This window comes from Colletotrichum chrysophilum, assembly GCF_026319265.1.
Source record: "Colletotrichum chrysophilum strain AFK26 chromosome Unknown scaffold_43, whole genome shotgun sequence".
NCBI lineage: Eukaryota > Fungi > Ascomycota > Sordariomycetes > Glomerellales > Glomerellaceae > Colletotrichum > Colletotrichum chrysophilum.
The window spans coordinates 81,449-191,677 of NW_026517330.1; the positions used below are offsets into that span (position 1 = coordinate 81,449).

A 110,229-nucleotide genomic window follows, 5' to 3' on the forward strand; every position below is an offset into this window, starting at 1 on the left:
GCGGACGGCGCCGTCTCTTCGCGGCGGTCTGTTCCAGTCAAAGAAACAAGGACCAAAAGATGACAAAACAAGACGCAGCCAATGATGGGTCAATTTGAGAACTGTCCCAGATACGTGTTGAAAGGAAACGACGGGACGCGGTTATCGGAGGGCCGTGCTGAGCCTTTTCTTGTCTCTCTTCTTATCTTACGTCTTAATTACTCACTCACCGAAACTCACAGCTGACGGTCTGACAGACAGACAGCCTCACTGAAACTAGGAGCACACAAAATGTCGACTTTCCGGGGGCGACTTGCACTCCGTTCTCGAGTGGATCTCACATGCGCCCCTTCCAGTGTATCCGGGGTAAATCGAGATGACACCGATGAATACTATGGAGAAGCGGCCAGTGACATTTCCTCTGCAGTGAGTGACTGACACGCCGGGCCACTGGCGCGGGAGCACAAGCCACGTCGACACACAAAAAGTGCAGTCTGGGCCCCAGGATAGGGCAGCCAAAAATTTTCACGATACCCTCATTTGGGAAAGCGGGTCTCCGTCCCCGTCCCCCCGTCCCGCCATCCGTGTCTAGGCCTTATCTCTCGTGTCCTTGCCCAAAAGGGTGCGAATAATGCGTAGGTAATGAATAAGCTAAACCACCGTCCACCTAGCGCGTGATGGCTTTTTCTTCTCCCATCTCGTGAATCTCATCTTATCCACTCCCGACAACTCATCATCCATCCATCCACATCACCACCACCGCCAACACCAGCGCGACGGCACTGGAGACGGGCTACATAAATGAGGCCGGCCGCACACCCCGCGCCGCCATCGAGCAGCCTCCCACCCCTGCGGACACTCGACACCCTCACCGAGTCCGACATCACCGCCGCCCTCCACTCCCTCTCGACAATCTACTGCTCACTGCCCGTCTCCGTCGCCTTCCAGCTCAACCCGGATCACAAATTGCCTCACCATGCCTCGCCCGCAGTCGACTCCGGTTACGTATCCGAGACCGACGACGACCATGAGGAGGTCGACGGCGTAGACCACCACATCGCCGCCCTCCGCGTCGACGCCTTCGAACGCAGCTTCGTCGAGCGCTGGCTGACCGGCTTCATCGCCCGCGCCGAGACCCTCTCCTGCTTTGAGTCCGAGGAAGCCTGCCAGCTCGCCCTGGACCAGGCCTCCTGCGTCCTTGAGTCCTTTTTCGCGCCCGCGGAGGACGATGAAGCCGAGGATGAGAAGGACCAGGACTACACGCGCGACTTTTCCTTTGAGCTTTCGCTTCCCGAGAAAGAGAACCGCGTACCCGTCACCGTGCGCCTCAACGACCGGCTTGCAGGCACGAACTCCGCCGACCCTGATGACGTCGGCTTGCAAAGCTGGGGTGCATCCATCGTGCTCTCGGACTTGATGTGCGCGGATCCGGCTCGCTTCGGCCTCACTCAACCCAGCCTCCGCTCGTCGCCGCGCATCATCGAACTCGGCGCCGGCACGGGTCTCGTCAGCTTGGTGCTCGGGAACATACTCCCTCACCTCGGCGCGCCAGAGTCAACCATCGTCGCAACCGACTACCACCCAGCAGTGCTCGAGAATCTCAAGGCCAATGTCGCCATCAACTCTCCTTCGGCGGTGGAGGCAAGCCTCATCAAGACGACAACACTGGATTGGTCTGCGCCTGACCTGCGCGCACCCCTCGACACCCCGGCGGAGATCCTCATTGCGACGGATGTCATCTATGCTCCGGAGCACGCGACGTGGCTGAGGGATTGCGCGACGCAGCTGCTCGCGCCGGGCGGGGTTTTCTGGCTGCTGGTGACTGTTCGCCGGAACGGTAAGTTCAACGGGGTCAGCGACACGGTGGAGGGCGCGTTTACGGCGAGTGACCGCCCGCGCGGTGAAGATGGCAAGCAGCTGACCATCTTGTACAACGAAATCATTGAGAAGCGCAAGGAGGTCGGACGCGGCGACGAGAGCGGCTACAAGCTTCTGAGGATCGGATGGGCTTAGAATAGACACAATTATAGAGGCGGGCACAGCATAGACACGAGGCACGAGACACGACATTAGACAGACGTAGACCATAGAACCTGCAAAGACCATAGAAGGCAAATCGAGTCCCTTTCGGTAGGGGACAATTGGGAAATCATAATCCCACAACTTTCAAGTCACCTTACTCATGCAGATATCATGTGCCTATTCAATATCCATGTATTTCTGTTTTCATACGTATACGAGTGAGAAGGGATCCGAAACGCCAAATAAGGTATGCTCGCTAGGAAATCGCGAGGCTATGCCTGAAGAGCCTCTAAAGAAAGGAAACAAAGATAGAAACAACAGGTATGAAGCGGCCTGGCATCCATAACCACAGCCCGTGTGCGTTTGTCTCGCCAATCCTCATTTACTCCAATCCTCTGAACCTCCTGTTAAACTCCTCCACAGCGACAGCCACCATCTTGTACAGGAAGGCACGCCCGCTCTCGTCGCCGACGGGAATGAATGGACCATTTGTGCCGCCTCTGAGGGTCAGGCTCAGGCCCGTTCGCTCCTTTGCGATTGTCTGAACGTCCTTGAGAGGCACGTCCCACTCCGATGTCAGACGCCGGCTGCGAATAAGCAGAATCCGGGCGTAAGTGACCATGACCACCATGTCTTCGCGAGGCAGCTCAAGGTGTGCAATGTAGTTCTCGTTGAAGTACTTTCCGTTGTCGACTTGCTTTAGCCAGGACTGGCCGAGAGCTTCACGGGCATTGTACGGGCGCACGATACCGTCAGACGGCACGAAACGCGCAGGGCGAACACGGTCGAGTTCTGAGCCATCAAAGACGGTCGTTGTGTTTCGAATACCCTCAGAAACGTTCGAGGCCATGTCCAAGACGCCAATAGCGGGCTTGGTTGCAAATCCAACGACTCCCTTGCCGATACCCTTGAAGAATCCGAGCGCTCCTTCCTGCTCCGCGCCTTCGAGCGGCTTGCGCACCAGGCCACCAACTCCGGATGCAGCACTTGTGAAAAGGGAGTTTGCACCTGTGGTGACACCGTATAGGGCGTGCTTGGGGCGGTTTCGGGCGCGGGTGATGCGGCGTCGATCTTGGAATTGCTTGTCGAGGGTTGCAGCTGCGAGACCCTTGGACAGACTGCCAGTGAACTTGGAAAAGGAGTCAGAGAAGCCATAAACAGACTTCTTCACCAGGGATGCAGCACCCTTGGCAACGCCGATTCCGAAGTCTTCGGGCTTGTCCGACAGGATGAGTCCTTGGTAGGGCTCGTAAAAGACATCAGTCAATCCTGAGCTGATGTTGTTGAACAGGCCCACAGGGTTGCCCAGGAAGTCGGCAGAGCCTAGAATCTTGTGGATTTGGTAGAGCACCTCCTGACTGTAGTGATTCGAGATGTTCTGGGTTAGAGCAGGAACCGACACTCGAACATTGTCAAGCATAAGAGCATTGAGACGAATGGGTGCATCGTTGACGTTTCCGATAGCCATCGTCATGACGTTGAGGAAGAACATCAACGGGTTGCGCGATGATGTCTTGTCCTCGGCGTTGACGCGCTCCGTGCGCATGAAGGAGAGGTCGAGTTGCATGGGCTGGATGTTCAGTAACTCGAAGTAGATATCCTGGCCAGATTGTTGCTGATTCGGCTCCGGAATGTCGAGCTCTTCGTCGCAGAGCTTGCCCTCCTCATTACTGTCAGACCATGCAGCTCCAGGAATGTTTGAAAAGTCAAGAACAGCATAGACAAAATCCTCGTCCAGTTCAATCGTCATCTGCTGCATCAAAACGGTGGCGTATTTGATGTACAGCACACCATAGGAATCATCCTTCACGCGGGTGACCATGGCGTGAATCGAGGGGTGCGCGTCGACTTCTTGAGCTCTCTTCGGGACGACGCTAGGGTACAGGATCATTGGGAACAGGCCGCCGTAAAGCTGATTGTCGATCTGGATCCACTTCACTGAGAAGCTGACCGTCTGAGTGAGCGGCGCGTCATGGTAGCGAAGGGAGACATCTCTGAAGGTGACGTAGGCGAGCTCCTTCAGTTGCGAATTGATGAGTGAGATTCCGATACCCGAAAGCTTCAGCTGGGCTCGGAATGTCGCAGTTGTCTCCTGATCCTTGACCTCGAATCCATCGGTGCTGGTACGAGCGCCAGACTTGGACTTTTGCCTGTAAAGACTCTTGGATTGTCGGAAGTTGGACAGGATCAAAGTCTGAGTCGGACCGTCGGCGGCGACATTGATGTCGATAATCTTCTGCTGCCCAGACGCAGAGGTGAACTTCATTGGAATCTGATTACCGATCTCAGCCAGCTTGACGTGTCGCTCCTTGCCATTGACGTTGATGATGATCTCGCGGAACTTGGCGGCAGGGAAATCCCAAGCGTAAGGCATGATGCTGCGCGGAGGCAAACGGTACTTGATGGGTCTCCACCCGGATCTGTCCTCAACGCCATCATCCTCCAGGCTAGGGTTCGCTTGGTAAAAGGTGAACTCGGTGTCACTCTCATTCCTCATCTGGTAGGGCCAATTCTTGGTCTCCATACTGAGATGCAAGAAGACTGTGGCTCCCTCCATCAAGATTTCGGCGCGGATCAGTCGTTGCCTCTGCCCTGCCTTCGCGATCTTGATGTGGGTCGTGCCAATGTCAGAGATGTTGAAAGGAGAAGTCCACTGGTTATTCATCCCGGGATGGCAGAGGGAGAGTTGCTTGACGGCAGTCTTCTGCATGAAGTGCAGAGGCTGGTGTGCGCCAGGTTTGAGAGTCATGAATCCCGATGAGCTAGACTCTCTGACATTGATCTCCTCGCCAAGCTTGTTCTCCAGGACGAATCGCGGTGCCAGGGTGACAACCTTGGTCATCTTGTACTTGCCCTCACCCGCCTCAGTGGTGATTCCGATGTGTACTTCAGTGTTTCGAGAAGGAGAGGGTAGCACCACCTCGGTTGTACTGCCAATAGCGTCGAAGCTCTGCGGCTTGCTCCATTCCGAGTCGGCAATCTGCAACAGCGTGCGGTTCCTATGGTCGTCGTTGCCGAAGGAAAACATAAACGGCGTTGCCTTGGGGCGGTCTCTTTCAGACCTGTTGTAGGACAACGTGGATTGGCCTGCGGCTGGTCGAGCTCCTTGCAAGAACCCCTTCGCGCGAATCTGCATGTCCAGGCCAGTCTTGTTCAGGATGATGTAGGGGCTGTAGACCGTTACTCGGAATGCACCTCCACTGTTGGGAATCTTGTGGTAGTGCAGTTTCAGGTTGAGTTGAAGGCCATCGGAATCCTTGCAGAGAAGCTTGTCTTCCTTCTTGAAATCGTCCGACTGCCCAGAGTTGATAATGGCAAAGTCGCTGGGCTTGAATACAGTGTCTTGCATGTCGACGCTGAGAAGAAGAAGATGGGAAAGCTCAACGACGTGTACCGGACTAAGGCCACCCTTGCGAAGGAAGTTTGCCCAGTCTTTCTTGGTGTTCTTGTCGTAGATGCGGTACTTGAAGTCGTACGGCAACAAGTTCTCGAGGATCACTGGTGGCGACAACTTGATGCGCATGTAAGGATAGTTCCTGTAGGGTCATTAGAACAGTGATGTAAGGAGTGTCATGAGAACTTACTTGGTCAATGGGTTGGATCTGTCAAATGTAGCGTTCAGTTGGAAGTAGAACGGATCTCCGTTTTCGCCCTTGCAGACCATCGTTCTTGTAGGTCGCTTCAACAAGTCTCGCCACCAAAGGGTCTCCGACGACCAAGCATAGCCAAATCCGGAGTCGGGACGCACAAGGAGGGACTTGAGGAATGCGGCTCCGACGGGCGCCGGCCGGCTTTCGCCTGGGGCAATCTTTTCGATCTTGAGGAGATGCCCCTCTTGTGCGTCGTAGACACCCAATTCAACGGGAATTTGGGTCTCGTTCTCCACGACAAGAGGTGATCGAAGGGTGACATACTTGACGTTGTCCTTGCCAAGGGTAACTTCAACCAGGAGACGATGCAAGATGTTGTCAGTCTTGGGTTTGAGACCGTAGATTGCCTCTCCCTCACGGTTCAACCTGACGTTTTTGACTGGGTCGAAGCCACTGCCTTCTAGGTGGATGCCGACACTACCGGTGCTGCTCTCGGATGAGAGATTCTCACGCATTTTCTCCCAAGGCTCGAAGCTCCATGGTACCTCTTGACCGTCTTCTAGACGGGCCGTCATATTGTCGTCTGTAGTCGAGCTCTTTGACTGCACCACCACATCAAATCCAGTGTAGTTCCTAATTCGATACGGCGCATCGACGCCGCGCGGCTTGCCGAGGACGTCCTCGTCTTTGCTGAGGAAAGCAAAAGATTTGGACGCCAAAGCGATGGTGGCGGTTGTCAAAGTAACGTCAAAGACCTTCTTGGAGGCGACATCAATGGACATTAGACCAGACTGAGCATCCTTGGCCATTCCGATACCAACTTGCCAGGGTTCAAGAAGTGGCTCCCATGCGGACTTGGAGAAGTTGTAGACGTTCGTGTATAAGTCGATGGCAGTCTCAGCCTTGAGATTCGAAGACCAGTCTTCGGCCGTGGCGGTGAAGTTCTTGATTCCAAGATCGAGGATAGGAAGTTCGTGAACGTCGCCAATAAGGACAACACGAATTCCTTCAATTGTCGCAGACAGCTCTTCGTGCCGCTTGGGTGGCTGCTGGACCGCCGTTCCGCGAGGATCACTGTTCGCTAGTCTAGCCTGAGATGCTGCAATCTTTTGCGTCTGTGTCTTCGACATCATGGTCTTGTTCGCAATGGTTGACGGTCCCTTGCCGCTGGCTGTTCGCTGCTTAAGACCAGCTTGGCGTAACTGTCTCGCCTTCTCATCTGCGGCCGATGACGACAACTTCGGGTCTTTCGGTTGCTGGTCAGAGAGCTCTGTGGCTTTGCTGGCAATCTGGAGAGCGAGTAGGATATCTCGGAGAGACAGACGAAGAATCAACGGCTCAATGTCAGCATGGATGCTAGTGATGTTCGGCTTCGAGCTATCCATGGACATTTGGACGGAAAAGTCATCGATAATCCGAAGTCGGGAATCCTCAAAGCGGTCCATGCGGCAGAGGAACATGCCAATCTCGGATACTTGGAATGTCAAAGCATGCTGTTGGGACAACAAAACTTGCTTGGTGCCAAGAACGATGGCCTCGGAGCTCGAGCTGAGAGGGTTGGCGATCAGGATGACTTGAGCGTCGACGATGTTTACCCTGTAGGCGATGCTCATGGTGGTCTGGGGTTTCTCGTCTCCGCCATCTTGGGTCTCCTCCTGTTCGTTCTTGCTGCTCTTCTGCGATCGGGCCTTTGACCAAGTAACCTGCATCGAGTCTGCGTCCGCATCGGACTCGTCAGGGGTGTCGATCAATAACGACTCATCGTCGACAATCGAAGGTTCCTCGGGCTGTAGACCAACCATGACGAAGTTCTGGATAGCGAAGAGATAGTCGAGGGCGAAGATGATTCGGGGGCTGTCGATAGTAACGATGGCGATGAGGTTCCTGTCCTGTCCGCCAGACATCGTGATGCTCGCCATGAGCTGCTGCACCTCCTTGTTGGACGATGTCATGATTCGCCGGAACTTATTAGTGTCCCTCGGGCGGCTGTCATAGATGGTGAACGAGTGGATAAGGAACTCGCCCTCAAGAGACCCATCATTAAGCATCCGCGTCTTCATTTTGGTGACGTCCAGGGAAAAGCGCGAAAGGCTAGCATCTTCAAGCTTGCCGACTGGCTTTTCGTCAGGGGCCAAAATCAGCTCCATACCAATAGTGTTGACTTGGAAGACCAGGTCAAGCTTCGTCCATGTTTTGTCTTTGGGTGAAAGTTCAGGCCCGAGGTCAACTAGTTGCTGCTCATCGCCCTTGCTCTTATCGGTTGGCAGTGACTTCGCCCTTTGAAGAGTGTCTTTGTCTACCTCGCGCTCGGCTTCTTGGTTCTGCTCGTCGGCATCGCCGGCAAACGCCGCCGGAACGGACTTGGAGATCTCCATCAAGAAGCGGAGTTGATACTGTGTGAGTTTGAGATTGAAATCAGACATGCTGCCCTCAATTTCCAGTTCGGGGCGCTTCGTGCCGTCTTGATGCTCCGCGTACGTGACGTTGAAACCCAAATCAACCTTGTCAATCAGCTCCAGCTCTTCGGAGAGATCTCCCGGGTAGTTGAAGTCAGAAGTGAGGCGGATGTTTCGGATACCAGCGTTGATCTTGGTTGCTATTTGGGAGTTCTCGGAGTCATCCAAAGGAGCGAACTTGTTTTGTGCATAAATCTCTCCCAAGTATGCAGTGACAACGTCACGCTTGGGCTGGCCGTGGTTGACCACACGAGGGAAGACCACGATTGGAGTCTTGACAACCACATCGTACTTGAATCTGGACGTGCTCTGTTGGATTTGGTTGGCCTGGTTTGCGGCGGCTTGACGAGCAGCATTGTAGATGGCTTGCATCTTGCCAAACTTGACCAAAAACTGGATGATCTTCCTGAATGGCTCTTCAAGGAAGTTCAGCTTCACTGATCCAGCCCGAAGATAGACCGACGAGTCATATCCAGGGTACGCCTTCTTGTTGGTAGCGTCGAAGGTCTCGTATCTGACATCAGCCAGCTCGTCACCTTGGATGGAGATGAGTTGCCTCAAGTTAGACTCCTCGGAGACGCCTTGGTTAATGTCGTCGACCAAATTGAGGTTGCCCAGCTTGGCATTCACCCGCATTGTCTTGCCCAAAAGGAAAACCCCGACGTCCGCGTGGTTGAAAGACAACGTAGCCAAGCGAATTCCGTCGTTGTTGAGGATCAGCCGGATACTCTTAAGGTCCACCTTGACCCTGATCGAGCCTGAATTTGCAGGTGCATCCTCAGGGGGGCTGTCGATTGCGATCTCGACATCTTCCTCGCTGTCATCCTCCGAATCGGAGATTGCCTTCTGCTCTTGAGGCGTTGCCGCTTCGTTGTTGTTACCGGTGAATGTTGCCAAGATGAAGTCCAACAGAGTCAAGAGCGTTTTCCGAGTCACGACTAGATTGATGGTGGAGATCGCAGCTGTGACGTTCGTCTCCACGCCTTCGTACACTGGCATGAACTCTGGTGAAAGGCGATTAACCTTTGTGAATTTCACACTGACGAGACTGCGGTTCTGCTCGTGATCATCAGGATCCCCTGATGACACGATCGACTTGAACTCCGCCGAGGGATTGTCGACGAAATCATCGATAGTGACCGACCCAAGAGACACTTCAGCTGACATGTCGTATGGTCGCAGGTAGAACAGAAGATCAAAGTTTTCGGCGACAAGCTCGACAAGTAGCGCGTCGGGCTTCTTTTTGTCTGGGTCACTACGGTATAGAGAGCCCTTGAGGGTATCGACCTTGAACTTGAACTCGAAAGAGCGCTGCTGTAGCTTGAGCTGTTCCTTATTGTCTCGGCCGCCGTCGGCATCCTCGAACTCATCACTGTCTTCGTCATCGTCGTCAATCACAATCGCAGTCTGTTGCTGCATGAAGGGGAATTGTGCTGATTTGCGGCGGGAAGACTCTTTACGAGAGCGAGATCGAGTCGATGCGGTGCTCAAGCCACGAGGTCTAGTCGTCACAGCGGAGCTCTGTGAGTCTTTGATCTGCTCCGGTTGATCGTTATCCTGGTTGAACTTGGGGATGGCGACGTCAATGATCCGCATCAAGTTCTTGTATTTGGTATCCGACACGGTTGCGTGCAGTAGCGGCAAGTGGCCGGACACCTTGAGCTTGGTCAAGTTTGGAGCCTTGGGGAGGATAGAAGTTTCAACCACAAAGTCCACATTGATGCGCTCCACCACATGGAGATGTTGTGTGTCATCTTTCTCGGCTAGCTGAGCCTTTGTAACCTCGATGGATGGTCCTATCAGTACCTGAGTGGAGGAGAGCTTGACCAAGAATTTGTCGTACATGACGGACTCCAACCGCTTGAAGTCTTCGTCCGTGTATGATTGTCGCTGTTTGGATTGGATCTGCTTCATGGTGTTTTGATCAACCAGTTCGCTGTTGACGCTGATGTGACCGGCATCCAGAATCAGACAGGTGGACTCCTTGACGTTAATGCTGACTGGTACGATAATGAGAGGGGCCTGAAGGTCGAGCTGGGCGTTGATGGTCTTGTGTTCCTCGAGGGCGAACTCAAGACCAGCCCGTGTCTGCTCCCTGAAGGTTTCTACCGTGGCACCGGCGGTCTCCATGAGGGCGGTGATGGACTCCATGTGCCTCTCTGGAGGTCTGAAGAAGTCGGCAACGCCAACCACGAAGTTCGGGTTCCACACAATCTCCAAAGGTTTGAGAGAGCCGGACAGTGCTATGTCGCCCTCCTTATCGATAGGGTTCTGTTCAACCTCGAAGTGGAAGAAGGGTTCATCCTCGTTATCCTCCAACTCTTCAATGGTCAGCTGTTTGTGCTCGTGGACTTCAGGTGCATCCTTGACGCGAACAATCTCGGGGAAGAGGGAGTCGGGAGTGGTGCCATCGTTGACACGGAGGCCACCCAGGCTGACGTCGGCAAGGAAAGAGTCGGGGCGCTGTAAGACCTTGGCCTTGAACACGTCGAAGTGAAGACTAAGGAGGTCGCTTCTCTTGCCATTGTGGCTTTTCTTGAGAGTGAAGCTTCCTGTGCTCAGCCATGCCTCAACCTGCATCTTGACGGTGTCTCGAGGTACGTCAACGGATTCGGCGATAGCTGTCTTCTCGTCCCAATCGATAGCGTCGTAAAGCTCCTTGCGTTGCTCCTCTGTGATCTGCGTGTTCTCGTCGTCGTTCTGAGGTTCCGGTTGCTTCGCGCCGCCACCCCAGACCCAGGACACCCAGCCTTGTTGTTGTTGCTTAGGGGGCTGGTTTTTCAGGGCTTCAGCGTTCTCCTTTTTGAGTTGGTTTCGTGCCAGGGATCGCCAGAACCGCAAGTCTTCGTAGTCGAGCTTCCACTCCAATTTGTTAATGTCGTCGCCTTCTTGCGAGGACAGCTGTTGCTGCTGTTTCCTCTTCTTGAACAGCTCAATGTAGCGCTTGCGATCGTCACGCCGTTCGCGGAAGTAGTCCCATGACCACCTGCGGTTCTTCTCGTGAATCTTGCTGAGCACCGCATCTCCGGCGAACTTGAGCCATGCTCTGGGATCCTCCTTTGGTGTGACGCCCTTTGGCTGGAACTTCTTGTATTCCTGGTGTCGGATGAAGTAATGGAAGAGGTCCACCATCATCAGGCCATCGCGGTATTGGTCGTCATCGATGACCAGGCCGATCTCCTCGAACAGCAAGCTTGCCTTGGCTTTGGGTACGTGAATGTCACCCGTCTTGTCGAGAACTATCTTAGCCTTTCCGTTGACAGGACGTAGGATGAATTGGTGGTTGAGCTTCGTATCCTCTGTCGACCCAATCAAGCTCTTAAACTTGCTAACCATCTCGTCGTGGGGCATGGGCTCGTCGTCGTCGGTGGTGATCTCTCGTCCCGGGCCAAGCAGCTCTGTGTCTGTGTTCCAGTAGACAGCAAGGGCGCCGAGGGTGGCGAGCTTGTGGGTGCTCTTGGTGGAATCTTGGATGAAAGTTGGTTTCCACTCGCCGTTGGTACTGATCGCGCTGAACTCCTCCAGCGTGACACCAAGAGCAAAGGGGTGGCCAGGTGCGGAGATGGAGTCTTCGTATCTGATGTGGATGTTCTTGACCGTGACTTGCAGGTTGTCGACGATCTTGGTGACCAGGCTCTGCGTGAAGCTCTGGCTCTTTTGCTGCTCCTCTTGGCTCATGCCTTCTTGTGATCTCTCTTTGAGGAGTTCGGCCGAGTCGAGCTTCTCCATCTTGATTCTCTGTTTTCTGCGCTCCTCCTCGTCCTCGTCATAGGCAGCTTCCTCCCTTGGAGAGGCAAGCAGGAAGACATCTTCGATAAAGACCTTGACGGGGGCTCCACGGAGATTGGACCACGGGATGATGAGGGTCAACTCGCCGAGGTGGCCTTCCATGACATTGATGGGAAGCTTCAGCTGGTCGAGGGCCTCCCTCCGCAGCTCGAGGTTCCTGAGCTTGACATCGCCAGACCAGATACCGACCTTGAGCTGTGCTGGGTCGAAGTTCTTGACGTACATGCCCAGAAACCTGTTGAGCAGGCCGGCAACGAGTCCCTCCAACATGGTGTATATATGGCGCCGTTACCCTGGCGAGGGAAACTCAGTGTTGGGTATCTATCGTGGTGCGGCCGTTGGAGGCATGGACAGGGAGGGAGAGCGTCGGAGGGCCGTAGAGCTCGATCGGGGCAGGCGGGGTCAGGTCCGGAGGGGCTCTGCGGGCATGAAAGGATAGTCGGACTCGGGATATGGGGGACGGGGGTCGTGAATCAGGTCGTAGTCGTGATAATATTGGGTTGGGTATCTTTTTTTTTTCTCCCAGGAACAGGTAATATCGATGGTGGCTCGTCGATGGGGCGTGCTGCCGTGTGCCGCTCGCCGTGTCTCCGGAGGTGGGATGACAACTAAGCGAAAGTTGCCAAGTCGAGGAACTGTATAACGTCGACCTCGACAAGGACAGATCTGTCGGCAGGTGTGTTGCGTGCGATGTTGGGGCGGGAAGGCAACGAGCGACAGGGTTGGGGTTTGGTGTCGAGCTGGGTGTTTGTGCATGATGACGCTGCCTGATTCTCGATTCTCCCCCGCAGTGCAGTGCCAAAAACAGGCCGCCAGCTTGGCCCAGACTGTGGCGCTCGAAGCGTTGAGCCACGGCGGGGTAGGTCTACTGCAGCCTTACTAGATGCAGTTAGCGCCGAAGGGCACGTCCTCTCGTGGGCTGGGAAGTGGCACATGAGGCGGCTGCAAGTAGGCCTCACAACTTCCTCGAACAATTTTCCAAAATCGACCAAAGACGCCATCGTATAATCCAACACTCATATTTACTTGTGAGATTTTTCGATGATTTTACCCACAACTCTATGGCGAGCAGCGGCAGCGAAACATTCCCACCAGGTAGCAGACTGGAGAAGCTTGGGCCATCCTTTGATAACGTCACACCCACCCCAGCAGCTGTTCGTCCAATGCGGAGCCTCTGGCCCGGGCGTGGACATGGGCAAGGTCTCCACATTACGTCACCACGACCAGCGCGAAGCCAGAGCTCCCAGCCAGGTGCGCACCTCCCCTCCCTCGCAGCAGCAGGAGCAGTAGCAGCTGTGTTCCCGCTGCCCTGTGATACCGAATAGGCTGGCCCAGGCCTGGCTGGATGGCTGGATGGCTGGACTAATTAGATCGGCCTGGATCGAAAAGCAGAGGGGAAAGCTGCTGTTGCTGCCCTGCTTCTGCCGTGCTAGTTATCCGATGGGCGGGACTTGCCTTACATCAATGTGAAGCAATCGGCAGCTACCCTGCCGGGCCTTGGTCTAGAGACGAGACACTCAAATAAATTCCTTCTTCACTGCTTGGCTCGTCATTTCCCCAAAACCTGCACCAGCGACTGAACACACGTTTTTTATCTGCTGTGAGAAGCAATTGCCCAATTGACAGACATCCGGGTACACGATCAACGTGTTCGACCTTCCAAGACTCTCACTTTCCTCTCCTAGCGCTCCTGAAAGAACCGAACACCTTCACGATGCTTCGCTCCTCGCGACAGCTTTTGCGTCTGGCCCCGCGCTCAGCGGCGGCTCCTTCAGCAGCTTCTCCCGCCTCCTTCTCCACGAGAGCCTCGCCCTCTGCTCTTCAAAGCTCCAGGAGGCCTTCGGTGGCTCTCCAACCCCGGCTCTCCCCGCTGTCACTTGTTGCCCGCTACACAAACTCTCCGTATGACAAGATCGACAAGAAAGCCGAGGCAGAGATCGCAAAGAAGAAGCTCGAATCGGATCCGGAGCACGTCTCGACCGAGTCCTCAACGCGCCATGTCTTTGAGCCTGCGCCTGCCAATCCCGAGCGCGACCAGGATCTCCAAAAGGGATTGAAAGAGGAATTGGTACGTCTACATCCGCGATCCATTAGTTTCGACCACTGACAAAGGTCTTTCAGAACATCGTCAAAGACACTTTCAACTTGAGCGAAGTTCCCAGGGAACCGTACGCTCTTGGTCTGGCCGGCACCCTACCCTACCTGGCAACTTCGTTGAGCACCATGTATCTCAGCTGGGATATCAATCTTGAGTGGCCGTCGTCTTCGACCTTTGCAAACAACATCTACATGAACCAGGAGTCTGCGCAGTACTGGCTCAGCTTGCTTGAGCCCATTCAACTTGGCTACGGAGCCATCATCATCTCCTTTCTCGGCGCTGTTCACTGGGTAAGCCCAAGCGCACCACCCCAATATTGGAGCAGAAAGATTAACCAAGTTGCAGGGAATGGAATACTCCGAAAAGACCCCTTCGGCGACTCGTACAAAGTTCCGCTACGGCATGGGTGTTCTCGCTCCCATGCTCGCCTGGCCGACTCTCCTCATGCCGATCGAATATGCCCTAACTGCCCAATTCGGTGCATTCACCTTCCTCTATCTCGCAGACACTCGTGCGAAGAACAGGGGCTGGACCCCGCAGTGGTACGGAACATACCGCTTCATCTTGACTGCCATAGTTGGTGTCTCTATCTTCATCAGCTTGGTTGGCCGCACCAAGATTGGAAACGCTCAGCCTCACATTGGTCAAGAACTTGCCGAGAGCAAACACTGGGCCAAGACCGACAAGACCCGCGATTGGGACAAGTTGGAGGAGGAGGAGCGTGAGAGGATCAAGAAGGAGAAGGAGGAGGAGGAGAAGAAGAAGAAGGAAGAGGAGAAGAAGCAGAAGGCTGAAGAGAAGAAGGCTAAGAAGGGCGGCAAGAGCAAGAAGGAGGAAAAGGGCGCTGAGAAGAAGGATGACTCGGATGAAAACAAGGACGACTCTGAAGAGGATGAGTCAAACTCTGAGTCGGAGTCCAAGGATGAGTCCAAGGATGGCTCCGAGGACGAGAAGAGCGACGAAGGCAAGGATGAGAAGAAGGAGAAGTCCAAGGGCAAAGAAGAGAAGTCTAGTGGCGAAGAGGATGACAGCAAGGATGAGAAGAAGGATACTGAGAAGGAAGACAAGAAGGACGAGGCCAAGGGCGAGAAGAAGGACAAGGATGACAAGAAGGCCAAGGATGAGAAGAAGGACGACAAGGAGGGCAAGAAGGAGAAGAAGGAGTAAGGCTCCCGCGTAGTAGCAGGGAGGTTATTCCCTTTGTCAGCATGTACCGAGCGACATTTCAGCAAGTCATTTTCACCGATTGGGTCCGGCGTCAAGATCACGATCATATGAGCTAATAGCAAGCCATTTATCATGTTATCGTTGTTTTCCCAATTGCGTATGCTTCTGCTGTCTGATACACTCCAACCCAAATGGCCCATCACCATGGTTGAGTTGATGTCAGACCGTCTTAGAGGATGCCCTACCTACGTGGTTTGGGTAAAGTCAGGAAGGCGTCCCATCAAACCTATGCCCTCGCGATGCCCTTAAACCTGGCAGACGAGTACCTGCGACGTAGGGTATGGCCAACTGACCAGATGGCGTAGGCTTTCATCGCCAGGACCTTGAGGCTCAAGAAGTTGCATATATGAATCGTCTGTTAGTTGATGCTCCAAAACTGGCGAGTTGAAGCCAAACCCCTTCGTCAACAACCACGTAATCTGAGCAAGTTTCAACAAAAGCCCATCAACCGAAACCAGCACTCGGAGACCCCGACGCACTGGCTCTCCTCAACATCTCCCCAGCCTGCCATTTCAATCTTTACCCCGGACTCTGCAGCCGACGCGCGGCTGATGTTGGACACGTCGAAACAGTGACAGGCCTCCGGCTGGCAGGAGCGCGTCCGAGCACCGGACATCCGACTCTGCGAGGCGGCCAGCGCATTGGGAGGACAACTCAGCAAACGGTGCTATCCTGATCCTGAGAACCTAGAAACGGTGGAAGGAATGAGGAAGCTGAAGGCGACGATGGGAGACCTGGCAGGCTTCGTGAACTCTGCGTCTGCCGTCCCTTCCGACGGTGAAACGGAGCCCGCCGGTGCATCCACGTCCCCACTCCTCCGCTCGCCGACCCTCCACTCCTCCGAACCGCCCGATCCGTCCGTCGGGCCCACTTGGGAAGCCATCCAGCTCCGAGGCTCGCCGACCATTATTACTGCATGATATCCCCCGACCGAACTTTCCGGTTGCACTAAGAACATGGGGAAACCAAGGAATGAAGGCATGTCCAAAGGCTCCACCGCACCGTTTTTCTTTTGCAATCCTGCCTCAAAATCCCCTCCCCAGTCTCTCGTCGATTGCGCCGATTAGATTCGGCACGGATTCCACAGAAGGTTCTGGGATTTCAAAGCACTGCGCGATGCACGGCCTCGGCGGGTATTCCATTGCCTTGCGCTGCAGACGAACCTGAAGAATGCGTTAACGCTGCCTGCCTCCCAGCCACGGAGCACCTGGTCCGAGTTCGTCGCAGCTTTTTCCGTGCCTACTCTACCTGTTGCGTTCCCCACGATCCAGCTGCTATTTTCATGATGGCGAGGCAAAGTCTTAGTTAGAGTGCAGCGAAGCATCGTGTCGCCTCGTCCTGGCAATGCAATTTACCCCCCCAGCCCAGTGCCCCTCTCCGGAATGCGCTCCGATCGGCGTCAGCACCAGCGAAAGGCTTCCAGCGCCGCCTACCGCCGTCGAATTCCTCCAAATCATCACGAGACGGGGTTGCCTCCTCTAGTAAACCGTAGCACCGCGCGAGGCGACACCATCAATCTCATCATGCAAACTGCTGAGTCGTATCTCCCATTCTAGCGCATTCCTCTCAGGACTTTGCTGCCAAAGTAGCATGATCAGCACCAATGACGTGGGGGGGATTACTCGACGGAACTCTTCCGCAAACCCTCAAAGCCATGTGGCACACAATGTCCAGCCCAACACTGTAAATCACGTCAGGAACGCAACATAAGCGCCGGGTACACTTTTGCCCTGCGAATTACGATTAGTCTACTCAACCATCATGTCATTGCCAAATAAACTCGCCCCCCGTTCCCGTTAAACTCTACCAGAAATCCGGGTTCCTCGCAACCCGCTGCATTCAACTGACGCGCCCGCCCGCCAGTTCCCCACGAAACGGAAAACACGGTAAGAGGGGGAAAATGCTCCTCTCACAAAATCCCAGCTGCAGATTCATGATCCCGGTGCGCGACTTCTACTGCGTATAACACTGATGTCATCACACACTTCGTAGTTCTACAAGCCCTCACCAAGAAACCCTGAAAACGTCGCCTCCGAAGCGGGAACCACAAACCAAACCATGCCGTCACCTACCTTAGCCGTGTTCTTGAGCTGCCCGGCCCGCGGCGACGGGGGCGCACACAGGGGGATCCATCTGCGGTCTGCGGCGGGAGGGGCGCATCACCGCGTACCCGACACACTGACGTCATGGCCACCAAGCCGGGTCTTGCGCCGCGTCTCTGACAAGGCAAAAGAAGTTGATTTAATCCTTTCCGTGGCAGAATAGCTGTCCCGAACTGTCCCTGGAACCGTTTTGACAAGCTGTTGATCTAGCATCTTGCAAAAGGACTCCGTAATGGTACTTTAGTCTTTGGCGTGATCCCCTGAACAGATAATACGCCGCCCCGTAGGGCCATCTGCAAGCTCCGCAGGCTCCGTTCAACATTCGCCGCGTCGCATCGCCATCCGTGAGGCCGACTCGCGACGGAGCGAAAGACGGCGCCAGATGCCCCTCTCATTCGCTCGACGGAGCGGCTCCGCCTTGCATCTTGTGCCTTGCAATGTGGCACGCTACCGTTCATGTCCCTTCACGCCCCGATTACCTAGTTACGTAGTGATATACACGGCTTGACTGATGAGGAGAGACGAAAGTACTGCGCGGCGGCCAGCCAACCAGACCGGCAGGGTTTCTTCTCGGGGGTTTTCAGTTTCCAGCAGCTTTGGGGCCTTGGATGTTTCTTTCGACGCACCCCCTCAGACCCCCTCTCTGCCTCTGTAGATCTTGTACTCCGCGGAGAGTTTTCATCCCCTACAAGCGTGTAAGATCGCCAGTAGTCGCCGCAGCCGACGCGAGGAATGCCGCTGAACAGGAGAATATCTCGCCGCAACCTGTTCGAAGATTAGATTACGGACGGCGGTGCGGGAGCGCTTGCATAAAACAAATGTGCCCAACAAATGTTTCTGGTGCAGCTTGTCATCCGTAATGCTGTATCAGATAACCTTTAGGTGAGTCGGGCAGGGAGCAAGGTCACAATCACACACGCGCGTACCTTTGATACAGCCCTGCCGGCCGGCAAGGCGCTGTCATGCGGACATGCCACAACTGCGACCGATCAGCCTTGACCACTGAGCACTTGTCTTATTCCCGCCTTGCTCATATTATCGCCTACTATATTGTTGACAAGTTCCGTCTATTTACGTGCAAAGCCAGTGCCAGCCCAGCACCAGCAAGGCACCACGTCCTCGTGACCGTCCACGGGAAGAGGAGGAATCCTTGATTCCAGCTCCCTCACCGAGTATTGGTCACCTCTCGCAGACCAGGTGATTCGCAGCGATAAGCCGCAATCGAGATCCTTTGACATGCGCGACCCTGCTTTCCCCGCGATTGCAGTGTAACTTGGCCCCCTAGCCAGGCGTGGTCCCGACCTACACCGACTGAATTGCGTGCGTCGTCAGGCGCGGCCCGTCGCAAAAGGCGGTACGGCTCAGAAACAGCCTTGGTCATTACGGGAGAAGCGCCGCGCGAGTGACCCGGCAGACGGCAGCATGACCTGCGCATCACCCGGAACGGACTGTCACTTGTGGGGACTGGACGGTCAACAGGTTTAACATCAACAAGAGAGATTAAGCCAAGGGAGGGAAAAGACAACGGGCGCGAGAGTATCCGTCCCCCCAACGGCTCAATCACACCCATTCTAGAAACGCCGTCGATGAAATGCCAAGATAAACCCGGAGCTACTCCGAGGAAGTCTTTGGAATGATTCGATGACTCGAAATCTTGAACATTCCGACGAGTCCATGACTCCCTGATGAAGAACAATCAACCGCCGTACCTGTGCGAAGCTTTTCCCTTGTTACAGGCTCTGTACCGAGCCGCAGCGGAAAAGCACCAGAAAGAAAAATCTTGAGATGACGAACGCAACGGAGTCAAGCCGAAAGACAAGAGGACACACAGTCCAAGGAGGGCGCCGTGCCTTGGCCTTGCGGTCGTTGCGCTTGAATGCTTTGTTGAAGATCCGGCGGGGACTGATTCAGGCCGTTTCATACGGGATGGTGCAATGTGGTTGAATGAGTCGGCAGCTGCGTATTCTCGGTAATGCCCGAGTCGGCTCAGCGCATACACGTTCTTTTTTGTGTGTGCTCGAGCTGCTGCCACTCACCCACTAAACGTCGTCGCTCGCGTGGGAAAGATGGCGAACTTGAGACGATCATGTACGTGTCTTGCCCACCGTCAAGAGTCAGTTCAGTTGCTCGCTCTTTTTAGACTCTTCGTCGTGCTGTCAAAAGATTGGTCCGAAATACGGTTCGGCTGGTTTGGGGGGTGTCAGAAACGGAGACCAACTAAGAGCGATGAACGGTTTAGTCCCCCCCCCCATCTCCCTTCCCTCCGCCATTTCACCTGCGTACCTCGCAGATACTTGACGGACGCTGGCCGGAGTGGACGAGACCCCCAGGCGGTGAAATGGCGCCGAACCACACCGAGCACGCCCCCCTCCATTACAGTCTCTACGGGTTATCGTCCTCCTGGAGCCTTGCGCGAAATCCATCCCGCGGCGCGCTTGTCCCATGGTAAAGTTAGAGGAGCAGCGGTGTTACCCCCCTTCCGTCGGCACAAGGCACCCCTCCAGAACGCGGGGAATGCAGCGATCGCCCGGCCACAGACGACCCTGATGCACAGAGCCCACTGTAACCAGAGCACATACTCCCTCAAGCTATCCGTTCTGGGAATCTGGAAGTCGAGGATGATGTGCCGCGTGTAGGTCATGAACGTCCATCTCAGGTAAGCATCAGCCACAAGAAGAAGCATGTGAACTTTTCAAGAATCGCGAATGAGAGAGAGCCTTGTTCCATTGTGTGTAACAGTTTGTTGGTCTGGAGGGGGGGAAACGATCGACGCGTCCTGGCCCGGCGACTGGCTTGAACGACAACGGGCCGGTGTTTGGCGGCCGAGGCCCCCTCCTCAACGTGGTCGAACCAACAGGCCCGCCAGCATCCGTCGCACCGGCATCTTCATCTTGGCTCCGGCAGGGGATGCGGCTGCTGCGGGTATGTGGTTGGGCAACGGGGATGGGAGAACGCGGGTGACTTTTCGGGATCGAGGCACAATGTCACGAGGATGGAGGAGGGGGCCCGTCGGTCCGTTTCTCGCAACGACGAGGCCAGGTGAGCGGGCAGCGCGGCCGTGCCTTTTGTCGCGATGTCCGCCTGGTGACCTATTCGGGCAGGAGGGGCAGCATCGGAAAGGTTGTGTGGTGGTGGGCGAACATGGACATCTGATTGTGACATTTTCCGCGGGATGGGGGAACATATGGTGAGGGGTGGTGGTGGTGGTTACATTCAACATCTAACGGAGTCAACTTGGCATGGAATAATGGGTGACTTTGATCGGGAGATGCTGTGATGTATCCAACTTTAACCCCCAACATAACGTGGCCTTCCTCTGTCAACAACAGCAACGTCGACGTGGAAAACGTGGGCAAAGGTTACTAGGTAGGTTGCGAAAAGTTGCGCCAGGATGGCAGCCGTGATGCGATTTATTTCGGGGCACGGCTTACACTTACAGGCTCGTCTCGTACATTGTCGTACCACGGGCTTCATCCCCCCGTGGGCTTCAACCCGGCCCAACGCGAAGACGAGGGATGTGAAGTCTAAATCCTTCTGCGAACAACAGGAGTCATCGCTACCCGAGCGCCCAGGCGCCATCCGGCCCTGCCTCTGCATCGGACTCGCGATGGAGGGTGGGTTACACGCGAGTGACAGGAACCAGATGTACAAAATCAGATAGTCTGTAGATGGTTTCTGCAGAGAAGAAGTATGCGAGGCTCAGCTAAGCTAAAAACTGAGCCCCGGCCGACTCGTACGGCACGGCAGCCAGGCAGACCAGTAACGCCTCCAATGGAAGGCCTCCGTATTGCTTAAAGACTTCGATATGGCATAACATGGGCAAATAAAAGAGTCAGGGGCCTCACCAGCGCGGGATACGTTTCGCACCATCTGCAGTAGCGCCCGGTACGAGACGGGCAACAATGAAGATTTAGGTACGCGCCAACGGTTGAAAGAGCGCCGTCCGTCTCGGACTCGAAGCACCAAGAGCCTGATACCTGACACCACGAGATGGTCCGACTCGGTCTTCTTTGACCTAGGTGCAGAATGAGATGGCGGGATGGTGAGATGGTGAGATGGTGAGATGGCGAGATGCGGCCGCCAGACTATCAGGTATCATTAGGGTAGATTCGTGCGACTGGTGGATATTGCCAGTGTTGGCCCCGGCTGCCCGAACAGGAATGCCATGTTTCTGGTTATCGCAATCGCGGGAGGAAAATAAGCTAGGCACGTACGGCGTGCGCTTTGATGATTTGATATTGAGATGAGGGGTGATGGCGCCGAGGCCAAAACGGAGCCGGGGGGGCAGCGCAGACTAAAGAAAGATGGAGAGACACGACAAGCTGTTGGTGGCTTTTTCAGCCGGCAAGACGCGCGCTGCCGCTGCCAGAGAGAGACACCTGCGCGAGATGCGCGGGCGATCTATCGAGGACGCGCGCGCCGCGTCGGAAACATGGGGGAGGAGGAGGAGGGTGCAGGCGAGATATTATTGGCGATGGGCTGGCTTGAAATTACATTGTCCACTTTGATGTCGTACAGCGGTGCGCTTCTTGCCCCGGATGGCGCGCAAAGATGCGAGATGACAATCGACGGGTATCGGCAGATTTGTGTTCTGTTTTTGGCGTTTACGGATACTATCGGTCTCCGGGGGTGGAACTGGTTTGACATCGGGTCCGCATCTCCAGCCGTAGGTTATGGGTTATGGGCACACAGGAAAAGCGCAGTTGGTCGTCATCCGAGATGTTCTCCATATTCAATTTTGCAATATTCAGGCCCAGGGCCGCCGATACGGATCGTATCCGCTGCCGTGTTGCTCGGTGCAGGGAATGACCCTTTCTTGCACTGCCCGCCAAGGATCAGGAGCAAGAAACGACACGGACGACGGGTGCTGCCCACAGAGCCAGGGGCAAGTGCCTGCCTAGAAAACGGGAGCCAAGGCTGAGGGATGAGATGAGAAAGGACCTGTGGCCACTGTGTGTCGTGTGCTCCGTGTTGGAGACGACCGCGCAAGTGCTTCATGTCGGAGGGGACGGGACTACGTAAGATGAAGGGTCAAGGTTTTCAGCAGCAACGTTGTGTGAGGTATCGTGTCGTGCCGTGCTGGTGGTTACTGGTGAGGGATGGATGGGCTTGAATGTTTCTTCGCCGTGTCATGAGTGAGACGGCGATGTCGGTCATGTTCCGCCCAGAGAAGCAAGAGGCAACACACCGCTTTGCACATCAGTTTCCCGAGTCAGCGCGGTGTCAGGTACTGGAGGCTCAAGTGATGAGGGCGAGTGAGGGTGTGGTGAAGGACAAGAGAAGCCAAGACTGCGGGTTTGGAATCCCAGTGGTTCTTTTGGATGATCGGCGGGCAAGCTACGGAATATACATGGACACCATTTGATATCAAGACTCAGAGACTCAACAGGTGAGGACGCGGTATCCGTCCGTATGGGCGATACCGAGCTGCAGGTGTGAGATTTGCGAGCAGGAAAAAGAAATACGGCCTACGATTGACTCTGATGGATGCCACTCGACTGGAGAACTGGCGCAAAAAAAAATTCAAAAAAATTCAGCGGGATCCATAATGGCGGGCGATAGACGGAGATAAAACACGTTCCATGATTGAATGACACCCGCCTCAGTGACAAGCCGCGACAGTGACAGTGAAGTGACAGTGAGCGGCTTTCTCAGTGGAAGAGGTGAGACGGAGCGTGAGCCGTGCGCGGAGAGCCCCACCAGCGTCTCCATCTTTAACTGGGGACGCGTGGTGCAGCCCTGCAATTAGGGGACTCCTTGTCCGTTCATTGGACGGTGGTGTTTGGTAGACGTCCCGTATCCGTATCGCATGCACCGTACCAAGTACCGCTCCGTCCCGTTTCGCCCGTTCCGTATTCCGTCCAGTCGGCGAGCAGTTCACCTCAGTGTGCCTTTTCCACTTCCATTTGTTGGCCACTGGCTCTTGGCCATCCAACCATCATAGAAACACTTCAACGGAAGGCCTCCAGCCCGACAACCCGTCCGAGGCGCCGCCGCCGCCGCCGCCGCCCTCCTGAAGCCTCACAGCCTCTCGATCGCTCATTACCTAGGACCGTCAGGGCCGACGCGGATTGCAACGGGGACAATGGAAACGGCTGAGCAACAAGCTCGGCACGACAGCTCCCTCGCGAGGTTGATCGGCCAGGTCCCAGTGGTCCCTTCGGCCACTGCCTCTGCGCCGCCTCCTTAGCCCAGGGCCCTTGGCTGATGCTGGCTGATCTGACTTCTGGTTGGCGGCCCTGGAATCTGGAGGCTTGCTCTCTGCCCGTGTACGGATGCCCAGGTAAGGTTAAGGATAACGGGGCGGCCCCCTCCAAGCTCGAACAAGCCTGGCACAGGCCGCGGGCAGTGACAAGACAAGCCTGAATCCCGCCTGAGCCCTGGAGGGAGCCCCTCCGAGCTACGCTGGAAACAGTGTCCAGGGCGAGGAAAACCTGGGGCAGTTCAGTCCAGTGCCGTCGGCCGAGGTGCGTGGTGCCCGTAGAGCGTGGAGGAGACAGCTGCCGCCCGCAAATCGTCCGTCGCAGGAGACCGGAGTACATCCACATCCGACTTTACCCCCTGGTGCCCTGGTGCCCTGGCGGCGTTGCAGTGCGGCAGTGACACTGACAGCGGCGACAGTGACAGACGGTGACAGTGACTGAGGTGCTGGACCCCCTCAGTCACTCGTCGATGCACCAGAGTGCCCGCGTCATTACTCGCCGCCCGCCCTGCCTTGGCCTCTCGTTTCTGGTCAGTATCATCGCTGTAATCCTCGGCGTCCCTCCGTGGATACCTTATCTTACCTTATCTTGTACCTTTATCGTGGATCCGTAGTGTACGCTGTTGCGCCGTTTACGCAACATCGTCGTCAAGGGCCGTCTTGAGCATTTCGCCTCCCCGTCATCTTGGTGTATTCCTTATCCGCAGCGTCCTCAGTCTTGTACAATCTGTATAGCTGTTGATCCGTCATAGAACCGTTAGGGTTGAAGAAGAGCTCTCACTACACCTTTAAGCTGATATTCGTGATTTGAGGCATCCCGACTGTGTGGTGCCTAGTGCAGGTTTGCCCCTCTGAAACGCAGCACGCAGCCAGCCGTCGCAAAAGCAAGAAAACACCAGAAACATACAGAGCCGGACATCGCGAGAAAAACAAACATCAGCAAACACGAATAGACAATATGTAGATTCGTATTCGCCCGTTTCATCTAATGGCTTTTTATTGTTGTTATTATTATTGAGACCGCCTTCCATGTGCTGGGTATCCTCTGCTGTGTACGCCGATATATCGCTCTCGTCTTACACAACCAGTGTCACTTATTGCTCCCCTGCATCTACCAATCCCTATCCCGATACCACTCTGACAGATGGCATCTGAAATATCGCTCATTCAGCTGCCGGACAGCCAGCCGCCGAAAAGAATTGCGGCAGTAAAAACCCCCCAACCGCTTCGGTGCCGGCCACGATCCAGGCCTCAGCCACGGAGTCCAGACTGGCGGGCGAGCCTTACGGCAGTATCAATCCGCGTGGTCTGCAATCTGTAATCCAGTTAGGCTCGGCCGGTTCGCTTCGTCTTCCCGCTTCCTGTCGTCCACGTCGGCAGTCTGTTTTTCGATGGCTCTCCCATCCGGCAAGGCGGTTGGGCGAGCCACAGCCACATCATCTCGTCAGGCCTTGACCGAAGCCTTACGCCGGCGGAGGCCATCATCACCACGACCGAAGACGGGTGTACCGCTCAAGTACCTATCCCGTTCCGGAAACCCCCGCATCTGGAGGCCAGCCAGCCAGCCAGCCTGACAGATTGTCGATGACTCTTCCCATGGCTGAGGTGCGACAGGTCGACAGGCAGCATCAGCAGCAGCGGTATCGAGGCAATATCCGCCAATACGGGCAATTCTGCAGTGCCAGGTGTGCATCTCACGCACCGCAGTCAGCCTCTTGGACCCCTGTCTCCGCCATTCTGACAGGACCTCTCACGGCGTGTTCTGACGGTGCTCTGAGACAGCTGAGAGCACAGCAGACCGTGGCCGGCAAGTGGTTGTAGTCATCCAGTCACCGAGATTGAGATATTGTCTGATAGTCAGCCTGCACAGTCCCTTTGCGTCGGGCTGGTATGTGTATATGTGCAGGATGTGATTCTGTGTGGTGTTTGCCTTGCGTTGAAGATGTTCGATCTATTAGTGCAAAGTGATTGATAGCTGTCACCATTACATTACGGCAGTCAGTAGAGAGAGGTGCCGCTGTGGAAGCACCAAACGTAGTGCACGCCTCGCTGGACTGGAGTGGACTGGACTGGCTCCGTCTCCGTTTCCGTCGCTCCGTTTTGTGGCTCATGACGGTTTGAGGTATCCATCCGTAAGGTGGCCGAAAACTGGCGGGCTCCACCTTCACCATTTTGAATTTGCACAGACCGACACCCCCTTGCTCCTTCCCACCCTTAATCGTACCCCCTGTACCTCCTTCCCCCCTGCTCCCCTGCCCCTTCCCCCCCTGCTGCTCCCCCCCTTCGTCCGTCCCTCGCTCCTTCCCTCCTGGCGCACTTTCCACTTTCCCACCCGACACTCGCACACTCACACCTTCCCGCCACGCGAGTGAGGGAGGTACGGAGGTACTTGGGTACTTCCTCGGTCCTGAGGTGCGCTTTCTGTGTGTGCGACCTGAAAATAATACGGGGAAGGTGCAGGCCCTGAGGAGTGAGGCCTGAGGGAGGTCCTTTTCTGCCTTGTGCCTGCCGCCTGAGGGTGTCGCCTGCCTTGTCAAGTACCCTGCATCCACCATCCACCGTCCACACCTTCCACAACCTGGGAAGGGAAATCCCATAATCCCTCTCTCCTGCCCGTCCATATTAACCCAGCCGCCTTCCGCTTCCGTTCCGTCACGACGGCCTCTTCCCGTTCTCTCTTCCACTTCTCTCCCCCAAGATCAAAGTGTCGACACTTTTCTACCACCCATCACCAACTTCGATAATAGTGCCGGCACTGCCCATTCTCGGCTCTCATCGTCGTCGCTCATACACACACACACACACACACACACACACACAGACACATCTCCCGCTGCCTCTTCCGTGATCCACGATCCAGCCTTCTCTCCGCCTAGCGCTGTCTCGCCTCGCCCTGTCTATCGGCAACCGATCTTGAAGAAACGAGAACAAAGAAATCGCGTCTTCTCCTGTGCTTCTCCTGGACCCTTCGATATCCGACGCCCTCTTTCTCTTTGTCGCTTTCGTCCAGACCCCTCTCCCTCCCGCCGTCATCCCGAATTCCAGCGGTCCAGACTTCCCTGCCAGTCCAGACAGCCAGCCCACACACCCTGATTCTATTCTCAAGGGTCCCTGCTATAGACGCTTAAATAACTCGCGCCACCATCATCCCGGTTGTTCCCAAACACTGCAATCAACCAACTCATATACGCGAAATCAACGCATTACGCGCTGCTCTCTGCACCAACCTGTACACAAACAAGCATAAAGGGGCCGCCATTCCATCCCATCTTGCATACCTACCCGCCCGCTTCGATTCCACCCAGAGCCGCACAACATACACACACAACTCCACTCTCAAAATGTCACCGGCACAAGATCAGTACTACTACGTTATTCCCAACGTCAGCACCATGGACCCCAACGCTAGGGAAGTCGACCTCGCCTCCCAGAGCTGGATCCAAGCCACCATCATCGAGGACGATGACCTCATGTTCGGCGGCAAGTCGCTGAGCACTTGGTACGAGGAGGAGAGGAGACGTTTGAGCAACACCTCGTCAGACGAGGAGGAGCATCGCGGTCGCCAGAGGGTACGTCATGAGCAGCCTCAGTCTCAGTCTCAACCGAAGCAGCACGTGGCTAACATTCCCAAGGTCCGCAAGCACCACTCCTCCCACAAGCACCACCACCATCACCACCACCAGTCGGCCCAGCACACCGGCTCCTCCGACAAGAAGCACTGAGCGCACCTTTCCCGATTACCATCTCCTTCGGTATAGACAGCCTCAACCACGATACCCCTCGCGAGCGCTCGAATTCACTCAACATACCCTTTTCACGTCGACATTTCACCACACCTGCACCATTCCGCAAACCGTGGATCGACTTCTCTTCCCTTGACCAATACCCGTCTTCACCTGTGTGGCATTGGGTACACCGGCGTTTGTTTTTTGTCAGCGTTGCATCTCTCGGTCGGATTCACTAGAACGGCTATGTCATAAAGAGGGACATGGACCAGCATGGGGACCACCGGCGCCAATCCGAGGAATATGCATGATCCCTCCGGCAGCACCTTTCGTTTAATTGTTATTGCATCCATCGCAACGGCCTGCGATAGCGTTCATGATTCGCGCATCTAGAAGGTTTATGGGTTCAGCACATCACATCAGCAGCACCAGGCATCTTCTCCCGGCTGTAACGCCGCGCGAGTTTGGCTTGTTTTGCATCGAATGGCATTCGCCATATCGAACAACCCGGGGTTGAAATTCTGCAGCGGAGGTTCTTCGCACGACTCGTTCCGATTCTGGAACAGCGTGGCTACAGGTTAGCAGGATGAGATTGTTGCGAGGCAACGCATGTATCAGTGGAGCTCAGCGTCTGTTTCGAGTAGCGGTGAGAATCACCCTCCCCACAGCGACATGGGCCTCCGAGATTGAATACAAAGAAGTTAAAGTAACTCTTGAGCACCTTATCGTTGACGTGATTATGCAATCCTGGACAAAATTTGGGTCTCTGTTTTTTGATATTGGACCGCGATGCAGCGCCAACACAACTCGCAGCAGGACAGCACAGCACAACACAGCACACACCGCCGCCCAAAGACATGTCTTGGAGCGCATCGCAAATCTTCAAGTAGAATCAAGACACATCAAGACAATCTACCAGACCGACATTCCCTCTCACGCATCTACCCGTCTACTAATTCGCTAGTCTGGCCCTGCCCAACAGTTGAGTCACCCACGCCCCTTCTGCCGCGCAGAAATCCAACAGATCGGGCTCCGTTGAAGGTTACCATCGACCCTGACATTCCACGCTGTCTGATTGGAAACCGAACTCTCGTTAGGGCTGCAGCTGTCTGGCCGGCTGGCTCGCTTTCTGTGATTGCACCACACCTCTCCCGCTTTCTCCCTGATTCCTGCTGCAACTACTACCTACCACGGTTGTCGACGGGTCTGGAGAAGAGGGAAGGGAAGGGAAGGGAAGCGTTGCATGCGCTTGCCGCTGCTGCAGCTGCTGCTGCCAACTGCATGCATGCGTTAGCGCGTTCGCCCGACCGGCGGGTTCTGCCGGGACGTGGAGGTGGAGCTGGGTTGGAGTCGTTGCCGGGTCCTCCCTACCGCTGGAGCCCTTTGTCCGGCATCGGATGCTGCACACTGGACGGCGGCCTGGACGGTGGTGGGTAGGTGATGCCGATGCAGTGCCGAGATTGACGGTTTTGAATGCGGATGAAGGTGACCGGGTCTTACCGAGGGGGTTTGACTGCGATCGTGATCGTGGTCATGGAAAAGAGTGATTGTCGAGATGGCGAGGGTAGGAAAGAGTGGTTTACTGGCCTGACTAACTGTTGTGCGCTGCCCTTTCGGCCGTAGATGTTTGGTATTCAGACTTGGGCACGAGAATGAATGCGTACTGGGAACACTTGAGAGACTCGGATTGCATCCAATCGTGCTATATAAAGATGGAATTGATGAATAAATGAATGAATAATATCGCAATTTACCACTCGCGGGGTTTCAAGAAAGGGTTGATGAGGTGTGATGGTGTTCTGCGTGGACGTGAATCCTTCGTATACTCACTCGGGCAACAATTATTGACGAAAAGCAAGCATATAAGCAATATGCTCGTCTATTCCGGAGCTAGAGGCAGTCAGCTCTGCGCTGGACAACCAACAGCCCGGCTGACGCCTCACGTCTTTCCCCAAAGAGGCAATTCGGTGTATCGTACATTTGGCAGAGCTGCACAGCCCGCTCGACTTTTTCCATCAAGGGAAATTGAGAGGGTGGTACTGCTGCGCACGTCGTCATTTCTTCAGGCGAAGCTGGTGGGATTCTCATTATGTCAGGCAGTGTTGCTGGGAAGAGAGTCTCTACAAACAAGGCAGATCATTGATACAGATGACGGCTGGCTGGTTATGTATTCCCGATGGGTATAAAGACCTTGGTCTTCAGCAACTTCGACAGCAAGTCTGAATATCGTTTAATAGCAACACAATACGATTGAACCCCATACTTCAAGTACCAATCGATACACCACGTGCCTTTGTCCCGCGATGAAGATTCAGAGCTTCTCAACAGCGCTTCTGCTGCTCCAAGGAGCTCGCGCAGATGCAGCGTCCAGCGGCCAAAAGGGAATTGAATGGGGTGACTGTACCGAGTTCAACAGCACCGAGCCCATTCAGTGCGCGAACTTGACGGTGCTTCTCGACTACACCTCGCCCAACTCAAGCAAGACACTGGACTTACAACTTCTCCGCATCCCTGCCACTCGGCAGCCCTCAAAGGGCAGCATCTTGTTCAACTTTGGCGGTCCTAGTGTAGCTGGACGACCTACCATGGCTAGAGCTGGAGGGGTTTTCAGGAAGTAAGTGACGTTTGGGACAGGCCTGCGAAGACATTGTTGCTAATACCATGTTACTAGTGCTACCAGCGAGTATCATGACCTCGTCACGTTTGACCCACGGTAAGCTTTGCTTGACAGAACAGCCGACATTGGCATGCATACCTTACTGACTTACCACTAGTGGAACTGGAAACACGATCCCATTCAGCTGTTTCGAGGACCAAGATGAGTTAACCGCCCACCTCCTCCGCAGCCCTAAAGCCTGGGCCATCATGACTTGGCCGAACTTCTGGTCCAACTCCTCAGACGTGACTCCAGGTAGGCTCTGGGCCTCCACGAAGCTCCTTGCCGACAAGTGCTACGAGAAGAACAAGGAGATCGGCGGCGTGTATGGCACCGCGTTTGTGGCCAGGGACATGATGCAGATTGTGGATGCCCTAGGCGAAGATGGCCTGTTGAGATATTGGGGTATGGTTTCGTCCCTGCTGAGCATCGCATCAATTGCTAAAACACGCTTCATAGGTGGCTCGTATGGGACTCTCTTGGGCCAGACGGCGGCTGCCATGTTCCCCGACAGGATCGACAGGATGGTCCTAGACGGAAATCTCAACGGCCATGAATACTACAACGCCTGGTATGTATCTCTCCTCCCTCTCAGAAAGTACCTCGTTTACTCATGCAAGCAGGGATGACGAGCAATGGGCGAGCTCCGACAAAGCCTTCAGCGCCGTCTTCCAATCATGCGTCGCAAGTCCGTCCACCTGCCCCTTGGCCCACCGGAACCAGACCGCCCAGGAGCTCGAAGACGCAACTTATGCCCTCATCAACGACCTCAACTCCCGCCCCGTTCCTTTCAACGGCACTCTGATCGACTACAACGTCGTCAAGGCCGGCATCATGTCCGCTTTGTATAGCCCGTCCTATTGGCCCATTCTCACAAATGGTCTGGACGCGCTGATGTCCGGAAACTACACTCTCTTCGCAGAGACGTGGGCTAAGTTAACGTCGTCATATGAAGGCATCGGCGCAAGCTCCGATGCGCAGCTAGAAATCAGGTGTGGCGATAAGATTGCGCGGGTAGACACGCTTGACGAGTTTCTCCCCATAATGGACAGACTGGGACGCAGCAGCAAGATCTTTGGCGACGTCCAGGTTATCTTGGAGATGACATGCGCTCAGTGGAGGCTGAATGCAAAGGAGCGATATGCCGGGGACTTTGCCGTGAAGACAAGGCACCCGGTGATGTTCATTGGGAACACGGCTGATGCGTTTACGCCGCTTGTTTCGGCGAAGAACATGAGCGATGCCTTCGAGGGAAGCAGGGTGCTGCATGTTGACGGATATGGGGTAAGTTCTTCGTGAGCGAATTGTGAGGCATAAACTGACAATTTCGGTAGCATGGTTCTGTCGGAATATCGAGGTGTGCGGCGCTGGCTACGGCCGACTACTACGTGAATGGGACATTGCCCAAGGAGGATGCATTTTGTGAACTGGATGTTCCCATCCTGTAGAAGGCGGATTCCCATGGGAATCAAGTCGAACGATCATTTCTGTTGTGACTTTATCTTGTCGGATTTCCTCTGAGCTCTATATCATTGCTTCTCACCACTGCATGCAGTACATTGCATGGTCTATATAAACAATCTTTGGTTTATTTGTCCATATTCTGCCACTCTCTGGATCTCCTCTAAATCTTGCTTCACGACTTACTGAGTTGCACTCAGCATGCGGTGACAGAGGCATTGATGAACAGCTTCTCCCACTTCATGAATAGGCTGAGCAGCGCAACAAGTGCTCCGGCAGTCATGACCAAGATATAGGTCTTGCTAATGGAATCCACGATGGCATCCACAACCCTCGCCTTAATGCCATCGTCGAGCTTTTGGACAAAGCCCCCTGCGACCCCAGAAATTTCTGTTTTTGAACTTGGCCGAGACGAAAGTTCAGAAGATCCTAACAGAGAGTTGGCAATGGCAAGCGCAGTGGTATTGCCGAGATATTTTGCCAGTGTCATGAACCCAATAACAGCCGCGACGTTCTTCGGGTCAACGACAGCCTGCGCCACGGAGAATGACGCTTGAATGAAGATGCCTATAACGAACCCAATGAGGACGGTATACCCGTATATGGCGCTTTAGCTGCTGCTACAGTCGACCAGATACATCAAAGCTCCCCCGCCGACGCTAATCAGACTGCCGACAAGATACCACAGCATATAGTAGCCAAATCTGGCCATCAAAAGCCCGTTAACAAAGATCGCGACGACTAAGACGATAATTAGGGGCAGCAGTCTGATTCCTGCATCGAGCGCACCGTCGTTTCGAGTGAATTAGAAGAATAGCGGAACGAAAAAGATCGGGATGAAGGCCCCAGCCGCGGAGGCACTAGTTGACGCGAAGAGTATGAGAACAGTTCGGAATCCAAGAAGTTGGATCAGTATCAGGCGACGGGGCAAGGTGGTGAAAACGGCCCATCTCTGCTGGACACCCAACAGAGCAACCAACACAGCAGAAACAACGAATAGGGCTATAATCTAGCCTGAATTCCACAGGTAGGTGAGGCCGCCAAAGTTGATAGCCATGATGAAGCTCACCAGACTCCCTATCAGCAAGAACATACCTGCGTAGTCTAACTGTGACGCACGTTCTCTAGGTGACACACCAGGACGAGGGTCCACGCTAGGAAGGAGGAAGATGTACGCTGGTGCGCAAACAGCCCCGATGAACAGGTTGATATAGAACGCCCATCTCCAGCCAACCGCCAACTGCTCAAAGGCACCCCCAAGCACAGGACCTAAGGCGGTACCTAGGCCCCACGTTATACCAGTGCCAGAAATATAAAGTGGCCTTTCTGCTATGGTAGTCGTGGCGGCTATGAGAGTCAGAATGCCAACATACAGCCTGCTCCGCCGATACCACAGATGAGTCTTCCGATGATCACGGCGTTCATGTTTGGTGCCGAACCGCAGATAGCTGACCCAACTTCGAATAAGACACCGTTCAGGAGATACATCCATTTCGACTTGAACTGGCTCTAGACCTGTTCCCATACCATGTTGGTCGCAGTCCCAGCTATGAGGAAGTGCTCTTGCTTTTCGGCGGTTGAGGTCTGGGTTTATATCAGGAGGCGCTGTAGTTTCGCAGCTCGTGTAGTCTGCCATGGTGAACTAAAGAACGGACGATATGGAGGAGATGAGATTTCGGGAGAGAATTTCAGCACCAGTTTCGAATGTTGAAGATACTCTTGAGGATCTCTGTCGTACTGAGTAGTGGCAGTAAGGTTCAGAGGGATAGTAATAGTGGTCTTGAGACCCCGACTGACAGCCACCAAGTACGGTCAGCTCTAACATGGGATTGGTAAGCGATAAAATTCGACTCCGAAAATCCAGCTCGAATTTTCCGAACCTCGAAACATTTTGTTGAATTTCCCGGGGTAAATATACCATGGTCTGCGCTGCTCAGCGTCGCGAGCATACACGCAAGGCAGACAAAATTCCGAAAGATCACGAATTCCCCTTTCGGCAAGCAATATTCCGTCCAAAGAAATCGTCGCTTCATAACTCTGAACTCCCTCTCTGAACGTAGGCTTTTACTCGCCCAAGTATGGTTTCAAAGTGACTGATAGTCTCATCAAGGTAGACTATGTTCGCTCTTGCCTGCTTGCAAGGCTCAGGCAGGGTGTCCATCATGCAGTGGCTTTTGGCACCGATTGCAGTCAATACCGTGCTAGCCCTCTGTACCAGATCCATAACGACCATTCGTCTCGCTGGCGTTGTTGAAAGAGACTCGGTATTCCCCAAAGCTGAGCTCAATGTCACCATCCAGATCCTTGGTGGCAACGCAATCAAAACAGGGGTGCGTCTCCTGTAGTACAGTCATCATGAAGAGAAGATCAGTACATGTGACTTGGCACTTTTTGCAGTCGAAAGTCTCTTGACAAGAACTAATGACCTCTCTTGTCACTTTCAGAACCAGGTCTAGTCGCTCCTGCTGTATTGCGGCTGCGATCTTTGCTGGAAACGGAGGTAAATCCAGCCGATGCGAACACGCCGTTCGAGGGCTGTGGTCGCCCGATGTCGCGGAAGAAAATTCGCTCTGAAGTCCAGGAGGAAGATCATAATTATCGAGTAGAGGTAGTTCGGCCACATTCTGCGGAAGGTTTTGCAGGCCACCGCCTGGCAAAAGTTGCGTAGAAGGAATTTCAGGAAGGCTGGCGTCAAAAGTCTGGGTTTGAAGAAGTTCAAATTCAGTTCACGAATCATTCGGTATCGAGTGGACTACTCACATGGATGCCGAAATCCATGCCGTCCCAGTTGAAGTTCTGTACGAGATTGCCCGTCCCGTTGGCGCAGTCTGCCAGTGTAGTTACCGGCTGGCAAATCATACTACTCGTTGATGTTTGCAAATCTAGAGCCCCATTGGATTCTTGCGGTGTGCTTGGAATTGGAGTCTGCGATGTCGGTGTGTGTCGAAGGCCCCTTCTGTCTGTCGACGGCTGATTGCCGTCCTTCCCTTGAGGGGACTTCATGAGCGCTGGTTGCAGCTGGCTATCCCGAGAAGTGTACTTGCACACCAAGCCACGGGTAACACATCTTTCACAGTCTTGCTTTCCACTGCATTTGACTTTGGCTGAACGACAAGCCTCACATGCTGTTGGTGGCCGACGGACAAGGCGTCGAGCAGGTACTCCGCCTTGGGGCCCTGTTGTCGAGCTCCGCCAGTCCAATACGAATGTGTCGGGAATTTCCCGATGTCGAGGGGTGCGCTCTGTTCGGTTTGGTGCCGTGATACATGTTGCTGAAAGGTTTAACACTGCCTGTCGTTTTGGTGCCGTGGCATGACTACGTTAACGGCAACTGGTGTTTCCAGCTCGGATAACGCCATATCAGCCAGCGCCCCTTAAATACGCAAGGATTGAAATCCATCACGTGCTAAAACCTCTGAATTACTCAGCATTTGAGAGTCAACCTTTTGTGAACATTGCGATGAGAATCCGTTAGAGGTTATTATGTTCCTGGGTGTTACCAGTGAAGTTTAGGAGCATACGAGACGTTGAAAGAAAATATTTCCGTCTTAATAGCAAAATTCATGTCGATATTTACGATTATTTGATCTTAAGATCATGTCGGAGTTGCTCTATCACAACGTAGGATCACGATTAGCCCCAGGGTTCCTCGTGTTGCTCTTTATTTCGCGCGGCTATTCTGTCAAAGTCTAGTATTCTTGAATCGGCAAAGCCAGACCGCAAGGCAGAGTAAAGCACTCGAAGATTTCTAAGTGAATCAACGGAAACAATCTAAGACTTATTATACACATCTGTCTTCTGCGCCTTTGTTCTTGGCGTTTATTCGAGTCTAAGGATAGTGATATTGAGTATCCAAACGCGCCGATGTTTTTCTGACCCCTGATAGAACATGGTCTTGGAACTCGACAGAGCCAAGCCTAGCGAAGTCGTTTAGAAGCTTCTTGTGGCTGTTTATGGTGGAACATCACTTGGGCTTTTTACTTTCGTCGCACGTAAAAGAGGGAGAAATGGCGCTCGAAAATAACATCTAGATGGCTTGTGAGGCAACAGTTGTGAGTGCTTTGTGTATCAGCCTTAAGCGAGTCACAAAGTTGGTCTTCCAGTGGCAAATCGTCCTTCTTGTCTTTATGTTGTCTGTCTCTAGCCTTAGGGACCAGTTACAACCCAGACTTTCGGAAATAATGGAGCCGATGTTTATGTTCCTCAAGAACCGCGGTCGCGGAGATGCGACGCGGTCCACCGATGGGAACGCGATGGTATCAGATCCGTCTCACTTTTCGTCTATTCTGAGGGAAAGGTGCATGCAGCTGACTGGCGGCAGGGAGTCGTCTGAGAGGTGACCTTTCGTGGATGATTTGGAGCACATTTGTCACAAGCTTTGGTCTCGTGTTAATCCAGTATCAACTGGTCGTAGGCAAAGCAGGAAGCTGAAGAAGTCGTACAAAGAATCGCTTTTGCAAATATTAATGCTTCTAGCCGCTAAGCGTCGCACTTTTAAAAATAGAGATATGTGGAGAGTCAAGAGACGATGGTGAAGTTGACAGAAAGTGTGCACTTTCGGTTTGTCACATACGGGCCTTACTTTGCTTTCGAGAGTACAGAGTTAGTGCATCATTAGAACGTGCAGCATCACTTTTGGACTCTCACACTCAACCACGAAATATGACAGCGACAGCCAAAATTTTGGGCAGGTTGTCTCTCATTTCCTCAATCCTACATTGTAGAGTAAATGCCAGAAAGCCACCCGATTTGACCCATATCCTCCACCCGGGAGACAGAGTCGTCTTCATAACAGCATGATTATTCATAAGTCATGGCGCCAGGCTCAGTCCTCCACTTTTCCCGAAATACTCTTCGGCGGGACTTCTTGCTTCAACTAGCGATCAAGCCTAGTTGAATCCCAAAGCCTGGTTGAAAAGGGTTGCCGTTGAGGCATCCTTGGTGCCCGCGGAAGCAACCTGGGCCTTGGCAGCCTGGCACGCGTCCTTAGCGGCCTGGTTCGCTTCGCAAACGTTGGTGAGCTGGTCGCAAATTCGGTTGGTAATGATGCCAGGGTTCAGCGCATCCTGCTGGCCCTTCGCAACAAGAGGATCGGTGGGCAAGAAAGTGCCTTCGGTGGCCTTGCGTCCGGGACGGCCCGTTTGGAAGTCCATGGTAGGAGTGCATTTGCCAAAGTCAGCTCCGCCGGTAGCCTGGCGCTTAATGGTCGCGGCAGAGGCGCTGAGAGCGCTGAAGAAGACAACGAGTGCGATCTTGGTTTGCATCTTGACGTGAAAGAACGGATGACAGAATGTAAATAGGTCGGACGACGAAAGAATGCGTTGTTTGAGACAGCGACAGGATAAAAAGACAGTGGGTATTAGAGTCAGAAACAGAGTTCACAGAACTTGGACGGAAATTGAGTTCAACTCAATAATGAAAGACTTTGGGATGAATTGAATCGTACATCATGCCGAGTTGCGGCGACTCGACCGCCTTTTGTACGCGAGCTGCGCGAGTCCGAAAAGATCGGTGAGCTCAGACTGCTCTGAGGCGCAAGGACGATCATCGCAACCCTTCGGCACTTCGGGCGAAAGCGAGTTCAGACGGCAGTGTTTGAGGTTGGACCTTGAAGATTCAGGCGTGCGATGCAAAAGGCGGCCGCTTAACGCAATGATTGGACCATAAGATCTGCGTTGCGTGGTGGAGATCGGGGCTTCCTTGCGGTAATCAGACGGCATGACATGAGATGAAGCATTTTGGGGGAAGCTGAGGCGCGGAATGACAGCAACTTCGAAACCGAGAAGGCGACTCCATTACCAAACCGAGCGGCTGAAAAGAATCGCAGACTTACTCGAGCGGCCTTCGAAGTTCCTTACAGTTGCCCAAATTAACTGATAAAGGCTCTTTCGGCCACTGTACACGGCTGCTTTCTGCGATCACCGTTGTCGTCGCAAAATAATGCCACGGACTTTTACACCGTCGACCGAAAAGTCACCTTGCAGATCAGACCGACCAGTTTCGGAGTAACCAAGCTTCTGTCAAACTATGGCCTCTCAACTGACGGCTACTGCTCCCGTGAAGCTGTGCTTGAGCGGGTTTCTTCGCATCGTACCCAGTGCCGAATGCCGGACCACAGCCCCGGATGATCGTCCGCCATGGGGCCGAAACCACCCAAGTTTGGGGTCGGCAAGCGAGGCCCAACACGCGGTTCTCCTAGACAGCACAATCAGCCGTAGAACAAAGTATGCATCGCCAATTATGAATCTGGCAAATAAAATGAAAATGACTGGACGAACACTGCGACCACAATACTGCATGCACGCATGTTGCATACTGCTTGCGCTGAGTCGAAGGATAGTTTCGATACGGCCCTCTTTGCAACTTGAGTGCTTGGATTCAGGACCCGTACCGAAAGCCCCATCGCCATGCCGTTGCAACGGATGGCGGAGTAAGAAGTATTTTCAGCTTCCGCCAGACACATGTAACGTCTCAAGCCCTTCCCAATCGTTCCATCAACACCTTGTGAGTGAGTTTGTGAACCGCTCGAGTCAATTCAAACCGCTCAATTGAGAAATAATCGGCCCAGAGTATGCTGGCTGCTCATTGAGGGATTTTTCTCCTTCGCAATTCGCTGTCTTGTGACCCAGCCCCTTTTCATGAGGATTGTTTTCGGTTATGACCTGACTTGGCCTGACTCTCAACATCACCATCACCGGCGACTGTCTCTCGGGGATCCGCAGTTGCTGGAATGCCAGAGAGACTGCCCAAAACCATGAGAGACCCAACTGAATCATCATACAAACTTCTCACCTAATATCATTTACTAAACTCGAATTTCGCCTCTGAGTCTCTTGAACTTACGGATGTACCCTTCCGACGCTGGATTGCGGACGGATAATCAAATACGGGTGCTCCTTGGTGGACCGTGGTGATTTGTTCCGCCACTAATCATCTCACTTCTCTCCAGTTGATTGAGACATGTTGAAGTAAAGTCTCGTATACCTTAGCCGATAGTTTCCGCTTTGCAACTCTTCTGCTTGCAAAAAGTCTTGCCAAGTCTATCTCGACTGTTTGCGTGCCTCAAGTTAACGAACTAAATCAATTGACGGACGGGTGACTAATGATGACCAGCCCGTATCCCTTTGGGGCGGGCTGTTAAGGGGTAGGGCGCGTGCGAGGCGCTGCGGTTGTGAATCTCTGTCGCGTTTGCCCCATGCACTTTGAATCGCGGCTGCAGCTCATCTCCTGTGCCTTTACACGACGCAATTGGCTCATTCCACTGCGATGAGGGTCTTGAAAAGGAGCATGCTCCAGACCATTTGAGGTTTTGATTAAGGTGCAGCAAGTGTAACCGAGGTGGAGTGCACTGAAAAAGTCCGACGGGCAGACTAACGCGAAGCGGGAGCCATAGGCAATATATTGCTACGATTTCGGAAAGTGGTGGTCAGGGTTATGCTTAATTGAAAGCACAGATTAAGAAGATTAACATATCCGCGGTTTCCGTGGGCAGCAGTTTGGACTTAGAAGTCAATCGTTATTATTCCGAGGCTCAGACCACCGTCTCCCACCGTCTCCCACCGGTGGCCATAAGACAAGTTGATAATGGTCGCAGGACTCTCAGCAGTACATGACTCTTACGCTGCTCGTTTGACGACGTCAGTGATGTCCAGACCGCTAGGACCGCTTCAGCGGGAGATGAAATTCCACACCGGCAGCCGCAGCCGGCGCGGCGTCAAAACATGGGAAATCTGACAGGTGTCACTCTTCCAGAAGCTTGATATCCGCGTCTCATCCGAGTCCTCCGGCGGGCGGCTGTCCTGCCAGCCCTACAGACGCAAATCGAAAGACTTTGACCAACCAGCGTGAATTCAAAGGCAACGCTCCGACGACCAATCGAGACGCAGTGCACCAAATAGGCAGACGCTGGCAATGATTCTGTGGTAGCGAGCCGGCGCCGCCATGACCACGGACTACTCCCGGCCTGCCGTGGCAAATCGCCCACCCGGTGATATGGACGGACCCGATGCCAAGAGTCTGGAAGCCCTCGATTTCGTCCAAATTGAGGCGTGGAGCTGCCAAGTCGACCTCCCATGACCGGATTATGTAACGTCATGAGATACCATTCAGTAGCTATCCCCGTTGGTCCTGCAGTGCGCTGACCAGTCAGGGATTCCAGAAATTACCAGGTTTCTGGATGGCAGTCCCGCAATTTTATCGCCGTGTTTCACCATTGCTCGCTTTCACCTGCTTTGAAACAACTTCTCTCCTTGTCTTTTCGTCCCTTCTCTCTGCCCATCTCACGTCTGGCCTGAAGACCGAGTGCTCCGTGAGTTGGTGTCGGATGATCGACCCGAAAGCATACAACCTTCTTTGCTTCCGTGTTTCTTAAGATCGCACCCCTAAGAGTTCATGTTTGGATGGATTCGAATGATGAAATATCAATGCAACGTGAACTTCACCCTCCCCATAAACAATGCCGCACCAATGGACGGCAGATGGATGAGCCTCTTCTGGCCCCCTTCACGCTGCATAGGCGCCCTTCCCCGGATTTTCCAAGCCTTCTTGTTCGACGCCAGAACCTGCTTGTCACGCAGAAATTGTCCGCTCAGCCTTGGCGTCATTTATGTCCGGCCACAACGTTCAGGATAGGAAGGCATCCCATCACGCCCCTCTCTGCGCCGTAGGATCTCTTCCCCAACTCGGGCAGCCAACGCCACCCTTACAGCGGTCCTTAATCTACCATCGTCCCATCAGTCTCCGCAGGCCTATTCTCCCGCCAATGAGTTGTGCCGCGACACGAACAATTCTTGCTGCATATGGAGGTTTGGGGAAACAGCAGGCGGCAGAAGCAACGAAGCAGCAACGTTGAAGTCTTGGCCAATACTGCCAATACGGCAGATACCCAGGCTAGTGTGATGTGCTCGGTTAGCTCGTGGAGCGGATGGCTCCTTTTGGGCCCAGATGAATACGATGAACGAAAATGACGAGAAAAGGGTTGGCGTTTGTATATATCTCTCCCAAGTCGCACCCCGTCTAGACCTTCCATTCCATATTCTCTCAATTCAACTTCGTTCGGTCCCTAGCACCAACCCCGTTGTACTGTCATTCGTTCCTGAACATCTTCACTTCTTTTCTGTAAATCTTTTTGTTGTTCACCACTTTCACCATGCGTTTCACTACCACCTCCGCCGCCGCGGCTGTCCTGCTTGCGGCTTCCGCCCAGGCTAAGGGCGTCACCAGCGAGACCTCCGACCTTGACGGTTCCGTGTGGCAGGCCATCACTCCCGTTAACGCTCGCAACCCCCTTGAGATGGCCCGCAACCGCCCTACCAAGAGACAGTCCGGCTGGAGCCCCCCCTCTGATATCGCCTCGCCCCTGAAGGAGGTTTGGGACCACTGCAAGAGCACCTACTCCAACTTCTTCGGCTTCAAGAACTACGGATGGGACCAGGTCATGGCCACCAAGGGCACCATCAACGTCTGTGTCCGTTGGGAGTCCACTGCCTCCGTCACCGAGGCCCAGCGCAAGTCCGTTGCCTCCGCTCTGAACACCGCTCACCAGGGCTGGTACAAGTGGCTCTACGGCTACGACAACTTCCCTTACTCCGACATCAAGGTCAACGTTGTCGGCTGGGCTGTCAAGGACAAGAGCCTGCTCCAGGGTTCCACTGATGGCATCGAGGTCTACACCGACACTGATGCCGATGGCATTCCCCAGTGCGCCGAGTCTTGCGGCCGCTTCTTCAACCAGGACGGCGACTACAGCAAGTGCGCTGCCGGTGCTGACCGTCACTACGACCAGTCTCTTTGGCTCACCGACGGCATGTCTGGTGGTGCTGGTGGTGACTGGGGTCAGCGTATTGGCCGTGAGTACTTCATGGGTGCTCTTACTGGCAACGCCCACATTCTTATGCACGAGGTTGGCCACACCTACGGCCTGGATGACTTCTACGACTGGACCCCCACTGGTGTCACCAGCTTCATCATGAACGCCGGCTCCGCTGCCGAGATCACCGACTTCGACGGCTGGATGCTCCGCAACTGGTGGTACGAGCTCTCCCGTGAGCGTGGCTGGCAATCCGGCACCACCTCCGGCTCCGGCAACGGCTCCGCCACCACTGCCGCCCCCGTCGCTTCCGCCACCCCTACCAAGAAGGCCATTGTCGTCGAGTCTGCTGCCGCCCAGTCTACTGAGGCTGCCAGCTCCGACTCCTCCGCTGCTGCTGCCGGTCCCTGGGGCCAGTGCGGTGGCTCTGGCTGGACTGGTCCTACCGCTTGCGGCACTGGATTCAAGTGCACCAAGAACAGCGAGTGGTACTCCCAGTGCACTATTGCTTAAACGCCTGAACAACAACAATACCCACCTTCGGGCACGAGGATCGACTCGAAAGAGGCAGTCTGCTGTACATATCGACGCCTCTCTCTGGTCATTACTTTGTTGCCTAGACATCTCGCCTTTAACGAGGACAACTTCCTGTTTATAACCATTTGACCCAAGTGGTCCTTCTTTCTTCCGTATATAATACCATCACTCTTTGAAGAGTTCAAAAATCGTGTTCCGAGTAAGCGTGACTTCGTCTGCATGTGCCATGGGCGACTGAGTTGTCCACGGGCAAGGAAAGACCATTTCTATGATGCCATCCATGAATAGCCGTGTCCCGGACAAGTCTTCGACGGATGGAGAGTGACCGGAGATTAAGAAAGGCACTCGTAATGATGCTTGGTTTCATGTGCCACGTCTGAGTTCAAAGATGTCCGGTGTCAACTGCCGAGTCGTTGACGAGGAGAGGATGTATGAAAAAGAGGTTCGCGGAATGGCAACCATTTATATGCCATTTTTGAGGCACCTTGATGGACATGGCTCCTCACGTGAGATTTGATTCCCTGCCAGACGATCAGACGGCGATTACGGTTTGCAAGACAACCCAGGAGGCCTGCAGCAGACAAAGAAGTACTCGCCCAGAGGCGATATGCATAATTTCATGCGTCAGCATGTCAGATGTAATCGCTTGAATAGGGGAGAGAGATCAGAAATGATTTCAGATTCCAGTTAGCTGGTCAGTAGTGGTGCACTACTTCTGCAAATACTGAGATTTTAAGCGTGATGTCATGCCCGTTTTGTGATATTTTGACTTCGGAAGTCAATGATAGAGGGGGAAGAGGCCAGGTGCTTTCGGAAAGAGCAGTGCTGTCGGCTTGTTGTCGTTGAGCAGTCTTAAGTCGAAAAGTCCCGTCTTTCAATGCACCAAAAGCAAATATATATTTTACGAAGAGGAGCAGGTAGATCGCTGGTATTGGCATACACTGTTTATTGTATCTACGACGTCAAGAAACGAGAGCCTCACTTCAGAGCCTCATGCTATACGGAACACTTGCAGCAAGCAAGGTGCACTAAACTTCCGCTGAAGGTGCATAAGCTAAGCTGGGTTGAGGTAAGGACATGCAGCAAGATTTTCATCGATGATCTCGAACCCAATTATGTTGCAAGCTGTCTGCCTCAGGGGACAGCCGTCGAAAGGTCTAGGGATCCGGCGACCGTCGAAATCCGACATTGGGAATTTAGGAATGCTGCGATTTCCAGGTTCGTTCCTGGACCGTACGGCCGACCCTAATTTCGCCTCAGCCAGCGCCGTGGGGGAACTAACCAACCGCTGCAAATCGCTGGCTCGAAAACCCTGACAGAATCAACAAAGGAACTAAAAAACGGCGCATTCCAGGCTCTTTTACCATTCTCATTACGCACTTGAAACTACCAAACCGAGGTTTGGCCTTCGAGCTTGAACTTTCAGCTATGCCTCTGCGGCCGGCGCCGACGTCCGCAGGACACCGGCGGTAGTGTTCCTGTTGGTTAAAATTTTCACCACTGTTTTCTTCCCGCTGAAGAGGGTGCCACCGGCGGTCAGGGCGCCAATGAGCGCTGCTGAGGCCACCACGCCATGCTAAGGATCCCGGCGTGACTCACGGACGACCGCCGGAGATGTTGGCCGGCGGGGCAAGCAAGGGCGTGGAAGGCGAGCTTATGTCCAGGGGCACAATAGGCCGTTGGACTTCTTAAAGAAGCCCGCCTACCGATCGCGCAAGACAGCCTTTGATCACGTCTTGGGTCGCCACACCACGATTTCCCTCTCGGTATAAGACCCTCGGAGGGCCCTTTCGAGGGTCCTTTACCAGCATGTTTTCAGAGACTCGGAAGTGAGAAGTAGGTATATTGGTCAGCTCGCTGACAAAAGCCGGGTATTATTATCTACCACTGTGTGGTTCTTTCTCTTATTTCTGACGCAGCAGCGCCTCATCAACATCGTACACATCTTTCATCTTTTTTCTTTAACTCATTTTTTCACTCATTGACGACGGCCAGCAACAATGCCGCGCCTCACACCACCGGCCCATTCCGGCTCGCACCTTAGACCAAGTTGGTCGTCTGGTGGGTGATGACAAGGCCGGCGACGGCGGCGGAAGTCAAGGTCGACATGACACCGGAGATCAGGGCAGAGATGGCCATGGCACTGACATCACCTCCACGGCTGGGAGCAAGCTGGCCCAGGATACCGATCTGGATACCCAGGGAGCCAATGTTACCGAAACCGCAGAGGGCGTAGGTGGCAATAAGCTGAGAGCGGGGAGAGAGGTCGTTGTAAGGGGCCTCCTTCATCGCAGAGAAAGCAACGTACTCGTTCTGTGAAAAGGGAGATCAGTACCTGAAAAAGTGAAGACGTCAGTCTGGGGGATTTCACTTACAGCGACGACCTTCATGGCGATCAGGCGGGCGACCTTGAGAAGGTCACCGTTGCGAGGAACACCCAAGAGGAAGGCAATGGGGTAGAAGATGTAGCCGGTGATGAGGTTGAGGGTAAGAGGAGGCTCGTTGATGTTGATGTAACGTCCCCACCAGCTCAGCAGACCGTCGACGAGGCCAATGAAGGCCAGAATGCACAGAATCGAGGCAACAATGGTACCGGCGATCTTGATACCGAGCCAGGCACCGTTGGCAAAGGCGTGGATGGCGTTCTTGGCCTCGTGCTCGTCATCATCGGGGATCACGACCTTTCCGGCGGTCAAGGTCTCCTCGTTCTCGGGGTAGCGAAGCTTGGAGATGGCGATGGAGGCGGGGATGGACATGACACAGGACGACACCATGGCCTGGGCGTTGAGACCCAGGTTGATGTAAGCGACGAGGGTGGAACCAGAGATGGTAGCGAAACCGCAAGTCATGATCTGGTGAATCTCGGCCTTGGTCATGTGGGGAACGAAAGGACGAACCAACATGGCAGACTCGCCCTGACCGATGAAGGGAGTGGCAGCAGCGACGACGGCTTCGGCACCGGACACGTGCAGAGCCCAGAAGACGAAGGTAGCGAACTTGCCGATGAACCACTGCAGGAAGCCGATGTAGTAAAGAACCTGGACAATGGCGACGAAGAAGATAATAGGGGGAATGACACCGCTAATGAACCAGTGGAGGTCAATAACGCTATCGGCAGTCAGGAAAGCAGTTCCCTGGTTGGCGAAGCCGAGCAAGTCGCCGGCACGGTCCGCGATGAACTTGAAGATGTCGTAGCCGACGCCGGTGCGGAGCACGAAGAGCGCAATGATGTACTGTGACAGCATGCCGCCAATAACCGGGCGCCAGTTGACGCGCTTACGGTTGGCGGAGGTGGCCCAGAAGCAGAACAGAATGACGATCAGACCGAAGATGGAAACGGCACGGTTCTCGCGCGTGTTATCGGCAGACTCCTCGGAGACGAAAGAGCCGACAAGAATGACGGCAATGGTCGTAGCAGCGCCGGCAAGAGTGCGGAACTTCTCGGGGATGACGCTGTGGACGAGGCCGGCCGAATGTTGCCAGACGAACTTGATGGGGCGCGAGACATAGGAGCTGGGGACGTAGAAGAAGACCAGACGAAGCATGATACCGAGCCAAACGAGGAAAGGCACAACCCAGTTCTTGTCGTTGCGGTGCAGGACGAGCGAGGCGATCCACCAGCCGGTGAACAGGCAGAAGATGAACAAGTGGACAGTCCACTTGTGCTTCTTGTAGAAAGTGCGAACTCTGGAGGGCTTCTGAGCACCCTCCTGCTCGGAGGGCGTCATGACACCACCCTTCTCGCCATCATAGTCGGGTGGGCCACTCAGCTTGTCCGGGTTGCCCTTCTCGATGTCGTGCGGCTCACTGTGGTCGTGAAGATGGCTCTGGTGGGGAACGGTCGAATCGCCGGTGCGGGAGTAGACTACGTTGTCGGCGTGGCCCTTGGCATCAACACGGTCGGAGTGGTGCAGGTGGTGATGCTGGTGCTGGTTGGAGATTTCCAGCGCCGGGTCCGAGTTGCGACGGGTCGGGGTGACGGCCGGGCTATTGCTGTCGGAGGCGGTCTTGTTGACCTCGGTGACCTGGGAAGCCATGGCTGCGGAATAGGGTTTCGGGTCGCACCGGTGGCTTTGACAAGAGACAGGACGGAGGGAGAGGGACTTGACGGCAAGCGTTTGCGCTTGGCTTGGCCTACTCGGAAAAAAATCAAGAGAAATTTTTCAACGAGTATCGGTAGTGGCAGAGGGTGGTGGACCACGGGCTAGCACAGTTGAGGGCTTGCCTGGGTATTGTTGAAAAGAAACGACCACCGATCAGACGGCTCTGCTGCTCATGAAGAGGCGGAGGGGGGCACTGGAGAGCTTGCTGCACGAAACAGACGAGAACCACGAGACAGGACCCTGGATTGACGCGTCCTGAGGGGAAGCCCTTTTTAAAAATTCCCAGTGCGATGATCAAGAAATCCGAGAGTAGTGCCGAGGCTAGGCTAGGACGCAACGATCCTCAACTTACTACGGAGTGCTACGGTAGCTTATCAGCAACCCGGGAGCCAGGCCCAGGCCGGGCAGGCATTTGGGAGTGTGGGATGGGGATGGACGAGCAAGGATCCATGGGAGTTCGCCGCCATTTGATCGAGCTGCGCGCGCAGCGGCAGGTGTTCAGGACGATGCAGGCTGCTCACTCGTCGCCCTCTTTCTCCCGCGTCGGTTGCTTGCCCGCCTGGGTGTGGAGGAAGGGAAGAGCCCTCATGTGGCTCGGTGCCTATTTCGGTGGATTGACCCAGATTCTGAACAGCGCGCAGCCAACGAGGGATGCGGGTTGGATGGGTGACAGGGTTGACGGGGGTGGGATTGACAAACAATGGTGGTACAAGAGATACAAGACGGCCAGGGTAGCTAGGGAGAAATGGAGGTCGAGGAGGGGACTTTCAGTCATGGTAAGACGATATCTCGGAGGGGGGGTTGCCACCATCGGTCATGTTTTTCAATTCTTGTCAAACGATTCCCCTCTTCAATCCCAAGTTGCCAAGTCTCTTTGGTGCTGTTGAGAGTATTCCTCTTCTTCGCCTGTTGCGAAGAGCTGAATCTATTCAGAGGAATGGTTCATACACAGCGGTGTTCCTCCCGCTGAATCAGTCGCGATTAGAGATGCCAGGTCCAACAAAAGTTTTGCGCTGGACCCCAGGACTCAGGTCCCGCGACCGCGATAAGGATCGAATTTTTTATTGCGGCGTGCGGGTGGCATGACAAGGATTGTGGGAGGACCGAACACTAGCACAGACTTCGCGCAGACCCGGACCAAGCCAACTAGCTCTGCAATGTGAGTGGCAAAGCCAACGGCGCGCTTCCGCTTCTGGAAGGTTGATGGAACGATGGAGACGCGCAGTGGGGTCGACTGAGATTGGAGAGACGAGACTGGCCGTTGGAAGGCTGGGCGAGCAGGCCGGCTAGCAAAAGGGCAGGGCTAGCTTGTGGTGCCGGGTTCGTTTGCATTTGTCTTTGCCCGGCGTTGGATTGGACTGCCTTGGGGACGACAAGAGATGCTGTATCCAGTCGGACGACACGCATGAATCATGGTTCCGAGTCTGCTTCTGTCTTCGGTGACCGGGTGAGCCAACTCATTATCGTCGTCTCACAGACAGGCACACAGAAAGAGAGAGAGAGAGAGAGCCCAGGAGAGAGACACAAGCGCACACCAGCACCAGCTTGGCTTCCGGGGCAGCCAATGACCGTGTGGCAATGGCAGCCGGGGACGGCGTCGGGCAACGATGATTGAAAGCCTCCTGATAGGCTCAACACCGGCCTTGTCCTGTACGATGAAGGTGTGGCAGATCCTTCCGTTCTCCTGGGCGCGACTAAACATTTTGATGGCTGCTAGGGGCCGAGACCCCAAGACACGCCAGTGCACTGCGACCCCCAAACCGCTGCTAGAGCACGGAGGCATGCGGAGAATTGGGACTGGTTGGAGATAGCTGCTTCAGCCGCCCCGGCGCCACAAACGCCATGGATCGAGGGGAAGGGAGGGGAGAACAAGACGTCGTGGATGCTGATATGGGTTGTCTCGTTCGGTGTCAGTTGCTCGTCTGCTGTTCTGGCCACTGTCTGCTCACATACTCTCCCGATTGTCTGTTCTGTTTTCGACCTTCTTCAGACCAGATACCGGCTGAGCATAGCAACGCAGGACTTGGTCCGCGAAGCTTACGGTAGTCTCACGCCCAGCATGTGGCGGCTGATAGCCAGCGGGAAGGGTGGTGAGATCGGCGATAAGACGTCCTTGGGCCCTGTAATAGTAGGTGCGGACTGAAGCCGCCTGAACCTGCGAGTGACTCGTAACTCGGGGGACCCCGTCCGGTGTCAAGCTGGCATTGAGACGAGATGAACGCTTTAGATTAGCGAACAGTCGCCGTCATCAATCACTCAGCGCAAGCGACGCCAATTCCAAGGGATGTCCGGGCAACGCGTAACAACTGAACCTCCGCGAGTCCTTGTCTCATTTGCAGTCCACGATGATAACAACCACTATCCCTCCCCTTAGCACCATCCTTCTCCCCTCATTTTGGCCTTAGCTGCTCTGTCGGCTGGGGCCGAGAACATAAGCATGAACGGGGGTTCACCAGAGACTATCAGTTGTCACGCATCTTCTAGCAGGCTATCCAAGAGAGGAACGGACATTGAAGCAGAAGCACCAACAGAGGCACCTTGTTGCATCTGCCATCCGCAATCCCAGCATCTCCAGCTGCCACCTCCCCAACCCGGCCCTAGGAACTCGCGCTAGGATGCCATACGCGCAGGATATAGGACAGACTGACGCGCAAACGGTGTGGCAGGCCCCACGCCACCCCGGGGAAGCGATCAGTGCTAAGGTTCCCGGGCTTTTGACAAGTTGCGACTTGCGTCGTATCTCTGCCCAATTCAGTCAATGACCGCGTGCGCTTACAGCCTACAGATTGGCTAGAGACAAAAGTGCCATGCCTTTCCCACACTCCCCCAGGTATCTCTGCATTTCAGCTTCGGCCGGCTCCGCTTCTTGGACGGGTCCGTTGGTGAGCCCCCAGCGTAAAACCGCTGCGTAATTGAAGGCACGTGAAGGGATCAGGGTGATAAGCTCTAGGTGAGCTCCGATCCTCTATTCTGGGTCCTCGATGGTCTCCGTCGGTCTCCGGTGACCTTCGTCAAGCATTTGTCGAATGTGCGCGCGTAGCAGCCACACATCTGGTTCTCAGTGTGGAAACCTTCGTATCTAATGCTTCAAATGGATCGCAATTGGATTGACGTCCAGACAGTAGTCCCAGCCGAGACGTTCGGACAAGGCCCTCAACAGGATAGCATTTCTTGAAAGCTCTGATAAGCCGGTTCATTCGGATGCCAGCGTCGCGGATCCAGAGACGCTACCACGTGTGTGGTATCCGCCCCCAGATCCAGCAGGACGGCTGGGTGCCAGCGGCTTTGCCCTTCTTCTCGGCCGGCTGGGCGACTCCGCTTGCCGGCGTCGCGGCGGCAGCTCGCGGGCGCACATTTTTGAGCGTGGTCCTGGTTCCTGGATGCACGTCTCTCACCCTCGTTCTTTGCAAACATGACCCTACCGCAGAACATTCGTTAGCAGTTTTTCTCCAAGCAGGCGACATTGATCTACGTATGCCACGTGCTTTTTTGTCTTACTCCTGCAAGATGCCAACCTGGAGAACCCGCTTCTCGCAACTATTGATGATTGATAAGATCCGGCCGGCGTCTTTATTGAATCACTGTTCGGCACGGTTCATCTTGCCAGCAAACTCGACAGAATTATAACATACGGACGGCATTCCATCTGCACACTAATCGCTCAATCCACCCATTTTCTCATGAGACTGGCGGAGGATAGACCAATTGAACGGCGCCGATTAGCTGCATCCTCTGCGGCACGTCGCTCCCTTGAGCTGTGCATCCCTGACTATCACCGAAGTCCCATTACGGGCGGTAAGACACCGTCGTGATGCGATCGCACGTCGAAATTACATGAGATAGAATAAACCCAACTCGAAATGGTCGGTCATTGTGTCGTTGTCAGACGAAGAGCGCCAGGTGTAAGAGACGTCGATATTGGCGCACGACAGAGCACTACACCATAGTCTTCACACTATGCGAAACTAAAGGGTGTACGGGTGTACACAAGGCGTTCAAATGACATGTGACTGGATGTCTCGCGCGTGAATATGAGGCCAAGATTCAGTCCGACGACCTCTTTAGGCAAGTTGGGCACATGCTTCACATCTTTCGGGTCGTGCAACTCCTCTCGATCACATCATGAAATTGGGAACCATGCCTTAGGGAGTGCTTTCACACAGGCTCAGTTATTCTGCTGCATCAAGAAGAACTAAGTGGCCTTGTATCATTGTTTCAATCGTTGAGCATGCTTCATTCCAGTAAAAAGATCATATCAGCTCTTCCTTGGGACCAACGTCCCGCAATGTGGGTATCAAATGTTCTCAGCAACAGCGCGCTCGCTCTTCTCCTCAACCTCCGTCTTGTAGCTCTTGAAGTCGCGTGCAGGGACCTTCTTCATAAACATCTCATCAAGCTCCTCGTAAGACCTGCCGGCAACCTCGGGCTGGTATAAGAAGAGGTAAACTGTGGACAAAATGGAGAAGGCACCAAAAATGAAGGCAACCTTCGCCTGCAAGTTCGCTTGGTCGGGGTTGAAACTAGTATTCATGTTAGTGCTCGTCCTCAGCAAAGGTATCTCACAGGTCCACTCACAGGAAGGGAATGACGAAAGCCCACATGGTCTGGAATCATAGCTGTTAGTCAAGGCTAATTGAAGAAGTTCCAGAGGAAAATCACTCACGAAGAGGGCATTCTGAAGAGCCAAGGCCATAGAGGCAGTCTTCGCACGAAGTCGAGATGTGGCAACCTCGGTCAACAAAGAGTAGGCAGTTGCGCCAATGGTGACGTTGTAGAAGAAGCAGTAGATCAGGAGCAGCGCAACTGTTCCCTTCACGGCACCAGGAGTTCCAGCGACGGCAAGACCACCAGTAATCATGAGCAGGGTGGTGAGAATGCACATGCCGTAGAGCGTCAGCCCCCGACGGCCGACTCGGTCGATGAGGAACCAGGAGACAACATTGCCAAGCATCGAAATGACTTGTTGGACGATCGCCAGAATGAAGCTCTCTTGGGTGCTGTATCCAGCCAGCTGTTGGTAATATGTGCTGTAGGCGGACACGAAGTAGACTCCACACAGGGCCTGGATGCTCAGGGGCATGACGGAGATGACAGTGCGACGCAAGTTTGACTTGCGGAAACACTCGGCATAACTTGCGCCTTCAGTCTCCTTGCGCACCTCGGCCAAAGTGGTCGTGATAATGGAGAGACGTTTCTCGGCTTGTACTGCGTCGTAGCCAAGACGGCTCAGGGACTTCATAGCCTTCTGCATTTTGCCCTTGTTCACCAGCCACCACGGGGACTCTGGCATGAAGGCCAATACCAGAATTCCCAACCCACTCACACCATATTGAGAAACGAAGATAGCTCGGTAGGCCCAGCGGTCCTGGCGAGCACCTGTCGCGTTGACAATGAGGGAGACGATGAAAGGTCCGATTGTGAAAGCGATGGCAGCGGCGGCGGTCAGGATACCACGAAGAGCCAGAGGCGCGATCTCGCCGATGTACGTCATGCTGACGGTAATGAAGGCGCCAATGGGAAAACCTGCGATAAACTTTCCGGCAAAGAACATTTCATTGGTCGTGCTGGTAGTCTCGAGTGTGATTCCGACGAAGATGAAGATGTAGCTGATGAAATATGTCCACTTTCGGCCGATGATATCTGTAATATAGCCAGCACCAATGGATCCAATGACGGCACTGTAGATGAAGTTGTCAGCAATTGATCTATCATAATCGTGTATTGGTGTCACTCACGATGCCACCGGCGCTCCACTGTAGGCAGATTGCCATTTCGCGGGAAGTACATAGTCGCCATTGAATTCGTTGCCAAAGTCTTTGCGGAACTCGGGGATACTCAGAATGCTGCCGCCCGCCTGGTTGTCGAAACTGGTGAGGATAAGGACGTAGATGGCGTAGACACACCACAGAAACGCCCAAGGCTGATTCTTGATGGCCTGCAAAGGAGTCTCCACGTGATCCTCGGCGGTGGCAGCGTGGCCAATCTCCTCGACGTGTTCGCCCTTGGCCGCGGCGATATCGTCCTTTTCGGCGACAATGGGCGTCTTCGACGCTTCAAGGTTGTGTTCGGCCATGGCTGGCTAAGTAATTGGTGCGGTGATTCCCCGGGCAAAGAAGTTTAAACTGCTGAAGGATTCTGGGGGTGGCCCCGACGATCTGGGGAAGCTGAGGAGACGAGTCTGGGGAACTGGGTCCGAAGTTACGGTTTTCCGGGAATGGCCCCGGTTCTTATTCTCAGGAACGATTTGCAACTGGATCTGTTTGAGGGAATTGTAGGCACTTCCTCGGATCAAAGTCGTTCGAATGATGGGCCGAACAGAGCCCATTATTTGGGGCTCTTCCTCGAAAGAAGACTTCAGCCCCGAGTCCTGGGCCGAGCGTGAACGCCTCCAGCCCAAGAGTGGCCTGAAAACCCAACCAGATGGCTGACTTCCTGCGGGGGAGGGGCCGGTTTCTGCCCATGTCGGACTGTGTTCGCATGATGCCAGTGCGTTTCAGTGATGGCGCGGAATTATGGCCGGCAATATGTTTACCAAGGAAGAGAGTCAACAACATGCCTGGTAGTTGGGTCTGCCTGAGTCAGTATCTCTTCCGAAGAAAAGCCTTGGGACTCGTGGTTGGCTATCTTTTGATGTTGTCTAACCTATTTAGGGGTGTTGTGAGGATCCTTGAGATGAACTTGGCCGTGGCCCTGGTCGTCAACAGCGGCAGGGCCTGGACCAGACGTGTCAATGACCCGTCTTCTCGGTCCTAATCTGGGGACCCCACAGTAGCGTGCAATTGCCGACGGTTCTTTGTGGAGAATACCACGAGGACGCGGGGTTCGACCCGGAAAGTTGGCTGTCGTTCATGTTACCTTGGCAAGCTGTTGCTCAAAAACGAAAAGCGCGCTTCTTTACCAGGTTTCTGAACGCGATGGTAGTGCGTAAAAGAGTTCTAATCGCGCGTTGTAGACATTTGGTGTCAAATTGAAGACAAGTCAAGCGCAATAAAACCAGGTGCAGATCATTTACAGCAACTGATGATGGCTGGGAAGCCAATGGTGTGACGGCAGCTCGGCATCATGCTAATGTCTAAAGACCCTCTTTCATCTGAAGACCGGCTTCGATCTAATGACCACGCCAAGGAGAAAAATTGGCAAGAAAACCTGAACTAATTCTGTAAACACCTCAAAATAACCTAGTCTTACCGCGACTTCACCGCAGTTTTACCGCAGTTGAACCCTTGGTGTCCGCGTGATCGATGTTCCAGACTCGGCTTGATTCACAATGTCCGAGGTCACCGCATTCTTCCCCGCAAAACATGACTAGGATCTCCCCACGCCGACTTCGCGATGACGAGGCGGGCCCAATTGAGCAATCGGAAGCGGCAGCCACACTTTTTGCTTTGCCGGACAAGTGGGTTTGACTGCCTTTCTCGGGAGGATGTCACACCGAAGCGTTTACGAATGCTGTTTGTGATCGTGGCGTGTCAAAAACAACATTAACCAGCTTCAACCCATGCTTTCAGCTGTAATTCCAGACCACATAGACGGGCGCGTCAACCAAAGCAGGACGTCCAGCACGCCATTCCTTGTCAAGCTAAAATAGTACAACATCCAACCTCAGACCATCATGTCTGATGCACCCGAGGGCATGGTCGCGAGCGTTCTCCCGACAAGATGGAACCGAGAATTCGAAAAGGTCGCCAACGACCTCTGCCCCGAATTGCACAGATGGGCTCGCACACCTCAGCGAGTTATCAAGTTTGACCAAGACGACACCCAGTACTTTGGTGTTCGTGCTGCGCCGGCGGAATGCACTATCGACCAGCTTCCGTCCAAGACTTGGGGAAAGGGAGATGAATTCATTCTCGACTTCGGCGTCCACATGGTGGGATACATATCGTTTCGTCTCGAGTCCCGAGGATCGCACATGGACGCACCTTGCAGGTTGCGCCTTACCTTTGGCGAGTCTCCGTTTGACGTGACCTTGGGCATGGACAACGTCAAGACTTGGATCAGTACCAGCTGGCTCCCGGACGAGGTCATCAACATCGACATGTGCCCTGAGCTAGTGACATTGCGCCGCCGGTACTCCTTCCGATTTCTCCGAGTTGAAGTCGTCGACACATCACCACTGTTCAAGGTTGTCTTTTCGGATATCAAGTGCGAGTGTGTGAGCGCCGTCAGCCAGACGCATTCACTGGAGGCGCTGGACTTTGGTGATGAGCTTCTCCGGAAGATTGACCATGTCAGCATCTCAACCTTGAGAGACTGCATGCAGACAGTCTTCGAAGATGGCCCTCGTCGCGATCGCCGACTATGGAGCGGAGACCTTCGGTTACAAGCTCTCGCAAACTACAGCACTTTCAAAGACTTCAACCTCGTCAAGCGCTGCATCTTCCAGTTTGCGGCCGTGGTTCGCGAAGATGACTCGGTGCCTGCATGCATCTTTGAGCAGCCGCAACTGACGCCTTCATCTGACTACATCGTCGACTACGACGCTCTCTTTGCGGCTATTGTCAACGACTATGTGGTGGCATCGGGTGACACCGCTGCCGGCCACTACCTGTGGCCGACCGTGCTTGGATGCGTCAAACGAGCGATATCACACCTGGACCCTGAAACTCATGCCTTTGATGAAACGAAGGGTGAGGGATGGAAGTTCCTCGATTGGCAACCCGGCTTGGAACATAGCGCGGGCGAGCATGGTGTCCTCCTGTACTGCCTCAAGGCGGCGAATGCTCTGGCCAAGGTCCTCGGCAAGGAAGCCCCTTTTGTGGATCTCGTGGCCCAAATGACCGAAGCAGCGAAGGTTTTTCTTTCACCAGAAAACGTCTTCGTATCTGGCCCCAAGGGTCAAGTGAGCTATGCCTCAGCATCATGGCTGGTCCTGGCCGAGGCCTTCCCAAAGGATGTGGCGCAGACTGCGCTGCTCAATACCCTTTCTCATCCTGAAGCTCTCAAGCCCCTCACACCCTATCTATGGCATCACGTATGCGATGCTCTTGCAACCGTGAGATGTTATGATAAGTGTATTGAGATCATGACAGATTATTGGGGAGGAATGGTCAAGGCTGGCGCTGATACGTTTTGGGAGTGTTACAACCCGGCAGACCCAAAGGCGAGTCCTTATGGCGATGCCAGAAATAACAGCTTCTGTCATGCCTGGAGTTGTACCCCTACCTACCTGCTAAGAGGGAAGCTGAAAGAGTTCGTGGGTGTGAAGGGTACGAAGACGGTGACCATGGGTGGCTTGGATGATAGCTGGATCCAGTCTCAAGTGAGCTGATCGACACCTTGCGAAGCTACCTGAGGCTGTTGATGAATCATCGCGGGACAGGGAACGACACATCAATCATAGACTATAGATCTGCGGAGAACATTATGATCATTTCCCGAATGATATGTGCAGCTTGGCTTTTCCAATAAAATATGTACAGGAAAATATGATCAGCTCAACAGGTGAGCAGTATGACTAGTGTATGTTCTAGTGACAGATCCGCTTAGGCAGAGCCCAGCAGAGCGGTCTTGGGCTTCTGGCCAGGGAAGAAGGTGGTGGGCAGAGCAGGGATGTCGATGGAGGTCGAGAGACCAAGACCGGCGGTGATCTGGCCAGGCATGGTGGTGGCCTCGTAGTTGGCAACAGTCTTGGTGGTAGCGGTGCTGGTGTAGGTACCGGAGCCAGTACGCAGGCAATGTCCAGAGCCGAAGGCGTTCTCGCACTTGTCGACAATGGACGAACCAGCATCGGTCCAGATGTTGATGCTGGAGACGTCGATGTTCTCGCAGGGGACGGCAGCAGCGCAAAGGACGACAACGGGGCCGCGAGAAGCACCGTTGGCAGCAGTACCCTTCCAGTTGGAGAAGGTCAGGTTCTTGTACTCGACACCGCTACCCGAGACCTTGCTCTGTCCGGCCCAGGCAGAGTCGATCTTGAGGGAGTAGGCGTTGCCGTGACCGATGAAGTTCTCGAAGCGAGAGTTCTGGAAGACGCCATCACCACCGTTGTTCTTGATCATCATCATCTGGTTGGAGTTGACGGTGTAGATGTTGCGGTAGGTGATGTCGGAGATGGCGGTGTCAGCGCCGAGGGAGCCGATAGCACAGCCGCCAGACCAGTTGCAGAAGATGTCCTCGATAAGAATGTGGCTGGACTTGTTCTTGACGGTGACGCTGAAGACTTATTAGCCAAAATTCTGCCCATGTGGAACGGTCACGGAGCCTGGAGCCCGGCTATCGGTCCCGTCTGGCAAATGCGGCAGGCACCGCAAGACAGTGGCCGGGTTCAACCAAACCGATCTCACGGAGAAGAGATGTGAACTTACCACTCGTCCTTGTTGGTAACCTCGACATCGTGAACGTGGACGTTGGTGCAGGCCATCAAGTCGAGACCGTCAAGGCCACCCTCGTTTCCTCCGCGGATGATCATGTTGTAGACCTCGCCGTTCGTGCAGGTGTCCAAGATGATGTGGAAAGCGGGCGAGTCAACGAGAGCAATGTCATGCACGCTGAAGTTGGTGACGGAAACGAAGCGCAGGAGACGGGGTCTGCAAAGTCATGGTTAGAATTGCACGAACGCATTTTGTAGAATCGTCGGTCTCACCCATAGACACCCTTGCCCTCTGCATCTTTGTTAGCATCGCGACTACGTGAATGTAGTATGTTGACGACTTACGCTTGTGGAATTCGTATCCATAGCCCTGCATGGCACCCTTGGAGTTACCGCTGTAGAACTCAACATCGGTGGACTTCTGAACAATGATCATGTGGCCACCGGCAGTGCCGGTGCGGTAGATGGTACCCTCGAGGTTGATCGAGACACCCGAACCGCCGGAGAGCGTCTGCCAAGTGCTCATGCCCCATTCTCCGGACGGAATCAGGATCTCTCCGCCAGTCTTGCAGGCATCCCAGGCAGCCTTAAGGGCGGCGCCGATGTCACCAGTGGCACCGGTCTTGGCACCGTAGCTGGTGATGTTGCATGTCTTCTTGGCCGCCTTGGCTTCACGCGTGGTGGACGGTCCGACGGTGCCGGAGAGCTCGGCGGCGGCCCAGCCCGGGAGAATAGCGCCCAGCGCAAGGAGTGAAAGGGAAGCGAACTTCATGTTGGATTTTGTGAACGAATGAACGACTAACAGTCAAAAAAAAATGAGAGACACGGAATGGGAAAGGGAGTGACAAGAACAGCAAAACAGGCGACAGTTACCTACAGAGTACGAGAGGGACTCTTCGGGATGATAAATATGGGATTGCATCTCCTTCCGCTTCCTCCTTTTCCCCTCCTCCAACCCAAGCCGTCCAACAGACCACCGATCTTAGCTCGGGCATTCTTTTCCAGAACCAGCGCCGCGTCCCATTCCCGCCCACAGTCCCCACGATCCGACCATCGCTTGTGGGAAATTGTACGGAGAGCGGTGTTGAAACTCGCAGGCTGACCACAAATGGCACAAACTGGTCTACAGCCGGGATTCTAGCGCCGTGTTAATTAAACCAACAACACAGACAGTGGGCATGCTGCGCGCTCGCCTGCCCAAATGCCGTCCCAAACGGGGGCTACAGGTATGGAATAAAGTACTGAGTGGCGCTATCGGAGCCTGGCCACCAGGCGATTCTCCTCATCCCGGCTCCCCTGTCAGGGGTGTTGCCTGCCAGGTGACTGAACATCAGCATCCCTACTCAGCAACACGCCTTGTAATTCGCGAGTTCAATCTTTCCACGAACGACTTGTTGGAGAGTTTGCAGGGGCCTGCTGGGGAAGAGTGGTGAAACGAAAAGAAACGATGCCGATGAGCCGCGTCATTGTTGCAGTTCGTCCCGTCTTGGTCAAACAAAATCCCATTTGTTTGGCACACGCTGTCGAAGTCATCGGCCACGGAAAGATTAAAGAGGAGATCACGTCGCCATTTTCAATTTCTTGTCTGTTCATCTGCCCAGCGACACCCCGACTATTTGGAGATCACGGCATTGAAGACGATGCCGACCGGTTCAAGCAGATTATCTGACCGGCGTCATGTCCCAACAAAAGAACGGCATCCCACTGCCGGCAGCCTACCCCTGACGGCAGTCTAGCTCCTCGATTAAATTGCGATATGGTAGCATCAAACACACGCACTTTACGGCGGCCTTCTGCTTCCGGACGAGACAAGCTTCTAGCTGCCGTCCTCCCGGGGCCGTCGCCAAGTACCGTGCCGTCACGGTGAGGGCCCGTTGGTTCAGGCGAAAGAGGGGATGATGCATTTCGGACAGATCAAGATCCAGGATCGGTGGTTGATGGACCCTCAGGAATCGGGGAAAATTCTCCGTTCATCGCGCAACCATTTTTCTGATGCGTGCGACTCCATCGTGGAACCCTTTTACGGAGTGTTGGAGCAAACCCCCGCACGAGGCCTCGTAGTTGAAGATTATCAGTGAAATTAAAGTCTAGTCTCCATCGGCGCTGACTCGTAGTGGCCGATGACCACAGAACGACACGCAAACATGTTGTACTCGTACGACGCTGCAACGTGTCGGAGCTGATAACCAACTTATTAATATTGTGCACGCTCCAGTACCTTTTGATTTATGCCTGGCACGAGCGCGTCGCACAGCCCACTCTGCGGTTGAAGCATCAGAGACGGGAGAAATGAGGGCCTCACGGCTCGTTGTCATATTGCTCGTCGGCTGCATTCAGCTTGCATCCTGCGATAGCAGTCTCGTTTTGAGAATCAATGAAGGCTATTTCGAGAATACACAGGGTTCGCTATATAGCTAAGGGACCATAAACAACGCACGATAGCACCAATTGGCTTTTGCAGAAATCACGGACATTGAATAAGCCTCCACCACGCTTCTTCGGCATCTGACCACACATAGCCTTTAAGTGGCCTACCACTAAGATCTCGATAACCTGCAACTCTCCTCAGAATTCTTGTTGCCAAGAATAAGCTTACCATCCTTTCACTGCAGCTTCCGGCAGGCGACGAGCCACGAGGCTCGGAATCGGAGCCCGGGTACTCCTCCAGTCTGTGGCGTCTGACAGCGAGACTGCGCCGCCGCCTCCGAGGCGCTCGAGTTCTTCCTGTAGACCTAATGCAGTCTGGTTACCAAGGCTCTATGCCAGTCCTTCCCGCGTCTCAGCCCCAGAAACTCAGCCAGAACCTGCAGCTCAGCCCAGCTACGCTTATCGCGCTTGTTTGATTAGAGCTGCAACGCCTTGCATCCAGCTTTGGGCGAGTTTCCAAGCTTCCCATTGGATCCTTCTCGTCTAGTCCGGAGGGAACGACTGAGAGAGACAACAGAGTATGCAGGTCATGCAGCAACCCCATTATTAGCCTACTGCCGACACACAATGTGTACGGTTGTTCATCAGCCTCCACGGAGGATGCCGGCATTATGAGTCCCGGCCGGGGGAAGTGTAGTTTTCCGTGGTCAAACACAGGTACTTGAAGTGTGTTGGCTTACACTAGATCACAGCCCCAGAATAGAAGGCCTCACAGCCATAGCCCATCACAGACAAGTGTGCTGTCGCCTCAACATGGCTGGCGATCCGCAGTGTGACCTACCTCCATGTAGTCGGGTCTAGGAATACATGGAGAATAGTTCCCGAATATGGAATCCTACGTCCCTATTCTAAAATGAAGTTTATAAAATGATCGCGTCTTCTCCATTATGATGCCTATCTTCTCCTCTCATCATCAACACAGCTACTCAAGACAACTCAACAACCTCACCAATTTTCCTTCTCTCTTCTCCTTTGTGATTTCCTTATTTCCTTTGTGGATCTATCTCTTTAAGAAACTCGTACAAATATCCGATTATTCTCTTCACAAACTGAACTAGTCGAACCCTGCTTGATCTACTATCCATCCTATCATCCTCACCATGCATTCTTCCATCTTCTTTACCGTCTTCGCCGGCATCGTCGGTATCACTACGGCATCTCCTACCGAGTCAAACACTGATCCTACCGTCTGCGCTCCGGGTACCGGTTTCTTCCAATCCTGCAGCAATGGCTTCAGGGGCTGCTGCACAGCCGACGCTTGCACCATTGGGTACTGCCCCGATGTGACCGTCACCTCATCCAAGACTGCTATTGTTACGGCGACCCCCGTTCCCGAACACAAGGCTCACTGGCAGCCCGAGACCGTCTCCGATCCGACTGTTTGCAAGCCTGGCACTGGCTTCTTTCAGTCTTGCTCAAACGGCTTCAGAGGCTGTTGTAAGGAGGACGCCTGCACTTTGGGCTACTGCCCCCCTGCCTCTGAAAAGCGCGATGAGACTGTCTGCTTTCCCAACACCGGCTTCTTCCAATCCTGTGCCAACGGCTTCCGGGGCTGCTGCAAGGGCGACGCTTGCACTCTTGGTTACTGCCCCGATGTCCCTGCCACCGTTGTCAAGCGTGACGATCCGACTGTATGCGCTCCCGGCACTGGTTTCTTCCAGTCTTGCTCGAATGGCTTCCGTGGATGCTGCAAGTCTGATGCCTGCACTCTTGGATACTGCCCTTCCACCACTGAGAAACGCCAGGACCCAACCGTCTGCGCTCCAGGCACTGGTTTCTTCCAATCCTGCTCCAACGGTTTCCGCGGTTGCTGCAAGGCCGACGCTTGCACTCTGGGATACTGCCCATCTACCACCGAGAAGCGTCAGGACCCAACTGTTTGTGCTCCCGGCACTGGCTTCTTCCAGTCCTGCTCCAACGGTTTCCGTGGGTGTTGCAAGGCTGATGCTTGCACCATTGGCTACTGCCCTGACCTGAAGTTCCGCGAGCCTACCGTAAAGCGCGACGAGACCGTCTGCGCCCCTGGCACTGGCTTCTTTCAGTCTTGCAGCAACGGCTTCCGCGGATGCTGCAAGCAGGATGCGTGCACCATTGGCTACTGCCCGGATGTCAAGAGCTTCGAGACCGTTACGATTGCTCCCAAGACTTCGCCTACTCCTACGCCTGAAGCTAACCACGAGTGGCACGCTGAGCCCAAGAACACCGACCCGACTGTGTGTGCCCCTGGAACTGGCTTCTTCCAATCTTGCAGCAATGGCTTCCGTGGTTGCTGCAAGGCCGACGCCTGCACCATTGGTTACTGCCCCTCCAACTAAACATATACATGATTGAGGAGTTGTGGTATAGGCAGACTTTGTTAGATGATGGTATAAATTGCATTGCACCGGAGGGTTAGATCAGCATTTTGGCGTCTTTTAGGGATTCGTTTTCACGGCGTTTTGGCTACACATAATAGAACCACATTCCTTTGCATTTCGACGGCCCTGTTTTGCATGTGAGTCGTTTTTTACGACTGGATTGAGCTATTAGACCCCTCCATTACGCCAGATCGCACTTTGCCGACTTCATTCGTCTGACTTGTGCCTTGAGCGAGTTTCCACTTCTGAATAGGAGTTTCTGTTTTATGACCAGGCGCAAGCTCATTGGACAGACTAGTTACTACATCTTTGGTATGAAGAGCACATGGATACCATGATAGACTTTCGCCTTGGCCTACGTGTAGACCTTGTGAGGTTTCCGAATAACGGTGGTCCAATAAGGGTAGCCTCCTATGTCGTGATTGAAGAAGGAGTACAACTTCTCTCACGTGGTACTCCAACCCAGTGTACATATTAAATGACAGAATGATGACTGCAAGTCCCTCTGTAGTTGTTGCGACCTGCCGGACCGTTTAATACATGGGACGTTGTAATTTGTAAACTCTCGACCAGTCGCGGACGTCGGACACGAAGTGCGCGAGCTGTCCCCGCAAAACAAGATTAACGAGTTTCAAGTTGACATCAGCTGAAAAACCTTATCTATGCTTCCTCTAGGACCGTCTGTCAGATGACAAGGCTTGGTTAACATTTCGGACGATTGATCTGATGGACGAGGTCCCTTATTGGAACAGCAAAACGTCTGCATCGGGATATCACAAAGCCAGGTCGATATCTTAGAACTTCTTGTGCATTCTGTCATTACATTATACTAATATGTACTTTGCATCATCTCATGACTTTCAATCTCTTGTCGAGATGATATTTTTCCTCCTCTGATCCTTCTCCACCGTAGCAATTTCACCCATTTAAGGGAGGTTCTGGGGAGCGTAGCTCTGGTCGGGGTTGACAGCCTGGCCGTTGACAAGCTGCTTGTCGGTGTAGGCGGGCCAGACGATGAGCTTCTGGTCGGTGACCGAGAAGGTGGTGAAACCGGCATCGGGGCCGAATTGGCCGCTCCAGCCAGAGGTAACGGTGTAGGCGCCGCACTTGGCGTTGGAGGCAGCTCTGCTGGCGGGAGAACCGGTGGTGGTGAAGGCGCAGGCAGTGGCGTCCGCCGTGTGGGTGTTGATGGAGAAGCTGTAGTTGCAAGAGGTGTCCTCGGCGTTGCAAGAGCGAGTGAACTTCTCAATGGTCCACTCGGGAACGGCGGCCATCATGGACTTGGAGTCACGCTTCTCGACGGGGGAAGCGGAGGCGGCGGCAGCAGCCAGGGCAGAGAGGAAGATGTTGGTGATCTGCATTTTGGAGGTTGGGGGTTGTAGAGAGTTGAGTAAAAGTAGTATTAAGGTTGTGGATTGGTAATTAAGGTGGTAGTGATTGTCCTGTTGGAGTGATGATCCAAATAGCTGCTTCTGGGGAGGAATCTCTGGTCTTTAAGTATTGCTCTGGATGTCAAGGGGTGTGCCCTTTGGAGGACTGCACGTGAAGGTGCCTGACAACGTGAACGCTCTGCCGAGAGACTCGAACGATTCGTAAAGTGACGTTGCCATCGTGTTCCGGGTCGCATTCTGGGAACCGAGAAACCGTGGAGCATTCGGCCGCTTAGCCACCCAGTCACCGCTTCCTTCGTGCCGTCATTCCATTATGACAACAATGCCAAAGTGACATGACCTTGAAGGTAGGCGACTATGCGATCAGGAACTTGGAAGTTACTCCGGGTGTCCAGGAACCTCGCTTAATTACGTATTGAGTTCATTCTGACAGCGAAAGTGGCTCAACCGGGTCCAGCGCATCGCCTAGAAGCCAGGTTATCCAGCCACCAAAGCCCGTTTTGTTGAATGGTGGCTAGTGAGGCTAGGACAACACAACTGACAACCCAGGACTGATTCTCGTATTCAAGGTCGCATGCATTCAATTTCTGGGGCAGGTGGACATCAACTCCAGGCGCATGACGTACCGTGATGAGACCCCGAGATTAATACGAGCGCTAACTGCCGGGGCCAATTAACCGTAACAACACGACTCCACGTACTAATCTTCTTCCGGGGCCCCGATCCCTCCGACAATCGTCGCCTTACTGTGCCGCCTCCGCTGATCTGCCTGTATTTCGATTGATTCTTCCTAGCGTTTCTTCTAGAATGCTATGTTTAGCGACCGGCTGAGCCGAGCCGATGCTTTCCTCTGGTTGCTGCCGGTGCCCGAAGAGCGCCCAGCCGGAATCGCGGGGTAGCGGTGACCCGTGGGATTCACCGATGGGCGGCTGAACGCGACGGACTGGACCTGCATTTTCTCCCTTGAGTTGCTCGGCACCTGGGCTCGCTATGTATCGCCACGCGCTATGAAGCAAGCTGCCCTGATCAGCGAGGAAATTGACGGGACCTGCAAGCTGCATGCATGAACTAGACAACACTAAGATGCAATCAGACAGGAGGATCCGTTAAGGCCAGGTATTGCCCCTCCCTTCTGAGACTGGTAAGGGCCTTGTCGACGAACACGAGAAGGAAGCGACCGTAGATGGGTCAAGTTCATCCCACATGCATACTCAAAAGTTGATAATCAGGCTGTTTTTGCGATTCAACGAGAGCAACATGAATGGATCGTCAAGTGCTGACATTTGGGCAGTGCTGCTGCCTGGGCACTTGCGATAGTAAACGCAAATCCTGGATTTAAAGTAGGGCTTGAATGCTAGCGGTGTCTCGCAGACAAGTGATACCGCTTGCTTCCGCCAGGGCGTAGTTAAACGTTACAACGACTTTCCGTAATTGTCAAGTGGCCGCTACTCATTGCCACCATCTTCAATTAGGAAACGGATTTACATTTCCGACACTTCAACCCGTCGCAGAGTCGAACACCCGAATTCGTATTCCAGTAGCAAGTTGCATTGGCTTTACCCCCTGCGCTCCGTGAATTGAATGTTGCAATTACTCAGTCACCGCTTTCTTACAAATGATTTAAGATGGGAAAACAAATCAGCCCATTATTGATGTCATGTTGACCCTGCAGGGAAGTTTCGTCAGATAATAAGGCGATGAAATGATCTTGTCTAACCTCCCATCGCTTGGAAGATAAACTGGTGGTTGACTCTCATCTCAAAGTATAACCTTAACTTCGTAAGCGTGAGATATGTGATGCGGGGCGCGAAAAAAGAAAAAAAAAGAAAAAGAAATGCCAGGTCATAAGCTTACTTGAGCTGCCCAGAGGCGGATTCGAACCGCCGTCAACACGGTATCGCTGAGTGACGGAGACCACAACGTATCATCCTAACCAACTAGACGATCTGGGCGACTGGAATCGTGGCTGATTGGAAACTGCCCGAGGTTGCGGGACTCTAGTTGGTGGCGCCAATCGCAAGACGCATCGTGAAGACCAATTCCCTGAGAAGTGGAGCACATTGTGATTTTTTTTTTAGGGTGGGGTTGATTTCGACTCAGAACGCTACGGAGGAATACTACAGCACGAGAAGTCTTTCGTTCTCTCTGAGTGCAGACTGCAAATCTCGTCCGTGCAACTCTTGAAGAGGCAGTCCGAGACGCCTCGCTTCGACAGTGTTAAGGAGTTCTAGCAGTGCATTCCAATCCTGTTCAGTTGTTCCCATGTCCCAAAGCCCTCCATCCTCCTGCTGCTCTCCCTCCTCGTCTTCTTCCGACCACTGAGTCGGGCCCATTCCCATGTCATACTTGTAGTATCGAAGGAACTTCTGTCCTACTTGATCAAGTCCAACACCGTTTTTGTACCTCACTTGTGGCTCACGAGTCCCAACAACCTTCTGGTGCGGTCCTGGAGAGGCGAAGTTCAGAAAGACCTGGTCTTGAAGTTCTTGTCTGAACTTGGAACGCTCCCTCCTGTATTTCGGCAAGGCAGTATCCACTTCGTCCGCGTTATTGTTCGTGTTTTGGTGCCAAAATTCCGCGTTGTAAATGGCGTCGTTATGCTCTCCGTTCCATGAACCTGAACCCACTTTGAGAATCTTCAGGCCTTGCATGGTGTCCTTCCAACGTGAGAACACAGCATGCCATCGAATGTCGAATTGAACAGTAATATCGTTCCAGTCTCCCGCACCCTTGTTTACAAACCATTGCTTGCTTGGATAGTTGTCGTTGGAAATCTCCATCGAGTTGCCATCGCTGTCTGTGCCAATGACTGTCGTACCTGTCTCGAGTGGTGCAGCAATATCAGCTTGAAACAATATGATGCAGTCATCGAGATATAGCTCCTCAAGTCCTCCGCTTTCGTTCTGTCGCCCAAGAGAAGCGATCCAATCGATCTGCCATTCGTGGCTGAGAACGTAGTTTCCGAGTGCGAGGACCCTCAGAGCAGGAAATCCAGAATCAGGCCCAGATCCGGGGTTCACGGCTCGAAGGTCTAGCCGAGGGCACCAGCCCCAATAATCCTTGCAGTAAAGAGAAAGAGTCTTGAGATGTTTTGATAATTCCGGGGAAAGCCACGTGCGTGGAAGGCAGTCAATGTCGTATCTCTCAGGAAAGTAAATGTTATTCTCTGGGGAGGCTTCTTCATCCTCGTGGGCGATGAACAGTTTCAGGTCCCGTAGGTCTAGGGACGAAATGACTGACTTGAATGCAGCAGACTCCGTCAGTCGTTTGTCATTAAAGTCTTGGAGGTTAGACACGGTGATCGTGTTAACGTGAATCGGCTGAAGGAGCTGCTCATCTTCGTCGCTTAACTTAAGACCCAGAGATGTCTCCCATTCAGATGATTGGTCTTCGTGCATCCTTGAGTGTGCCCTGTTCATCCTGCGTTCTTGACGGTTCGCATCCCACGTGCCTGCGAGGCACCGCATGACAGTGTCAAGAACCCAAAAACGAAAGTCGCAAGTCTCTTCAATTCCGTGGAAAGATGAGTCACCATTGCCGACATTTTCGTTAAAACGGATATTGACCGTCTTGACATTTGCAAGCATTCCGACAAATGATAGGGCGGCAAGAAACTCTTGTGGCAACGGGTATTCTTTGTTGGTGTTGTATTTGAACGACGGCCCAACCCAGGAGTCAAGAGTGAGCTCTCGGACCATTGTACGCAGATGTGTCGATCTAGCGATCTTCGCAAACACTGTGCAATCGCGGCTCGCCTTGAGTGCAACATGGCGAAATGCGAAGGCTGTCGCGATGTCTCCGATTTTCTTGTTGAGCTGACGGCACGTCAAGAGATCTCGCTGAGGTAGCCATGAGAAGATGAGGCGGTGGATCTCATTTGGGAATGGGTGCAAGTTTGACATAGTGGAAAATAGACTGACGGCGACCGGCTGAATACCAAGGATCTGAGGAAGAGAGAGAGAGAGACAGAGAAAGAAAGAGAAAAGGAGACCTCACCGTCAGGAAAACCAAAACAGCGCGTGGTATGTTTTTGTTGGTTCAATGGGGTCCACATGCTGCGCCGCAGACATCACCGGTGGCAGCAGGCAGCGACGCAACGGTTCACGATCCATGTAGCTGCCACCTTGTGGTCTGCCAATGTACTCTAATTGTTGTTTTCTCACTGAGTACAGCGGTACATCGGGCGATTTCCATTTTACCGCCTTGATTTCCAATCCGTTCCGGATAAGAAGATAACAACAGCATTGTAAAGCCCATCATCACCAACACCAAATCTCGTCGCCGAAAGGGTGTGCTACCGATGATCATGAGTTTCGATCTACAAAAATAGAAAAGTTTCAGAGGGGGAAACAAGCTCGCGAATGATGACAAACTTGCAACAACTGCCTTCTCGTTGTTGAGGCTTCAACTGAAAGATCCTTGCGAGTGTGTCTGTCCGAGCACCAAGGCAAATGCACACTGTCACCTGACATCCTCACGACACCGCATTTTCATGTCGCTACGTTTATGGACAGTGCGATTCCGCAGAACTCTCATTCTCACTGCCACACGTCATGAACTCTAATGCCCGACTTTCTCACGCGCTCCTCGCTCTTTTCGATCCCTTTCCTTCACACGTCTCCCAAGCGGCTGGAACCACAAACGGCGGCATCATGTGTTCAATGTCTCCGTCTTGAAAGGCGCCTTGATGTTCATATCTATATCACTCGACAGCCTCAGCGCGCAACGGCAATATGAACGCGATGATCGACGACGACACTGTGCAGCTCGTCCAGAGTGCCGAGCTAGCCGTGAGGATCGGGCCTGACGAGACCGTTATCCATGCTGGCGCCGACAATGGACCGGGGAAGGAAGAGCACTGGAAGAGTGAATCGTATCTGGGAAGCGGCGGTGTTGGCTTGGTTTTCCGAGAGAAGTGCATTGTGGGACCGTCCTTCGGCCAACTGAGAGCAGTCAAGGAAATCCCGCGACCTAGGACCAAGAAGGACATTGATGTGGACATCATGAATGAGCTGAAGGGACTCACCATCCTTTCTCAGCCCCAGGTAATCACTATTCCATGTCTATTGCAGCAAGGCTGACCGCTTACAATTCAGTACGAGGCATACTTTGTAAAGACACTGGGTTGGTACCAGACGCCGTCCAAGGTGTTTGTGGCCATGGAGTTCCTTCCGCATGGAAATCTGCATTCGCATCTAATGGATCAAGGGCCCATACCGGAAGCCCAGGCGAGGCTCGTCATTCGACAGGTGTTCCGCGGGCTAGCATATATACATCAACATAATCTGGCGCATCGCGGGCTGAAACCATCGGTAAGCCTGACACAGTCTTCTCCCCGTAATCAGTAAGTTGACTAGTTCTAGAATCTTCTCATCCGAACTCAACCTCCCGGGAACGAGTGGTGGATAAAGATTGGCGACTTTGGAATTAGCAAGCGACCCAAACGTACAATCAGCATGTCGTTGGCGGTCGGCGACACAATAGGCTTTATGGCGCCCGAGATCCTCGGTCTTTCTGGTATAACTGATGATCTTGCGCCCGACATCGCAGCTCAAAAGGGTGACATGTGGGCGGCCGGGGAAACACTCCACTTCATGCTAACATGCGCACACTCTTTCGGCGAGGACCTCGAAGCACTTCGCGAATACTCCAATGATGGTCGATCATTCCCCAACGAGAGGCTCCAAGGCCAAGGGGTATCGTCCCCATGTGTCTCCCTAGTTCAAGACCTCATGTGTTCTCATCCGAAGCTCCGTCCCGATGCCGAACAGTCCCTCGACCACATTTGGTCTCGCATGATAAATCACTACTCAACGTCCTACTCACGAATATCCAGTCAAATCCGCTGCCGTGGACTGGAAGCGCCGTCGGTTACTTTCTCCCGTGACGGAGAGCGTCTTCTCGTAGTTTCTCCCGAGAAACTGTACTTGATCGAGTCCAACAGCGGAAGCGTAATCAAAAGCTACGAAGCTTCGGATCGAACATTTGCGAGCGCAGCAATATCTCCCGACGATAAATTCATCATGGTGCTGGAGGATAGTGGTCGACTCAGTCGATTCGATGCGAAGAAGTTGAAGCTGCTTGAAGAGAGGGGGCCATTTGGCAAGATGCCAGCCGGTGATTGCTTTGTCTTGTACTCACATGACGGGCATTGTGTGGCAACTGCACATACCGGCAACTTCGTTATATGGAGACTGAAGGGATCTGCTTTGCCAACAGCTGGTACTTGGCGGACAGGCAACTTCACCGTTCGATCTATGGCTTTCACCACGGACGATAAGAACATTGTGCTGGCACTCGACAGAGCTGTGCATATCATACCGCTGGAACCCGCCATCACCGGGACGGGCTATACTCGGGGAGAAGAGATGATCAAGTACCCGGTCTTTGGGCCTGTCACTGCTGTCTCTCCGGACGGGGCCGATTATGCCCATTGTGACTCGGATTACATCTATCTTTGGCGGGACAACGCCCAATGCTGGCGTCGTCAATACTATCACTCCGTGCCCACCTCTGCGGCTTCATACTCTGCATCTGGAGCAACCATCGCGACAATCGACAGCCGAGGAGGAGTCACGCTATGGCGAGCCCGGAGCATGAGCGAGGTAGGATGCATGAAATTTCCGGAGGAGATGGTGGCTAGAGTTGCAGTCTCACCACCGCTAGGGAAGTATATCGCGTTAGGGTTAATGGATCAAAAAGGCCCCAGAGTTGTTGTTCGGGAGATTCTCAGCTTCGTGCCGTCGGATTAGAGGATATTGATCAGGAGAATGGTTCCCAGCTCATACGTTTATAATGAATATAAAAAAAGGAACAAGCTTGCCTCATGCCTGAATCGAACAGGCGATCTTCTCATTACTAGTGAGACGCTATACCACTTAGCCAATGAGGCTTTTGATTGCTAGTAATGATGATCAGCTTCTAGAAGCTCATTTCGCCTCACGATGGGGATGTGTGGATGTCCCACTTTGGGGTTGGGGCTCGCGATGGGTCGGTCCAGCAGGTTGCAGTGTGGACCGCGTGGCACTGACGTCGACCTCAGATTCCGTGAAAAATGTCTGACCGTTGTTTCCTCACAGCAATGAGTAGAGTAAAAGAAACTTCATGTTTGGACTGGACTAGCTAGGTCAATGAACCACACTACTCGCGCTCCCAGGTGCCTATACGGCTCATGCTCTCAGATGCAGACACCCGACTACTGACTTCTTCCCAGCTGTCCGTACGGCAGATGCAAATTTGCCAAGAATCTGTGCTCGTAAACTCATCAAGTACATCTTGGCGCATCCAGAACGTGGCAGTGCATGTAGCTGTCGAGAATCTGAATGCCGTCACAATGTGAACAGAACTCTCCCTGAACTTGCGTGCCGAGTCCGATGAGTTGCCGTCTTCGTCGTCCGAGAGGAGCTCCCGGAGATCAAAGTTGCGCGGATCGACTTCAGTTGTGTTGAAGATCGCGAGGACGAAGTGCATTATCCGACCCTGAGCCTCGAAGAATCCAGGAAACGCTACAGTGCATTCAACGACCTTTTCAGCAGGAACCAAGGCACTTTCCGGAGTGATGATACCGAAAGGGAATAAGCCAACCCAGAGACTGAGTAAAGTCGTGAACTCGGCTCTCCAGGGATTCAGACAGATCTTGCGCTGCGGGTAGGATGTGCTCAAATTTTCAGGGCTGACAACAAGTTCCCAAGGGGCCCGCGCGGTTGTACTAATGCTTCCTTCGCATACAGAGGATAGCACGCCCGATAGCCAGTGCGCCGGGTAACCGACGTCGTGCATATGACCGACTATCCTCAGGAACGTCGTCAAGTTCAAAGGGGCGTGGACTGGACGATCCGACAACTTCGGCCGAGGGTAGGGAAGGCAAATCTTGAGCAAGTGAAGATATAACCAGCGCTCCAGGGCAGATCGTGACATCAATCGCTTGCTGAGAGTGGTCTTAGTGCTGGACTTGGCCCAGATGAAGTAATCCTCAATTGCAAATTTGTTGCCCCCAAACATCTGCAGTAAGGCGGCTTCATCCACCTCAGGAGGGTTAGGATTCTTTTCCCGGGTGACACCAAAATTGCTCTCAACTTCCTTAGCATCGTGCATGAGAACATACTCCGCGAGGAACTGATCGTGACTTTTGAACATGGGAGGGTTGAGGAGGTTGTTGAACCTTAGGTTGGAAGGTCGATCCTGGCGGAGAAGAGGCCCGCCGGTGAGAAAAGCAGCCAAAGGCCCGCCAATATAGTCGCTAGATAGTTCAAGTTCAGCAACCTCTGTAAGATGTGATAATTGGCTGTATGGAATACATTATTTGACTTACGGTATATTGTTCATGTGAATGCGGTCGTACTCCCGGGGAAACTGGGTAGGGTCAATCGCTTCAACATCGTTGGGTCGCTGCAAGCGATCCTTCAAGTTGCCGTGCCTAATGCGGTCCAATACGTCCGCCATCTCTCCGGCAATCACCTCAATTTTGATGCGGCTATGAAGGTTCATCATGACAAGTGAGAAATGCTCAAAAACTTCGCTCACAATTTTGAGAACGTCTTCTTCCTTTTCAGTGCTCAAGATACTGCGCAAGCTTTTGATCATCTCCGCAGGATTCCAGTCAAAGCCCGGAGGCACTTCCGATAGACCTTGCGACGCTCTGATTTCTTGCTCTCGCCGGGGCTGGTAATCCATGTCAAGGACTGTAGGGTTCGTAACCCAGTGAGTGTCGATGTGCTCCAGGAGCTCCGCCTTGGAACCTTGCTGTCCAGATCGGAAAGCGTCCAGCAGTGGCAGCAGTTCCGGCTCTCATCTTTTGATGAACACTTGGTTGCCAAAGACGACACCTAACTCGTTGAACTCTTGGTCACTTCTGTTCTCGTACGGAACTTTTGCAGCATCGAAGTTCAACATCATGCTCCTCCGAAACTTCTCTATCTCAAGATTTTCCATCATGAGAGGACGAAGCCTTTTCGTAGCGTACTTTTCTCCTAGAGGCTCAGCCCATTGTTTGAGCTTGCGGACAACTTGTATCCGTGTCTCCCTTGGAAGGTAAAACATGCCCATGAAGTCAGACCCGACTCCGTCGCCTTGCTCCTCCAGCTCATCAATGACTGTTCGAATGTGCTCAAGCATCTTCTCGGCAGCGAATGATGGCATGAATGCCGAAGAGAACATGTAAGACATGACTGTGAGGGCATCCTCAATACGCGGCATCTTCTGGGTTTTCATGGCAGCGTATCGGAAACCCATATCGAACATGATTAGAGTCCTTGCCAAAGCAGCGGCGTTGATGTCGATGATGGTGAAGTATGCTTGCGTAAAGGCTTTATTCTTCCCTTTCCGCTGATTCATCATGTCCTGGAAAAAGAGAGTGGCTATCGATATGAATAGATGACGAGCATCACCGCTGCCACAAAGGAAGAATTACAGCGTGTCTTTTGGTCCAAGAAGTTCCCAGAGTGGCTCATCAAGCTGGAGCAAAGGCTCTGCGAAATCATGGCCGACGGCGTAGTACTCAGGAATGTCTTGTCTGGACAATGAGCGTAAATAAGCGGAACTTTGAAAACATTGATAGAACGTACAGAGAGGCTTTGTGTCTTGCCACGCGGTCACAAGTCTGCGTGCGCAGCTTGTCGCCATTTGGTACAGAAGCCCTCAGACCTTTGAGATCCTCGAGGGAAGCTTTCAAACTCTGACTTGAGGTATCAACCCCAAGATTCTTAATGGCGCTTTCCGCAGCCTCAAAGGACATTAGGTAATTTGGCCATTCGAGTGTACAGCTTCTGCTTCTTTGGCTCGTCCTTCGCTTCGGATGATGAGAGAGACAAAGCTTTCTCGAGATTCTGCAAGCAGCTGGTGTAGTCACCCTGCTCGAACTTGATGGCAGAGATGTTGGACCATGGTGCGGGGTCCTCAGGGGCAAGCGCCGCCGCCTCCCTGTACGCTTTCTCTGCTAAGAAAGATCTTCAGTACTGGCGTCGACACAGTGGACTCTGAATCACAAACCTTCAGTGAATTGACCTTTGCGATAAAAGCCGTTCCCGCGCTCTCGGGCCGCCGAGGATTCTAGTGGTGGACTGGCAGACGCCATTTCGGATAATGGTCACGCGTCGCGTCCTGTGTGTGTTCCGGTACTGTCGTTGCTCAACGTGGCAGGTTTCGTCCAAATTCTCGACCCAGCTGGGTGCCGCACACTAGCAGGGTTAATGCTTCGAAGTATTAGAGGACGAGACCCACTGTCTCGCACTTAGTCATCATGTCGTCAAGCATTTCAATTCTATTATCCGTAAGGGATTCGGTCTTCACCTTTTACCTCAAGCTGCATGTATCTGACGGCGGAGATCTAGTATCGATAAACCCACTTGGAAGGATTCTTCCCTGTGCCCGCGGGCCCCGACCGAGCTTGTGCTTTGATAGTCCAAAATACCGGTGTGAACGCCACCCTACAATCATGCAGCCCCGATCTTGATTGCCGGCTTCCCCCCTGTCCTGGCAGTCCATGGTGCAAATGCCCCGATATGATTGGCGGGTCGACCTGCCCTATTCAGGCAAAGGCTAGCAGTCTGTACTTGACGCTCGCTAGGATGGCATCTATCTGAACATCATGTGAAGTGAAGATGAAGTTAGGTATTCGGGAAAGTATAAATGAAAACTTCTTCAACGACTTTTATGGTCTTATTATTCCAATGTTCAGTCAAAAGCTTTCGAATCTTCCTCTTGAAAAATGACATCGAAACTATCTTACGCGCATCCACTCTCCCCCCTCAGCATTGAGGAGACCGCCTCTGCAGCAAATGTTATTCGCGCCTTGCACCCTGACACAATTCTTCACTTCCGGGTTATATATCTTCGAGAGCCTGATAAGGCAGATCTTGTCAAGTTTCTTGACATTGAACATGCTGGAAGGCTGACACCCGAGACACCAAGGCCTCCTCGTCTGGCCTCAGTGCACTATGTTGTGGTGGCCAACCAAGAGGAGCCCCAATCAATAGAAGCCATCGTCGACCTGGAAAAGCTTGAGCGCGTGTGGGAGAAAACTGTCAAAACCGACGTTCACCCGAGCTTCACATTGTATGTCTCATCATGTGAATACCTATTGATGCATTTAATCCCTTAGGCAACTTACTAACCTGCTTACAAAATAGGCATGAACTTCAAGAGACTGTCAGAATCTGCAATGCGTCTGAAATTCTGCAGTCCAAGATTGCGGCCCTTTCACTTCCCGATGGGTTCGAAGCGGTCATCGAACCTTGGCCCTATGGCGGTCTCGACAGTCATGACGAGAATCGCCGATATTTCCAGGCGCTTGTCTTTGCCATTGACAAACGGAAGAACAACCCAGACGCCAACTTCTACAGCTATCCACTTCCTTTAATTCCTGTGGTAGATTGGATCAAGCAAGAGGTCGTCCGGGTTGACGAATTGGCCACTGGAGGCGTGGATGACCCTTACGTTGCGCAGCCCAGGGGAAAGGGCATTATTGACCATTGCCAGCCTTCCGAGTACGTGCCGGAACTTCTCGTAACAAAGATGCGAGATGATCTGAAAGAGCTCAATGTTCTTCAGCCCAACGGACCTAGCTTCAGTGTCAAAGACGAGAGTCTGGTGGAGTGGCAGAAATGGAGGATGCGCGTCAGCTTCAATCCTAGAGAGGGCGCCGTAATTCATGATGTTCTTTATGATGGACGCAGTGTGCTGTACCGACTATCCATCAGCGATATGACGGTTCCCTACGCCGATCCTCGCAATCCATTCCACCGCAAGCAAGCCTTCGACTTTGGCGACGGGGGTATCGGCCACTGTGCGAATAATCTCGAGCTTGGATGCGACTGTCTCGGGGTCATCAAGGTACGCTCTTGCGTGAAAAATGCGTGGTTCTCTGCTGACATTTGACAGTATTTAGATGGTGTTCTGAACCGCCCCGACGGTACAGCTCACTGCTCGCCTAATGTCATCTGCCTCCATGAGCAGGATAACGGCATAGGCTGGAAGCACACAAACTGGCGGACAAACAGAGCCGTCGTGACCCGGCGGCGAGAGTTGGTCATTCAGTTCATTTTGACCGTAGCCAACTACGAATACGTTTTCAACGTGAGTGCAAGTTTTCTTAGTTTTGAGTAGCAGCTGACCTTTCTTTCTAGTACAAATTCGACCAAGCTGGAGGTATCACAGTTGAAACAAGAGCGACCGGCATCTTGTCTGCAGTCAACATCGATGCTGGCAAAACGGCACCGTGGGGAAATATCGTATCCCCTGGCGTGCTTGCTCAGAATCACCAGCACATCTTCTGCGTACGGATCGACCCGGCTATTGATGGCTATGAAAATACGCTGGTACAGCAAGAATCGCTCCCACTTCAGATTGACACCAGAACAAATCCCAACGGAAATGCGTACAAGGTTGAGGAAACGCCAATCACAACATCGGTCGGTCTTGATGCCGCTCCCCACAATGCACGATTGTTCAAGATTCAGAATTTGAGTAAGCGTAATCCAGTCAGCGGAAAACCAGTTGGCTATAAGATCGTGCCTCCGCCCACTCAGCTTCTTTTGGCAGATCCTCGGAGCCGCCAGGCTCAAAGAGCACTTTTCGCTCATCATCATCTTTGGGTGACGAAGTACAAGGATGACGAACTTTACGCTGGAGGTCGCTACACCTTGCAAAGCACGATTGAGGAAGAGGGAGTGTCAGATGCAGCTGCGCGATGCGATGATGTCTTGCAGAATGATATCGTTATTTGGAGCGTATTTGGGCTCACTCACAACCCGCGTGTTGAGGATTGGCCCGTGATGTAAGCCCCAAACAACTTGGTGTCGGAAATTACCACTAACCATATGTGGGCAGGCCCGTCGAAACCATTCAGCTGCACATCAACCCGGTGGACTTCTTTACGTCGAATCCAGCCCTCGATGTACCCTCGAACCGTAATTTGACGTCTAAGTACGCAGGCGAGACAACTTCAGTAACTGTTAACGGGAAGGACTCGGGGGCGTCGTGCTGTAGATAAGAGCAGCGACTGGAATGAATGTTGGACATGGTAGTTGGTTCTTGCGCTTCCCGCACAAAGTTAGACTCAAGGTGGCTGAAAGAGGCCTGCCGTGTATTATCGTTGCTTTTATTCATTATCATTATACGGTCCTAGAAGACCGCAATCTCTACTCCCCTAGTCTGGGCTGCAGTCTCAGTGTCGAAGCTATCTGAGCCCTCCTTCCAGGCCGCTTCAAGGATTTCGTCAATCATCTTCTGGACATGGAAAGAATCCTTCTTGTTGAATGATGCCCTTATATCGTCCAAGACCTCCTTCCACTCCGGGTGCGCTGCTAACAAGGGAACCTCTACACTGGCCGTAACAAGTGGATAGATGAGGCCATTGTGAACCAGTAAGTGGTGATTGGCGGGTATCTCGACTGCTCGGAATAAAGAGTAAATGGACGCAACAAGGCGGCACATGACAACTTCCGTCGAAGGAGACAGCGCTGAATCGGTTGATTTGTCATGTGTCGGCGGTACCTTCGGCGCTGCATCCGCAGCGACGCGTTTTGTCCGCCTCCTCACATCCAGGACAGCTGAATATCTCCAGCAGTCCCACAGAATGCATTGCGCATGCATGCCTATCTCGCCAGGCCAGGCCCAGAGCCGCGCCTCTAGGTCTTGTCTCTCACTATCTTCGATGTCAGCCAAAATGTCCAGAAATGACCTCGGTAACCCCGAGACCACTTCTACGCCCCCGAGTCTCCCCCCTTCCCACTTGTCTTGATGCTTCCGCAGGTTGCGCCAAACACCCATGCTCGGACTTATCCTTCCTATCACTGATGTTGGTAGGTCCATGATAGATAACACCTCGATGGAATGGCGTGTGGGGAAGTCGTGGTCGGCAGACGGCACTAGGACGTCAAGCTTCGTGTCAAGATGATAAAGGTCCGCCATGAGCTGCAGATACATGGTGAAGGGACGAGCTTGAAGTAACTATGCAGCCAAAATTAGTTCGCGACCATAAATCGCGGCAAATCACGCAGCTTAGCAAGGACTTACGCATAGAGTGCAAACGAGGATGCCCGCCGACATGGTCGAGACATCCAAAGAGCCATGCCGGCCTTCCAGTTCCGCTCGGAATGTTTGCAGGGCATGGTCGACATGTTCCATCGCCAGTACCGAAAAGCCATCATCCATATACGCTTGGATGGCGGTGCAGACGACATAAAAGGCCTGGCTCTTTTCTGCCATTGCCTGGAAGTGTGACTGGAGCCAGATGTAACTTTCTGTCGTATACAAGCGATGCAAACCGGCATTTAGGACTTGGTACACAAGTCAGCCGTGGATCGTATCTTGGATCTAGACAACTGGGGAAGGACGACGACTTACACTTATTGAACAATTGCCGTTTTGGGTCAATGTTTGCGCCCGGCGACGGCGCCAAGGGAGAAACAACCCCAGACTCGGAGGCGGAGCCGGTCTGCGTGATCCCTTCGGCTCCGGGAGGGGAGGTAGAAGAGGAGGTGGATGGGGCGCTGGCCACCTGCAAATGTGGATCCTCGGTGCTCGGCAGATGATCTGAGTGTGAGAGTTTGCTGGGCTCCGAGCTGGAACTGTAGAAAGAGACATCAGGGATTGCGGCTCCAGCAAAGCGACCACGCGAGGCTATTCCGTTGGTCCACTTGAGCGTTGTGTTGTAGCCTTCGCACTGGATTCCGCGCCGTTGGCAGGCCCGACAGTCTGGACGCGTCTCGTCACATTTCCTCTTCCGCCGCTTGCAGTTGGAGCAGCCTCCCCTGGAACGAACCATGTTTGCCCGAACGATGATCTGTGAGTGGACAGTGGAAACAGGCCCTGCGGATAGTGGGCGTCGTGTATCTTGTTCGGCGAGCTGGCTGGTCCCGATGTCCGTCGGGAGGGGGAATGTCTGGTCGACGTGTTGGGCAAGTTTCTTTTTAGGAGATAAGCTACTCCGAAGAGGCAGAAGGAACCGAGGCGCATATATATGCCCTAAGGGGCATGGCTCAGACGCCTCAACCAGGGGTCTGAGCACGCTGTTGCAGCTTTACAAAATGCGGGGACTGACAGGCTAAAGCGAATAAAGTTCCCGGTCGTCATGCTGAAGCTGCTTTGGAAACGGGGTCATGACAAGCTCCTGCAGGGAATTGCTAGTGAAGGGTGTAGCATCAAAATTGATTTTCACGCGGCGGCTATCCAAACGCGACTGCAGACACACGCGGGAATGCAGCCAAGTCCTGGCATCAGATGCAGTAGGGTCGCTACACCTCTGGCCCTGCAGGCCTGTACGCCCTTATCATTTGACAGATGACTGGGGCTAGGCTACGGATGATCGCCAATAAAGTCTAACACGTCTGAAGAGGGTTAACCTGTGGCGCATGTCTTATCGCTGGACATCCTCCTGGGTTGAGAGGAGGACAGAACGTCGGTAGTTGCAACGACACCATTTCAGGGTCCTATCAATCCAAGATATATCGAATGGCTGTCTGCCTCATTTTCTAGAACTTCTGGATCGTCTCCAGCGAACATCAACAGTTAGGCTGGATCCTAGCACTCAATTTACCTACGCTACCGTGTTTCTCTGACCTCTTGACTCCCAACCAAACCCTCCTATGGATAACACCTCTTCTCCGGGTGTCCAATCCACCCCTTTACCCCCTGGAACTGTTCACTTAATAAGCCGTAAGACATACCCACCGCCCGGAACGGCTTCATGTTGACCTGAACTCAGATGAACAAGCCACAGATGCATCCACGTTCAATCTTTCGCCCGTCCCATCTTCGGACCCAAACGACCCCTTGGTACAGACCTACGTGAACTCTCGAGAAGAACGCGGTTTGCTGACGAGTGTGTCTGGCATCAGAACTGGAGTAGATGGCGCAAGTATCTCAATTATGGCTTGGCCATGGGGGTGACAGTCGCTGCTTTCACCAAGTAAGTTCTACTTCGACAGTGAAGTTGCTGGGGAAAAGGCTAACGCATGGATCACGCGAATAGCCTATCAATCCAGACCGTCTTCTGGCAACAAATAACCGTCGATCTTGACGTGAGCATCGCCCAGCTTAGCAACGCACAGTCAGCTCAGCTTGCAGGCCTCGCAACCGGCTGCATCTTCTTCATTCCTTTCACTATCAAGTACGGCCGACGACTCACATATTTGGTCTCAACGGCCATTCTGGCCGCTGCCGCTTGGTGGACATCGTCGATGCACTCATACGCAGAGTTGATAGTCACAGCAGTTATAACTGGCTTGGCTGGAGCGATCAACGAGACCGCAGTCCAGATGACAGTACGCTTGGATACCGCAGCCAAGAGAGAAAAGGGAGCATACGTTTGCTAACTAGTTCTAAAGATTGCCGACCTCTTTTTCGTACACCAGCGAGGCTCTGCCAATGGCCTTTACTTCATCGCCGTCATGGCGGGTAGTTTCCTCACGCCGCTGGCTGCTGGCGTGCAAGCCGTTTCTCAAGGATGGCGGTGGTCATACTACGCTCTTTCTATCGCGCTCACGATTCTCTTCATCATGTTCATCTTTCTCTACGAAGAAACGAAATACGTGCCGATTACCGTCGGCCAGAGCGAAGAGATCGAAACAGAGCCCACGGATATTGACAACGGTCTAACCAAGATCAAGAGCACGGAGAAGAGCGGACTCGAACTCAACTACACACAGTCGAACGTTGACCGGACTATCCGCATGAACACCTATCGCGAACGCATGCGCCTAGTGACCCCGACTTCGGAATCCCTTCTGCGCGTCTTCATTCTACCCCTACATGTGATCACGCTCCCTCATGTCCTCTTCACCGCCCTTCAGTTCGCGTCAGGGGTTTGCTGGCTGGTGTTGTTCATGTCTGTTGTATCAGTGGTCTTCTCTGCCCCTCCCTACAACTTCGACACTGCTGCTGTGGGGTATATGACACTTGGGCCGTTCGTGGGGAACATCTTTGGCAGTCTCTACGGCGGACCATTTGCTGACTGGGCCGTCCTTCGCCTGGCGAAGAGAAACGGTGGTCTTTTTGAGCCTGAGATGCGACTTTATCCTCTTTTCCTACCGGTAATCACCATGGCCGGAGGAATCGTTATGTTCGGAGTTACAGCAGACAGGGTAAGCTCAGTCTCAGCTGGGTCATTACAATGGCAGAAAACTGACAAGAATAGGGGATGCATTGGATCTACCCCAGCATCGGCGGGGCCTTTTTCGCCTTTGGGCTGGGCGCCAACGGAGACATCACCTTCACGTTGCTTATCGACACCTACCGAGAGGTAAAGTCACTGTTACCGTCAAACCGTACTAGATACTGACTCCTGTTTCCCAGCTTACCGCTGAGGCTTTTGTGGGCGTGGCCTTCATCCGCAACGCCGTCAGCGTTGGTGTTCCCTCTGCTCTCGTTCCTTGGATGTCGAGCATGGGTCTCAGTAACATGTACATCCTCAGCGGGGCGATTGCTTTGGTTATTGGACTCCTGTACGTGCCGATGATTATCTGGGGCAAACGGATTCGAACGGCCCTCGCGCCCCGGTACTGGCGACTTGTGGAGAAACGCATGAAGATTTAGTGTGCAATTTTATTTCCTGGTTGGGTTAGGAAGATGTTTGGGGGCTTGGGCGGTTCGCACCCGCACACACCCGCATATCCACCCGCAGCCTGCAGGACCCTTGTCTTCCATCCTCCTTGTTGCAAGCCATATGTCTCGTTGTATCTACTGTCGATAGCATTGGTGCCCTTAAACTTGGTAGCCTGTATTATATTCTTTGGGTTATGAACAAAACATGAAGGTTTAGTTCCATTGATTTCTCCTCAGAGCTTTTCAGCTGGCTTGCCAGGAAAATTTGTCAACCGGTAGCAATCAATGATTGGCTTCCCCTCAAACATCGTCATAACACCGATAGCAAAGACTCCATTCATCCAGTCATAAGGGCTGCCTCCAGGAGCCTCAAAGTTGATATGCGTGAAGTACTCTACGTCGTCCTGAGACGCCGTGGGGGTCAACTTCTCTGTCTGTCCCGGGCCGCTTCGATAGATACCATGTGCGTTGACCAAGATAAACACTCCGTCGTTGGTTTGGAGTGTGTATCGGGCATTTAATCTCGAAAACACCTAATGAAATCATGAGACCCGCGATCGATAACGCGTATCTGATATCAGTCACTGACCTTCCCAGGGCTGACCTGCTCCGCCCAGTCTGCGCCGCTGCGCTCCACTATCTTGCCATCAATTCTGGGTCCTTTCACCGAACCGCTCAAAATGGGCAATACAAGCCGCGTGGTACCAGTGTTGTCCACGTTGCGTATCTCGGACACAGACGGATCCATATCGCAGACGATCCGATAGATGAAGTCCAGATGCGGCATGCGCATGGGTGGCACATCAACCCCGCTCGGGGTGAACGCGTTCCCCGGGGATGGAGTGTGAGCGGAGTCTCTTCCTGACGACATGTTTGGGGTAGTGTGCTTGCCGGATAATTCCTGTGTTGCAAAGAAATGAGTGATCGAGTCGGGTATTGACGCAATTCTGGCGCTAATTGGGGGGACAGATGATGGCTGAAAACGCCGCCCGTTAAATAATTGTTTGTAACACGACCAATGCTGACACAGATCACAGAGGAGAACCTTTTCTCCCGACTCCATTTGCCGGGGTTTGAGATGCGGGACACACACCTCACCGTGGCCTCGGCACTCGGCCGGCATAGCTCCCCCAAGCTCCGGCGCCATCTCTTTCCCAATCGAGACAATAGACGCGCCGCCACTTCTCCGAGCTTTCTATTGATAACATGAAAATGATCCCAAGTTCGTTGATCTCTTACTTCCTGATAAGCGAGCGCGGCTGATGTACAGTTCCGAGAATCGTTCCGCTGCCTGCATAGTTGTCATCTGAAGTCTTGCATCAGCCATCAAGCCATCCCTTCCCTCGCCCTCCTCCTTCTTCGACCAGTAACCACCAGCATTTTACGATGCCTGCAGCCATGGAGTGGGAAGTCATAGCTTCTCGTCACAGAGAGAAGCAACAAGCTTCGATACCCCAAGAATGGGTGTTGTCAGACCAGAAGCTTCAAGAGCTTCGAGGTGCTGGAACACCCAAGGAGGGTCAGTTGAACGCTCTCGATGTTGCACGAAAGTCAGGACTATTCACGAATAGCGAACTTGAAATCACCGAGTCTTACAGTGCAAAGGAACTCCTGGGCAAGATCCATGCCGGAAAGCTCACCTCTGAGGAAGTCACAGTAGCATTCTGCAAGCGGGCGGCTCTGGCGCAACAGCTTGTAAGCGATCCCGACAGACTTCATACTTTGCAAACTAACGAGGATTAGATAAATTGTTTGACCGAGATATTCTTTGCTGAGGGTATCGCGAGAGCTAAAGAACTCGACAAACGTTTCAAGGAAACAGGAAAGCCCGCCGGTCCTCTGCACGGTCTCCCGATCAGTATGAAGGTCAGCTGCCTACCAATAAAAGACGTCGAGCCAACCAGCTAACAGAGACAGGACTCCTTCAAAGTAAAAGGTCATCATGCCACGGTCGGCTATGTTGAGTTCCTCAAGCGGCCTCCACCAACGACAAATTCGGCGATGGTTGCCCTTTTGCTGGACGCGGGAGCTGTATTTTTCTGCAAAACGAACGTTCCACAGACGATGATGGTCTGCAATCCCTAACCCCCCTGAAACCTCTTTACTGATCATCCAACTGACGGGGCAATGGCACAGACCGCAGACTCTGAGAACAACATCTTTGGCAGAACCCTGAATCCGCACAAGACCTCCCTCACAGCTGGCGGCTCAACAGGTGGGGAGGGTGCTCTCGTATCGTTCCGCGGCTCTGTTCTCGGCGTCGGTACCGATATCGCAGGCTCCATTAGAATCCCGTCCCTGTGCTGCGGCATCTACGGCTTCAAACCGACAGCCGATCGGACGCCTTTTGGGGGCCAGTCAAACTACCCATTCCCAAAGGTCCACCTGCCTGGTGTGGTGCCCGTGGCGGGCCCCATGGCGAATTCAGTCGACGATCTGTTCTTGTTCATGGAAACTGTGCTCTCGCAGAACCCATGGAGATATGACGCCTCCGCAATCGCCGCACCGTGGAGTGCTCCCAAATCTGGCAACGCCAAACATTTGACAGTTGGAGTACTTCCGGAAGACCCGGAGTATCCCATGCACCCCCCCGTTCGTCGAGCCCTCGAGGACGCAGTCTCCGCTTTGCTGAAGGCGGGACACAAGGTCATCAGGCTGCCGCAAGATCCTGACTGTAGCGCCGGACTTGGCGGAAGATTGGGATTCCAGTACTTCTTCATGACTTCAGATGGCTTGGACGTCCTCGCAAACGAGATCGGGGAACCTCTCGTCCCTTCCGTGAAGCGAGGGGTGCATCCCTTCACGAAGACGAAGCCTCCGGTTTCTGCAGATAAGCCTGTTGCACACCAGCTCAGCGATTTTCTCGGTCTCCGTGATGCCTATGCCGATAGCTGGCGAAAGACGTGGCGAGAACATGGACTCGATGTCGTTATCGGGCCAGGAGCCATCAGTACCTCTGTGCCCCACGACACGTATGGTAACCCAGTTTACACATTGATGTGGAATGTGTTGGATGTAGGTTTATGGACTACTGATGAAGGAATTTGGTCGCTGACTTGGGACAGTATCCTGCTGGTATCATCCCGTACGGCTTTGCATCTAAGGAGAAGGACCCCTCGCCCGAGAAGGCTGTGGCGGAATTTGAGGCAGACTGTGAGTTTGAGAGGCCCTAAAACACTGCCTAGCGCCAAACAGAGATGCTGACCGTTGTAAGACGACCCGGAAGCGAGCGATGGAGCTCCATGCTCAATCCAAGTGGTTGCCCCTCGATTCCATGATGAGCAGTGCTTAGAAGCGATTCGGATCATCGACAGAGACATCAGAAGGTAGAGCGTTACCAAAGGCACCAAGAGCAAGCACAGAAAGATGACCTCAGGGTTGGGATCATGTTTTCTCTATAGTCTTATCTTGGTCACCCTTGATTTCTAGACCGTGGCGGGTTCGAAACTGCGCCAGCCATTCAGAGTTATCTGCAACTGTCTGGTTCCACTCGTCGTCACTGTCATAAATGACCCGTCTTGATTCCTGCCTGAGCATATCGTCTGTAGGGTTAATCCCCTGCGCCACATATTCGTCCGCGAAGTGCTTCAGGTGTCGCTCCAATATCTCGGTAAACGCTTTGGAAGTCGCGGCTCTCGAGGTCAAAACCGATGGCGAGGGGAGTGGGTCGGGTTCCCTGAGCTCTGTAGACAATTCCTCCGCAGTGTCCTTAAATCCATGTGTCCGAGAGGATATTTGAGCAAAGTGATCTTTTGTGCCCTGTTTGGTTGCTGAGAACGGTACCACGCTCATGGACTCTGATCCGATGAGGTAAGGTGGCAGAGCATGAACTACCTGCTCTGCAACCGCGGGTGTGAAACCATGCTCTCCTTTCCAGTCCTTCATTGTCAAGCCTTTTCGGAAATGTGCCGCAAGATGGTCGGTTCTCTTGTTCCACGTCAACAGCGCCATACCACAAAATCCACACCGAGAGGTGATCTCCATGGACTGAACCTTCCAATCGTCGAATCGGGGTAGCTTCTCCAGCTTGTGCATAACGCGTAAGTGTTGAACAAGGTGATCCTTTCGTCCAAAGGAGCGTGCTTCGACTGGTCGGTCGTGGCAGGCGCTATGGTTGTGCATATCGAGATGTTCTTCTGTCGGGTCTATGGCGCTGCAGTATGCGCAATGGGGCCGACCCGTCACTGTCGACATAACAGAGCCTCCACGGGGAGCACACATCCAGGACTCCAGATTCAGATGTCGAGATTTCTCATGCCGAGCCCAGTCATACTTCGTCTTGAAGTTATCGCAACAAAACGTACACTTGAACGGGCGGCTGTCCTTCGTCGTGATGCTTCCACGCTTCTTCCCAACGCGGCCTTGGCGGGTTCGATTCAAGGGGCCGAATCCAGCTCGTCTTCCTCTTGACGCCTCTGATATACCAGACCATGCAGAATTGGCCGATTGCATCGAAGAGCTACTCCCACCACTGTCAGCGCTTGTACCAGAGTTAGCCCGGGAGTACGCTGGCTGAGATCGACTGTGTCCATCTTGCGAATCAACCTGATTTGTCCTCAGCGCATCAAAGATAGCTGCCATCGAAGCAGGCTCATCTTGAGGTGGTGAATCTTTCCATCGTTGCAACGGATCTGAGTCTTGCTGGGTTGCAGGGGAGGCAGGTATCGGGATTGGTACAGCTCTTTGTTCAGATTGCATGTATCGGTACCGACTTCGCCTACGTGGGAGGCCGCGGCGTCCCCTGAGCTCTTGCTCTTCAACTGCTGCGGACCAGTTGATGTTGTCCGAAGGCCTTGTAACTGGTCCAGGGAGTGGCCATTGAAGGTTGCTTAACTCTTGTGCCGGGTCGTCGTAAGACAGGTCGTGTCCAAACCATGACGAATCTTCGCCGTGGGAGATGGGCTCCGCTTGTGACATGTCCCCGGACCAGAGGTGGTCGGAACTCTCGGACATCAGGCCGGGGTAAGTTGTGCCGGATACGGCGGCATCTGGTGCCGACCATGGCGGGTGGGAGCCGATGAAGCCTCCATCTGAGTTGCCAGAGGCTAGTCCAAGCAGCGAATCAAGAACTTGCTGGTCAAGATAGGCCTGATCTTGTGTATGATTTGAGACGTCATTTGTTGTAGAGCGTGTCGTGCGACGGTATGCACCGCCGCTCCCATCTGCAGGATCGCCAGCGGTCATCGGTCTCTCGGAGGTAAGTGGTTGTTGAGATTGGATATTCCTTTTTCGCGCGCCCTAGACACTGGGACTGGTCACATAGGGAGTTAAAGGCAACGGTCACACTACGCCCATCTCCTCTCGTAGCGAACAGATTGCTGCCGGTATGTGGAGAATGATTAGGAGAATTCCATGAACGTCCTACGCCTTAGGGCGTGAAGTTACTACTATGAGCCAAGCGTCTCCGGATCCACGTGACGCGGAGTAAGCGGAGACTCTATGTCTTTGCAGTTGTGGTGTGCTGTCAAAGCGTGAAGAATTATTTTGCCGTCGAATCCAAACCCCGGGAAAAGGGTGCAGACACCGAAGTTTTTGCAGAAAGACCGTCGCCATTCTATGCCGTCTTTGCTTGTAGGTACTCGGCCCGATGTTTGTTACGAGACAATACATGATGAAAGAGGTCCTTGCCACTCCGGGTTTCATGATATCCGTAAGGCGCCACTCTACTGGTTCGTAACGAATTAGGGACGAACCTTCATTTAGTGCCCAGGTAGATTGAGTCAAGCCCGTCGCCTCTTTGGACATACTAGACTTAAAATAACCTCAGGTATGTGCCCGAGACGAACCGCGACATGAGGCCAGAACCCGCCTGCCGGCATTTGAATTCAGTTTGAAACTGTCATTTCTCAACTACTTATGCTATTTACGTCTCAAGTCTCAAGTTGGCGCTGCACGTCGAGTCACCTTGACGTTGAACTCCTTCTGGATATGAACCGCAAAGTTCTCGGTTGTCCAAGGTTTTGCGGGATCTACGATCGTGAAGTCAAACCGCCGAAGAAGCTACGTAAGAACCATCGTCAGCGATCACCTTTGATGTTGCAAAGCGACAGGTAGGCGGGAACTTACCTCAACATAAACCTTATTCAGCTCGAGCATGGCGATATTCTTGCCAAGACACTCCCACCGACTTCCCACTCCAAAGTCCAGCATAACTTGGGTGTCCATCACACGGTACTGCTCTTTGGAAATACCGAGCCACCGCTCTGGTTGAAACATGTCGGCGTCTGCCCCGAAGACCTCTGTCTGACGCATCACTGTAAAAGGAGACCAGGCCACGTTGGTTCCCGCAGGAATGTGCATTCCATAGATCACCTCGTCTTTGTCGGAAACCTTGGGCAATAGACCCGTCGCCGGGGGGTAGATTCGGATCCCTTCCCTTATCACTGCCTGGAGATACTCGAACTTTCTAGCTTCCGCGTCTGTGATCGGCGATGAGATGCGGCCCTCAGCAACACCCGTATCTATCTCAGTCCGCAAACGGGCGTAGACGTGTGGGTTTGTCATGATGAATAGCATTGTGGTTCGGATTGCTGCGGCAGTAGAATCAGAACCGGCAATGATTTGAACAGTCGTTTCACCTTCTGCTTCTTCTTTGGTAAGGCCATGGGAGACGAAAGAGCCAAGGATGTCGCGTTTGACAACGGGCTTCTCGCCGTAGCGCTCCTCAACGGCCTCTGCGGCCCTCCGCATGACATCGCCAATGCCGATGATATCCTTTGAGCTGGGCATGAAGAACTTTAGGGTCGAGGACTGTAGGATTCTGAGCATCCAGGGCTGCAATGCAATGACTAGTAGCGAAGGCAGGGTTTTCTCCGTGATCTCAATGTACCGCATGGTATCGGCATCGGCTTCCAAATACCCAAATTTCTTGTCAAATCCCAAGGCGGAGATGACGTCCAGGGTGAAGTACTGGACCTTGCGAGCCAAGTCAACGGTCTTATACTCAGACCCAGTCGACAAGTACCGCGTTTCTAGTAGGTGAACCAGTGCTTCAACTCGTTCGTCGATGACATCTTCCACGCCATCGACATCCTTACCTGCGTAACCGGCCGCGAGCTTGGCCCGAAGAGTGTCATGATATTTGTCGTCCAACGCTGTGAACACACTGTCGGAGTATGGATCGAAACGTAGGCCCAAATACCAGAGGCCTCGCTTCCAGTGGGAGCGAGCCGCCCATAGAACTCGCAGCGTAGCGCCATCACCGCAGAGGACCCAATTGGGCGCAATCCGAACAATGGGGCCTGCAGAATGGGTTTCGTTAGCTTCGCATGCAAGCGGATTGCGTAGGTGAGCGTCACAGACTTGGTGTATATGTGGACTAATTGTATTGGGCATACACCTCACAGGTTGGATGGGGAACGTGGTTACGCATCCTTGACAGCGGAATTATTACGCACCATGCTTCTTGTTCAGGTCTTGCAGAATGAAAGAGAGTTTGCCGCTGAATTGTGCCCTCATGAGCCAAAGATCGGTCCAGTGTGCCCAGAAGGGCCCTGGAATGTGTCTCATCCGTGCATAGTCACGTACTCGGCAAATGACCAGGTACGCAGTCCACAGCACTGCGGCGACGGATGCCACGGCAGTAGCAGAATACTGCATCCTGAGTTCTTGACCCGGCTGATGGGCAGCTGGGCAGGCACAACCAAGCAAAAAGCAAGCTCAATTGGCAGAGGATGGGAGCACAAGACGGCCCTGGGGGTGAGACAGGGGTTGGGATGAGAGGGGCGAGGACGCGAGATGTGGAATTTGTCGTGGAGGGACCCGGAAATCGGGCACCTGGCGACCTTGGTTGTCGACAAATAGCTCGCTGCGCCGCAAAGGCTTGATGCTCAGAACTGCCGGTTGATAGCTGTCAGATTGTAATTGAAAGCGGCAGGTGACTGGATGTACGGGCAGTAGACTTTGCGACGCTTACTAGGTCGTCGCACAAAATCCGAGGTCTGGAAACCTGAGCGGGTTCGGACGGCAGCGTCTGATAGTGTGATGCGTTCGAGCACGTCTGAGGGCCAGGATAATTGTTTCGATGATGTACTTGCGCGTTTTTCAAGCGACGTGCTGACTGCACTTACTAGTGAGTACCTTCGACTGAAAAAGAAAGACCAACACTGAATATGCAGCTCTGCTGGGGGTTCGAGAAGAAGTGAGTTGCAACTTGCAAGGTGAGGATATGAGGTCCTCCGGCGTGAAAGTTAGCTGCAGAAGTAACATGAAAAGCAGAAAAGCCTGTCAGAAAAAGAAAACGGGAACAGTAAATACGAAAAGCCCATCTCGAATATCCCCTGCTTTGAAATGGCACCTACATATAATCCTGCATCTTCGCGTGAGCTAAAGGTGACATCTTGCCCAATGTGTGTTGGCGTAGCACTGTGGCAGGCCGTCACGATGCATCAACGGCCGCCGGCAAATACGGGGCAGCAAATCGAGTGCGAGGTGCTTGCTGACAGGCAGCAGCAATCTTTCCAGTTTGTGGATATGTTTCCGTTGTAAGAGATGGGAAGCTGCAAGAGAAGACGACTCCCGACCGGGATGGTGACATGGATGTTGGCGATGTTGCGGTGCTAGTGATGTACACAACATGTAGCTTTGCTGTTCCCCGGCGTAGGGCATCTCACTGAATTCATTTGTCTCTCCAATGTTTGCGACAGAGACACAAAGGCACTGGACTGTGCATCCGTTTAATGCCGTAAGCCTTCGGGCCTTTTTCAGTCTGAAGACGTTTCAACTGGAAGTTGTTTGGTCCCATGATGCCGTTTGAATCCGAACTAATAATTGTTGTTCCATCTCACAGTTGCGATGGTGTTCTTCTCCGTGCCCTTGGTCCCGGGATTGAGACCATGTGCCTAACGCATCGGCCACAACATCCGCAACGGGCTCGGGTAACGGTGGGTGGGAATTGTGGCGCACCTCTGTTCGCTCGGTGAAGAGCCCCTGGCAGCTTCACTTATCCTATGGGACAAGAGCGCGCCTTCATTGAAGCCATGAACCGAAGATGAAATGAGCTGTGTTGTTGCCCATGGGTCAAGTGGGTGGGTTTCCGGGCGCCAGCAGTATTCTTTCGCAAGCCAAAGCACCTTCGATGCCCTCCTCTTTTTGTCTTATTTTCTTCCATTGCAATTGAAGCGCCTCACGTTGTCCCCCACTCGACCCCCGAAGATGGCGGGGTTCCGGTGCTGTGTTTCGGCCAGCCAGAGCGTCATTCGTAACACACACCGAGCACCTAGACTCAGAACCAAGCGGGTATTGATACGGGCCGCTTGTGAATGATGCAGTGGGCGATGAGAAGCATTTGATGAATTGACAATGGCTCGAATGAAAAGAAACTTGGTAATCATTTCCTCCCTGGCCCCATCTCCTCTTGACGACAGCCCAATAGGCATCGCTGAGAAAGCTCTCCGGCCTTTTCTGAACTCCTCATGTCATCATCTTCATGCAGCTCCTAGTCGAGCACCTTGGAACCGCGTTAGTGTTATAGTCCCTTGAAGACGCAAGACTCTGTCGGTAAACCACGCGATGCAACCCGGAGCGTGGGCCTTCTCGCTTCGCTGCCGTCTGTCTCTCCTGCGCAGTCTTCATCCCCGTTTGGCTGCATCACATCCCACCGCACTACAGACGCGAGGCCCCTAATTCCGCAGTAGTGCCTCCTCGCACGTACATTGAGCCGGCGAGAGACGTATGCAATCTGCAGTCTGATGTATCACAAAGAATGCCTAGTTGACCGTTGCCTGAGGCTGGTCTGCCTCTTATTAAAGACATATGACATTTTGCAGCCCGCTAGGCGTAACCACTCCTCTTCTCCCTGCGTCTGCTTCGGCCTCCTTTGATCTTGATGTTTTCCTCTCTGGCAGTCTTTGCCTCTAATTCTCCCGCTTGAGTCTCTTCGCAGCTGTCTGATGCTGCATCAGGATACTCGGCAGCTCATTCTTCTCAACACGGCCACTTCGGACCCCATTCACAGTTCCGAACAATTGTGAACCCTCTCAGTGGAAGCTCGCGCCATGGTCGTGTCTCCGCCGCAGTCCCCGGTCTCCCCGGTCTCTGCCACAAACGCCCACCAAAGGCCCGCCGAATCCCCTAAAGCGGCCCCAACTCCAGCACCGCGGCCAGAAGACGCCTTCTCGCCGCCACCGGAATCTTCATATGCATTGGCGTCCGACCAGGAGCCAGCGCCGCAGATTGTGAGTGAAGGCTGCATGCTAGCTTCATCCATGGACATCGTCTCCTCGGAGGAAAATACTAACCTGCCAATAGGAAGCGGACGCAGTCGACAATTCTGACACCGATTCGGCTCTCGGCGTTGTTAGTCTACCATATTTCCATCATTTACCCGCCTCTCCGCCCCTTGTTGCCCCCTGAAGACTCCTCCACTGCGACTCCAACAGTAGCCACTCCCAGACCGCGTACAGAAGACGCACTGGAGACATCTGCGAGTCATCCGAGCAGACCAATCATTTTTCTGCCTTTTGATATCCCGGCAGCGTCACGCATCGGACCACAAACCTTCTTCGCTAGCCAAGGAGTTTGCCTGCTGATTCCCGTTGCTTAGCCTTTTCGCGATTCGTTGACATCGCTGCGGTCAAGCATTCGCCATTACCAGCACGAAAATGGCCGTACGTATCATGCTATGAGTGCGGGGAGTAAGTGATAATACGTTATCAGTCTAGCGTGCCGAACTGACCGCTTCCTCAGAATATTTCCTTCCAAACGATGAGGTGAGATTTTCATCGGTGCAATCGAACCCCGGTTGTCGGTAGTGATTAACACTTTCATTCGTGTTGAAAGTCGGAGGTCGACAGGTTGGGTAGGAATTCTCCGCACCGCATCTGGCTCACCGTGGCTGACTGCTGCACAGATTTGCAGCATTATGTGATGACTCTTACGATAGGAGGCAATCACTGCCTCTGCCCGAAAAATATGGGTGCCAAAAGAGTGCTTGATCTCGGAACTGGCACCGGAATCTGGTCCATGGAGTATGGTAAGATGGCCCCTCCTCGCACAGCCCGCCCACTCAAGGGTGAGATTAAGGTCTGACATGATTCTGACAACCACCAGCGGATGCGCATCCTGATGCTGAGGTAGCACTTACACGTGTCAGAATTTCTGCCACTGGCTGACAGTATGGCAGGTGATTGGCGTCGATCTTAGCCCCGTCCAGCCAGACCTGTGAGTTGCCCTCCATTCACGGCTTGCCAGTTGCGCCTCGCTCATCATAAGCAGTGTGCCCCCGAATTGTTCTTTTGAGGTATGTTTAGGCAAAACGAGACCGCTATTGAGTTTCATCTGACAGGATGTCACATAGCTCGATGATTTGGAGAAGGACTGGACGTGGTCACGACCATTCGACTTCATTTTTTCTCGCATGATGACAGGCAGTTTTGCAGACAATAGAAGTATCGTCTACAAGGCTTTTGAGTGAGTTTGACCTGTGCGGACCGTTGGTTTGGTCGCCTACTGATACTCTCTGAAGCGCCCTGGAGCCAGGCGGCTATTTCGAGGCCCAAGATATGGCTCTTCCTTTAGGTTGCGACGATGGGACACTATCAGTTGATTCAGACCTTTGGAAATGGGTCCTCCTGGTAATGGAAGGTATGGCGAAGTTTGGTAGACCTGTCACCGCTGCGGAGCAATGGAAGCAACTCATGGAAGAAGCCGGTTTCGAAGACGTTGTTGAGACCATCTACAAATGGCCCACAAACCGTTGGCCTCGAGACAAGCATTACAAGGATCTTGGCATGTGGAGCTTAGAGAACATGGACCAGGCCCTTGAGCCAGCCACGCTTGCTCCCCTCACAAGAGCTCTTGGCTGGAGTTACGAGGAGGTCATCGTTCTCGTCAGCAAAGCCAGAAAGGTATTGAGAGATACGAGCGTACACGCATACTGGCCGATGTAAGGTTTTCCTTCTGAATACAAGGCCATACTCAGCGCTAATATGAGGCTGCAGATACATCGTTCACGGGCGAAAGCCGTATAGAAGGGATAAGAGCAGGGCGTGAAACGAAAAATACACAAAAAGGTTCAGAATACGCAGAACACGAGTCGACTTGCGGATATCCCGAGTCGCAAATGAGCAGAAACAATCTAATCGCGAATGGAATCATGAATCAGACTTTTGCCATCAATCGCGGCTCTTCTTGTAAAGCTTCTCAAACCAAGACAAGATGAACATACATAAAAGATACAACCAATCCATATTTCCCATGATCCGAAGCTTCCATATTAACCGTATTAGCACAGGAATACCGTGAAGACAACTTGTATCAAGGATGCTACATTATATTCTATGCCAATCTACATGAACAAGTGAAACGATGTCGCCATACGAATCACCAATCCTACGGCCGTCGGCCACAATATTTGTACCTAGTAGTGAACAGACTCCTCAAACTCAATAGCAGGCTCCGCTTCCTTCTTGTAGTGGACGGATTCCAGAAATTCGATAGCGGGCTCAGCTTCTTTCTTGTAGTGAACCGACTCGAGGAAGTTGATGGCGGGCTCTGCCTCGGCCTCTGGCTCTCGCTTGTAGTGGACGGAGTCTTCAAACTCAATAGCAGGCGCAGCTTCCGCCTCACGTTTGTAGTGAACAGAGTCTTCAAACTCAATCGCTGGCTCGGCCTCCTTCTTGTAATGGACGGACTCCAAGAAATTGATAGCAGGCTCAGCCTCGGCTTCGCGCTTGTAGTGCACGGAGTCCTCGAACTCGATGGCGGGTTGTGCCTCCGGCTGAGCCTCCTTCTTGTAGTGAACCGACTCGAGGAAGTTGATGGCGGGCTCGGCCTCGGCCTTGGGATAGGCTTCTCTCTTGTAGTGGGTGGACTCGAGGAAGGAGATGCTGGCCTCTGCTTCGGCCTCAGGCTGTGCGACGGGGGCGGCAACAGCGAGAGAAGCGCCAGCGACGAGGAGGATGGTGGAGGCCTTCATCTTGAAGTTTTTCAAATTGAGGTTTGGATGGGTGAGAAGTTGAGGGTCAGATTGTGAAAGTCAGGTTGAGAGGGGAGCGGAAGTCTGTCGATCATAGAGCAAGACTTCAGGTACATCTTTATACAGGCCAACCTGCTACTTCTGCGAATGCAGTTGCAATGACTTGGACATCTTCGGTGGTCTAGCAAGCTGCACTAAGGCAGAATGGGAAGCTGGCACTACACTGACTTGGATGACCTGGTGCTGTCGGCATTGGATCCGACGAAGTTGCCATGAACAGTTTACTGGCCAGCATGATAACAGACTCCACCGACATGCTCCAGGAACTTCTGTTGCGGGGAGGGCCAGGGTCTTGACATGATGACGTACTCTCACTGTATTATGGCGTTCGGTTTCGCTACATCTTCACTTCCGATGGATCTCACATCCTCTGTCAGCTTCGAAATGCGGTATTCGCATTCACAAGAAGTAAGTAAGATGAGCTGTGGCAGTTATGAAAGCTTCCCGCTCAGACGCGACATGAGGTTGGATTGGCTTTGAGGTGATTCGTGCATCATGTGCTTCAGTGAAGCCTCGAAGCGGGATGATACCAACACAAGCTTTCTATCAAGAAGATCAAGCCTTCTTGATCCGCAATAATTAGGACTCTGGCCCGGCAGACCCAGCCCCTTGGGCAGACGGGACCACTTAGTTCGAGCGATCAGATTGAAATAAGCTTTCCGAAGTCGGCTGACTTGACCAGAAAGGAAGGTGAGTACCCATATCAAGCTGTCGAGTCAGGTTCGGGTAAGGGTTGAATGAGCTCAGAGCCGGGTGAATGGGGGTTAGAAGCGGAATGCCGGCGACACCCCACAGCTCAATTGGACGTGCAAATCAAAGTAATCAATTTCACATAGTATGCTCGTATAATGACCAGGAACCGTAGAACGCGCTGGAATCCCTAAGCGCGATATCATGATAGCGAGTCATGTTGGGTCGGGTTGCCCTTGCTTGTCAGCTCTGGCTCGTCCAGACCTTTGGGAAGACTCCTTATCATGTTTCCATGCTCTGGAACTTGACAAACCTCGAGACGACTTGTCATCGATTCTTGACCTCTTGTCCCGAGTCTCTCGACCAAGTCCTATCCATCAAAAATGGCGGGAAGATACGTCCCCTTAACTGAAGCGAAAGATGCCGCGGAGCCTGAGCTAGAGGGGTTTCTCTCGGATAGCGACAAGCCAAAAATGTACCCTCGCGGCGGCTCATCCAGAATGACCTTACGCGACAAGTTTGCTACCTCCTTATTCGTTGCCAGTTGCGTCCTTTTGGGCCTTTCTGGGTGGATTCATTTGCATCCCAAGCCACCAACAGACCGACAATGCGTGAAGCAACTCAATGTTCCATGTACGTCACAACTGAACGCCACCAATAGTTTCATAGTGTGTTATAGCTAAACCCGACATTAGCACCAGTTCACGATGTGTTGGAGTACGAGGAAGTCCAATTCGACAACGCTTTCTGGAAGCCAAGCCCATACAAGGGTAAGCCGACACCTGAACTGGAGGCGAAATGGAAAGAGCTGTGGTATTGTAAGTTCACCATGCGGGCTTATAGCAGCTGTGGCCACCGACTAAGGAAACATAGATGGCTCTTTCGACTTGCCAGACTCATACTTGCCCTCCATGAACAAGTCCTCTGGTGGCGTTGGGGGAGATCCCTGGGCCCGTACTGAGTCTGGAAATCTCCTGGCGGGGCTTGAAGTTTTTCACAACCTTCACTGCCTCAACCTTGTAAGATGATGTCTTTCCCACCAACATTGACGTTGACTGAGGTCCAAAGGTGAGACAATATGCGCACAAAGACGAGTACGACTACAGCAACGACCCAGCGTTTCACGGAAGCCCCGAGCTTGTCCTAGCGGTGAGTCACCTAGATATCCCGTGTGGCAAGTCTGCCAAGAAGAGTCCACTGCGCGCGCATCAGACTTTCTGAGACTCGTACTCTTGTGTCTAAGATTCCTCGGCAATTCTAATTTCTTCCAGCATGTTGATCACTGCATTGAGGCGTTGAGAATTCGATTGCAGTGCGCCGCCGACGTTACACCATTTTTGCACACGAAGGGCGCCAAAGGCACGCAGCCGGATTTTGACTCGCAACATAGATGCCCCAAATACGATCGCATTGTGGGGTGGGCCAAGGAGCGGCAGATCATGGTCGAGAAGTCGGACTCGAAGGAAGGGCACGGGCATCACGGATGAATAATTATATCGCAAGATCAAATAGTCGGTGGTGACAATTGATGATGAGATAGGTGTGGCAGAGGGAAACCTATTTTGATATGCTTATAGTTGATTGGGAGTCTCATCCTGCTACGATACATCGCCAGATCTTTGTTGTCAAATAAATCAAATTGCATGTGCTTATCCCATGTCCGTGAACAGTGGACCATCTTGCGCCGGCCATCGTTTCCCCGAAGGTAAATCAAACAATGGTTCTAGGTTACATTGGCCAGCCCCCAAAACAATAGCTGAGCATCGCCAAAAAAGCGACGCTCACAGACCCGTTATGTGCAGAGTGAAATGCATGTGGATATCATCTTAGTACAGACCGACGAGGATGTCACCGCGTACGCGGGCAGTGACGTGGACTTCAGCTTCCAAGTCCAACTTGATACCGACCATGAGAGCGGCCTTGGTCAGTTGACCCTTGTCGTCGACGGGGCCCTTCAGGAGGTTTCCTTTAAGCTTATGTTAGCATGCTTAGCAACGGTGCCAGGGGCAGACGGGGAAGCTTACCGACGGGGCCGTTGGCGTTGCCAGAGAGGTTGGGCATGGGGACGGGCAGGCCAGGCTGGGGCATGCTGCGTCCGAGCTGACCGTTGTTGGGAGGGTAGGAGGTAGGGTAGGCGGGAGCACGCTGCTGCTCAGCGGCATCGGTCTTTTGACTGGAGGCACTGAATGCATGAGCGGTCTGCATGCCAAGATGCTGGAAGAAGCCGGTGGGGTTTTACTTACGGAGAAGACATTGTGGTAAGGAATCGGACGACTTGGTCTTGGAGAGAAGTTTGGAGTTCTTCGGGTGAGCTGGCCTCGTCGAGTTCTTCGGGATTAAGAAGACCTCGTTCCAACAAGAACTGCTTGGATGGTGACTTTGGCGAGGGTTTGGGGCTTTTGGCTTGGGGGACTTCAAGGTCTTTCGATGCGTTGTTGGCTTCGACGATAGAAGTCAAAGAAGAGAGGGAGCGTTGAACGGAATGGCGTTTCTTATCGACTGGTGATTCGGATTCTTGAGGAAGAGAAGAAGCTCGAGAACGATTTCCGTTGTTGGCGGGAGGGAAGTTATTATTGTCGGTTGAGACTCGGATGGGTAGCTTGAATGAGAGGGATCTTCTGAGAGCTCCTGGCGCAGCAGAACTGTCTTCGGGTGGAGGAGGTGTTGGAGTAGGAGTTTGGGACGGGGCCGGTTTTGCAGGGGTCTCGGCAGGGATTGATGCAGCTGATGCAGAGAGGCGCTTTGACGACGTGCTAGAAGCTCGGGATGCGTGGCCTGGTCTCTTGGGGATTGGTGGCTGCTGCTGCTGAGGAGGAAGTTCGAACTTTGAGGATATCGTGGCGATCGGGGAACCTGTTCCCACGGACTTTTGCTTTTTATGTTGTTCTGTTGCGGTATTGAGAGGTTGCGATTGTTGTGGTTGTTCGGCCTGCTTAGCCATCTTCAAGTTGGAGGGGGAACATGAGGAGCTTTAAGCTTCAGGTGCGAGCGCGGCCGAAAGAACCCGGTATAGATAGTTGATGCTATCATTTTTCTCCGTCCGTCCATCCTAGACAAACTTGCAACAGGAGCAGAGGCGGCTCTGGAGAGCCAACTGACATCGTCCGATGTTGAAACCAGCCGCTCGGATCGAATTTCGCGTGCTGTGTTTTGTCAGACTTGGCCAGACCACGCCGACCAACGACTCTCGCTCATGCGGATAACGGTCGCGTTTCCAGAACATCTGAAAATTGGCCAGCGTGGTACGATTCGACTGAGTAGATAGAACGTTTTTTGGTTGCATCGGGGCTCGTCTGTGTCTCAGAGTGTCTTCATGGGAGGCTCGGCAAGGGTCGTGTGCCCACCATACCCATGTCAGCAACCCTTATGCCGGGGAGTTTCAATGGCATCGATCAGGGGTCCTCGAAGATCTGCAACATGGGAATCGCATCTGACATTTTGCAAATGAGCCCATCGAAATCCGATTTCTCCTCCACTGCGGTAGCATTTGGCACATCTACCAGGTGCCTGCCGGCGCGTTCCACAAACATCAGTCGATAATCTTCAACTTATTCAACGTCTGTTCTGATCTTATGGAAGTTTCAAAAGGGTGAAACGGCTCAAGCAACACCCTGACTTAACGGGGTTGAAGATCCCCCGAAACCATCGTTACCACAGTAAACCCCCATTGCCACGTCGTCTGAGCCGATGTTCAACGACCCTCACAATCCATCCTTCAAAGCAAAAGAGACATGTTGCTCGACGAGAACTGTCACTTGACAAGAAAGCAAACACATTTCTCGCGCTCACCTGCCCTTGTCGCATTGATTCAGGCGCTCATCGAGAGCTTCCCATGGGCCGTTATTTATCTTTCGATTCTCGTTGTCAAGCGTACCTTGCAAATCATTGAGACGCTCAAGTGGAGATGGTTCTGTCACTCCTAGTCAGCTTCGGCACGGCCGTCGGTGCCCATGAGGGCATCAAAGCCTCCATGGCCAAGTCCCGAAAGGAGGAGCATCGAAGTCGGAAGAACAACCTTATTGTCCACTGCCCCAAGTCATCCCAGTACAGCCCTTATCTCGAGGGGCGGCGGGTGGTACTATCCGGAGACAGGGTAAGTGACCTCCCCACCACAAAGTTTGACAGATGATCTGACAATGCAACAGCTTTACATTGACACTGGCACCGCTCACGATGTCCCTTTCGGCCATCCCTTCGAGGGATACTACATCCCTTATCCCGACTCTCGGTACGCGGGGCTGGTGACCACCATCACGCCTGAAGCACCAATCATGAACTGGGTGTTTATGGACCCTCTCACTTACTCATTCCAATTTGGTGTTCGTGCTGTGGCAGATGCCAACCTGACTGGGCCCTGGGATTGCACCCGTCAAGATCGCCGACTTACTTTCTGCGGCTGGGAAGGATTCTGTGCCGTTCTTGAGGATAGTGGCGTTTGGGGTCTATACTATGACTTCGACGGCGATGGAATGAGAAAGAAGTTTGGCCAAGAGGGTCGCGTGGTGATTGAGATTGAGCTCATCAGAAGTGAACTCAGAACACCAAAGCCAGAACCTGAACCAGAGCCCCAGCCAGAGCAAGACGTGACTGCAACAGCTGAGCAGAAAGATGAATCGGCTCAACAAAAAGGAGAAAACTCGACAGAGCCAGAGAGTTTCAGTCCAGAGAGAGTCGATGCTCCATCAAAACCTGTCCAGGAATTCGGGGTCACCTTGGAGGAGAAGATGGAGAGGATGTATGTTGGAAAGGTGGAGGATGAGGAGACTTATTCTGTAATATCTGAACCATTATCGACAATGTCTACGCCATCGACAGCCAGCGGTGGCATGCCAAAAAAGAGGAGGAAAAGGAGAAGCAGGGCAAAAAAGTACCAGAGCCCGAGCGTTGAGAATTCGGAAGAAGAAAAAGGGACAGCTGAGGTCTAAGGCCTAGGACATGGGATATGCGATATAAGTTGGGGAAGCCTCATGGTTGTAAGGTGCCAGTGAAGGATCAGACGAGGCAGATCTGCAGGGACTGAACTTTCTTTGACGGCGCAGAAGGGCATTGTAGCAGAAGCAAGTCGTTTAAACAAAGCCACACTCTCGGTCAATGACTCCTGGAAACGGGCCATCCGTCCGAGTGAATTGTGACTGCGGCCCCTAGTAGGATCGCTGGGAGGGGTGATAACACAAGGGTCGCTGGCCAGTTCGCGTAACGTCATCCGCATGGTTTTAAGGGTATCGTAGCCGATGAGACAGGGAGACGTTTCCAACTAGGGCAACAGCTGACAGGTGAGGCATTGTCGTCGGATCCGTCTGGGAGGATACCTTACCTCAGCTGTCACCAATCCGAATGGGCCCTTGTTTCAAGCCGGCGCCGGCCAAATCATTATCCTGTGATGGAGGTCATGCTAACGAAGGCCGAGTGATCGTAGAATCTGATAGTTGAGAAAAGAAGATATCGGTTGAGCATCATGGGAGGTGAGATCTGACAAGGCCTGTTATCTATCAATCAGACATCTTTTCAAAATTAAATATGGCCGAGGCCACCTTTTTGAGTCCGATGTCGATTCAAAGATCCGTGTTTGACCTCGCTTCACGTGACAAAGCTGTTGACACGACCTCACAATGGTGGGAAGGGACGATGTTGGGAGTGAATGTCAACTCGAAAGTTTCGATGAAGACCGATGAAGATAAAATGGTCTTGACTCCTCGCGTTTTTCATCCGAGTTCACCAAGCAAATCGACCGACCTACCAACCAACCAACCAACCAACCAGACATACACACAATCAGTCAATACCATTTTCATCAAAGCGGTAGAAAAGAGCAACTCAAACATACAACATTTCAGTCTTCAGGCCAATAACTCAATCAAGAAAGTCCTAAAGCCACCCTCAAGCTCGTCAGCAAGTAAGAAACAAACCTTGCGCCCAATTGCAAATGCTAACAAGATGAGATTAGATAGCTTTCCCACCTTACGCAATGCCTAGAAACAACACCGCACTCAAAGCCATGCGCGCTCGTCAAGTCGAGCGATTCATCACTCACCTAAAGTCGAACGATCCCAACAACGAGCAGGTCGACCTTGTTAGCACTAGCGACGTCTCAGAAGCGAAGAAAATGGCAAAGCTCTCTACTGCTGACTCTGATGAGGAGTGTTGGCCGGAAACCTGGAACAATGGTGGCACTGCTTTCAAGACCTTTTTCAAGCGCCACTTCCTCCGATGGGCAACATCTCAACGTGCTCGGGATGAATATGATGGACCTGCCAAAGGAACTAGATCGCAGGTCGCCAAGCGCCTGGCGGAGCAGCAGTCTGCATGAAGAAGCCGCATTTGTCATAGGGAGTTTAGGGCTAGAGCACCATCTTGGATTTAATTTGTTTCTTCTACTGTGTATTTAGGTGTGTCACGGGTTCGAGAATATAGACTAGAGGAGGCGCATCAAAAGGGTTTAAGCATACAATCTACGAAAGCGATAGATCTGTTGGTTCTTTGAGATGATGCCTAAATTGTGAATGTTTTGAGTACTCATAAATAATTTGGTTTTCGGTGCAATAACAAGAAGTCCGTATCACGAGCTTTTCCTACAACCAACTTCTAGCCACTAACGTTATGCAAGTTCGAATGTTTTCCTGATTTGATCATGAGTCCAATTATTTGCAAGACACAGAGCCAAGAGAATGCGAGCCTTCTGAGGGTTAAGATCGTTCCCAGCGATAATGCCCAGCTTTTGGTGCTGCTTGCTGTCCACAACCACTCCCGCTCCAAGCCTTGACGACTGCACCACAGTGACTTGCCCGTTGGAATCTTCAATGGCTTCACCAAAGGCAGCAATCTCGGCTGGTGTGCCCAAGCCTGGTCCGAACCCGGCCGACACGATTCCTCTAGCACCAGCAGCAACGCAGGCTCTCACCATGGCTCCATCGGAACCGGCATGACTGTACACAATATCCACACGAGGCAATCCATCACGCAGCAGATCAGGCGAGAACTTGTTGCTGGGAGAACTTAGAAGCTGCGACGTGATGTTGACCGTGTCTCCATCAACGTATCCGATTGGCCCTCGCCATGGAGATTGGAAAGCTCCAACGCGAAGAGTATTCGTCTTAGTGACGGTCCGAGGCGAGTGGATCTCATCGTTGATGACCACAAAAACGCCAGGACTGTTGGGATGCGTGTGCTTGTCCTTCGAAGATTCATGAGACGCCACTCGAAAGGCTGCCAACAGGTTGGCAGCTGCTTCGGAGGACTTCCCATTCAGGGGACGCATACAGCCAGTGACGACGACGGGGATGTCTAAATCCAGAACAAGGGAGAGAACCCAGGCTGTTTCTTCAAGACTAGCAGTCCCGTGGCCAACGACGATGCCCTCGATCTTGTCCTTCGGGTATCCCTTCTGAGCCATCGTGTTGCATGTCTGGGCGATCATGAACCAGTCTTGAGGTTGTATAGCGGTGCTGTCGATCGGAGGCTGGAAGTCGTGGATGACCGGCTTAGCGCCATGGAATATCTCCGAGATCCCACTCTGATCAAGTATCCGTTGTCCTGAAACGCGTTTGTCTGTAGCGTTGTAGTCCATAAAGTCGAATTCATCCATGGCGATGGAAGCGATTGTGCCGCCGGTGGAAATAAAACCAACTCTTTTCGTCAGCTTCTTGACACCAGAGGCTGTCCTTGGGCCTTCAGATAGCTGCGCTGTAGAAGGTGTGTCATGTGGAATATGAGGATTATCTTTGATTGAGGGGTAAGGTGATGATCTGGAAGGATTCGCTGCGTGGTGCCGCCGAGACGTGATGTTTCTGAGGACTGTCATGTTGAAGTTGTTGTTGCGCACCGCTAAACGAAGTGACCACAGCTCATTTAAAGGCAGTTCGCCTCAAAAACAGGATTCGAAGGGGCTGTCGCAATGTTCGAGGGTAAATAACAAATAATAACAAATGGAAGTGCATGGAAAGATAGCACCAGACAATGACGGGAGCTCTGAGCATCCTAGTCTGACGAGGGAACCAAAACTGCTCCGTAAGTAATTTGCCGGCAGTACCATTCCGCGGTTTCTTGCGTAACGTCGGAAGGGCGGAAGACTTGCCACGATTGCGCTATCTTCGGGAGGACAAAAGACAAATAAATTAGACCGGGCTCATGTATCTCAGAAACAAACTAATCAGTACGCCGGTTGGCCCCCTTGCTGTCGCATGAAACGTGTGCGACAAACAGGTGTGTTGATGTCTGCACGCCTGGCAAGATAACCTTTCGTGGGACTGGGCGGCGGGAGACGCGTCCTCAAGTGACATCGGCTTCGCGCATGTGTCTTCAGCCAGCGGATTGGACGTAGCTTAGTAGCCAAGGGCCAACGAGCACGTGTCCAAAGATGTTGTTGTTTGAGGTTGTTGCCGCTTGACTGGAGCAAAAAAGCATATGATCCCAAGGGGCCAAGATTGGGCCGTCTACCCCGGTAACTGTGCCTTCTGAATCGTTTCTTTCCGATGAGCACATAACTTGGAAATGGAGATAGAATTGGACGATGCCGTGGGAGCAGGAACAAAGGTAGGCAGCCTAGGACTCCGTGGGAGAACCATAGGCGTTACCTACCCGTCAAAATTCAGACTGGGGGTCCTAGAACATACTACAATATACGAAACAAACAAAAGTCATAATTCGTCGAGGACCTACTTCGGCCTTGTCTAATAAAAAGTAGGAAGTGATACAACATGGCGCCCGAGGCCATCGGAGCAGTCTTTTGCCAGAACAAGTGTCTAGGCCATAGCATATCCCATAACGCCGAAATAGACCACCACACCGGCACACCTTCACTTATTCTTCCTTCTCTTCGTCGTTGTCGTACCGGCCGAGGCGGCCCAACGGGCTCACCATAAACACGTCCTCCCAACGTCCGCTCGCAGCCTTTCCGTCCCAGTCACCGCCACTGTACAGCGGAAGACGGAGTTTTCCCGTGCAGTGCTCGTCGATGAAACGGCAGACCTTTTGCATGTCGCCGACTGTGAAGTCATCCATGAACCACAGCATCGTCCGAGGGATGTCCGCCGGGCTGAGACGTTGGGTCTGGGTGGAGGTAGGTGCAACAGAGGACGCGCGTGTGCTCTTTCGGCGCGTTGGAAGCTGTGGAGACGCGATGAGGGTGGCATCGTCGCTTGGAAGTATCTTGGACTGTCGCCGCGTGGATTTCGGGGTTGCCTGGGCAGCCTCGGCCGGGGGTTGTGATTGTCTGCGCTTTGTGGCGGAGGATTTGGTCGCGGGCGTCTTCGTGGCGGGCGTCAACTCGTATCTGGAAGCTGTTCGGCATCATCAGCAAGTATTCCAGCACAGTGAAAAAAGCAAGAGCAAAGCAAGAGCCCGAGAAACTTACATCGTCGACGTTTGTCGCTCGTGGCCTCGGACTGCTCGGCGAGACTCTCACGCTTGCGCTTCGCACTGAGCTTGGCAGGTGTCGCAACCGCCTCAACTGCGGGTTTCACTTCTTGTGCCTCGGCCGCAGACTCCTCCATGCGCAAGTGGCCGAGAAGTGCAGCCTTGACGTTGTCATCGTCTACATAACCGCAATAATCGATCAACACGTCTGGCGCGTCGACGCGAATCTTGTTCGCGGGCTCCCACGAGACATCCTCGCCTTCGGCCGAGTAGCCGAGCCACTGTACCAGCACTTGCCACTGTCCGCGAACGCGACGATGTTTGAGAAGTCTGTAGGGGTGGTAAAGCTCGCCGATTTTGAGGACGTCTTGACGTGTCTGGCCCTTGAAACTAGCCCAGTATTCGTAGAGAAGCCCAGGAAGATGTTCTTGGATATCCCATTCAGACACGTCAATCCGGTTGCCTTTTGAGAGTGCAATGAGGGTCACAAGGGCAGTCTCGGGGTCGATGGTATGGCCGACAATTTTCTTGATCGTTTCGTACGGGAAATCTGCATCTTGAAGATTTAGCGGTGAACCTGATAAGATGGATTAGTGGGGGTGAGTACTGGCAGACTTACCTTGCTCAGAGAGCTTTGAGCGGGGTCTGCCTCGAGGCATGTTTGCTGCGCTTGGACAAAGAATTACTTTTGGTGACAATGGAATGTGGTGCTTGGAGATGCGACAGGCAAGTTCGTGGTTCTGTAAGTTGTCGCGCTCTGGACGCGTTCGCGTCGATCGGAACCCTGTTTTATTTTTATTCTATTTTTTCCCTCGGTTCCTGACGGGCCGGCCTTCGGCCCCGAAGTGGGGCCTTTGGGAATGGGGCCCGAATACGCCGTCTAAGTCGGCAGATCGATCTGCGAGGCCCGAAGTAAAATAATACACCCTCTTCCCACGGTTTTCTGATTAAGAATAGCATGACTTTGAGTCTTTATCTGAGATGCACAATTATTCGGGGGATGTTGACCAACAATTGAGAAAAGTTGAAGACTGCCTGGATGATACTTCAGAAGCAAATCATCCCTGTCCCTCTACGCAATCCAGCCTTATTCCAGCACATGCCTATCATTTGTTGATCTGTGTCTTTGGCATGTCACATAATACTTACTAAGGATGCGTGCAAGTCTGATTATGAGGTCGTTCAAGAGTGCTGTGACGGCGGACATTGTCCATGAATTAATAGGAGCACGACTCTTGGAGCTGAATAGCACATATTCGGTGGACTTGAGCATCACACCAAGCTATTACCAGTGGTTTCCTGAGATTTAAAGCCTCCTAATATGTGGCTTGCCTTTTCATGACTCACAAATATTTCACGAGATAAATGATTTTGCGTGAGAGAAGTAGTCGAAAAGAGGATTTGGGTACCACTTAAATTGATTAAGGCCTAGACGGCCGGTGTTATGTTATGTTCATCGCACCAAAACTAAATACAGTAGAAGAATTGTTTACAAAGTTTGTATGGGTATCCACGTTCCCTCATTCCCAATTTGCTCATAATGCGCCGTGGCTCCGCGCTGCGAACCGCGATGGAAGGTGTCGTTGCAGATGTAGCTCGGATACCTGCGGGTATGGTTTACCTCCCCAGGCTCGAGACATTCAGGTACGGCATGAGGCCATTTATCGGAAGTTGCCGCTGCCGTTGCAGCGAGACAGAGGGATGGAGCTCTGCTTCTTGATGCAGGCAGTGATGGCGCCGCCAACCCAGGTGACACCCTCGTAAGAGCCATCCCTGAAGATATTGTTAGCTCAAGCTTAATTAATCGATAAAGGTTGAAACTTACTCGTGAGAGTCGGCCATGAAAGTACCAGTCTGCTTAAGCGCGCCAACGCAGCCCTGGAAGGTGCGGCCGTACTTGCGGTTGGTCCAGGGGCGGGTGATAACGACACCAGTGTAGCCAGGGTCGACAGTGCCACGGATGAGGTAACCCTGAGTGGTAGTCCATGTGCGAGAGTAGTCAACCTTGAAAGTGAGACCAAGCTTCTCAATGAGCTTGCTCATGTCGAAAGAGCCACCAGCAGTGACGCCGTTGGAAATCGCGTAGGACTTGGAGATGGTGATGTCGATGCCCTTGCTGCCGGCACCGATGACGACAGGGGACATCTGCACGTCCCAGTCGACAAAGCGCATCTGCTTGTCGACAACGAACTGGTAGTTGGCGTTGCAGTCACGCTTGCCGAGGGCGAGGTCGGTGTGGTTGACGGGGATCTCGGCAAGACCCTCGCCAGCCTTGAGGTAGTCGTGGTCGATCTCGGGAGTCTCGGCCTCAACACCCTCAACCTTCAGAAGAAGGTTCCAAGTGTCCTGAGTAATGATAGCGGCTGTAAAAGTGATACACGGTCAGTACAATTCAATTCCGGTGGTTGAGACACGCTTACTCTTGCCACCCTTTCCGAAGACAACCATCTCTCCATTGCGGAGGTTACGGTCGAGGGTCTCGGTAATGTTAAGAGCGGGATCCTGCTCAGCGACGATGGGGGCGGGCGCGGCGCTGACTGCAGCAGCGAAGGCCGAGAGGAGGGCGATCATGCGAGTAGAAACCATGTTGGGCAAATTGAAGGGATATTTGAGACCAGAGAGGAGTGATTGGATGAGGATGAGAGTGATGAGGAATAGACAATACTTGGCGGGATTCTTCAGAGGTTTTATAGATATCTGCAAGAGTATCATGACCTGGTGTTTCCGACTCAAGAGATAAGCTTCAGCAGTCACATCAATGATCAACAATGTGGCGCGCCCGCCCGCTGGCCTCCGCCTAGATCGTCTGGAGTTGAGGTTGCGTTCATCCGAGTGTCGGTCACTAGTCAAGCATATTCCCTACAAGCCTGTCCCCGTAGAATGGGTCACCCTGGACCTTGTTCGTTGGGTGGACCAACCCAGGCAGATTTGAGATCCCTTCCTGGTTTATTCAGGGGCCGATCTTCTCCATACCTGGACCCCGTCCCGACAAACCGTCCAGCGAGCCTTCGTTGCGATGCCACACAGAAATGATCAGCCTCGTGTCGTCGTTGGTTGGAGCACCGACCTCAGACGTCTATGACCTACTTTCTTAATTGGGCCTAGCAGCCCCCATATCGCACGACTCAGCAGCCGTCACGAGAGTGACTTTGTGGTCGGTCAACCTCCTTGAGATAGAGGCCTCAATGAACTCCCAAGGTGACAGCCCGATTATCATCACCCCCAAATGCCACTAAGATTGCGGGATTCAACGCCGTGACCAACGAGTAATGTTTTCAATAGCCGGTATCCAATAGATTGCCCACGCCTCAAAGAGGAAAAGGCACACGATAGAGTCATTACGAGATGCCATTATCAGGGTTCCTAGGCGAACACCTCTCGATCTCATGTCTTACTTCCCAAACCGAAGATTTATTTCAACACTCGGTTTCGCCGTTCCGTTCAACTCAACTCAAACCACTCATCAAACCTTCTTGTCCACATCATCCCTTCCACTTGACTCAGTCTTCCCGTCTACACACAAGGCTCTACCTTTGTTTCCTCAACGCAAATCCAATATGCAGATCTCCACGCTCGCCACTTTTGCGGTTTTTACCACCGTGTATGTTCCACCTCCACGCGAGCTCCTTCATGGTTCACGGTTGTACTGACTTGACTTCAGTGCTTTCGCCAAGCTCCACAGCGCAGCTGTCTGCGTCCAGAGCAGAACGTACGGCAGCACTGGCAACGGAACTCCTTATGGCATCACCTACGGCTCCTACAAGGACTACGAGATCGATACCACAGCTACCCAGTGTGCTTGCGGCTACTACAAGAACCGCAACACCGGCAACAAGCAGTGGGACAAGTGCCCTGACTGCACTTTCGATGGTCTCCAGTGCACTTCTGGCGGCTGGCACATTGGTGGCGACGAGGTATGTGATGAGACAGCGTTTTATTGTTGAAAACCAGGCGCTGACTGAAGCCTTACACCAGATGACCTACTACTGCGAGAAGAAGTGTGGCGCCCAGGGAGCTGAGGCTAACTAAGAAACTTGACGCTGCTCGAAGCCGCAGGCGGAATAATTTTGGAATGGTTTTAATGGATGCAGATGCTTGATACCATGGGAGTGTGGTTGGATTCTCTTCTGGACGTAGATATTCACTTTTACTGTATTTACTTCGACGAAACAATCAATTACCGTTCAACTACACCTTTATTTTTGACTTTCGGGACTTCACCACACTTTATCTTGATGCATAATAACTTAGAGTTTATTGCTGCCGCACAAGCCAACTTTTACATGTCGTCATCAGGGTTTTGGCTTTCAGCCTGCGCAGTAGCGAAAGGCAAAAAGATGACTCGGTAGTTGCAAATGCGCCGGCGTTTCTGTTCAAACAAAGTGCATTTCTTAATTCGACTTCAATGTGCTTCTTCCCTCAATCCTCATTGAATTCTGTAATTCTCTTCTAAAACCTGTGAAGTCGCGCTATCCCGTGACCTGAAATCATCAACCTGCTTCGCGGCCCCCAAAGCGAGTTGCACAGCAATACCACTCCAACGTTGCACTCCCACGCAGCGCTGTGGGCTGCCGATACAGTGGCCAAGCCTTGCCACTTCCGCCCAGAATTGGCATCCGCGGGGGTGGGCCTTGAGACTCCAGATGACACCAGAACAACGACTTCGGAGCCCATTCCAACAGTTCCCCTTGCCCACGTGCCCAGATGCCAACCTCTTGGCACGTTGAAACAATCTGTAATATTCTCAAATGCCGACATTGGTTGCCAGCAGCCCAGCAATAACGATTCAGCGAGGATATTGCCGGTTTCTGCCCATTTACCCTGGAGTGTAAATCACAAACGGAAAGATATTCAACGGCGCACTAGTCATGTATGCGGAACGGGGCTGGGGGCTGGTCCAGTGACCCCCTGGGCTGAAGGGTTACTTACGCCCTACCAAAGTGCACCCTACAGGGCTTCAGCTAACGTCGGGTAGACGGCAATTAAGTTTTCAGGCATGCCCCATGTCAATTCAGCTAATGAGCTCGCTGAGATTCAATCATTGTTCGGGTAGGCCCCAGCTGATTTCTCTTTCAGAGGAGGTTCGGTGCAACGTTGAGCTCAGCCCAAGTGCGCAAATATCCACAGACGGTGAGACTTCGTCCGATTAGTGCGGCTGTCAGGCTAGGCCTTCGGGCTAGAAATAGATGTTGCAGACCGATGTGCAGCGACGGCTAAGCTGTTCAGGAACCAACAGCCGGAGGGGTGAGGCTCTTGGTCAGCGGGAACAACAATCTAGATAAGCTTAACATGCCAAGTCTTACTTCGACAGGCATTTCAGGATGCTCTACAGCGCGGGCAGACTTACCAAAGCTTGTTCACTCGGGTAAACGTAAGCATCTGCTCAGCTTGGGGCTCCAGGACAGCTATGGACATGATAAGGGAAATGGCAGACAAAATTGTTTCGAATTGAGAGCCTGATGGCATAAACTCAAAACCTTGGGCAGGAAACTTCCGCTTTGTCTCCATGGTGAATTAACAACACCTGGGGCACGCTGGAGCCCACAGGTGATCCTAATTTCCTCCACCAATCAGCATTGACTTGTTTATTTCAGCTCCAATGGTCCACGGATGGGAGCACCCTTGTACAACGCAATACCTTTGATTAAGTTTACACAAGGTATCCCTTTTGGGCACCCTCGCAGAGGCGCTGAACAAGCCGTTCGTACCTTTTCCGAGTCCTCGGAACCCCAGCCTGTGCCATCTATCTTGCTCACAATCTCCCTGCAACAGTTTCATGTCCAGTAATGTTCCAAAACCGTGATGACGATGGTGGATGTCATTGGTTATCTGGACACCATCTGATTAATCTCATAACCCTGCAACGATCCGTACTTGTGTCGGTAACAAGTGGATTACCTGGAGGGTGCGGTTTCCGCGGGACCTACGTTGACTTTCTGGATATACATTTCCGGGAATCTCTCCGAAGCAGCGTCTTGCGCCTCATCATTTTCTGACAACTGGTTTCGACTCCGACAACTCCGGCCACCGGCGGTGAAAGCAGGCATGGCGAGTCGTGAAGTGGGTGGCTTGATGGGTCGGGACCACATCCAGCTTCCAAGATGGGGTAACGGGAGCTTATTGTCACAGATTGTTGTCATTCGCAGTGCCACCAGGTAAGCTTCTCGCCGGACCTGCTTAAGCACCGTGCTCGGCTTCAATCCCCGCGTCCATGGAGAGTTGGGCATTGGAATCTATCTGCTGTATCTTGTGATGGAGGGCGCCAATGGAGACATGTACCCACCGTCTAGGACTTGGTTCAGGATGATTACGACACATGCTTCCAGTGGACCGCGGACTTCAACGGAGATCGGAAAGTACGAATACTCGCCGTGATTGTTGGGACGGACGGTCCAGGCTCTCAGCCCCTAGGTACCATAAGTGACAAAGAAAGTGTACCGCCGTCTACTTTCGCTGCAGAATGGCGAATGCGAGCATCATGACTAACATCAACGCATTCGACATTTTGTAAAATCACTCGCCAGGGTAAAATGCCGCTAAGTCCACATTAAAGGCATTCAAGAGCAAATCATGGCATTTTTGCCGCAATCACGAAGTCTATACCAGTTCTAGCAAAATGCAATATCTGCATTCCAAAGAGCGATGTGATCTACTATCGCCACATCAAGCGGTGAAGCACGCAGAGTAGGTGGGTATATACTAAACATCACTTCATGTGACTAAACTTGAGATATGATATCCTAATCTTCTGCCTGCTGGTCCATTTTGCTGTGTAGCTATGTGGAAAACCCCACTGAGTCAAGAATCGCATACACGTGCTCTGGGGTCGCCACATATGCCAGCCTCGTATCCATAACAAAGGATGATACCATCCAACCCACTGTGCTGGCAACCCCAGATTCAAATTGGACCCGACTAGGTAGTGTAAAGTTAATGGTCCTTTTGCTCATCCCACTTTGCTCCGAAGTCATGACTCAGATGCGGCTCCTTTGGGGCTCCTCATATTTCTTATGTCTAGGGTCCCGGGGACAGAGCGAGCGCCTCCGTGGCCGTGCACCCACAAAGCCCGAGCCACAGTCAGCTATCCTTGTCGAGCTGGACAGTGAGGTTCTCAAATGCGCCCGTTTCAATCTATGAGATGCTTCCTCTTCATCCTTTAACGGAAAGATATCCAGAAGCTAGACGTAAATCGGATCTGCTGCCCGAAAAGGTTAATGGCGGATCATATGATGCACCAAGCGTCTAGAACCTCTGGGGCGGGACCGAATGGCTGGAACGTTCGGTCAGTGTACGAAGACCCTGTCCTAGGCGGGCAGACTGCGCCTAATTACTTCGTGTTGACCAGTAGCACAGATTATCATTGTGATAGCAATCGCGGCGAAATTATACGCGCTATGATCCTACTTCGGTCGCACATTCGCATGAGGCC

The 110,229-nt window shown here is 53.1% G+C and overlaps 29 protein-coding genes and 2 non-coding genes across 31 annotated transcripts; 14 read left to right on the forward strand and 17 right to left on the reverse strand.

Moving 5' to 3' along the window:
• Positions 1 to 780: 780 nt before the first annotated feature.
• On the forward strand, positions 781 to 1,992 carry COL26b_006026 (uncharacterized protein; the record flags this gene model as incomplete). Its single annotated transcript, XM_053178854.1, has 1 exon — positions 781 to 1,992. The coding sequence occupies one exon, from the start codon at positions 781 to 783 to the stop codon at positions 1,990 to 1,992; it is 1,212 nt and encodes a 403-aa protein (XP_053037161.1).
• Positions 1,993 to 2,383: 391 nt separating this feature from the next.
• COL26b_006027 (uncharacterized protein) lies at positions 2,384 to 12,106 on the reverse strand (the record flags this gene model as incomplete). The annotated part of the gene is made up of 2 exons (XM_053178855.1): positions 2,384 to 5,537; positions 5,586 to 12,106. 2 exons carry the CDS (start codon positions 12,104 to 12,106, stop codon positions 2,384 to 2,386), a joined length of 9,675 nt encoding a protein of 3,224 aa, XP_053037162.1.
• A 1,444-nt stretch (positions 12,107 to 13,550) lies between these two features.
• COL26b_006028 (uncharacterized protein) lies at positions 13,551 to 15,101 on the forward strand (the record flags this gene model as incomplete). The annotated part of the gene is made up of 3 exons (XM_053178856.1): positions 13,551 to 13,904; positions 13,958 to 14,224; positions 14,280 to 15,101. The coding sequence occupies 3 exons, from the start codon at positions 13,551 to 13,553 to the stop codon at positions 15,099 to 15,101; spliced, it is 1,443 nt and encodes a 480-aa protein (XP_053037163.1).
• An 11,705-nt stretch (positions 15,102 to 26,806) lies between these two features.
• On the forward strand, positions 26,807 to 27,187 carry COL26b_006029 (uncharacterized protein; the record flags this gene model as incomplete). Its single annotated transcript, XM_053178857.1, has 2 exons — positions 26,807 to 27,034; positions 27,056 to 27,187. 2 exons carry the CDS (start codon positions 26,807 to 26,809, stop codon positions 27,185 to 27,187), a joined length of 360 nt encoding a protein of 119 aa, XP_053037164.1.
• Positions 27,188 to 29,493: 2,306 nt separating this feature from the next.
• COL26b_006030 (uncharacterized protein) lies at positions 29,494 to 31,294 on the forward strand (the record flags this gene model as incomplete). The annotated part of the gene is made up of 6 exons (XM_053178858.1): positions 29,494 to 29,804; positions 29,862 to 29,903; positions 29,992 to 30,251; positions 30,306 to 30,417; positions 30,470 to 31,130; positions 31,181 to 31,294. The coding sequence occupies 6 exons, from the start codon at positions 29,494 to 29,496 to the stop codon at positions 31,292 to 31,294; spliced, it is 1,500 nt and encodes a 499-aa protein (XP_053037165.1).
• A 4,902-nt stretch (positions 31,295 to 36,196) lies between these two features.
• On the reverse strand, positions 36,197 to 36,571 carry COL26b_006031 (uncharacterized protein; the record flags this gene model as incomplete). The annotated part of the gene is made up of 1 exon (XM_053178859.1): positions 36,197 to 36,571. One exon carries the CDS (start codon positions 36,569 to 36,571, stop codon positions 36,197 to 36,199), a length of 375 nt encoding a protein of 124 aa, XP_053037166.1.
• Positions 36,572 to 40,455: 3,884 nt separating this feature from the next.
• COL26b_006032 (uncharacterized protein) lies at positions 40,456 to 41,628 on the forward strand (the record flags this gene model as incomplete). Its single annotated transcript, XM_053178860.1, has 1 exon — positions 40,456 to 41,628. The coding sequence occupies one exon, from the start codon at positions 40,456 to 40,458 to the stop codon at positions 41,626 to 41,628; it is 1,173 nt and encodes a 390-aa protein (XP_053037167.1).
• Positions 41,629 to 43,692: 2,064 nt separating this feature from the next.
• Positions 43,693 to 45,689, reverse strand: COL26b_006033 (uncharacterized protein; the record flags this gene model as incomplete). Its single annotated transcript, XM_053178861.1, has 2 exons — positions 43,693 to 43,965; positions 44,028 to 45,689. 2 exons carry the CDS (start codon positions 45,687 to 45,689, stop codon positions 43,693 to 43,695), a joined length of 1,935 nt encoding a protein of 644 aa, XP_053037168.1.
• A 4,360-nt stretch (positions 45,690 to 50,049) lies between these two features.
• On the reverse strand, positions 50,050 to 51,828 carry COL26b_006034 (uncharacterized protein; the record flags this gene model as incomplete). Its single annotated transcript, XM_053178862.1, has 4 exons — positions 50,050 to 50,275; positions 50,331 to 50,359; positions 50,419 to 51,433; positions 51,491 to 51,828. The coding sequence occupies 4 exons, from the start codon at positions 51,826 to 51,828 to the stop codon at positions 50,050 to 50,052; spliced, it is 1,608 nt and encodes a 535-aa protein (XP_053037169.1).
• Positions 51,829 to 53,367: 1,539 nt separating this feature from the next.
• Positions 53,368 to 55,026, forward strand: COL26b_006035 (uncharacterized protein; the record flags this gene model as incomplete). Its single annotated transcript, XM_053178863.1, has 1 exon — positions 53,368 to 55,026. One exon carries the CDS (start codon positions 53,368 to 53,370, stop codon positions 55,024 to 55,026), a length of 1,659 nt encoding a protein of 552 aa, XP_053037170.1.
• A 214-nt stretch (positions 55,027 to 55,240) lies between these two features.
• On the reverse strand, positions 55,241 to 56,839 carry COL26b_006036 (uncharacterized protein; the record flags this gene model as incomplete). Its single annotated transcript, XM_053178864.1, has 4 exons — positions 55,241 to 55,910; positions 56,063 to 56,284; positions 56,341 to 56,359; positions 56,413 to 56,839. The coding sequence occupies 4 exons, from the start codon at positions 56,837 to 56,839 to the stop codon at positions 55,241 to 55,243; spliced, it is 1,338 nt and encodes a 445-aa protein (XP_053037171.1).
• Positions 56,840 to 59,594: 2,755 nt separating this feature from the next.
• Positions 59,595 to 60,809, forward strand: COL26b_006037 (uncharacterized protein; the record flags this gene model as incomplete). The annotated part of the gene is made up of 1 exon (XM_053178865.1): positions 59,595 to 60,809. One exon carries the CDS (start codon positions 59,595 to 59,597, stop codon positions 60,807 to 60,809), a length of 1,215 nt encoding a protein of 404 aa, XP_053037172.1.
• A 968-nt stretch (positions 60,810 to 61,777) lies between these two features.
• Positions 61,778 to 62,212, reverse strand: COL26b_006038 (uncharacterized protein; the record flags this gene model as incomplete). Its single annotated transcript, XM_053178866.1, has 1 exon — positions 61,778 to 62,212. One exon carries the CDS (start codon positions 62,210 to 62,212, stop codon positions 61,778 to 61,780), a length of 435 nt encoding a protein of 144 aa, XP_053037173.1.
• A 1,890-nt stretch (positions 62,213 to 64,102) lies between these two features.
• On the reverse strand, positions 64,103 to 64,194 carry COL26b_006039. Its single transcript has one exon. It is a non-coding gene; the product is annotated as a tRNA-His (tRNA).
• Positions 64,195 to 64,359: 165 nt separating this feature from the next.
• On the reverse strand, positions 64,360 to 65,640 carry COL26b_006040 (uncharacterized protein; the record flags this gene model as incomplete). Its single annotated transcript, XM_053178867.1, has 1 exon — positions 64,360 to 65,640. One exon carries the CDS (start codon positions 65,638 to 65,640, stop codon positions 64,360 to 64,362), a length of 1,281 nt encoding a protein of 426 aa, XP_053037174.1.
• Positions 65,641 to 66,975: 1,335 nt separating this feature from the next.
• COL26b_006041 (uncharacterized protein) lies at positions 66,976 to 67,590 on the forward strand (the record flags this gene model as incomplete). The annotated part of the gene is made up of 2 exons (XM_053178868.1): positions 66,976 to 67,287; positions 67,339 to 67,590. 2 exons carry the CDS (start codon positions 66,976 to 66,978, stop codon positions 67,588 to 67,590), a joined length of 564 nt encoding a protein of 187 aa, XP_053037175.1.
• Positions 67,591 to 69,062: 1,472 nt separating this feature from the next.
• COL26b_006042 lies at positions 69,063 to 69,134 on the reverse strand. Its single transcript has one exon. It is a non-coding gene; the product is annotated as a tRNA-Thr (tRNA).
• A 248-nt stretch (positions 69,135 to 69,382) lies between these two features.
• COL26b_006043 (uncharacterized protein) lies at positions 69,383 to 71,575 on the reverse strand (the record flags this gene model as incomplete). Its single annotated transcript, XM_053178869.1, has 3 exons — positions 69,383 to 70,481; positions 70,554 to 70,984; positions 71,048 to 71,575. 3 exons carry the CDS (start codon positions 71,573 to 71,575, stop codon positions 69,383 to 69,385), a joined length of 2,058 nt encoding a protein of 685 aa, XP_053037176.1.
• Positions 71,576 to 71,964: 389 nt separating this feature from the next.
• COL26b_006044 (uncharacterized protein) lies at positions 71,965 to 72,314 on the reverse strand (the record flags this gene model as incomplete). The annotated part of the gene is made up of 2 exons (XM_053178870.1): positions 71,965 to 72,176; positions 72,230 to 72,314. 2 exons carry the CDS (start codon positions 72,312 to 72,314, stop codon positions 71,965 to 71,967), a joined length of 297 nt encoding a protein of 98 aa, XP_053037177.1.
• A 633-nt stretch (positions 72,315 to 72,947) lies between these two features.
• COL26b_006045 (uncharacterized protein) lies at positions 72,948 to 75,018 on the forward strand (the record flags this gene model as incomplete). Its single annotated transcript, XM_053178871.1, has 4 exons — positions 72,948 to 73,294; positions 73,369 to 74,071; positions 74,120 to 74,314; positions 74,365 to 75,018. The coding sequence occupies 4 exons, from the start codon at positions 72,948 to 72,950 to the stop codon at positions 75,016 to 75,018; spliced, it is 1,899 nt and encodes a 632-aa protein (XP_053037178.1).
• Positions 75,019 to 78,120: 3,102 nt separating this feature from the next.
• COL26b_006046 (uncharacterized protein) lies at positions 78,121 to 79,774 on the forward strand (the record flags this gene model as incomplete). Its single annotated transcript, XM_053178872.1, has 5 exons — positions 78,121 to 78,149; positions 78,213 to 78,504; positions 78,568 to 79,323; positions 79,377 to 79,481; positions 79,535 to 79,774. 5 exons carry the CDS (start codon positions 78,121 to 78,123, stop codon positions 79,772 to 79,774), a joined length of 1,422 nt encoding a protein of 473 aa, XP_053037179.1.
• Positions 79,775 to 81,181: 1,407 nt separating this feature from the next.
• On the forward strand, positions 81,182 to 82,956 carry COL26b_006047 (uncharacterized protein; the record flags this gene model as incomplete). Its single annotated transcript, XM_053178873.1, has 4 exons — positions 81,182 to 81,478; positions 81,695 to 81,814; positions 81,920 to 82,798; positions 82,849 to 82,956. The coding sequence occupies 4 exons, from the start codon at positions 81,182 to 81,184 to the stop codon at positions 82,954 to 82,956; spliced, it is 1,404 nt and encodes a 467-aa protein (XP_053037180.1).
• A 2,704-nt stretch (positions 82,957 to 85,660) lies between these two features.
• Positions 85,661 to 87,382, reverse strand: COL26b_006048 (uncharacterized protein; the record flags this gene model as incomplete). The annotated part of the gene is made up of 3 exons (XM_053178874.1): positions 85,661 to 85,783; positions 85,850 to 87,024; positions 87,181 to 87,382. The coding sequence occupies 3 exons, from the start codon at positions 87,380 to 87,382 to the stop codon at positions 85,661 to 85,663; spliced, it is 1,500 nt and encodes a 499-aa protein (XP_053037181.1).
• Positions 87,383 to 91,343: 3,961 nt separating this feature from the next.
• COL26b_006049 (uncharacterized protein) lies at positions 91,344 to 91,671 on the forward strand (the record flags this gene model as incomplete). Its single annotated transcript, XM_053178875.1, is given in 2 exon segments — positions 91,344 to 91,366; positions 91,386 to 91,671. The coding sequence occupies 2 exon segments, from the start codon at positions 91,344 to 91,346 to the stop codon at positions 91,669 to 91,671; spliced, it is 309 nt and encodes a 102-aa protein (XP_053037182.1).
• A 470-nt stretch (positions 91,672 to 92,141) lies between these two features.
• On the reverse strand, positions 92,142 to 92,699 carry COL26b_006050 (uncharacterized protein; the record flags this gene model as incomplete). Its single annotated transcript, XM_053178876.1, has 1 exon — positions 92,142 to 92,699. The coding sequence occupies one exon, from the start codon at positions 92,697 to 92,699 to the stop codon at positions 92,142 to 92,144; it is 558 nt and encodes a 185-aa protein (XP_053037183.1).
• Positions 92,700 to 95,275: 2,576 nt separating this feature from the next.
• Positions 95,276 to 95,703, reverse strand: COL26b_006051 (uncharacterized protein; the record flags this gene model as incomplete). Its single annotated transcript, XM_053178877.1, has 3 exons — positions 95,276 to 95,415; positions 95,474 to 95,631; positions 95,693 to 95,703. 3 exons carry the CDS (start codon positions 95,701 to 95,703, stop codon positions 95,276 to 95,278), a joined length of 309 nt encoding a protein of 102 aa, XP_053037184.1.
• A 1,650-nt stretch (positions 95,704 to 97,353) lies between these two features.
• Positions 97,354 to 99,756, forward strand: COL26b_006052 (uncharacterized protein; the record flags this gene model as incomplete). The annotated part of the gene is made up of 3 exons (XM_053178878.1): positions 97,354 to 97,542; positions 97,595 to 98,184; positions 99,423 to 99,756. 3 exons carry the CDS (start codon positions 97,354 to 97,356, stop codon positions 99,754 to 99,756), a joined length of 1,113 nt encoding a protein of 370 aa, XP_053037185.1.
• A 288-nt stretch (positions 99,757 to 100,044) lies between these two features.
• Positions 100,045 to 101,031, reverse strand: COL26b_006053 (uncharacterized protein; the record flags this gene model as incomplete). Its single annotated transcript, XM_053178879.1, has 1 exon — positions 100,045 to 101,031. One exon carries the CDS (start codon positions 101,029 to 101,031, stop codon positions 100,045 to 100,047), a length of 987 nt encoding a protein of 328 aa, XP_053037186.1.
• A 1,214-nt stretch (positions 101,032 to 102,245) lies between these two features.
• COL26b_006054 (uncharacterized protein) lies at positions 102,246 to 103,459 on the reverse strand (the record flags this gene model as incomplete). Its single annotated transcript, XM_053178880.1, has 3 exons — positions 102,246 to 102,724; positions 102,799 to 103,350; positions 103,420 to 103,459. 3 exons carry the CDS (start codon positions 103,457 to 103,459, stop codon positions 102,246 to 102,248), a joined length of 1,071 nt encoding a protein of 356 aa, XP_053037187.1.
• Positions 103,460 to 104,461: 1,002 nt separating this feature from the next.
• On the reverse strand, positions 104,462 to 105,386 carry COL26b_006055 (uncharacterized protein; the record flags this gene model as incomplete). The annotated part of the gene is made up of 3 exons (XM_053178881.1): positions 104,462 to 104,573; positions 104,626 to 105,163; positions 105,221 to 105,386. 3 exons carry the CDS (start codon positions 105,384 to 105,386, stop codon positions 104,462 to 104,464), a joined length of 816 nt encoding a protein of 271 aa, XP_053037188.1.
• Positions 105,387 to 106,357: 971 nt separating this feature from the next.
• On the forward strand, positions 106,358 to 106,829 carry COL26b_006056 (uncharacterized protein; the record flags this gene model as incomplete). The annotated part of the gene is made up of 3 exons (XM_053178882.1): positions 106,358 to 106,401; positions 106,462 to 106,714; positions 106,776 to 106,829. The coding sequence occupies 3 exons, from the start codon at positions 106,358 to 106,360 to the stop codon at positions 106,827 to 106,829; spliced, it is 351 nt and encodes a 116-aa protein (XP_053037189.1).
• Positions 106,830 to 110,229: the final 3,400 nt, after the last annotated feature.